This window comes from Lissotriton vulgaris, chromosome 5 (assembly GCF_964263255.1).
Source record: "Lissotriton vulgaris chromosome 5, aLisVul1.2, whole genome shotgun sequence".
NCBI lineage: Eukaryota > Metazoa > Chordata > Amphibia > Caudata > Salamandridae > Lissotriton > Lissotriton vulgaris.
In genome coordinates, this window is record NC_141693.1 from 1,353,943,626 (window position 1) to 1,354,087,804 (window position 144,179).

At 45.3% G+C, this 144,179-nt stretch overlaps 1 protein-coding gene across 1 annotated transcript; it reads left to right on the forward strand.

Moving 5' to 3' along the window:
• Nucleotides 1-12,882: 12,882 nt before the first annotated feature.
• Nucleotides 12,883-103,125, forward strand: BCAS2 (BCAS2 pre-mRNA processing factor). Its single transcript, XM_086923289.1, has 7 exons — nt 12,883-13,097; nt 31,476-31,568; nt 45,024-45,094; nt 71,903-72,064; nt 87,827-87,877; nt 94,850-94,930; nt 102,632-103,125. Exons 1-7 carry the CDS (start codon nt 13,005-13,007, stop codon nt 102,756-102,758), a joined length of 678 nt encoding a protein of 225 aa, XP_086779415.1. The 5' UTR covers nt 12,883-13,004; the 3' UTR covers nt 102,759-103,125.
• The last annotated feature ends 41,054 nt before the right edge of the window (nt 103,126-144,179 follow it).

The window sequence follows — 144,179 nt, forward strand, 5'->3', positions numbered from 1 at the left end:
TGACTGGGTGAGAGTATTCTGCTTAATTCAGAAACTCTGTCCATCACCACCCCCTGTTGTTTAATTAACATACAATAATCAAACTACTATAGATTATATTCTACTAAGCAGCCGGCTACAGAATCTTATGACAGACTACAAAGTAGACCAACGTAATGAAAGCGATCACGCCGCACTAACAATCACGTTAAAGCTTATAGTAGACAATTGCCACACTTTACAACGCGTTGGGTCATCAAATGGAGTTGAACTGTTCACATTGCCGAGAAGGATCAAATGGGGTCCAGTGCCAATTAACAAGTTTGAGATATGGGGAAAAAAATGGTCCGACGGGCTACAAACAACTGGGGCGCAATAGAAGAATGGGACCAGCCTGCACGTAAACTGGTAATACTACTTCAAGGAGGCATAACAATTTAAACTCCTCCATATCCCTCGCACAACTTTGGACACATTCCTGCAATTAAAGAGAGTGCAAAACAATTAAGAACCAAACTAAGGACCTATCAGAAAACTGGCTGAGCATCCGCTAAAAGGATATTTCAAGAAGCAGCAAAAACCCACTCGAAGAAAGTTTGGCGTGCAAAACGGGACTGTATTGAGGCAAAATGGCTAAAGATCTTTGAGCTACTGAGACTCGGTAAGTCCCAAGAGTTTTGGCAATACCTAAATACTTTAAACCAAGGAGCCAACCATAGAGAGAACTCCCTTGACGCTGCCACCTGGGCAGTCCATGTGAAAACTTTGTACCAAGAATGGCAAGATGGCGGACGCACCGGTGTCCGACTGAGCAGCATCGATAGCGGTCTCGCCGCCTTAAGCCTTTACATCCTTCCTGACGGCTGACGGCTCAATGGGATATCGGCGAACACTGACGAACTCTGAGAAAGCAAATTTTCATAAAAACGATAAAGAAAACCTTCAAAAACTACTTACTGCTTTATGTCCCGGGATGCGGCTGGATCTATGGTGCTGGGTCCGACGGACGTTACAACCTACGTGGCGGCACTCCGCACTCCCGCTTCTGAGGGCGAAAGCGGAATCCAGGACCGGAGCGGGGTCTAGTGCCACGGACAGCGTTTGCCTGCAACAATCCTCTACCTCTTACACGCCTTCTCGAGTACGGAGAGGACGCAGAGGCAAGACTAACTGAGTTACCAGCGAGGTATTACTGGGACAATGGCACCAAAGAATCCTGCAACGGCTCCCAAAACACAAAGTAAACCCAAGATGAGGGCAACCACGGCAGCACTGGATGCACAGGATGGCGTTCAGATGATGGATAACGCCCAGAATGCACAGAATAGTAGCAATGCTGGTAATTTTGGTAACCCTCCTCTTCAAAACCCTCAACAGGTAATCCAAAATACTGATCCTGATTCTGTGCCTGGCTCTATAGCAGCTTCACTATCGCAAGTAGCCTCTGTTGAAAATATCACTAGTAATAATACCCGCGTAATAATGGGGGATTCTGGGACTTGTAGGCAGGGAGCTATTTCCAAAATTCCGGACATGTTTGCTCAGAAAAATAATAGCACTAAGACACAAGAACCGGGAAATATCGGTGTAAACAGCACCACGGGGAAAGCTGCCCTAACCGGAAATGAGAGGTTTTCTGATATTGGACGTAACAAAGTAACTGGTACTGGGAATGGTAAAGGCGATAAAGGTGGATCAAAAATTGGATAAAAGGAAAGCCAAAATCCATTCCCTCCATCTCTTCAGATACCTGAGGATTTAATCGATAATACGCAAGTGGTACAGGATGTACCGGAATCTCTACCGGTTGGGGAGGATGTTGAATCATTAGACTCTGCGGGTAACTTTTACTCTATGACTGACTTGTCGGTGGCACTAGAGTCTGATATCCAGGCGGCAGATGGTGGATGGAGAGATGATGTGAGTGCTAAGAGTCTGGGTTCACAGCATGATTCACTTGACTCATTGGGATGGGAGGAGGGTGAAGAAGAAGAAGATATAGAGCAGTCTGAGGATCAGGATGAGGATCTTCCTCAACAGAGACTGGAGGGCGCTGTCAATGATTTTATGTCTATTACAGCAAATGCAGGTTCTGTCTCCAGTGACTCAAATTTGGCTGCATCACAGAACCAGCAGCCTCAGGATACCACGCAACCACAAGCGACTGGTACTACACTAGATACGCTCTGTCAACTCATGATCCAGCATCGGGAAGAGACAAGGGCAGAAAATCTTCGCACGCAGGGTGCTATTCGACGGCTTCAAAATAATCTTAGAAAAGTCAGCAAATCCTGTAATGAGACATCTGCAAGAGTGACTGAGGCTGAGGGGAGAATATCGGCGATTGAAGATACAATGACAAATCAACAAACCCAATTCTCGTCATTGGTAGGGCTGAGAGATGAGATAAATTGGAAACTGGTGGATTTGGAGAACAGATCACAAAGAAACAATCTCCGAATTTTGGGTATTCCGGAGGGAAATGAAGGTGGCAATATTAGACAATATGTAATTGACCTTTTTTCAGAAGCCTTCCCAGAACTTATACAATGGAAGTGGGATTTGGAAATTCAACGCGCACATCGTTTCCCATTCCAAAAAAATACCAGGCAAGGTACTAATGTAAAGCCCAGGGCAGTTTTGGTATGCCTGAACAATTTTTTGGCAAGAGGGGCTCTTTATGATTTGGCTAGGCCAGAGAGGAAAAGAAGGGCGAGAGGAGTTGAATTCTTTGTTCGGCCTGACTATTGCCATGCCACAGTAGAACAACGTTGGCAGTTTGGTCAACTAATACCGGCCTTTCAAGCCAAAGGCGCTCAGGCCTTCCTTCTGAATCCCTCTAAACTTAAAATAATTTTCAAAGAAAAATCATATTTTTTGACTTCGGAGGGGGCAGCTAAAGAGCTCTTGGCTTCACTGTGACTTTAACATCTGCAAATATGTTTGATGTTCTTTCTCTGTATTAGCAGTCGTATAGTCTTATCGACGGAATAGCAGCTAACTAACTAATCTATGACTCGCTAACTAAAATAAGACACTTTCTCTTTTATTTTCTTCTCTTTTTTCTTTTTGGAAAATGACTCATAGCAAAAGCTTAAGATAGGAAGGATGTGGAGGAGGGGCGGTGAGACACTAGTTGCTTCTCACACCATCCATACTAGGGACTACCAGTCCTTATGCCCAAATTGGGGTGGGGTCAAGGGGAAGGGGGAGGGGAGAGAGGGGGAGGGGAGAGGGGGGGAGGGGGGGACACTAGGGTGGGTGGCGGGTGCAAGCAAAAACAGTAAAAAAAATTGTTACGTTATTGGATTGTTGCTCTATCATTGCTTTCTATTATCTGTTTCTTTGAAGGGGTGAATATAAAAATTTGAATATGCATTTAAATGATCATTGTTTTAGACAGCTTGGACGTATACAGATGGACAAAAAAGAAAATTGTTTAATTGTTGATGATGGGTAAACTTAGAATATGTTCTTGGAATGTCTGCGGATTGAATAATAGGAAAAAAGGGGGATCTGTAATCAGATTATACAGAGCATGAATATAGACATACTATGTCCGCAAGAGACGCATATAAGATGGAATGACAGCAACATGTTTAAGGATCTGGGTCTGCAACTGTTAATGTGTACTAAACAAGGCACTACTACAAAGGGCGTTGCAATCCTTATGAGATATGGACGAGGGCTCTTAAAACGTACAAAAGTAGGCCAGTATGGAAGATGGGCAATAATCGAGCTTGAGATAAATGCTAAATCATGGACAATTTGCTCAGTGTATGCCCCAAACTCAGATGATCCTGAGATTTTAGATTATCTTAGTTTAGAATTAGCAGATTGGCCAGCTTTGCTTATTTTTTGTGGAGATTTGAGCTTACATCTCGCAGGAGGGTTTGATATATCCACTGACAGTATATACCCAGGTCTAAAAAAAAAGACATATAATGCTGTTAAAGGGCTGATAACAGAATTTGGTTTAAAAGACGTGGGATTTATAAATAACCCTTCTTCACCTGGATCGACTTTTTTTTCTAATCCCCATCAGAAATTTGAACGTATAGATTATTTTTTTTTAATAGCGGTCTAATAAGAAATACATTATTTAAAATATTTCCCCGAATAATTTCTGATCATAACCCAATACTAATAGAAGTTCCGACAGTGACCGGTTCATCGTCAACTCTGAGATCTTGGTCATTTGATCGGAAATTACTTGCAGATCCATCATATTTAGAAACAATGAGTAGCTGGATTAAAGACTTTTTTCGGTTTAATAGAGGTAGTACCTCTACTCAGATAGTTTGGGATGCTTTTAAAGCAGGGGTCCGGGGGGAAACACTCTCTTACTCAATTAAAAAACAAATAATTATCAAAGAAAAACAGAACAGAACTTTAATCGAGTACGAGAATGGGAGGAAAAACTCGCTATAGCTATCTCCAAACATCAAGATACTGAACAAATTAAAACTACACTAGACATACATAAGGCTAAGGTCTATGAAATATTTTCAGCTAAATTGGCGGAGCAACTTGCTACTTTTCGTTCTCAGATTTATGAAATGGGTGAAAACTCTGGAAATATACTTCCAAAAAGAACTAAAGAGAAAGAAATCTTAAACTCTATCAATGCGATTCAAGATGGGGCAGGTCAGGTCCACGACGATCCAGATCAAATTCTCGAGGTATTTCGACAATTCTATTCCCAATTATATAAAAATGACAATATGGTATACTCGCACGATACACTGTTAAATTTTATAGGACAAAATATTATCACAAAACTAAATGATTTACAATCAAATTCTCTCGAAAAAGACTACATGGGATGAAATCGAATCAGCTGTACTTTCTTTGGCTATGGGAAAAGCCATGGGCCCTGATGGTATCCCTCTCGAATTTTTTAGGATATTCAGAAACGTAATGAAAGAAGACCTTTGACTGACATTTCAGGAAGCTCAGAGAGGATCTCCACCTGCTTCGTGGAGTCAATCCACATTGATGGCTTTCCTCAAAAAGGACAAGCCTCCCCTGAATCCAGCGTCCTTCAGACCGATCTCTTTAATAAATGCAGATGGCAAGATCTTCTCCAAAATATTAGCCACCCGTATGTCAACAGTAATATTATCTATCGTTTCACGATGGCAACACGTGTTTATCCCTAATAGAGACACTGCGGATCATGTCCGAAGAATAATTGCTCTGATGGACTGGGCTTAAACCACTAACACACCCATCGGAATAAAAAAAAAAAAAGAAGAAGAAGGAAGTACAACTCCACTGAATAAAGACCCGGACGAGGCTGGACGACCAGTCATCATCAACAATCCTTTAAAAACTGTGGACCACTTGGTTCCCCCCCGAAAAAAAGGTGGTTAATACAACCTTAAAAAAGATTAGACACAATGGGGCACCAGGACTCAATGGCCTGCCTGGTTCCCTTTTCAGGGAAGACACAGATTTTTGGACAGATAAACTGACCACGCTATACGCCGAATGCCGACTCTTGGGGGACGACCCTGATTCTTGGAGAAGGTCGCTATTGCACCCAATACATAAGAAAGGGCCAAAATCCAATCCTCAAAACTATCGCATGATTGCCTTGCTTGACATCGAGGGCAAACAAAACAGGTGATGGACCGAATGTGGATCAATGTCACACATTCACCCCAGTCCAAAGATCTGGGCCCAAATCCATCGTTTTTTTGCACTCCACACCACCCCGGGTTAGACAATGGCGATATGCAAATCAGCTCTGACCCTGTGCCCCATGGGAACAGTCCAGTCCGAACTACAAAAGCCATGTCCTTCCCAGAACGGAATCAAGCATCCGAGGACCCGACCGGTTTCGAGGTAACACCTCTCATCAGCCCGGCTAGCTTGACTCCAGTGGTGTGGAGTGCCTGGGACCCACGTCTGAGCATCCCCAGCGCACTTATGGCGGAATTTGCAAACAAAACAGGTGATGGACCGAATGTGGATCAATGTCACACATTCACCCCAGTCCAAAGATCTGGGCCCAAATCCATCGTTTTTTTGCACTCCACACCACCCCAGGTTAGACAATGGCGATATGCAAATCAGCTCTAACCCTGTGCCCCATGGGAACAGTCCAGTCCGAACTACAAAAGCCATGTCCTTCCCAGAACGGAATCAAGCATCCGAGGACCGGACCGGTTTCGGGGTAACACCTGTCATCAGCCCGGCTAGCTTGACTCCAGTGGTGTGGAGTGCCTGGGACACACGTCTGAGCATCCCCAGCGCACTTATGGCGGAATTTGCAAACAAAACAGGTGATGGACCGAATGTGGATCAATGTCACACATTCACCCCAGTCCAAAGATCTAGGCCCAAATCCATCGTTTTTTTGCACTCCACACCACCCCGGGTTAGACAATGACGATATGCAAATCAGCTCTGACCCTGTGCCCCATGGGAACAGTCCAGTCCGAACTACAAAAGCCATGTCCTTCCCAGAACGGAATCAAGCATCCGAGGACCGGACCGGTTTCGAGGTAACACCTCTCATCAGCCCGGCTAGCTTGACTTCAGTGGTGTGGAGTGCCTGGGACCCACGTCTGAGCATCCCCAGCGCACTTATGGCGGAATTTGCAAACAAAACAGGTGATGGACCGAATGTGGATCAATGTCACACATTCACCCCAATCCAAAGATCTGGGCCCAAATCCATCGTTTTTTTGCACTCCACACCACCCCGGGTTAGACAAAGGCGATATGCAAATCAGCTCTGACCCTGTGCCCCATGGGAACAGTCCAGTCCGAACTACAAAAGCCATGTCCTTCCCAGAACGGAATCAAGCATCCGAGGACCGGACCGGTTTCGAGGTAACACCTCTCTTCAGCCCGGCTAGCTTGACTCCAGTGGTGTGGAGTGCCTGGGACCCACGTCTGAGCATCCCCAGCGCACTTATGGCGGAATTTGCAAACAAAACAGGTGATGTACCGAATGTGGATCAATGTCACACATTCACCCCAGTCCAAAGATCTGGGCCCAAATCCATCATTTTTTTGCACTCCACACCACCCTGGGTTAGACAATGGCGATATGCAAATCAGCTCTGACCCTGTGCCCCATGGGAACAGTCCAGTCCGAACTACAAAAGCCATGTCCTTCCCAGAACGGAATCAAGCATCCGAGGACCGGACCAGTTTCGAGGTAACACCTCTCATCAGCCCGGCTAGCTTGACTCCAGTGGTGTGGAGTGCCTGGGACCCACGTCTGAGCATCCACAGCGCACTTATGGCGGAATTTGCGAACAAAACAGGTGATGGACCGAATGTGGATCAATGTCACACATTCACCCCAGTCCAAAGATCTGGGCCCAAATCCATAGTTTTTTTGCACTCCACACCACCCCGGGTTAGACAATGGCGATATGCAAATCAGCTCTGACCCTGTGCCCCATGGGAACAGTCCAGTCCGTACTACAAAAGCCATGTCCTTCCCAGAACGGAATCAAGCATCCGAGGACCGGACCGGTTTCGAGGTAACACCTCTCATCAGCCTGGCTAGCTTGACTCCAGTGGTGTGGAGTGCCTGGGACCCACGTCTGAGCATCCCCAACGCACTTGTGGCGGAATTTGCAAACAAAACAGGTGATGGACCGAATGTGGATCAATGTCACACATTCACCCCAGTCCAAAGATCTGGGCCCAAATCCATCGTTTTTTTGCACTCCACACCACCCCGGGTTAGACAATGGCGATATGCAAATCAGCTCTGACCCTGTGCCCCATGGGAACAGTCCAGTCCGAACTACAAAAGCCATGTCCTTCCCAGAACGGAATCAAGCATCCGAGGACCGGACCGGTTTCGAGGTAACACCTCTCATCAGCCCGGCTAGCTTGACTCCAGTGGTGTGGAGTGCCTGGGACCCACGTCTGAGCATCCCCAGCGCACTTATGGCGGAATTTGCAAACAAAACAGGTGATGGACCGAATGTGGATCAATGTCACACATTCACCCCAGTCCAAAGATCTGGGCCCAAATCCATCGTTTTTTTGCACTCCACACCACCCCGGGTTAGACAATGGCGATATGCAAATCAGCTCTGACCCTGTGCCCCATGGGAACAGTCCAGTCCGAACTACAAAAGCCATGTCCTTCCCAGAACGGAATCAAGCATCCGAGGACCGGACCGGTTTCGAGGTAACACCTCTCATCAGCCCGGCTAGCTTGACTCCAGTGGTGTGGAGTGCCTGGGACCCACGTCTGAGCATCCCCAGCGCACTTACTCGAGGGCAAGGCTTCTGGTGGAACTCTCAAACTGGGTCAGCAACGAGGGCCTTCTGCCCTTTTATCAAACAGGGTTTGGATCCAGAGCATCAACAGTGGACAACATTATAGCATTTTCATATCTCGCACAGAAGACCGTGGCACAAAAATGTCTGCCGCTGTTCGTTTGTTTCATTGATTATACGGCAGCATTCGATGGGGTTGACCGTTCGATCCGCAGGCAGACATTGGCAAGCTGGAATATTGATCCTTCTCTATTACATGCTATTCGATCATTATATTCAAGAACTTGGGTCAGAATCCAACTTTCGACAGCCTCTGCCTCAGAGAAAATTGACACAGATCGCGGCCTGAAACAAGGATGTGTATTAGCTCCGATGCTGTTTAACCTATACACCGCAGACATGGGTCAAGTCCTGATTGGAGCATCACTAGCAACGCCGAGGATCGGACATGCTAAGATCCAACTACTGCAATATGCAGACGACTTGGTACTCCTTGACCATACCAAAATTGGCCTACAAAAAGCTCTTTCGGCCCTGGCAACTTATAATGCAAAGAACAAACTGATTGCCAATCAATCTAAATCAAAAATAACAATCTTTTTTTGGCACTATCCGAAAAAAAAATGGCAAAATGGGGGCTAGGACAGCTGACTTTGGATTATATACATGTGCTAATCAAATGGAAGGGGGAGAAGGAAAGTGCTGATCCCTCAGTTTCCTTAGGTAGTTACAAATAATCAAGAGGGAGGGATCACTTGTCCTGCGTGAACCAGGGTATGCAGGAGATCGAACAACGGTGTCTCCAAATTAAACCCTCATGCACGTGTAGGGTAGCGTGGTAAGCGGTATATCTTGATTCTCCGCTTTTCTGTTAAGTTTTCAGGATGCACTAGCATTCAAAATAATTTAAAATGACCTACTTCCGGGTCGCAAGAGGCAGCAGAAGCGCAACGCGAAGCGCGAGGACAGGAGCGTTAGCCCCCTCGAAGCCCTTGCCACACCCGAAGGAGGTGTAACTAATATACATCTCAGGTACATCGTGACCTCGAGAACAAAGAAACAGGTTGATAATTTCCCTTTTTTCTACACACCTGCTTGCTATAAATATAGTAGTCGAGCATCACTATCACCTTTCACCACGGGTCCTGAAGAAAGCCCTAAAGTCCGATTCACGGCATAGAGGGCTGAAACATGTTGGCCATTTTAAATTATTTTGAATGCTAGTGCGTCCTGAAAACTTAACTTTTTCAATAGAGCGCACACTACTGGAGCATTCCCCTAATGGGATCCACCCGAACCCAGACTTAATAAAATTCCGACTACTGGGTCTCCGGGGGATTTTTATTGTCCTACACTCCCTCCACATCACTGGGTCACTACTGTTTTTACCGAGGGTAAGATCCTCCTGGTGGAGGCTGCATACCGAAAACCCGATGATTATGCACACACGTGTCAGAAAAGCGGAGAATCAAGATATACCGCTTACCACGCTACCCTACACGTGCATGAGGGTTTAATTTGGAGACACCGTTGTTCGATCTCCTGCATACCCTGGTTCACGCAGGACAAGTGATCCCTCCCTCTTGATTATTTGTTTGGATTATATACAACATTACAATTGGGAGTTTGGCTCACTGAAACAGGGTGCCCAGGAGTTCACCTTGATAAAATACGCACAAAAGGGAAAAGCATTACCTACGCCCTTGGCAAGCTTTATGCTTCTTTACACAGCCCCACAAAAACTGCAATCCAAAGAGTCTTGAGGGCGAAGTTATTGCCATCACTTAATTATGCACAACTGGCCTTCCCAGAGAAATTACCAAGAGCTCTAGAAAAAATCCACTGCTCGGCATACAAAAAGATATTCCATCTACCCGCATGTACCAGAAACAATCCAGTGCGGTTAGAATTTAATCTAAATCAACAAAAACTGGAAGAGATGGCTTCCCTGAGCAAATACTTTTTTCTCACCACGGCGGCAACAGAGAACACATTGAAGTCTACCTTAAAAAGCATTTTTCTGGAGCCTGACAACCACTGGTCAATTAGCCTTTCTGCCGCCAAAGAAGCTTTGAATCTTGCAGTGGAAAACTGGGACCCCAAGTTAACTAAGTATACCGCCATCAAAAGTGCGATAAAAAAACAGGTTTGCCTCTGCTCTCGCATCACAGACCTGGAATCATTGGAAGTAAGAGGGTTCCATGAGTCCCAAAGCCTCCCACATACAGAACACAAGTCCAAACTCCATCTTACTCAGGCAGTGGGAAGACAAGCTCTACAAAGGATTGTAGCGTTCAGATTACATCCTCTCCCCCTTAAAGAACTATGGGCCCAATGTAGGTAATAAGTATTTACCGATTCGTGAATACCGAATTTTACAGATTTTGTATTTACAAATCGGTAAATGCTATGTAGGTATTTTTACGGAATCAATTGCCGAATTGGGAATATTCGGTAATTACCGAATCGGTATTTACCGATTCGGTAATTGCCATTGATTCCTATGGGCCTTGAGGCCCAAAGGAACCTATAGATTTGGTAAAATTACCGAATGGACAAGGGGGACAGGGTGTCACTTTGACACCCTGTTGCACCCCTGATTCAGGCTTGTGTGCCATGTGACACACAGACATGCCCTTAGGGCATGTCTGTGTGCCACATGGCACAGGTGTACATGCACAGATGTGCATGTACACAGGAATTCGTTATTTACCATGCAATAGTATTACATGGTAAATAACGAATTCTTAGGGGCCTGTGGCACTGTTTGCAGTGCCACCTACATATAGATTTACCGATTCGGTCAATTTACTGAATCGGTATTTTACAGAATCGGTAAATTTACTGATTCTGTCAAATTTAGGCCCCCTACATCTCACTCACCAAATACGGGTCGGTAACAGACGAAATTGGCCGTTATCGACTGGTATTTGGTGACCTACATCTGGCCCTATATCCCTCGAAGTCGATAAGGATGGGGTACACGGAGTGTCGGCTATGCAAATATAAACAGGAGAGTTTGGTCCATATTCTACTTTGCTGCCCGGTCTTGTGTTTAGAGCGTAGACTTTACCTCAAGCCAATTTTATTACAACAAGGGATCAGAACGACAAAGGAGGCTGTGCAACATCTGTTCACACTGGAAACAGTGAAACATATGGCTATGTTCGGCAAATTTATACAACAGACCCGTTGGAAACTGATGGACTTCCCCAGCTAACTAACCGGGCCAGTACTTGCACTGATGTGTTAGACTGTCGAGACTGTACAGCCCATCCCATTGTGACTAGGCAAGACTGCCGGCTGAGTATAAACGGACGAATGAATTTTAGATTTTAATGTTTCTTCTGTTAACAAAGCTTATGGTTTTAACTATGTAATCTTTTATAATAATGGAATGTTTCTTTTTTTTTTCTTTTCCCATTTTCTTGTCTTATTTTAATGGTTTTGAGTAACCACAAATACATTTATTCATTCATTCAATTTTTCAAATCTTTATTCGGCACTTAGTAAAACACCATAAAAGTACATAGATAATTACATTTTTTTTTAAAAATCTTTAAAAAAAAAAATGTAAAAAGATTAAAAAGGCTAAAAGTCATTACGTTCAAGGGGGGGTTTCCAAAATAAGTCTCTGTTTATGGGGCATTGCAATCGGTTGTTTCTCTTGTGTTCCTTAACCTCATTGCCACCTTGATGAAGCTTACTGTACAGAACAATGTATGAGCATCTGGGGCTTCCTACAGAAACTTTAGGGCCACTTTTGCTTGTCTAAATTTGGCTTCTTTCAGTCATTCATCTTCATTGCTTGAGTTTGCCCGTGCAAAAGTGTCACTCATAGTCTTGAAATGTCACTCAAAATTACTCTGAAATTATGAAAATGTCACACATAGCAATCTGAAACCGTGGCAGCTATGTGTAGTGATGACAGCGGACACAGGATCTTGACAGAAGCGGTTTATTTCCTCAAGCAAAGACGATCCTCAATACGGCAAGAAAGACTTGTTACTTCACGCCAGCCTAACATCAACTGTCGCTCCTAGAACACTGCGACATGAACGTTCTAAGCTACAGAACTCAGGGACTGAACGCAGCCGAGTCCATAAAGGTTAAGTCACATTACAACACTATGCTAACTATGCTATGTGCAGTGCTAACATAGTGTTAGTAACACTATGCAACATAGTGTTAGTAACACTATGTTAGCACTATGCTAACACTATGCTAACTTTGGTCGATGGACCAAATGAGCGGTTTGTTAATGCTGTTTGCAGCCTGACAAAGCAACACGGATCGCCTTCTTAGAGTTTAAATCCGAAATGCATCGATGTTTTACGATTTCAAAGTTGACTAATGGAATGGAGCAAAACTTCGGACTGTCAGAGAAAGATGTCAGATAAAATCAAGAATTCACTTTTTATAACTCAAGAATTCAGTTTACGATACTCTACTTTGAACTAAACTGCGGGAAAATAGATTTCTAAAAAGTCGGCGTAGATTGCGACAAGCGTTCTTTGGTACAAATATTTGACCAATGCTTCAATTTATAACCCGCTATGCCCTAAATTCGTTAATTTGAAAAGTAATGAAACCAATATGGCCGCTATATTTGCCTTTACTTCATGTCCTTTCTTTGTTTCTATTCCACTCGTGCAGGTCTTAGTTGAAGCAGCTCTATCGAAAGTTCGCGGACTAGACCCAGGCTTGAAAAACACCGCCGTCTTTTATTTCAATGTCGGTAAAGCAGAAGTTCTACATCTAAGGAGATGGCGGGTACGAGTTTGGTGGCTGGTGATGTTGTTGTGGATGCGCTGCCCTATTTTGACCAGGGCTATGATGCCCCAGGGGTTCGAGAGGCGGTAAGTTGAGCTGTTGTTTGTTTTGCGTACATGCATGTTCTTAAGTGAACTGGGAAGGCTGAAGATCAGGCACCGGCTCTGCCTCATGGGTCAACGTCTGCAGATCTAGGACAAATACCTGAATTTAATGTTTCCATTGGGTATTCGCTTCTGCGTGTAAAACGGGCAATAGATTGACAGCTCGCTTATAGCACGAAAAGAAGTAAAGTATACACACCAAACGTGAATATTTGGCAGTTTCATATATATACATATCATACATGCCAACATTTCAGGAGAGCAAAGTGGGAGATTTAAAAAAAAAAATCGGGAGAATGGGACTTTGAATCGGGTTAACGGCATGTATGGGCTTTGGAAGTGTGCTGCTGTAGGATCTGACATTTGAAACGAAAATGCACGTTTTTTTCTTACCTTTCAGAAGCATGGAGCATAAGGCAGGCAGAGAGGGGGATGCAAGTGTTGGGCACTGGCCTGGTTGTTGGCAGTGCATGCACCCCCCACCCCCCTGTGGCAGCCCGGGCTGAAACCGGCCCACTTCCCCTCCCCCCTACTTCGCAGGTCTTTAAAAGATGATTCATTGTTAATTACGCTTTGTTAGTTTTTCACCCCTTCGAGAGCCCCTGCATCGCCACGCCACTCTTTGTTGGAAGAATTAGCACATTACCCAATACCAAGCCCTGTCAGCTGAACCCCAGAGGAATCGGGTTTTTGCTTGTAAGAATCGGGAGGCGGGAGACTAGCCTTCAAATCGGTAGTCTCACGCCTGAATCGGGAGGGTTGGCATGTCTGACATATATATATATATCGCCCCCATTTAAATGCAGGACTACAAGTAGCGGAATGCAAAAACAGAAGTTTGACAGCATAAGCTGTTAGTGTCCGACTTTGTACAGTTTAAGATCTGTTCCGAGAGGATCAACGCAGGTTGAATACTAGTACATTGTAATCTATATTATAGTTTGCTATGGCCCAGTTTCTTACATGTAGGGCAGAAGACGAGGGAGGAGGTATGAGGGGGGGCTTACACTAACCAAGTTAGGCAGTATGCGAATTACATATGGTGCGTGATATCACGGACTGAGGCATCACTGTGCATGACATCGCACATGATGGATTTCTTTGAAGTGGCCTCACAACCCATGACCTCGACAGAAATGACATCTGATATTAAGACCTTCACAGAAATGTATTGGCTACCCTGTGTACAATGTTTTTCTTTTAATTTTTTGTCAGCTATAATATGTTGTTGTGATTAATAATTATGCAATTTGCTGCTTGTTTTTTGTTTGTGCTTACATGGATTGTTATGACAACCCGAAGAAAAGCTTTTGAACTGAACTGACCTTCACAGGTGTTTAGAAGTTTTATAATGAGTATATTTGACAGCATTCTAATATTTGACAAATTAGATGTTGTGCTGGGACCACACAAAATCTGAGCCTTAACTCGTCTATTAATTTTTTTTAACTTTGCCACAAAGAAATTGGCAACAAACAGTAACGTGCCAGTAAATCTGTTCTTGTTCTGCCTAATTGGTTGGAGAGTCTAAGTCGCAGGGGCTAATTAATGGTAGGATAACTCATGAGGTTAACGTATTTGTTGGAGAAATCTGTGTTTTGTCTAGTCCCAGTTTTGAATCAAAGTAGTTTAGAGGGTTAATATGTCTTCTGAAAAGCACATCATGTAACACGCAGATGACAGATTTTTATTTTATGTAAATGTATAATTGAGTTACTGTTTTTAGCAGAGATTTTTTTGTTTCTTACAGTTCATAACTTGTAATCCATAATTTTTACTTGTGATATAAACAGCTTTAACCCCATGCATTGGAATTAGTAGCTCGATAAAAGAAATTAAACAAAATAGTGGCATTTACATTTTTACTTGTGTAAATACTAGGGCAGACAACACATCTGGCGTTCTTACAGTGCATAAATATATCTTGTATACAGGGACTGAATAAAGTCAAAGCATGCCTCTTTTTATTACTTGTATAGTAATAAGCTATGTGCCTTTATACCCTATCAATTGGATTTACATCCAAGTGAGGGCTCCCCATAGTTCCCAGCTATGATATTCAAACAAAAGGACGCCTTAATGGCCCCTTAACTTTGGCCTTTGTTGAAGGCCCAGCTCAAATTTAAACTAACAAAGCTCCCTCCCCACCTGCTCTTTGCTGCTCGGAACCAAAGCACACCATGTGCAGGCGCTGCTGAATGTTTACCAGAGTGTGAAGCTTACACCGGGACGAGTTCAGCATTCTTCTGTGTGAGTGGAAAGCGTCCACCCTGTGAAAAGTGTGGGTTGACACTGTCTACTCTCGTGTACCTTCGACTCGTGCCCTGCTTACTGATAATCTTTATTACTCAGAATCCAGGACGTCCTAATTGTAGTTGTACTATCACAGAAATCGTTTATCATAAAAGTAATCCTCAAGGAATATCGACAGCCACCCCTGATAATGTATAAAAGGTCGATATTTCCAATAACTCTTTGAATATGCCAAGTAAAAGCAACAAAAACACATCTTTGCACTTATGATTCGAAGTAATCAACCCAGGGAGGAAGGGAATGAGTTTAAGAATGTTGAGAAAGACCTGGACTTGAAGTAATGATGGTTACTGTAAGTGTCTAGGCCATTACCTCCTCGTCTATGTTCCTCTGACCAGTCCTAAGAGCATGAGGCTATTGTCAAGCATAATCAAAAATGTTTCTATGGAGTACAACTTTAAACATTCAAGACAATTGAGGATGATATATGCTGCTGAAAATCTTTAGTTAAACAGAATGCAACAAAACAATGAATACTTCTTGTATTCTTTAACTGAACTTATAAAAGTAAATTTAAACAAATGTGCTTGGAAATGAAGGACTGACCTGATAATGGCTTTTGTGGAACACCTTTACACTCAATTTGGCAAGTCAGTTTGAGATGATTAATAAGCAGTTGTGATTTCAAATCAGTCAGTGACGCATGGTTGCCGAAAATGGTCGGAAATAGAAGAGCTCCATAAATGTCTAGATTGTGGAGGAATATGTTCTTTTAATTCAAAAGGGAAGATAAAAAAACAAGCAGAACCAAATCTTGTGAGGAAAAGATAGAATTTTTGGAACAACAGAGTACTATGTCTTAGGAACGTATCTGGTAAAAACAATAGATAAGGAAGAACCCAAATGGGCGAATTTCTGGCCAGAGCAAATGGATACTAAACTCAGATGTAACTTTGTCCATCAAGAATTCTAAATTAATTCACTCCAGTGGCTGAAAGAGAGGTTTTTGAAGAGTATGGCAATGAAAAAGGAGATCCACTAAGGAAAGGGAAATCCCATGAAAGAATACAAGAGTGTATTACTGGACACCTCCAGGGAAAAATAGTCTGTCTAGGTGCTTGTTCATAAAATCTCCAAGGCATCGAGATCCCTTGAAGCTCAGACACTAAATCACCTGCTCAAAAGCAACAGTACTGCTGAACCTAGCACAAAACTGTCCCCCAAAAAAATCATAACTCTTAACCAGTTCACAAAAAACAGGTTTAAGATCTTTTGATAAGCACCATATTTCAAAATTCTTCAAAAAACCTTGCTCAAACAATCCACAAGTGTGTTCTCCCTCCCAGAAAGCTAAATGGTTCTAATTGAGTGGAGATTCTATTCCTTCCAAGCTCGCAATATTCGTTCTGTCTTTGCTAGACCTTGGACCCTGGAACCCTCATGGTAGTTCACATAGGTATGAGCAGACTGGTTGTCTATATGCACACCTCTTCTCTTTATGAACTTTCAGAAGAATAGGAGGGATTAGAATATTGCTGATATTTTCCTCTAGAAGAAAGTGTTCCCATCTTCCCAAAGACTCCACTGGCCCTGAACTGTCTATCTCTCCATATTTGCACCATCCTCGACTGACTGGCATCTGTTGTTATGACTATTGGAGATGGCGCAGGTAAGCGAGCACTCTTTCTCAAATTGTTTGGATCCTGCCACCACGCAAGATACTGAAGTATTTTTCAGGTTACTGGCACTGTCCTCTGCTGACTCTGAGAGTTTGGGAACCAATGCTATAATGGGTGGTTCAATATCTGGTACAATTGTAGGGAACTACTGAGGAGCATATTGCTGTTAGTTCTTGGAGTTTCACCCATTATTTGTCCGTAACCATTGAATGATGGAGTCTGTGTCTGCTCTTAATAGATCAGGTTGGTAGTGCGCGAGTCCGGAGGTAGGAGTCTTCCTACCCCCACCTGAATTGCAGCTCTTATTAATGGACTCTTCTTTGAGGGTTGCAGATTCAATTTCCTGTGGTTTATGAGAAGCTTATGGCCCTGAATCTTCTTGCACACCCTCGAGACGTCACTGCATGTCTTTGAAAAAGAAGATGAGTACATCAGCCAGTGATCAAGGGACTTCTTCATGCAGACTACCCACCTGTGGAAAAGCCATTTTTGCAAAGACACTCTGAGTTGATGAAAGACAGAAGGGAAGGACTTAACATTGATAGTATTTTCCTAGACTGTAAAACCAAAGAAACCTCTGAGAGAGGGCTAAAAGGAATTATTGTCTGTAATATTACAATTTTGAATGTCCCCTTTAGCAGCACACAGTTTTAGGTTTTTCGAGTCGTACTGGACGAATTCTACTGAAACCTTTTGTATCAAGAAATTAATCGAACAACAGCCTTGATATAATTTTCATGTCTTACTCGTTCAATAATTCTTGAATCTCCATGCTCGGATCTCTTCAGCTCACTCAGCACCAAGTAGGAGTGCCCAAAAGAACTCATGAGTTTCCTCTACAAATTGCATCTTGTACCCTTTGTCTAGATTTCCTTAAGATTGGAAATCTTATATTAAAGGTTTCACATCATAAGTAGAATATGTTTTTGCTCTTATTGATATAAGAGCAGCTGAATACGGTCTCTAAACAAGTGCATCTCCCTTCTTGTCATCTATATCAGATGAAGTTGCTTTTTATGAAATCGTAGTCCCCTTCGAAGCTAAACTGACCATCAGTGAGGCATTCTTGACCACTGGAGAAAATTAATCAGCAAAATCTTTGAGGCTATCTTTTCTTGGAGAATCTTAATAAGACCAGACTGCCTATTTCTTCCAACACCTTTCTAAGTACCATTTTTACAGCCCCATGAAGAAGAAGGAACTGTGGTTTCACTTTCTGGCAGTGAGTAAAGAAGTTATTCGCTTGTGATGAATGACTGGTTCAGCCTTCACCCTGTACTTCTCATCTTAGTATTTTAGGATGGGGGCTTGTATAGCTGCATTCATGACGTGCTGAATCATTGGTTGAATTGAAGCCCAAGAGGGGCTACACTACATTTCCTGATCCAGAATTATGAGATTCCTGGAAGCTAGGAACCTCATCTGCATAATTCTAGCCCATTTCATGGGCTCGTAATGGCAGATAGAGTATTTAGGGGTCGATTAGGATTGCGGTGAATCCGCATTCTCCGGGCTAGCGGAAGCCACTGCCAGCTCGGAGGATGTGGATTCACCGCTGCGGTACATGAAAAGACCCCCGCCACATTAGGATGGCTGGGGGGTCATCGGCGGACGGGAAGACCGTCCGCCGCTTTTCCGCCGCAGTCGCCTTCCGACCGTGGCGGAAAAGCTCTAATATAGTGGCGGTGTCTATCAGACACCGCCAGCCATATTAGGATGAGCTTCAGGACATGCCTTTCTGTGGCGGCAATGCCGCCACAGAAAGGCATACGGTCTTTTCTTTGGGGGCCCGTTGCGGGCCCCCAGGGTGAAGGAGGGGTGGGGGGTGCACATGGGGGCTACCTATGGTACCCCCCTGCATTTGCATGCACAATGCGGCAGGCACCGCGCGGTGCCTGCCGCTTTGTGCATGGAAAAGCACAGCATGCACATTTAACTTTGCGGCGGGTGCTGCTTAAAGCAGCACCCACGCAATGTTAAGTATACGGGATGTGACCGCCAGGGTGGCGCTCACATCCTAATTCCACCGGAGGGACCGCCGCTGCCCCTGGGGACGGTCCCTCCATCCTAATAGGCGCCTAAGTGTTCAGCTAGCAGGATAAGAGCAACATTACCTAAAGCAGGCAAAAGGCTGAAGGTTTACATCACATTTTTAAATCGGTTTCTCTAGAAACCAGTTTTCATTCATAAAACATCAATGCCAGAACCCGCTGGTATATATTTGCTATTGGTCAGGGCATGCGCTGGACATAAAGGATTTTGTCTTTTGGTGCAAGTTAATTTCAGACACCTCACATTAAAACAGGGATGTGGAATTCCTATAGCCCAACACCCAGGACATATTGTTTGGGGTCAAGGGCAACAAGTTTTCATGTGAATTTTTTTCCCTGGGACAAGTAGGCCCAACCCCCTGCAGCACAAACGCCTTGGCTGTCCGTTTGTAGTACCACATTATGGATCAGGGAAGGGCACCGTCTGCAGTTGAGGTAATATTTGTGTCCATATGTTAATTCTGTTCCAACTTGCATTCATGGTTCATTAATTGAAAGCCTTTATTATTAGGATGAGCGCTCTAAGTAAATGTTGTAAGCTCTTACTGCTCTACTGACAGTGGTGCCAGTATAAAAATGTGTACACACGTTTTCAAAGTTTAGCAATATGAGGCTATGTATAATGCTCCCAGAATGTTCTCTGATTTGATGCAAATATTAGCAGAAGCTTGAAAGCAAGATTGATGATTCTTTGCTTTCAAAATAAAATGTTCATAAAAAAATGAAATCTGAAAAAAAACCATTTTGCTAAACTACTGTAAAATTTCAGGTCCCAATTCTTTGCAGCATCATTTAGTAACATGTTGATGCGTGCTAGTATTTCCCCAAAATGTTCATAATGGAAAATTGGTGTAACCAGTTTCAATAAGATTATGGGAAACAAAAATAAAGAAACATTGGCAAAGCCAGTAGGTCTGAAATTGATGGTCCGCTGTAAGTGTTGTCAATGTGTGAATTGTTTTGGCATGGTTTTTGTAAAACCTTATTGGTGTTAGAGTTGCCGGGCCCTCACAATTATGACAAACATTGGCAAAGGCAAAAATTGTTTTTGGTCTCAAAAAGCACACACTGCCTAAATATTTACTGACACTGAACAAAACTACTTTGTGTGCCGATATGCTCCTTGGGAAAGAGCAGAATGTTGTCGCTCACAGTGAAGCCAGCCGATACAGAGAGGGATAGAGACAGAATTTTAATAAACGCAAAAGGTCTTGGTCAACGCCAGACCAAATTAGGGACCCAATTATTAAAAAAGTCTCTAAAGTGCACCCATGGTATATGCCCTTGTATTAAGTGCAGCTGTACAGCTTTTGTGAATTCCCAAGAATTTACAGAAGTAGTACTAGAAATCTTACTCCTAGAAAATATTTGTGAACTTCATTTTAGCATGAGCAAATATGCATGTGTAGATTTGCTCCTGCGAAAATCTGAGTGTAAACAAGTTCACTTTCCCTCCAACCACTTTGTTCCCAACTCTGGAAGAAGGTTTATGTCTGTCATTGTCGGGAGTAAATTTCAAACATTTCTCAGTATGGTAAAAGATTAGAGAAGAGTTGTTGAAAACCCTTAAAACACGCAAGTTAGTAGGTTTGCAGAGACTAAAAAGGGCATTCTAAGCCTGGAACTATTGCTTACCACTACCTTCAGCTCCAAAATGTAGATTTGCAGAAACGTGGAAACATAAGGGGATTGCAAGTATTCAAACACTACTATGGTATGAACCCTGGCATGATTCGAGAGGCTATATCAGAGCTCTTATATAATGAAATTGCTGCCATAATTTGTCATCTCACTACAAGGCACCAAAAGGACAAGTGGATTTTGTTACAGGACAAATAGATTTACGAAGCAACTTGCCCCATGGACAACTAGATCTTTGATTAAATTCCACACCCCTGGTTAAAAGAAAGTATGCTCACATCATAACTCTCGGTCCCTGCTCTGCTGGAAGATCTCTGCCTTAACAGCAACATGTTGATAAAAGCGCGTGTAGGGTTCAGGTAACATAGTTGGTGGTTCTTGAAGGACTGCTAGAGCAGGTTTATGCATGCATCATGTTTAATTAAAAACCCTTTAGAACGAGAACCTATGTCTTGTGTTGGCTAAAGCAGAACTGCAGAATCACTTTTCAAAAGGATATTTTAAATATAAACTTTAACTTTCAATAGTGGTAACCAGTGGTCAAGATTGAAACGTAATAAGTGCATTGTTGTAGAAAAGTGTTTTTTTTGTTACAGTAGTCTCCCCCACACAATCTTTGCCTGGTATTTGATGCAACCTTGACTAAAGTGCACTGGGTACCTGCTAACCAGATCTGCAGTGCCACTGTTCCATCCCCAAAACAAGACAACTGGTCAATTGACCCCCAATTGGCCAGACCTTTAGCACTTCTGTAAGTCCCTAGTAAGTGGTACTTCTGGTACCTAGGGCATAGGTACTCATGAGCGTCCCCAAGAGCTGCAGCATATCTTGTGCCACTCTAAGGGACCCTTCTACTCAAAAATTGGGTAACCCAATACACACTTGGAGGCTTGGCTAAAACATCTTGTCAGGTGCCGGTGCCTACAAGGGAGTTTTTTGTATACACCGTTCTAATAAATGTAATAGATCAATTGAGAGAACTCAAGGCAGTGGCCTCAAATCAACTAAATTGTTTAAACTCCAATTTTTTTGAAAAGTTGCGAAAGACTAAATAAAAAAAAAAACTGAAGCAGAACAAAACTAACACAAACAATAGAATCAAACAAAAACGAGATTTCACCAAGTAAAAAAAACTAAGACGGAAGGGTGTGTTCTTTCTCTATATACATTTATATAAATAATACATAAAGAAATAGAAGAAGACAAGGGTATAAAAAAGAGTTCACATGAACAAAATTAATGAGAAAATTAGCCTGTACAAAAATTCGATCTCATTATCATTTTTGTAAAGAACCCATTCCATATATTTGAACAAATTGTCATTCAACAAGTAATGATCAACTGCTTAATCACAATGACGCTGAAAGTGGGTTATAGTTGTCAACGTTTCGGTCTTATCTTGAAAGGTATCAGTTAGACCATCTTAAGGACCAAAAATATATATGTAGACTGAAGACCCCTAGTAAAAAATAATAAATCAAGCAAAAAAAGGTTTTGTCAACCAAATACATCCAAAGAAGAAAGATATACACCCAGGAGTGAAAACAGAAAAAAGCTAGTTGTGTGCAAATTGCCAACATATATTTTTATTAAGCAATGTTCTAAGAAACATGGCTGCTTAAGAAGAAAGAAAATTGAAAAAGTTGGAGACCATCACCTACCTACATTTGTGTGGAAAAAGTATAGCTGTGAACTAAGTAACTTAGGGTATGATCATTTTGTGAGCTCATTAAGAATTGTCTCAAAGTGAAGCGGCTCTATTCAATCTGGAGAAGGTAACTCAATTACCATCCAGTTTCTGTAAAATGAAAAAGACTGGACTTAACTAGTCTGACAATGATTCTGTCAAGAACGCCGTACCTGAACCTCCTGAGTTCTGTGGGGGCGATCAGTTGAAGGTCGTCTAGATGAGAATTTCGCAATTCCCAAACACCCCTGGTCCCAGAGAACTCTGAGCCCAGGAATGAGGGGGAAAGGGGAAGTGGATAACGTACAACGTACAACAGGGAGACTGCCACACCCTGGTGTCTTCAGCCTACCGGCACCTGTAAGAATTAACATAACATTAATACATTCCCACAAGCTAGACCTAGATAGCTCAGGCTATTATCGATCCGAATGCTACTCCTCTTGTACCTGTAGTTGGTGTGGAATTTGCCTCTCTCTGGAAGAGGAGAAGAAGTAGGTAACTTGCTACACCAATGGAAGGAGATGGAGACTGCTGCGTAGACTACACTTAGTGAGTAAGAGAATATGACTACATGCGCATATAGATATCCCCCTAAACACTTAGACAGTAAGTTCGGTGTAGTAAAAGGCTGAATTCTGTTCTCCAATTAATCCTCTTGGTACTTAGAGTCAGGATTGAATGTTCTTACACAAGCGCTGATGTACGGGCAATAGCCATTACCCATATGCCAAGTCTTTATCAAAAGTCTTTTGTAATATGTTCTCAAGAATTCAGTGACAGAATTGGTACTTGAATTCACAACGGACAAGCTCCAAGAAACTGCTTCTCAAACTGAATTTCTCTGGAAACAACTTGGATACCACAAAGTTCAAATGGTCAAAGGCTTACCGTTACTCTCGGACCAAACTGCACGGCAAAACGAGAGTTGAGAGATAACGGAAACCAGACCTTATTCACGAAGGCTATTCGAATTTGAATTTGAATTAGAATTTTGAATTTTGAATTTCAAATTCAAATTCAAATACGAAGGCTATTCAACTGCAGACGGGACTGCTCACGAAGAATTCGTAGCTCGCTGGATCTTCTCCAAACTCGAAAAGGAATCTTCTTTTGACGAGCCGCAACAGGAATAGAGACGCCAAGGAAGAGGCTCTCAGAAACGCAACCGGCTCCGTCAAATACTTCAGTTGAAGTCCGCAGCACCAGAGCAGCGCTCGCACGAAATGGCAGCACTGTTGCAAAAGACTAGAACGCTAACCGAAGGTTGGCGTTTTCAAACGTCGGAACAACTGGAAGTTCTCCACCTGAACTGCGCCACCAATTGACTCCAACTGGCAGAAGATTGGATATGGGGTAAACAGTTATTCAGTCTTGGTGAAGAACAGGTCCCTGAAAGCTTCGACACCAGAGCGGGCTTGACAGTTGCATCATTTATGTCCAAAACTGACCAACGATGATATTGAGCTCAACAGAGATCATTTATGCTAAGATGACAATAAAGAGATGAGAATCCTAATCTCACCAAAGCACTCAACTATCCATACTTATAATGTGGCCAGTCCCGGTAATGTCAAAATAGTAAAGGCACATTAGAATAGCAGCTACTATTGGTAATCTATTGGACCACAATTACAGTCATAGAAGGTCCTACTTAACAAAAATAGATCTAGTGCCCACTTATATAGAGGCAAATCTCGACATGAGACCACCTGATGGGCAACTCATTAGCTTTGTATAATCAACTACCTTATTGATTCCTATCTTATCCGAATGAAATCTGAAAATGCAAGCGTCATGTTATATTGGAATATAGAAATGCTTCACAGCTTATATTAACAGCATGCATAATTGTGCATACTGAAGTAAAATAAATTAAAGCCGAATATGTAAAAGAGACCACCTTACTGTAATATATGCTGAGTAGCGTATTCATTGAATATTTAACGATACAGTGCTCGATAAATATGAAAACAGAAAATTCACCTACTGTACAAGAAATCTACCTAGTCAAGATTCCGTACGGTGTCTGATCTACATATATTTAGGAAGTTTGCTGTCTGTGCTTTGATCCTGTATTGAAAGTGTTTGTGTCATGTGAGTTTCACGGCGGTGCAGTTATTGTGTAATAGGATGTAGCGCTTAACGTTGTAATGGAGGAAGAAGTGTGAGAGGAAAGCTTGCAGCTTTTAGATTCTTTTCCATGGAAGGCTCAGTCCAACTGGACTATGTCCAGTTGTAGTTTTTGTGTGACACTTTTTGCCTTGGACCCATCCAGCTAACGGCAGCATCAACTCCTTCCCTCATCTCCGTCTCCCTGACAGTGCTCCAAAAGACCACAGCACCTCACAGAGACCTAGGCCTCGCGTGTCAATGTGTTGCTTGAACGCAGCCACTATGGCTATTGCTTAGAAGTTCCCTCTCATTGATTGCTACATCATACATTGGTGGTGGGAATGTGGCTAGCTCTGTATGTTACTCACCTGCTGAGACAGTCTTTCCATAGGTGCACTGCTGTTGTATTTTCTGTACCAGTCAGATGTATGTGATGGAAACTTTTACTTCTGCTGCTACACCTACTTGAGTTCTATTTTGTTAATGTTCTGTGCACTTGAGAAACCTGCATGGCTAATGCATATTTAGTAGCTGGTCTGTCTTTCTGTAAACAAGCATTGGTAATACCAATAGGTCTGGCTTTAAAGGAATGTTGTATGGTAATGTGAAGCTTTACAAGTAAATAGCATATGTATTTGTGTGGAAGCAAAGAATTGTAGAAGAATATTGATGTAGGTTAAAAGGTCAGGTCTCGGTTGCACTGTCAAGCCAGACCAAAAAACCAATGTAAGTTAACGACTGGACTGCTCTCATCTGGTGACCTGACCTTGTCAGAGCCGGTCGCTCCACCCGCCGCGTGGCTCCTCCTGAGTGCGCCGGTTCCCCCTGCTGCTGACGCCTGTTCGCTGCTGCCCCCTTGGCTTAGGTGCCCCTTGGTTGTGTTTCTCTGCTTTTGTGCCATTTTCGTGTTTACTGTTTGACTGTTGTGCCCCTGTATTAGCCCGATTTTTTTTTTTTTTTTTTTTTTTTTTTTTTTTTTTGTGCCTCTCTGCTGCCTGTTTCCCGCTGTTTTTCCCCGCTCCCTGCCGCTGCTCCCCCGCGGCCCATCCCCCCTTCTTTGTTCTGTACCCTTGACCCCTCCTATTCGCCACCCCGCTCCCAGCTGCTCTTCCCTCCCACTCTCCATTTATGGCAGAGTCCACACGTACGTGCAGCTGTCGCGCCGTTTGCGTGCCAAAGGCAAGCCCGTCTACGCCCGTCCGCGCCTGGACCGCGCCCAGTGCCATGAAGCCAGGATCTCGACGATCCCAACTCACCTGACGAACCTACAACGCCGCCACCCTCCACGCACTCAACACCGGCCGGAACCCAGCCTGCTACCTGGCCACCCCGAAACGCACCTACGGACCCTTCTCCTGCCAAGAGTGCATAATCACCTGCACCCGTCCCGGACCAACACCCGCCAAGCCTACCACCAGCAAGAATTACCTCAAGTGCATCCTGCTCAACACCCGATCCGTCCACAGGCATGCAGTTGAACTCTGGAACCTCCTAGACACAGCAGCACCGGACGTCGCCTTCCTCACGGAAACCTGGATGAACGCCTCCTCGGCCCCCGACATCGCCATCCCGGACAGCTACAAGATCACCCGGAAGGACCGCACCAACGAAACGGGAGGAGGCATTGCCATCGTCCACAGAAACACCATCCGCATCACGACAAACTCGGAAGACACCCTCACAGCCGCCAAACACCTGCACTTCCAGATTCACACCGACCCCAGGACTACCCTCAGAGGCACCCTAATCTACAGACCCCCAGGACCACGCACTCAATTCAGCGAAGCCATCGCAGACTTCGTAAGCCCGCACGCCCTCACCTCCCCAGACTGCATCCTCCTAGGAGACCTCAACTTCCACCTGGAGAACAACAAAGACATCAACACTACCACCCTGCTGGACAACCTCGCCAACCTCGGACTCAAGCAGCTAGTGAACACCCCAACCCACTACGCCGGCCACACGCTTGACCCAGTCTTCTCCTCCAGCAAGCACTTCTCCTTCAGCCACTCCACTGGACAGACCACAGCTGCGTCCACTTCTCCTTCAAGAAAACCACGACCCACCACCACCCGCAGCCGGCCCCCCGCAGAAGCTGGAGCAAGATCACTGCCGATCAGCTCACCACCTCCTTCAGCCAGAACCCTCCCGTCATCACGCCGGACCCAAATGAAGCAGCCCGCAACCTCGCCCAATGGGTCACCGTCTGCGCCGACGAACTCGCACCACTGAAGAGACCACCCAGCATACCCCACAGCAAAAAAGCCTAGTGGTTCGCGGACGACCTCCTAAACTCAAAGAAAACCTGCCGCTCCCTGGAGAAAACCTGGCGCCAGGACCAGACAACAGAGAACATGACAGCCCTCAAGAACGCCACCCGCAAGTACCACCAACTGATCCATACCACCAAGAGATCTACTTACAACCAGCGCCTGGACAACAACACCCACAACAGCAAGAAACTCTTCAGCATCGTCAAAGAGCTCTCCAACCCCAGCGCCTGCAACAACGACATCACACCCTCGCAAGACCTCTGCGACCCCCTCGCCTCGTTCTTACACCGCAAGATCGCCGACATACACAACAGCTTCAGCACACAGACCAACCACCCTACCACCGAACCAGTGCACCCAATCGCCACCCTCTGCACCTGGAACCCGGTCAGCACCGAAGACACCACCCGCACCATGAGCACCATCCACTCCGGCTCTCCCACACCACATCTTTAACAAAGCCGACTCCTTCATCGCACCCCAACTCCGCGACGTCATCAACAGCTCCTTCGCAGCAGCCACCTTCCCAGAGAGCTGGAAGCATGCCAAACTCAGCGCCCTCCTGAAAAAACCCACCACGGACCTCCAGGAACGTTCGACCCATCTCGCTCCTTCCGTTTCTGGCCAAAGTCATCGAGAAGACCGTCAACAAACAACTCTCTGCTTTCCTCGAGACAAACGGATCCCTCGACCCGTCACAGTCCGGTTTCCGAGCTAACCACAGCACCGAGACCGCCCTCATCACAGCTACCGACAACATCAGGTCTATGCTCGACAACGGGGAAACCACTGCACTCATCCTCCTGGACCTATCAGCAGCCTTCGACACAGTATGCCCCCGCACTCTGATACAGCGCCTCAGCAACACCGGCATTCAAGGCCCGGCCTTAGAATGGATCATCTAGTTCCTCACCGGTAGAACCCAGAGAGTCTGATAGAGGGCGCAGGTCACCCGACTCTGAGTTTTACCAGTTTTCACGCACTTGGGCCCATGACGTGATTATGACTATTTTTGTGAGTCGGGCGAGTTTACACACCACTATCAGTACATTGTATGTGTCTTCTTTAACACTATTACCATGGTACCTGACTTACCACAGGCACTTATTCTTCCTGTCGGATCAGGAGCTATTAGAGGACAGGAGATAAGATAATCCTAAAAATACTCTATACATTTAACAACACTATGATACATTTATAATGATCAAAGACACCTGAAGGGTTTTAAGGATTTTATATAGTAATTAAATTTCAAAGTGACAAGAGAATAAGGCTGATGCAAATCAGAATGTCAATAATCAAGATTACAACAATGATATAGCTATGAATGAGGGCAAGCACCATTGGGTGCGAGTGGGACTCTATTGGGTAAGGGTAACCGGGAACATGCTATTCAGTTTTAGGCTTATACTAGGGTAGGTAAGTTCAAAACACATTAGTCAGTGGAATGCTAAAGTCCTACAATGGATTCAAATCCTAATCTTAGTCTATCTGTTAAACTAAACTTAGATCCCAAACATCAATCAAATTAATCACACTATTTAAGTAATACAGTTTCAAAATGCCCCACAGGAAGGGGAAAAATGAAACACAACTAATAAACAGTTTGTATATATGATGTTGGAGATGACCGAGAGAATATCATGGGCATAGAGGCTTTATTAAAAGAGGAGGAAGGAGGATATAAAGACGAACACCCACAGGTTATATTTACCTAGGACAGGAATGAGGACTAACCCTGGCCACGGGTCAGCTTCGGGAAAAGACTAGGACAAGGATCCTCAAGGATTAGGATGCCAGTAGGTGAGCAGGTATAACTCACGGACAATCAGGACAGGATACCCCTCAGGACTGGGCTCACCAAAGGGCACGACCAACACCTGCAGCTTCGGGTGCAACGCCTGCGCTACCCCCTCACTGCACGGAATCCGCCAGTAACCCCGATTGGGTTCTCGAATCTCCCAGCAAAGTGCTCCGCCAGCACTTAAGACTATTTCCACCCTTTGGAGTTTGTGGAAAATTCGGACAGAGGGCTCCGCAGCTCTCTGTATCAATTACCTATAGAGTTCGTAGGGTCGGTGACAGGTCAGCTACTCAGACAAGTCGGACAATTCTTCTAGCTAAAACTAGGCTGGTTATACCCTTTTCGGGTCCCTAGACCACCCACAAATGTTGCAAGTGACAGGGTCCCCAACTTATGATTGGTCAGGAGAGGTGGTTAGGTCATTGTCACCACCTAAAATTCTGGGTTCCCATGTTTAATATTCATATTTCGCACCCACCCCTTACATTCCAGTTCCCAGGGTATGAGAAAGGTGTAAAACAATAGGGCACACATGAGAAAATACATTTGTAGTAATTTTAGGTACAGCCGAAATCTTCTCTCGGTGCACGAAAGTTGTTCCCAGGTGCATCTCAGCTTCAGAAGCCAGCTGGCTTGGTGTTGCTTCTGCGCAGTTTGAAATCTCCCTCATCACATGACGGGGTTGTAATGGGTTTCCAAGATGGAGCGGCTCCCCACTCCCAGGCCCACAGATACGCGATACATGAAAAGTAAGCGAAAACAAATTAGAAACACAGAAGTAATGAATACACTGTACACCATGATAAGCTACACTTCATCCCTTATTTTATAATAACTATAGCGGTTAGGAGTTATGCAGAAATAGATAGAAGTGCAAAGCGGCATGGGCAAGCAGAGAGCGTGTTTAAAGACAAGCGGCCATTTTAGCCACAATGCGCATGAGCGAAAACATCCCTCCAAAACTGCGAGTGCGTCATCACATGGGTATGACCGATGCATGCGCAGACTTGATTTCTGCGAAGCAGCCATTCTGTAGTATGCAAGCGTTGTTAGTATCAATAGACACATAGGCAAGCGTCTCTGAGACACCCGCGTGTGCTGAAAAAGGGCGATATTAATGACAAACAGGATTGGTTAATACTATTACAAGTTAACGAGGTTCATGAATGTGAGCAAGTCGCTTTACGTGCGAATCCTTGCTCCATCAAGTCCGCCTCCCCCGGTTCCGTTCCGCGGCTACCGAAGTCATCTGCGGCGTCCCACAAGGCTCCTCGCTCAGCCCCACCCTCTTCAACATCTACATGTGCCCCCTCGCGGCCATCGCACGCAAGCACAACCTCAACATCATCTCCTACGCCAACGACACACAGCTGATTCTCTCCCTCACCAACGACCCCGCCACCGCCAGAACCAGCCTCCAGGAAGGAATGAAGGACGTCGCGGAATGGATGAAGCTCAGCAGGCTGAAGCTGAACTCAGACAAGATGGAAGTCCTCATCCTGGGTCCCTCCCCTTCGGCCTGGAACGACTCCTGGTGGCCACCTGCCGTGGGCACCGCCCCCAAACCCACAGACCACGCACGCAACCTGGGCTTCATCCTGGACTCCTCCCTCATGATGACCAAGCAAGTCAACGCCGTCTCCTCGTCCTGTTTCAACACCCTGCGCATGCTCCGAAAAATCTTCCGATGGATCCCCACCGCAACCAGGTAGACGGTCACCCAGGCCCTCGTCACCAGCCGCCTAGACTATGGAAACACCCTCTACGCCGGAACCACAGCCAAACTCCAGAAAAGACGACAGCGCTTTCAGAACGCCTTGGCTAGACTCATCCTGGACGACATCCGCCACAGCCACATCTCTGCCCATCTGAGGAACCTACACTGGCTCCCCGTCAACAAGAGAATCACATTCCGACTCCTCATCCACGCACACAAGGCTCTCCACGACGAGGGCCCCGTGTACCTCAACAAACGCCTCTCATTCTACACGCCAACCCGCCAGCCTCGCCCTTGCCACCATTGCACGCATCCGCAAAGCCACCTCTGGAGGAAGATCCTTTTCCTACCTGGCAGCCAAGACATGGAACTCCCTCCCCACCCACCTCCGGCTGACACAGGACCACCTCGCCTTCAGGAAGCAACTCAAGACCTGGCTGTTCGAGCAGTAGCGACCCCCCCCCCCCCCAGCGCCTTGAGGCCCTAACGGGTGAGTAGCGCGCTCCACAAATTCCTTGATTGATTGATCTGTACTGCTGTTAGAAAAAGACAAACATCATTAGTTTTCTAAGACACTTTCATAGCATTACAGTGTCCTGTGTCTGCCCCTGAAACACCTGGATAAGTAAAGAAAATGATCACAGCTTGTGGAGGGCTAGCACTCTTTTGTGGAAGCACACAACTTCTGCCCAATCCGAACATGTACTCCTTATAAAAATATGGATGTATAAAAAACTTTCTAAATGTAACCAATCATGCACAGATTATAATTGATTATTTATTGCAGTTATTATGGGTTTGAATATTCTAAAACCCTAATAAAATTTTGTTTATAAAATAACGAAACATGTGCTCGTGGCTCCCAACATGTGGGTAGAGCCAAAGCTCCTCCCTAGTGGTACTCGCATAATTATGCTGACCAGCCAGACCATAATGATCGGCATTGTCAGTACTTGGAAAATTATTATTTTTTAATAGTCCACTTTGGTAATAATCTAACCTTTGCCTGATGGAGCAAGCTTCAATAGTTTTCTAGTTGTCCATTTCTATTAATTACTTTTCACAAGTCCTGAGTCTCATTTAGTGTCCTCTTTTACAGTGAATAATGCAGATTTTTTTCTCTGATTATTCCATATTTAGGCAGCTGCATTGGTAGAAGAAGAAACCAGACGATATCGCCCAACTAAGAACTACCTGAGTTACTTACCAACACCAGACTACACTGCATTTGAAGTAACAATATTGCATTTTTTTAAATATCCAATGGCTTGAATCTGATCTACAAAAATTTGTGATATAAGTGTTTGTTAAAATGGTCTGTTTTTCTGGTATATTAAGAAGGAATAGACAACCCAGAAACTGTTAATGTGCATTTTCTGTTTTGCAGTGTTTAGCTTCGCTAGCTACATGCTGTATTTTTTGTGTCATGTTGATGTTTGTCTTACCATGGATGGAGTGAACAGATATTTTAGCTTGTTTCTTGAAAGTTTATTTATAAAGATGTGTATGTGCGGCAGCTAAGCAATGAGTTGGAATAAGGGATACTGACTCTGTATGGACATAACATCCCTTTATCCTATTATGTATAGTCTAAGACCAGTTCTTGGGTGTTTGAAAACACTTTGTCATGCCTCAAATGGACTGCGCTACGAAACCCGCACTAAAGTGTGATAGCACTAAATTAGCTCTGCATTAATTTGCCAAGGTGTAAGTCAGTCACTGGTTTTCAAACAAAAGAATTGTATGTCTCAATTTTCTTTAAACTGTTTTCATATTTTATTCCAGATGTAGTCAAAATGTTCAGCTACAACCAACACGTTTTGTCCCTTTTTACAAACTGTCTCATTTTATTATTTACTCCAACCTTTTAATTTTGGATAGACTAACTCTCCTGTTCCAAACCAAAAGGTGGTCGTTTTCTGGAAAAACGTTTCTGGCTCTGAAATACCAGTTTTCTTTTTAAGTATATGTAAGTTTGGTCCCATTACATCAGCTCTCTTTCTTCACGTACTCCAGTGCGCAGCAGCTTCAAATGGACAGACTCTGCCTTGTATTCCTGTGTAATACAATTGCATGCAACGGGGATCTTGTTAATGCCAGTGATGATCATTATTCCAGGTGTGGACTTAATGCAAACAGTGTCCACAATGACAACCACCATGCCAGAGCTACCAGTGTGCCAGTGTTAGGCAGTATAATGCTAGGAATTTCCACAGAGATTGACCATTATTATGCTCAGTATGCAATGGAACCTTTGATTAGGCTAAGAAAGCCACAAATTGCCACAGTGTCTATTATGCCAGAATAGGAAAACATGAATGCCCTTGGAAAGTTTCAGTTGGACAGCAATATGTCAGGCGTGGTCACCATTCTTCTTGGAATGGGCTCAATGTGAGTGAACTTCTCAGCACTTGGCAAGGCACAGGTGAAGCAATTGTGTTTTTAATTATAACCCCCACTACTTGTCATATTTAAGTATTGAGTGCACATTTACATTTATGAACATGTGCTTCTTACGTTTATTTGTGATTGCACATATATAGCATATAACATTTGCTGTATAATTGTTTGATAGTGCATCATTTATTATTATGTATTCAAATGGTTTGTATCATGTGACCACATTCAGTGATGGCACAGAGCGATTAATATGTTAATTGTTGCATTTTACATCAGTTTGCAAGTGCCATACCCTTTGCAAAATTATCAGAAAAGTGTTTTTAAACTTGGTACAGGCAATTATTAGGCAGAGCTGAATCTTTGACTTCCTATGGTACTTATGGGACTTTCTTCATGAAAGTTGTAGCTGTAAACAACCTTGGGAAGACCATAGGCTTCTTGGATCCAACCTGGCCTTATTGGCTTATCCGGGAACGCAAAATGCTGGGAGAACAACCTTCGGAAAGTACAAAACAACAGGCCTCTTCTTCGGCAAAGGAATATATGAAAATAACGTACTGTGCTGATAATAGGATCAAAAGATTAAAGAGTCCTGCAACCTGACTGCTAGCGAAAACATCATCACACCCTCGCAGGAGCTGTGCTACAACCTCGCCCTCTTCTTCCATGACAAGACGGTAACCATATACAGAAACTTTAAGCCACACCTACGGAGTTCCTCGACCGATACACCACCACTGTAACCTACACGAACTACACAATGACCACCTGGAACATCCTCTTCACCACCTCCAACATGAAATCCATCCACTCCAGAGCTTCCACAGACCCATGACTGCATCACATCTTCAACCTCTGAAACCGAAGTATCTGCCATGAACTCACCACCCTACTTAACACCTCTATCCAACCCTCAACATTTCCTGACACCTGTAACCATGCCGAAGTCAAACCACTACTCCACCCTCTGCCGAACCCAGCAAACTCAAACTGCCGATCAATGAACTCATGACACACCTAGAGCAGAACCAGTTACTTGTCGCCATCCAATCTGGCTTCTGTAGCAATCACACCAGCAAAACCACCCTGATCGCAGCCTCCGACGACATCTGAACCCTCCTCGACCGAGGAGAAACAGCAACTTTTATCCTCTTTTACCACTCTGCAGCCTTAGACACTGCATCCCACCACACTGATCGAAAGACTCCACCACATCGCATTCCTAGGGGGAAGCGCTCGGATGGATCACCTCCCTCCTCACTGGAAGAACCCAGAGGATCCACCTTGCACCTTTTAACTATGAACCCAGGGAGAGCTTTGTGGTGTACCCAGGGCTCATCCCTCAGCCCCATGCTCTTCAACGCACATATGACCCCGCTGGCCAGCATCGTCAGATCCCACAGTCTCAGCATAATTTCCTACACAGACGACACCCAACTCATCCTCTCACTCACCGACGACCCCACCACCACCAGCGATGACTTCCACAGATGCATGACAAACGTCGCAGACTGGGTGAAGAACAACTGCTTGCAGCTGCACACCAACACAACAGAAGTACTGAACTTTGGGAACGGCAGCAACACATGGAACAACTCCTGGTGGCCTTCAGACCTAGGACCCAATCCCACTCCCTCCAACCACGCCAGAAGCCTTTGAATCCTCATTGACAACAAGCTCCCCATGAAATCGCAAATCGACCCAACATTCGTCGCCTGCTCCCTCACTCAGCACATGCTACATAAGATTTTCAAGTGGCTATCCCTACAAACAAGATGCACTGTGATACAAGCCCTCATTACCAGCCGAATGGACTATGGCAATGCCCTCTACCTAGGGAATCGCCGCACACCTTCTACAGAGACTTCAGAGCATTCAGAAAGCTGCAGCCCGACTCGTCCTCGGCCTTCCCAGACGAACCCACATCACACCCCACCCCTGGAAACTCCACTGACGTTCCGTACAGAAGAGATGCCAATTCAAACTTCTGACCCATGCACAAGAAACTCTACAAAACCAAGGATCCACCTACATTAACCACTGCCTGAACTTCAACCAACCATCACTAAGACATCTCTACCTCCTTTTCACTTGGCTTTACTCCCTGTATATGACAAAGCAGAAGTGGAGGATGCTCCTTCTCCCACATCTTAGCAAAGAACTGAAACAGCCTCCCCCACGCACCTCCGGACCATCACCTCACTTCCGTAATTCTGAATGGCCCTCAAGACCTGGTTTTCCAAATAAGCCTCCGGTGCTCTGTATGCGCCTGGATACCCTATTGGGTGAATAGCAGTGCTTTATAAATCCTGATAGATTGCTTGATTGAAAAGATGTATTTTGGTGCTGATAAGACCTTGACTCCTCCTCCAAGCTAGGTGGCATGCCTACTGATTGGGTTCACACTTAAGCAACAAACTGGCTTCTAAACCGTCTAATCCTGAGAATATTTTTGCAAATGGTTTTGTATGTATGTATCTTAAACTGGTCCTTGAGAATATTAAAATTGTTTGTGGAGTTGCTCCATTTTTACTCTTTTTAAGGCCCCTTATAAAAATGTAAAACAGAATGGCTGGGGTCAAAGTTCAGCGGTGCAATTTTCCTGATCGCAGTTTATGGTCGACCTGCTTCTGCCACAATTTGAATGCCACATGAGGAAATCACATTCCTCAAGGACCTTTCTAGCTGCTTCCCTCTCCACCCACTATCCCTGTGGTGTGATCAGTCTGTTGTAATGGTGGTGCAGGGTAAACCTATTTTCCAGGAACCAACAGTCTGCTGTGAGACCTCCTTATTCAAGGAGCACACCTGGAAAGATTTCCTAAGCCCCCCCCCCCCAAGGGAATCTTATCACATTCTCATCAGAGAAAAGTGAAATGGACAGGTGGCTCTCACCGTTCTGTATGAACTAAGACTCCTCTAGCTCCAGAGTGTTTTTTGAGTTGGACAGCCATGCCAGAAAAACTGTTAGCTGCAGGGGCCTGTAGATGCATGGACCCTCACCTGCGTCCCTAAAAATAGATACACACTGCTGTTGGTGTTTTATATAATAAATGATTTATTATGCACAGTTGGCACTTAAACCTTGTATATCAGAAAAAATGACATTATTGTTCCACTCTCGGTAGTCCTGGAATACACTGAACAGAAAAACTCAAAGCAGTTTTCATCACACATCTCTACATTTTGTATTACACTATTAGTCAGAAGCCTACCTAATATCTATGTAGATTTGATTCTCACTCTCATGGCTATTGTATTGGATGAGTGATTTAGTATTTTTTCCTAACAAAATGGTGCCATTCCACTCCCTTTTCCCCGCGTACCTTAGAAATATTTGGGCCTGCAGTTGCCTAATGGTGTTCCTGCATCTCCCCTCAACAATATGTGTCTCGTGGATGGCCCCTTTCAACTCTCTGATCCCCTTCTTCCTAATAACTATCTATTGAGACGGTAGCTGGAGTTTTTCTGTAACTCTATTATATCTACGACACAATATTTCAGTCGAAGTCATATGGGAAAGGAAACAAAATGTTTGCAATCTTGCTTCCTTCCATATTTATCTGTGCAAGACCGAATGACCTTACAATGTTACCATAGGTAGCGCTCTGGAGAGCAGTGGAAATTTCTTGTTAGCTGTATTTATGTTTGTTAGTGTAGCTAATACCAGCCTGCTTCTAAAATATTGCTAGCTGTTAACATTTTTGCCATTCAATTAGGCCTGACTGGTATGTAACATGCTTACCAGGGAAACTCCTGCCATTTAAATACCTCAAAGCTTCGTGGTTAGGATCAAGTTGTGTTGGGAATAATCATAAAACAGCATTAGTAAATCCAAGCACACGTTATTTTCACAGTATCGTACAATTGTATGTGAGGATAAACTTCTCCGAAGTGTATTTACTCCTCAGTAACGCTAGCCATTAATACAGCATTACATAACTGGTTAAATCAAAGAAATGTAATTTATGCGTCCAGACTTTCAATAGTACCCCTGTTCGTACACTTTAAATTTTAGTTTTTCATTTATTTTCCAAAGTAACACATTAGCTGTGTGTTGTTTCTCTAAAAGGTGTGTGAAAAAGTTTGTTGTTACTCTCCCCCAATTGATTTATGTTCAAGCACTCTCGTTTTGATTTCCCCTCCTTTTTATATCCACATAGCTTAAATTGCAAGGACCAGACAGGATGTATTGTACATTCTGGCTGTTACAATTCATAAAAAAATCTGCCTGAGTGCTCAGATTCCCACACAACTGCGAGGCCTCTGACATGAGTGCTGAGGTGCTTTGTGAATCAGGCCTTTATTTTTCCAAGTGGTTGTGCTGGTAGCTGGCCTTTTCAAGAAACATTTAAAAATTGAGCCTCATTTTGGTGCTACCAAAGCATCTGCTATACCTAGGTCGATGTAGGAAAATATCTTTATATAGCATTCAAATCCAAACACAAAAAAGCAACATATCTGCGAGGCATATGGCTTTTAGTCACACATGGGAGTGTAATGTAGTGGATAAAAAATGTGACTATATTCAGGGTATCGCATGAACTTCTCTTGTGGGCTTGACAACATCCCCCTGATTTTGATTTGCTTGTTTCCCGTGCTTCTAAAAATCCTTGCTTGCTAGTGGCCAGTCCTACCTCTTTGTCCCTCCTTTTTGCTTTTCAGTTCCTCCCACGCAGCAGGGACTAAGTACTGTTCCTTTACACTTCGGTGGTTATGCACGCGTGCAGCCGCCATTTGGCTTTCCTCTCGCTTGCTCTCCCAAGCACCTCGCTATGTCCCTCCCCCACCACAGAGCGCGTCCCTGTGATCGCGATCACTTTCTCTTTCACGGCCGCGCGGCCAATGCTTGTCTCCTTTCTCATGTTCTCCCTCGTCATTCCTCTATCCTTCACATTTTCCAAAACGCTGACAATTAAAGATGCCACCTCAGAGTATGGCGAGCCAGACTTAATTTCGCCCTTAACGCTATGCCAGGAAAGGACAGTTCTGGCAGGCAGAAATTACACAACAACTCTGCTCGGTGGTGTATGAGGATCTCCAGCTAAAGAAAAGCAAGGCAAAGGGCAGAAGGGCCTTCTAGCATGCCCACCTCTAGCCATCACCACCAATGTCTAAACCAGAGGTCTTCAAACTTTTTGATGCCGAGACCCCCTTGTAAAACCTTTTTAGGCTTAAGGACCCCCTTCCAACAAAAGTTTCTAGAAAATCGTATTCCTCATCCACAACTATCGACGACCATAAATGCGCCTGTTAGACCTCATCACATCCATTTATCCATCATTCATCCACCCACACTTTCACACATCCATCCATTCATCTTTCATTCATCCACCCTTTCATCCTTCCTTCCATCCTTCATCCTTCCACCCTTTCATCCATACATCCATCCACCCTTCCATCCATCCATCCATCATTCATCCACCCACCTTTTCACACATCCATCCATCATTCATCCATACAACCTTTTATCCATCCTTCATCCATTCATCCATTCACCTTTTCATCCATCCACCTTTTCATCCATCCACCTTTTCATCCATCCACCTTTTCATCCATCCACCTTTTCATCCATCCACCTTTTCATCCATCCACCTTTTCATCCTTCCATCCACCCTTTCATCCTTCCTTCCATCCATACATCCATCCTTCATCCATCCACCCTTACATCCATACTTCCTCCACCCACCCTTTCATCTATCCATTCACCCATCATTCATCCACCCACCTTTTCACACATCCATCCATCATGATCCACGCAACCTTTTATCCATCCATCCTTCATCCATCCACCCTTTCATCCACCCACCTTTTCTGTGCCTCTCCTATGGGGGGGAGTGGGGGTTGGGGGGGGGGGGGGGGTCAGTATCTCTCTGCGTCTTCTTCCTTCTTCTTCCTCTCTCCTGGGAGGGCATCTCTGTGCCTCCCTGCTGGGGGCGGGGGGTGGACAGGCTGTAACAACATCTCACCTGAAGAACCGACTCTCAGGCACATTTCTGCGCACAGGCACCAGGTATGAGGGTTTGTGCTTTGTGCTTTACAGGCAGGACCCACAGCTGCAGGCGCGCAACGTCCATGGAACTCAAAGGGCTACAGCCTCATACCCCACCCACCCTCCCCTGCCCCGCAGCTCTCCCCCCCTCGTGTATGTGAGCCGGGCTGAAACACCTTCAGGTACACACACAAAGTCGCACCCGAGGTACTAAGACCTTTTACTTGTTAATGAGGCTTTTTTGTTTTCACACCTCGTGTGAATTAGGCCTCCGCCGTGCGCACCCTAAATCAGCTCGAAGCCACTAAGGCAAGCTGACAATCTACGACCCCCTTCCCAGGACTCCAAGACCCCCCTGGGGGTCGCGCCCCACAGATTGAAGACCCCTGGTCTAAACACATCATGTGCTGCCTACCACAGGCAGGTGCACTAGGATTGCATGAGATGCCGCAGAGCACCAATTCTAAATTACCTTCCATATTACGAGTCCCTCCTACACCCAGATGACTACCAGCCGTGGGATTGGCCATCATTCATCCCGGAAGTATGAAATTAGGCCAAATGTCGTTCTTTAAAAGATCAATACGAACCACGAACATTAGTGCTGTAATCTCAGACGGTACATGTAAGTAGTCGAAAAGTTGTCTCTTTAGTTAGTTTATGCTTGGCGTTGTCACAACTCTGTAACTGTTTCCAAATCTGCAGCATCCTGGGCCTTCCCTGAGCTATGTGACCAATTTTGTGGAACAAGACAGTTGACTTATATTCTGAATCATGACCAGCTAGATACTGCCTTTATACATGACCATAATTCTGCCTTTTTTGCCCCCAGCGCTTGGCAGGATTTGTGAGCATCCGCAGGGCTGTTTGAACAGAATTAATTAATTCCAATGTCTGTTTCAGGACAGAGCATTACAAGTGCCTTATATGAATATTGACAACCCCCCAACCAGTGCTAGCCTTATACCATTTTTAATCTCCGCTCGCCGTATTGAGGTACGAGACCTCATTGATTGTTACCACAAATCATTTTTCGTCTTTAATTTATTGAATCGTACATTTTCAAATGCCTGTCGTAAGTCTTTACATCCCACAATCCTGACCAGAAGTCGCGCTACTTGGCACGTCCTCATTTTTCTCCATTGCTTATGGACACAATAATTTTCTTACTCGCTGTACTGCAGACAGTGTCTCCTGTCCTAACATGATCTACTTTCTGTTGGTGTTTAATGTTTCCGTTCTCTATAAAAAGACAAGACAACACTGTATTCCATATGGCAATTAGGTATATATGTCAATGAGCCAGTCAATAAAAAGTTTTGGGTATATATGTCAATGAGCCAGTCAATAAAAAATATTGCAGTCTGGTTCTGTCATGCTGACTGGGCAATTGCACCCACTTGCCAGTCCCTAAACCTTCCCTTTTCTTCATATCAGTCACCCCTATGGTAGGCCCAAGGGCAGGGTGCAATGTAAGTATAAGGTAGGACAAGCCCTGGTGTGTGTGGCATGTCCTAATAGTAAATTACAGCCATTTTCGTTTTTCACTATTACAAGGCTACCTGTTCTCCATAGGCCAGAATGTGCTGTTAGAATTATTACATTTTATAATCCTAACTGACTCGGAGGACATGGTAGAAATTCGAGTTTAGTATGCCTGAACTCAGAATGATAAAATACATCTTTTAGGGAAGTTGGTTTTAACATTCTGTGTTTGCAAATACCACTTATAGAAAGTTGGTATTTTCTTGCCTAACCTTTCAAACCTCTATGCTAGGTTATGTATTCCTTTGTCTGGTTTTGTGAGTGACAGGGCTGGGGGATTCCAAGAGACCGGATGAGTCACCGCAGTGGTGAGTAGAGAGATCTGCATCTAGATGGGAGGGAGGAGTTGCACCTGAATTTTGAATAGGGCTGTGCCTGCCTTCCACAATGCTGGCTTCACCTCCTTTGAGAGCGGCTCATGTCTCTGCCCTGCACACTGAAAGAAGAGAAGGAGTCCTGTCAACAAAGTGCCCCAGGACTGTACTTGCCTTCCTCAATGCTGGCTCCACCTCCTGTGGGGCATCTGATGTTTCTGCCCTGCACTGTGAAAGGAAAGGAGAAGTCTGGTAAACGGAGTGCTTCAGAACTGGTTTGGACTGGGCACAGGCCCTTCTCCGCTCAGAGAACAAAGGATTTTGGGGTATAAATATGGGGTCCCTGATCTCATGAAATGAGATCACTTTTGGACTACAAGAAGAAACCTTTACTGAGGAGGGGAACCTGAAGAAACTGAGGGGAGACTATTCCCAAGCTGAAGTGCTGCTTGGGGGATTGGCCTGCAGTGGTTGCCTTACTGCCAAAGGAAGGAGAAAGGATCTTTGTGTACTTTGCTTTCAACTTGTGAAGGATCTCCAAAGGATTGGAAAAGAGCTTGCCTCCTGCTGAAGTCTCCGGACAACAGACTTCACCCAACAGACTTCACCCCCTAGCTCCCCAGAGTTCTTTGGAAGTGCCTGCTGCTGTTTTGGGACTTCTGAGAGACTGCGTGTCGCAAGGAGCTGGAAGCGCGACTCATCCAAGAAGAAGCGTGTCTCTGTCGCTGCTGCTGCCGTCGCATCGTGAATGCCAGCGCTGGAGTTGTCGCACTGCACCGCATCGAGAGAAGCGTCTCGCAACAAAGAGGAAGCATGTCGCCGTCGCTGCTGCCTGCCGTCGCACTTCTGAACAAGGGTGTCTCCGCTGGAACTGTCGCACTGCACCGCATTGAGAGAAGAGTCTTGCAACAAGGTCGCAGCATGTCGCTGTGCCTGCTGTCGCACTTCTGAGCAAGGGTGTCGCCGCTGGAACTGTCACATTGCACCGCATCGAAGAAAAGCGCCTCGCATCCCGCCATCTGAGCTGCTGCCGTCGCATCCTGGATGTCGCCACTGTAGTTGTCGCATTGTGCGGAAGCTTCACGCATCGTGGGAGAAGAGTGTCGCAGCTGAAGCTGTTGCCGTCATATCGCTGAGCAAGGGTGTCGCCACTGCAGTCCATGCATCGAACTGAGAAGTTCCTGCATCCCCGGAGAAGCGTGCAGCATCTGGAAAATCTTCACGTCTTTATTTCTTTGTACTTGAACTTTGCCGCATTTCCTTCGCTGCGCCATTGCTTGTCGTGGAAGCGCAACACGCCATAAGGTACATTGACGCAAAGTGTTGCACCTTAAGAACTGAACTAAACTAAGCTAAATCTACCATCCTAAAGTAACAGTATTGTGTATTTTTGTTGTTTTGGTCTTGTGGTAACTCTATATAAAGTATACTTATTTTTTTATATAAAACCTTGTGTCGTGTCGCAAGACCTCTGCAACTCCCTCGCCTCCTACTTCCACAACAAGATCGCGGACATACACAACAGCTTCAGCACTCAACCGACGAACACCACGACCGAACCACCGCCCCCCACCACCACCCTCCGCGCCTGGACTCCGATCAGCACCGAAGACACCGTCCGCACGATGAACTCCTACCACTCCGGATCTCCGACCGACCCCTGCCCTCACCACGTCTTCAACAAGGCCGACGCTATCCTCGCACCCCACCTGCGGGACATCATCAACACCTCCTTCGACACCGCTACCTTCCCGGAGAGCTGGAAGCACGCCGAACTCAGCGCTCTACTCAAGAAGCCATCGGCTGACCCCACCGACCTCAAGAACTACCGCCCCATCTCGCTGCTCCCGTTTCCTGCAAAAGTCATTGAGAAGACCGTCAACAAGCAGCTGGCCGCCTTCCTCGAGACGAACGGATCCCTCGACCCCTTGCAGTCTGGCTTCCGGGCCAACCACAGCACCGAAACCGCCCTGATCGCAGTCACCGATGACATCCGAGCGCTGCTCGACAACGGAGAAACAGCGGCCCTCATCCTCCTCGACCTCTCCGCGGCCTTCAACACTGTCTGCCATCGTACCCTAGTACAACGCCTCAGCAACGTCGGAGTCCAGGAGAAGGCACTGGAGTGGATCATCTCCTTCCTCGCTGGAAGGACACAGAGTCCGCCTCCCCCCGTTCAGATCTGAAGCCACCAAAGTCATCTGCGGCGTCCCTCAAGGCTCCTCGCTCAGTCCAACCCTCTTCAACATCTACATGAGCCCCCTCGCAGACATCGCACGCCAGCACAACCTCAACATCATCTCCTACGCCGACGACACCCAGCTGATCCTCTCCCTTACCAACGACCCCGCCACCGCCAGAGCCAACCTTCACGAAGGGATGAAAGAGGTAGCCAAATGGATGAAGAACAGCCGCCTGAAACTGAACTCAGACAAGACGGAAGTCCTCATCCTGGGATCCTCACCCGCCGCTTGGGACGACTCCTGGTGGCCCCCCGCCCTAGGCAGCGCACCCAAACCAACAGACAACGCACGCAACCTGGGCTTCATCCTGGACTCCTCCCTCTCCATGACCAGACAAGTCAACGCCGTCTCCTCGTCGTGCTTCAACATCCTGCGCATGCTACGTAAGATCTTCCGGTGGATCCCCACCGAGACCAGGAAGACGGTCACCCAGGCCCTCGTCACCAGCCGTCTGGACTACGGCAACACCCTCTACGCCGGAACCACCGCCAAACTCCAGAAGAGACTCCAGCGGATCCAGAACGCCTCAGCACGACTCCTCCTGGACATCCCCCGTCGCAGCCACATCTCCGGACACCTGAGAGATCTGCATTGGCTCCCGGTCAACAAGAGAATCACCTTCCGTCTCCTCACCCACGCACACAAAGCCCTACACAGCCAAGGCCCAGGATACCTCAACAGCCGCCTCAACTTCTACGCTCCCAAACGCCAGCTTCGTTCGACCAGCCACGCCCTCGCCGCCGTCCCCCGCATCCGTAGAGCCACCACAGGGGGACGGTCCTTCTCCTACCTCGCTGCCAAGACATGCAACTCCCTCCCCACCCACCTCCGCCTGACCCAGGACCACCTCGCCTTCAGGAAGCAACTCAAGACCTGGTTGTTCGAGCAGTAGCAGATCCCCCCCCCCCCCCCCCCCCCCCCCCCCCCCCCAGCGCCTTGAGACCCTCTGGGTAAGTAGTGCGCTATATAAATACGATGATTGATTGATTGATCTGTAGTGTTGTCACTGGGTTACTGTATGTGGTCACAAACGCTTTACACACTGCCTCTGAGATAAGCCTGTCTGCTCATGCCAAGCTACCAAGGGGGTGAGCAGGGGTAATTTTAAGAGTGTAATCCCCTTATCCTGACTAGAGGCAAGGGTCCCTATTTGTCACAAGTACCTACCTGTGCCAACTAGAGACCCCAAATCTAACACAAAGCGATTAAGAAAATCTTACCTTTGATGCCAGCAGAAAGCAGGAAAACTGTAGTTACTACTTTAGTCCTTTCCAAATGGAATATTGTAACTAGCAATATCTCGGTATACCCGAGAAGCAGCTACATAAGCTTCAGATGATCCAGAATGCGTATGCAAGGCTCCTTCTGGGGATCCCCAAATTTCAATTAGTGGGAAAGCACATTCATAGTTTGCACTGGCTGCCAGTCAAGAGTCATATTTAGTTCAAGGCCTTGTGTATCACATATAAGGCACTACACGGTACCGGTCCAAACAGATGCCTTCGGTCAGAAGGGGCGAAACTGATACTCTCTCAGATTTTATAAGTCTAATTGGAGCTGCAGAAGCTTCACAGTTGGTGCTACGAAGCTCTGGAACACCCTCCCCATTACCATCAGAAGTCTCCCGTCTCTGACATCTTTCAGGAAAGCCATTAAGACCTGGCTGTTCAATGAATAGTGCTCCAGCTCGCTTCTAGACTGTTAGCGCCAAGACACAGTTTGGTATTCATGCGCTGTATACATTTATAACATAACATGCCTGTTGGTCTTCTAATTGCTGGGTTAGCCAAAAAGAGAAGTTCCGCCTATCCCAGAAGTTACACTTTTCATACTTTCTATGTAAAATCTCAGTCTTTCTCTTTAGCAATGCTTGCCAAGCAGCAAGATAAACATAAAATCAAAAGCATCTACGTTTTCATTACTTATTCTATCTCTGACTGGTGATTTTATCGGAGTGCATTTTATATTTTTGTTGTGGGATGTGCATTTCTGACTTTCCTTATCAGTAGTTATCGATTTATTTTATTTTGTTATTTTTTAAATGAGGAAAACTTGAGGGTAGATGTTGCTTTTAAAGCACGTTTGTTATTGCCATGTCCTGTTTACTTAACTTTAAAAATGCCTAACCAGACATGCTTCCAGACTACAATTGTGCTTTTTAAATAGCACACATTGCCATTTTGTGTACTTTCAGACCACAATCATGAGGAATGAATTTGAAAGACTGGCAGCTCGACAGCCTCTAGAACTTCTCAGCATGAAAAGGTAAGTCACGTTCGCTGATGTGCGCCAATATTTCTTTATGAATGGCCACCCTTGACCTGTGGAAAGTTATAAAGCTGTCCAGAAGCATAAGTCTAGAAATAACAAATGTACGTGTCTATCGTTGTTCTATAATGGCAGGTCAGTTCTCTATGACCTGCACAACTCGGGACAGTTAGGCAATCCTTGTATTAAGTATGACCATTGACCCTGGAAGTGAGTAAACCAGATGTGCCTATGAGCTCAGGGAAAGGCTAAAAACCTCCTTTTTAGGCTTTCTGTCTTGTGGTACCGAGGTGAACAGTCAAGGGTTGCTCTTGAAGGATATTGTGGAATAAAACCTCTAACTAAATGTGAACATTTAACCCTTGCAATAAGTAGAATGTCCATTTCTCCAAGCCACCTTCCATTTTTAGTGGGTTCCAGATATACGGTTCCTTGTTAATGCACAGCACAAGATAAGGGGGGAATAGGCAGGGAGCACTAGTATTTCTGTGGATGGTGAGGTATGAGGATAGGAGGTTTTGTTCCTGGACATGTTTCTAACCCACACTTCTTACAAAGCATTGCTTTCTGGACAAAACAACATTGACCTGCTAGAACTGGTTCTATTTCAGTCATTTGTAATCAAAGGTTTTTCCTGTGGATTATAATTCAATGTCACTTTGGCATCACAGTGAAATCCAGCGGGAGAGGGAGATCGAATGAGCCAGTGGGAAACATGCAGATAGAGGGAAGACAAGTAATTCTGGCTACCACAGCCTTATAAAGCACAATTCAATTTCTGTGACAAAATACCTGCGAGGGGTGCTTCAATTAAAAATGCTTGAGCCACACTATCCTAAATTGCTGCCATCAGTTAATCTCATGGAGATGGTAGTCACTCATTCTAAAAGAATACCACCTTTGAAATACTCCAGCACCAGTCGGGATCTAGCGCTTCACTGGTGTAACTGTATAAACATGTAGAGACCACATTGAGGTAGTATGCACTTTTATTTTTTCGTAAAGAAGCAATGTAGGTTTGTAACATGGATCTCCTGCACCAGAAAAATGACCAGCCTACCAAAACATTGAAATGAGCAGCTGGTTGTTACATGGGCACTGCCAAGAGACTTTCTATCTGCCACATGTCTTGCCTGTATAAAAGCACAGAAAAATTGGAACAGCGCAGGATGCCTTATAAAAAGATAAATGGTCTTATTTTCACCATTGAAAATTAGTCTGTAATCCTATATAGATTGGGTTATGGATCCTTGCTTACTGCTTCAGTTAAAGGACAAACAGATGAACACAAGAATTTGGAAGTTGTCTAATAGGAAAGGGTTAGTACTTTGTAAATGGTTATAAAACTGTTACTCCCATTAGTAAATACATTCTAGCGCCCACTTTATGTAATCTGCTCATGTAACCTCTAAGCCTGATCCTCAACATCACTGAAAACTTTATGGTGTTGACCTTTACAAGTATGCTGACAATGCTATGCTGTATAAAGTCTTCAAGAATAGATGACATCTTCTTTATCAAACTGTATCTCAGATGCTGTCCGTTAACCGTTACTTTCACTTGGACGCTCGGAGAACTTGTGACAGTATTCGGGAGTCTATCCATCTCTGATTTGTGCGCGCAACCATTTTATTTCAAGTATAATAAACAGTAACAGCACTCCAACTTCTTATAGAAGAAGAGAAAAGAAAGATGTGAGACAAAAACAGAAAAAAGGGGGGGCGGCAGCGACTGGGTTCGGCATCTTCATATGTTAAAGGTAGGCTGTCTTCTACGACATGGGCGTCAGGCACTCCAAGTGAGAACATTTGTACGGGTGGCACGCTATCTGGTGTCCCAGCCGTATCCTCCCCGTCAGAAGATTAGTTAGCCACTCAATGGAGGGCTTCTAGCATATGCTTCCACTCATCCAGATCTCTCTCTGCATTATGTTATGTTATTATGTTAACAGAAACTTCTAGAGTGCACGGTCACCAGGAGGTTTCATGGCGCTAATCTTGGGTAGTGTCGCCGCAGTTCAAACTATGCATAGGCTTGCTCAAATAACCAGGTGTTAAGAGCCTTTCTGAACCCCAACAGGTTGTCGCCGCTCCTGATTGCCAGTGGTAATGAGTTCCAGAATTTAGGGGCAAGGTAGGAGAACCTACACCCTCCCTGCCGTTTGAGTTTGATAGCCAGGGTAGTTAGTAGATGAAGATGAGCTGACCGTAGGTTGCGACGAGGGACATGCTTTACGATCATGCTGCTGATGAATTTGGGGCTTCTGCACTACAAGGCCTTAAAGGTTAAGCACCCTGTCTTAAAAGCTGTACGTTGGGCCATAGGTAGCCAGTGGAGTTTTAACAGCCCGGGTCTGGCAGATTGCCATTTAGGCTGTTTGTAGATTAATCTTGTAGCCTGGTTCTGTACTATTTGTAGGCGTTTGAGTAGAAACAATGGCAGGCCGAGGTAAATAGAATTTGAGACATCAAGACGCAAAAGAACCAGAGCTATCACAACCTGTGTGAGGGCTGAGTGGGTCAGCAAATAGGCGATCTTCCTAATTTTACGCAGTTGGAAAAAGCTGGTGGAGACCACTGCTCCCACTTGTCCTCTAAGCGAGAGATCTGCATTTATGGTGACCCCTAGGCTTTTCACAGAGGGGAGGGAGTGGGGGGGGATCCTAGTTCGGTCGGCCAGCAGTGCGGGCCCCAGAAGATCTCACTCTTCCCAGGCAACACTAATTCTGTCTTGCCCGGGTTAAGTTTCAAGTGGCTAAGATCCATCCAGCGCTGAATGTGAAGCATAATAGTTTGAAATTCAACGGCAGAATCGGGGGAATCCAATGGGAAGACGAGCTGAAGGTCATCAGCATAATTGAAAATGGTTATCTTTCTATTTTTTAATGAGTGAATGAGGGGCCTGAGATAAAGATTGAACAATAGTGGGGACAGGGACGAGCCGTCTGGAATCCCACATGTGGTGGCAAGCTTGGGGGCAGTGAAAGCGCCAAGTCGTACTGCTTGAGTTCTGCCTGCGAGAAAAGATTTAATCCAGTTGTATGTAGGCTCTCGTATGCCCGCCTGTTCGACACTGTTAATTAAGATGTTGTGATCGAACGCGACCGACAGATCCATCTGCATTCTCATCCCTACGTACCATTTTTAGGTGAATTTCCTCTGCTACGCCTCATTTCTGCATATCTGCCCTCCATTTATCTGTATCGGAGGGTGTATTATGGGTCCAGTGAATTTCGATTCTGCGTTTTGCGACAATCTGGCCTAGAATCGAAAATTTATATCTCATACGTGCCCCTTTTTTGGGCACTGGAAGTACTCCCAGTAGGCAATGTTTAAGGGAGGCTTCAACAAGCAACAATGCACCTTCACCTATCGCCTGTCTCACACTTGGAGGCAGAGGCAGCTCCAGAACATATGGATGAACACAGCCGAATCAGTGCCGCACCTGGGACAGGCTGTGGATCTGCCAGGAATGAAAAATGCCAATCGCTGGGGCATCAGATATGCGCAATGTAAATAATAAAATTGAGCATGTTTTTAAATCTGGCATTACTGGCTATCTCGCAGACCTGTGCAAATGCTCTCGTCCTCTGTAAGTTGGGTGGGTAAGTCCGCTTCCCACCTTTCTGTGGGAAAATCCTCGCATCCATTACAGGGGAAGTGCTCTGGCATATGGGGCACTCCGGAAAATCAGGGTGACTGCCTGTTCCCATGCTGTTGCCACCTGCCGGGCTATGTGGGGGCAGTCTTCAGGAGTGCGAGAGCCCATCATAAGGTAGCCTTGGAGTGTCATACTGTTATTCCGATCCGCCAGCAGTTCTTTCTCCCTGTTCCAGCCCTCTGCGCAGCAATGTGCTGCGTATTGCAAAAGTCCTGCCAGATAGTTAAGCCTAAAATCTGGGAGTCCCAGGCCTTCTGATTATGTATCAGGTTTAAGGATGTCAAGTTTGCCTCTGCTGCTCCCTTCAGCCCACACTAAAGGACCGTTCAGCGTGTCAAAGATGGCTTTTGGTATTGTACAGAATAAATTTTGGAGCGCATAGCAGCATCTCAGGAGCGTCGCCATAACTACCCTGCCAATGGCTGAGAGGAAGTTTATTCCAGAATTTCACAGACTCTGAGGTCATCAATTACTTTACATACATTCAATTTATATTGTGCCACCTGTATACCGAGGTATCAAAAGTGACTGCTCAACCATTGAAATCCAACTTCTGAGAGGTTTGATGACACCTCCGTCGCCAGAGCCGGGAGTGGGGAAATTTTTTTTTTTGTCCGTTCAGGTGCAGGCCTGACGATGATCCAAAAAAGGCGAAGATGCTCAGAAGCACCAGGATTGCCTCTTCCTGGTGCAGAACATACAAGAGCACGCCGTCTGCGTATAATGAAATTACAAGTATATGGCTAGCTACAGGTATACCTCACTGATGCATGTCGCTTCATAACCTAATTGCCAGTAGTTCCATCTCCAGTGCAAACAAGAGCGGCAACAGTGGACATTCCTGTCTTATGCCCCTTTCACTAGTAAAGGCTTTCGATATCATTCCTCACTTCGGGCCCGAGCACTCGGTTGGTGGTAGAGCAGCTTAATCCAAGACCTAAATTCTCTGCCCAGCCCCATTCTCCACAAGATTTCCCAAAGATATTCCCACTGTAAGGTGTCAAATGCCTTTCAAATGTCTAAGGCAATTACTAGAGCTCGCATAGCACTATCTGCTACGGAATGTAATCCATGGGAGAGGCGCTGTATATTCATAGGTGTTCTTCTCCTTAGCATGAATCCACTGTGATCCTCTTGCACCAGCGAGGTTACCACCCTGCCAAGACGTGCCGCAAGAACTTTAGCAAGGAGTTTAATGTCAACATTCATCTCTTCTATAGGAGCCTGGGTCCCTTGTGTCTTTACCCGGTTTTGGGAGTGTAACTATCTGTGCCTCCCTCATGGATTTGGGGCAGTGCGCCCTTTCGTTTAGCTTCCTGCAGAGTTTTCAGAAGGTGTGGGAGCAAGCGGTCGGAGTATGCCTGGTAGAACTCAACCGGTAGCCCATCTGGGCCCGGGGATTTGCACAGTTTCCTGTAGGTCCTCCAGGCTAATGCCCACATCTAGACTTGCTGCTTGTTCTTTAGTGAGGCGGGGTAGGGGCACATCTGGAAGGAATCCTCCATCAGCAAGTCGGCCTATTCCAGAGTGCTCTTGGTAGATCGCCGATAGAGGACTACACATCACAGCATTGATTTCCGACTGTACTGGTGATAGTGCCATCGGGACGTTCCAGCGAACGTATCAGAGAGGAGGGCCGTTCCCATTTAAGCAGCCTCACCAGAAATCTCCCCGACATATCACCTTCTCTATGAAACAACTGGCAGTACTCCCGTCTTGTGTGTCAGGCTTGCCTGTCCCATATCTTGCTGACTCTGCTTTGCGCCTATAAGAGTCCCCCCGAGCTCCCGGCCTCTGTTCTCCATGTTGCACCAATACCAACTCATTTTCTTACTTAGTCCCTCTCTAGTATCCGCCTCGACCTGCCAATTTTAGAGGGACAGTGTCCCCGGTTTACCACTTTAGGTGCATCTCATTCTGTATCTATTCTATTTGCGCTTGTCCACTTTATATCAAAGTAACCGGCCACATCTGCTCAAAGCTCCTCTCGAAAGGGTAAGTCTCAGAGCACTTCTGGGCGAAGATGCCATAGTGTGACCTGTGGCCGTATAGGCGTGGTCCCCAGTCTAGTAAGACTTAGGTTGGTCTGACAGGAAACGCCCCAGCAGGCACATCTGTGTCCCTGCCTCCACAGACTCATCCGATAACAGAAAACAATCTAGTCTGTTGGCGACCCTATGCGATGCCGCACAGCAAGTGAGTCCCTGTTTGAGAGGGTGCCATTCCCACCAGGTATCAACAAAGCGCAGGCAACTCATTACTTCCTGCAAGCCGGTGGTCATATTTAAATTAGTGTGTAGTCTAGGAGGGAGGTCTGTCTATGTCGCCGTCTAGAACACAGTTAAAATCGCCTGCCCATATTAACAGTATCCCCACGTATAGAAGCAGTAAACTCTCTTGGGCTATTTAGAATTTCCCGTCATCAATGTTTGGGGCATATACATTCAACAGGCACACATCTCTGCCATCCAGCTCACCGTGCATTATTACATACCTCCTCTCAACATCTGTGTTAGACCTGACATCATTGGCTTGAGTCTCTCCTGCATTTTTTCTGTTGCCTCCACTGTTTTACGATGTTTTGCTGGTATATGCTTTGGGCGCTGTGCCACTGCTGATCAGTGCCACAGCGCAAGTGCTCCCTATGTTAAATTGATGTATCTATTGTATCCATGTTTGGCCTATTTGGTTTACTGTCAGTCCCTAGTCTAGTGCACCAGGAGTGCCGGGGCTTGTAAATACGAATGCCGCTCGTGGGCTTGCAGCACGTGTTGTGCCACCCACAGGAGCGGCCTCGTAAAAGAATGTCTACGGGTCGGTCATTGCGAGACCCACGGGCAGCCTAGTGCTGTCACACAGGCTGCGCAAGTACACCTACTTGCCAGCCCCTCAAACCTTCCCTTGACTTCATGTTAGTCACCCCTATGGTAGGCCCACGGGCAGGGTGCATTGTAAGTATAAGGTAGGACACGCCTGACCAAGTTGGCAGGTCCTAATAGTGAATTACCGCCATCTTCGTTCTTCACTATTGCGAGGTAGCCTGCTCTCTGTTGGGTAGAATGGGCCGCCGGGATTATTAGCGCTATGATCCTAGCTGGCTCGGGGAGCATGGTGCAATGTCGAGTTTGGTAGCCCTGAACTCAGGGTTTGATTACGCATCCGTTGGTGTGGATGGTTTTTGGACTCTGGGTTTGAAAACAGCACTTTTAGAAAGTGTCTATTTTCTTGTCTAACCATATCTGGCTTCTGCTGGTCTTGCGTGTGTGTGACAGGAGCTGGGTGGCTCCACAGGTCTGGATGAGTCAGTATGGGATGAGTGGGACATTTGCATTGAGAGTAGGGGGAGAGTAGTTGCTGATAGCCTGCCCTGCCTGATACAATGCTGGCTCCACCTCCTGCCAAGCTGCTGATGGCTCTGTGCCTGCCATGGACGATCCTAGCCCCACCTCCTGGCAGGAGGCCGATAGCTCTGCTCCTGCCAGTGTCAATGCTGGCTCCACCTCCTGCTGGGCGTCTGAGGACCCAGCCCTGCGCAATGAATAGGCCAGGTGCTTCTGCCTGGCTCCACCCACAACAGACCCAGGATGTTGGGAAATTCCCCTGCATGGACAAAGGGATCAAAGCCGAAAAGGGGTATAAGAGAAGGACCCCTGAACCAAGAATTTAGATCACTTCTGACAAGGAACCCTGTAACCAAGGACAAGAGGCCTGCTGATCTGAGGACTTGCCTACCTCTTCTGCCAGTGTGCTGTTTGCTGGGGGGAATCCTGCAGTGCTTCTTTATTTTTGCCAAGGAACCAGGAGAGAGGAACAGTGTGTGTACTCTCACGCTTGCTAAGAAAATCTCCAAGGGCTGGAAGAGTGCCAGTCTCCTGCTGAAGTCACAGGGCTAAAGGACTTCATCTGCTTAAAGTGCTATTTGCTGGGACCTGTGAATCCAGCACCTCTGAAAGAGCCAGCAACCTCGACGCCGACGGACGTCGCCGAATCCAGCTCGACACCGTGAGTGACGGCTCAAGTGTCCCGCTTCCTCGACGCCGGCCGCCGGGCCCGATCGACGCCAGCAGCAACGCCAGTGAGTAGTGAGTTCGGCTCCAGCTCCAAGGGACCTCGTGTCTGCACCGCTGCTGATCGCATCGCCCTCGTGCCCTCTCGACGCAGTGAGCGCTGCTCACTCTGTGCAACCGCATCATCGCCGCCGCCTGCTGAGGCCTGATCGACACCGAAGACGCGACGCCGGGTTGCTCGACGCCGCTGATCATCGTGTGCTTCATTTTCCAAAGGTACTGTGTTGTTGGGGGTCCGTGTGACTCCGGGCTCGACGTAGCGCTCCTCGCGGTCGACGCCGAACCTTTGGATTAACTTTGCCTCGACGTCGTGTAGCCCCCGTGTGGGTTACCCTGTTGCTAAGAACTGTGTTTCCAAGAAGAAGATTTGCTTTGATACTAAAGACTTTGTGCTGAAGAAGAAACTACCTTTGAACTATCCGTTTTCCCTTCCCAGAGTATTTATTAAGATTGTGTACATTTTTGTCGTTATTTGGTCTTGTGCTAAGCCTTATATAAAAATACCTATTTTTATAATACTACGGTGTGGTGTCCATTTGTAGTGTATTCACTTTATTACTGTATGTGGTCATAAATGCTTAACACCCAGCCTCTGAGATAAGCCTGTCTGCTCTGCCAAGCTACCAAGGGGGTGAGCAGGGGTTATCGAAGGGTGTGATCCCCTTGCCCTGACTAGAAAAGGTGTGTCCCTATTTGTCAGAAGTGTATTCCTCTGCCAACTAGAGACAGCCGGTTCTAACATTGGATGCAGGGGTGAGGATTTGGACCTTGCATTTATGACCCATGTGCAGTGATTAGTGTGCGCTACATAGTGAAAGCAGACCATAACGCAGTCACAATCTAATTTGGAAGGATCCTATTTTTGGTTCTCCGCTTTTCTGAAGTTTGATTTTTTTGAACACTGCCAGTTTTGACCATGAGTGACAACGGAGTCAGTACCCCTGTTGTTGTTGAGGAGGAATTCGACAGAGCGAAGATAAACGACTACGGCTTGAAGAAACTGAAATCCTTCTGCAAGCAGTTTAAAGTTCCTACCAAAGGCATCACATTGAAGGAGGAATATCTCAAAGCTTTGGAGGCCTGGTTGGAATCCAGAGATCCCACTGATCCGGTGGTGGTACCGCCAGTGGAAGGGGATGAGGAGGCGCCAGCGAATGGGCCCGAGTCCTCTCCCGGAAGCAGTGTTTCCTCCAAAGGTCTTTCCCCTGAAGAACGAGAAGAAAGGGCGAAGGAGCGTGCATACAACATGGAAATGGCAAGGCTAAAGATAAATGAGCAGTTGGAGTTAGAAAATGCAAGAGGTAGAAGAGAAGCTGATTTGGAGACCAAAAGGTTAGATTTTGAAAGAGAGAAGTTAGCTTTGGAGCGTGATACCAAGTTGAGGGAGTTGGACATCCAAGCTAAGAAGTTAGAATTGAATCCCTCTGGTGGCAGCATCCCATCTGGGTCTGCAGAAAGTAAGTTTTACTTTCCCAAAGATGTGATAAAAGATTATCATAGGAACGAAGATATTGGTCAGTGGTTTAAAGCATATGAGTTAGCATTGTTGGCCCACCAGGTCCCTGAGAAGAATTGGGGAGCGGGGTTGTGGGGTCGCTTTGTGAATGAGGGAAGAGATACCCTGTTAGACATGCCTGTTGAGGATAGGATGTCGTATACTCATATGAAAGATGCTTTACTGTTGCGGTATGGCCTAACCCCCGAGAAGTACAGACAAGCTTTTAGAGAATGTAAGAAGTTGCCTGGTACGACGTGGGTTGAATATGTGTCTTATTTTTGCAGAGCCATGGATGGTTGGGTAAAGGGCAGCAAAGTGGAAAGTTATGAAGCTCTTTATGATTTGTTTGCTTGGGAGCATTTGTCTCATAACTGTTTTCCAGAGCTGCGCCAGCACCTTATTGATAGCAAGATATCTAACCCTAGAAAACTTGCTGAGGAGGCGGACCGCTGGGTCAGTACCAGGGTCCACAAGGGTCCAGTGGGAGACTCAGCCAAAGGTGGGCAGGGTCCCCAGCAGAAGAGTGGGGGGGGACAAGGGTAAACAGAAGGAGTCTCAGAAAGGGCCCCAAAGTAATCCCCAAGGGAACCAAGGGAAAGGTTCCCAGCCTCCCCCTGAGAAGAAGCCAGGGGCCCGACGGGTGAACCTGTTCATAGGGGCCCCCTAACCTGCTACGGTTGTGGGCAGGTGGGACACCGGTTTTATGACCCCCAGTGTCCCAAAAAGGATTCGAATGCACCGCCGCGTGCATCCCCCATCAGTTGGTGAGTGTAGCCCTGGGAGGGGAGGAGATGGTTGTCCATGGTGGGAGGGGTCCCGCAGAAATGTCCCTGGTCTCGCTAGGAGACATGCAAATGGTCCCTCCACCCCCTCTGCCTAGTAACACTAGTAAATATAGACAGTGGGTGACCATTAATGGCCATAGAGTGGAAGCTCTCAGAGACACCGGAGCGAGTGTGACAGCTGTCAAGTGTCACTTGGTGTCCAAAGAGCAGGTGGTTCCCCACGCATTCTACCCTGTGATAGCTGCTGACAACTCCCAGAAAGAGTGTGAGGTGGCTCAGGTTTCCTTTGAATGGGGGGGAGTTTCAGGTACTCTTCAGGTTGCTGTGAGGCCCGCCATGCCTGTCGATTGTCTCCTGGGCAATGATTTAGAAGACTCCCCTTGGGCTAAGGTGGAGAGGGAGACGCATTTGAGAATGTTGGGTGTGCCAGAGTGGGTGTGTGCAACCACTCGATCGATGACAGCGAGGAAGGGTGTTGATGGGGTCCCGGAGCCTGAAAGTACGGCCCAGGACCCAGCTGTAAAGGGAAGAGGCAGGAGGCGCGGGAAACCGGCCCCCGTAGTTCCCGTGGTCCAGGAGGAGGTAGACCCTGAGGGGGATGCCCTGGAGCCCACAGGGGAACAAATTGCCGAACTGGGAGACCTTTCCCGAGCTGACCCATTGGCAGCAGGATGGTGGTCCCTCCAGGGAGGAATTCTGTGCGGAACAGAAAGTGTGCCCTTCTCTTGTGGGCATGAGGCAGCAGGCCTCAGCCCAAACCTCAGGTGATCAGTCAGGGTCACATTTTGTGTACTGGGAGAACGACCTCCTGTATAGCGAGCCTAAGGCTGCTGAGCCTGGGTCAGCCCGTGCGCTGGTGGTACCCCAGCGCTTTAGAGCCTTCCTACTGGGTTTGGCTCATGACGTTCCGTTAGCTGGACATCTGGGGCAGGACAAGACCTATGACAGGCTTGTGACCCATTTTTATTGGCCTCAGATGCGAAGGGATGTAGACATCCATTGCAAGACTTGTCACACTTGCCAGGCAAGTGGGAAAAGCGGAAGGAAGCAGAAGGCTCCCCTCCAACCTTTTCCAGTGGTCAGCACCCCCTTTGACCGGGTGGGTATTGACATTGTTGGGCCCCTGGACCCCAAGACAGCCCTGGGCAACAGTTTCATCCTGGTCTTGGTGGACCATGCCACACGGTACCCGGAAGCCATCCCTCTCAGAACAGTGACGGCCCCCGTGGTGGGACTGGCACTGATGGGTGTTTTCTCCCGGATGGGGTTCCCCAGAGAGGTGGTGTCAGACCGAGGCACCAACTTCATTTCGAACTATATGAAGTCTCTGTGGAAGGAGTGTGGGGTGACCTACAAGTTCACCACTCCTTACCACCCTCAAGGAAATGGGCTGGTTGAGAGATTCAACCGGACCCTGAAAGGCATGATCATGGGTCTTGAAGAGCCAATGAGGCGGAAAAGGCTGGGAGCAATCTCCCAGGAAACCTCCCCAGGATGTATACAGCTACATGCTGGCCTTTCGGAACCAGACTCGGCGCTTCAGAGAACTTGCTCAGGCAAATCTGGAGGAGATGAAGCGTTGGTAAGACCGGAATGCCACTCAGGTAGAGCTTCAGCCTGGTCAGGAAGTGTGGGTCATGTCCCCTGTGTAACCTTGTGCGCTCAAGGACAGGTGGACTGGACCGTTTAAGGTTGTGGAGAAGAAGAGCGATGTCACCTACCTTGTGGACTTCAAATCTCCCAGGAACCCCTTGCGGGTCCTGCATGTCAACCGTTTGAAGCCCCACTTAGAAAGGTCCGAAGTGGGCATGCTCCTAGCTACAGATGCTGGAATGGAGGAGGAGAGTGAGCCTCTTCCTGACCTCCTGTGTGCTAAAGAGCAAGACGGGTCAGTGGATGGTGTGGTCCTCTCTGACACACTGACCCTTGAGCAGAAACAGGATTGTCGCCACCTGTTGGGACAATTCCCGGATCTGTTTTCCTTGGTTCCGGGTGTCACTCATTGGTGTGTCCATGACGTTGACACCGGAGACAGCCCTCCTGTGAAGCACAAGGCTTACAGGGTGACTGACAAGGTTCGAGCATACATTAAGGAGGAGGTCTCCAAGATGTTTGCGTTAGGGGTGGTTGAGTCCTCTAGCAGTCCTTGGGCCAGCCCAGTGGTCTTGGTCCCGAAGGCTGCAGCGCCTGGTGCTTCACCAGAACTCCGGTTCTGCGTGGATTACAGAGGACTCAATTCGGTCACGAAGACTGACGCGCACCCCATCCCCAGAGCTGATGAGCTCATCGATCGGTTGGGGGCTGCCCGGTACCTTAGTACGTTTGATCTAACGTCTGGGTACTGGCAGATCGCCTTGACTGATGGGGCAAAGGAGAGGTCCGCATTCTCCACACCAGATGGGCTATACCAGTTCCGGGTAATGCCCTTTGGGATGAAGAATGCCCCTGCCACCTTCCAGAGGTTGGTCAACCAGGTCTTGGCTGGACTGGAGGATTTCAGTGCCGCCTACCTGGACGACATCACAGTGTTCAGCGTCAGCTGGGAGGAACACTTGCGCCACCTCCAGGAAGTGTTGTTGGCCCTGCGCGGAGCAGGCCTCACAATCAAAGCCAGTAAGTGCCAGATTGGGCAGGGTTCGGTGGTGTACTTGGGGCACCAAGTAGGGAGCGGCAAGGTTGCCCCCCTGCAACCCAAGATTGATACCATCCTGGCTTGGGCGCCGCCCAAAACTCAAACTCAGGTGAGAGCCTTCTTAGGACTCACAGGTTATTACAGGAGGTTTGTCAAGGATTACGGTAACATTGTGCACCCCTTGACTTCGCTGACTTCCTGGAAGCAGCCACGAAACGTGATCTGGACTGATGCCTGTCAAACGGCCTTTGACACCCTGAAAACTGCAATGTGCACAGCACCTATACTCCAGGCACCCGACTTCTCGAAAGAATTTATTGTCCAGACGGACGCTTCAGAGCATGGCGTGGGGGCTGTTCTAGCTCAGGTGAATGAAGAGGGCCGAGACTTGCCTGTAGCCTTCATCAGTAGGAGGTTACTTCCCAGGGAAACGAGGTGGAGTGCGATAGAGAGAGAAGCATTTGCTGTGATCGGTGCGCTGAAGAAGTTGAGACCCTACCTGTTTGGGACTCACTTCCGGGTTCAGACAGACCACAGGTCAGATGGTTGATGCAGATGAGGGGTGATAATCCGAAACTGTTGAGGTGGTCCATTTCCCTGCAGGGGATGGACTTTACGGTGGAACACCGCCCTGGTACCGATCACGCCAATGCTGATGGTCTGTCCAGATTTTTCCGCCTTAGTGAAGAGGACTCCCTAGGTCAAGGGTAGTTCTCCCCACATTTCAGCTGGAGGGGACATGTGTTAGACCTGACATCATTGGCTTGAGTCTCTCCTCCATTTTTTCTGTTGCCTCCACTGTTTTACGATGTTTTGCTGGTATATGCTTTGGGCGCTGTGCCACTGCTGATCAGTGCCACAGCGCAAGTGCTCCCTATGTTAAATTGATGTATCTATTGTATCCATGTTAGGCCTATTTGGTTTACTGTCAGTCCCTAGTCTAGTGCACCAGGAGTGCCGGGGCTTGTAAATACAAATGCCGCTCGTGGGCTTGCAGCACGTGTTGTGCCACCCACAGGAGCGGCCTCGTAAAAGAATGTCTACGGGTCGGCCTAGTGCTGTCACGCAGGCTGCACAAGTATTCCTACTTGCCAGCCCCTCAAACCTTCCCTTGACTTCATGTTAGTCACCCCTATGGTAGGCCCACGGGCAGGGTGCATTGTAAGTATAAGGTAGGACACGCCTGACCAAGTTGGCATGTCCTAATAGTGAATTACCGCCATCTTCGTTCTTCACTATTGCGAGGTAGCCTGCTCTCTGTTGGGTAGAATGGGCCGCCGGGATTATTAGCGCTATGATCCTAGCTGGCTCGGGGAGCATGGTGCAATGTCGAGTTTGGTAGCCCTGAACTCGGGGTTTGATTACGCATCCGTTGGTATGGATGGTTTTTGGACTATGAGTTTGAAAAAAGCACTTTTAGAAAGTGTCTATTTTCTTGTCTAACCATATCTGGTTTCTGCTGGTCTTGCGTGTGTGTGACAGGAGCTGGGTGGCTCCACAGGTCTGGATGAGTCAGTATGGGATGAGTGGGACATTTGCATTGAGAGTAGGGGGAGAGTAGTTGCTGATAGCCTGCCCTGCCTGATACAATTCTGGCTCCACCTCCTGCTGGGCGTCTGAGGACCCAGCCCTGCGCAATGAATAGGCCAGGTGCTTCTGCCTGGCTCCACCCACAACAGACCCAGGATGTTGGGAAATTCCCCTGCATGGACAAAGGGATCAAAGCCGAAAAGGGGTATAAGAGAAGGACCCCTGAACCAAGAATTTAGATCACTTCTGACAAGGAACCCTGTAACCAAGGACAAGAGGCCTGCTGATCTGAGGACTTGCCTACCCCTTCTGCCAGTGTGCTGTTTGCTGGGGGGAATCCTGCAGTGCTTCTTTATTTTTGCCAAGGAACCAGGAGAGAGGAACTGTGTGTGTACTCTCACGCTTGCTAAGAAAATCTCCAAGGACTGGAAGAGTGCCAGTCTCCTGCTGAAGTCACAGGGCTAAAGGACTTAATCTGCTTAAAGTGCTATTTGCTGGGACCTGTGAATCCAGCACCTCTGAACGAGCCAGCAACCTCGACGCCGATGGACGTCGCCGAATCCAGCTCGACACCGTGAGTGACGGCTCAAGTGTCCCGCTTCCTCGACGCCGGCTGCCGGGCACGATCGACGCCAGCAGCAACGCCAGTGAGTAGTGAGTTCGGCTCCAGCTCCAAGGGACCTCGTGTCTGCACCGCTGCTGATCGAATCGCCCTCGTGCCCTCTCGACGCCGAGAGCGCTGCTCACTCTGTGCAACCGCATCATCGACGATGACGCCTGCTGAGGCCTGATCGACACCGAAGACGCGACGCCGGGTTGCTCGACGCCGCTGATCATCGTGTGCTTCATTTTCCAAAGATACTGTGTTGTTGGGGGTCCGTGTGACTCCGGGCTCGACGTAGCGCTCCTCGCGATCGACGCCGAACCTTTGGATTAACTTTGCCTCGACTTCGTGTAGCCCCCGTGTGGGTTACCCTGTTGCTATGAACTGTGTTTCCAAGAAGAAGATTTGCTTTGATACTAAAGACTTTGTGCTAAAGAAGAAACTACCTTTGAACTATCCGTTTTCCCTTCCCAGAGTATTTATTAAGATTGTGTACATTTTTGTCGTTATTTGGTCTTGTGCTAAGCCTTATATAAAAATACCTATTTTTATAATACTACGGTGTCGTGTCCATTTGTAGTGTATTCAATTTATTACTGTATGTGGTCATAAATGCTTAACACACAGCCTCTGAGATAAGCCTGTCTGCTCTGCCAAGCTACCACGGGGGTGAGCAGGGGTTATCGAAGGGTGTGATCCCCTTGCCCTGACTAGAAAAGGTGTGTCCCTATTTGTCAGAAGTGTATACCTCTGCCAACTAGAGGCAGCGGGTTCTAACAATCTGCTGTATATTCTTGCACTTGAGAGGTAACTCTCAAGTGCACTCTTGCACTTTTCCAACATCAATTTTACTATCCCGGATCATACTCCCGTACCATGGTCTGACCACTTTTTAATTTCACTGAATTGGCTGTTATATCACATCTCACGTCCTAAATCTCTACCCAATAAACCTACTCGTTCTTGGGCTATTCTTGACCCAGAAAATGGAAGTTAAATCTAGAGCACCCCCCCCCCCTAAACTTATTTCCAACCCCATTCACGCTGACGCAGAGTTTTCAAAATGGATAGGAGAGTCACTAGATAAACCCTACCTAAAAAGTCCTCCTGTAAACCCCAAGGTAAAATTACCTCCCCATGGTTTACCCAGGAAATGCGACTTCTAAAAAAAGTCTGCAAAAAATCAGAAAGAGACTGGAGAAAAAATTTCGACCCTATTAAAAAAAAAATGAATATAAACAGACCATCCTTAATTACAAAAAGGCACTTAAAACCGCTCAAGTTAAATATTTCGAGGAAAAAATCAATTCATCTACCAACTCATCAAGGGAGACGTTTCAAATTGCTAAAAAACTTCTCAAAACACCTGACCCTCCCCCTCTAGTAGAACCATCAGCTAATCGATGTAATGAATTGGCGGAATTCTTTGATTCAAAGATTAAAAATATTCTCAATTCTCTTCCATCACAAACATCTGACGCCCTCCACATTCCTAATTCATCCAATTTTACACCCCATGCTACAGCATATCAACTGTCTCACTTCACCCCCTTGACAACTGATATTCTCTCCTCAATACTGTCCTCTATCAAAAGTGGATCCCCTACTGACCCCGCACCTTTTAATTTCCTAAAGTTGCTACCTAAGGTGAGAGCTGCCTGCCATCTTCGAGCTTCAGCTGCCTCCTTTCCCCCCCCCCCCCCCCCCCCCCCCCCCCCTCCCCGGCGCTGTTCCTGATATTTGCTGGGCCCACCGCCTCGCCGGTGCTCCGACTCACAGCCATCTTGGGCCGTCTTCCCGGACGTCTGGGAGGCCTTGTGTGTAGGCCTTACATCACTACGCCTCTTCTATCTCTCCCCTGAGGCTGGGCCTAACTGGACATTTGCCGCTGCTGCCCACCACCTGCAGCACTGAAGTCGGCGCCCTCCCAGCTTCTCCCATCTATGCGGCTGGCGCTCCTCTGCCGGCTGTGACTGGGCCGCTCCTACTGTAGCCACTGCCCCAGTCGCTGCCTCCACGTGGACTTGACCCTCTTAGGCTACTTCTCCAGGGCCAGTGTGACCGCCTTGCACCCTGCCGACTACTCCTGCTGCGGTCTCGCGCTACGGTGCCGGCCATCATCTAGACTCATGGTGCCATCCACATCCGGACGCTCCACCTGTGACGGACTGGTCTCTCAGTTCCTTCCCCCCTCCCCATTTGTAGATGACTGCACGTCCTACTGGTTGCTTCCTGTGTGCCCCCTCCTGGAACAGAGGTGAGGGCGCGGCCTAGTACGGGACCTGAGCTAATTGCGGCCATTGCGTGGGACGTCGGTCCGCAGTGCTGCCGTTCCCCCAAACTAGCTCTTCACGTTGACAATCCTACCAGGGACCCCTCTTCATCCGGTGCCTCCTACCACAGCTCTTTTTCACCACTCTCCACTTTGTGGGCACTGTCTGGTGCTCACCTTCTCCTCCTTCACTGGGTCCCTCCTGCGCTCTGTTGTCTATTTCCCCACCGCATCGCGGACGCCCAGAAGAGACATGGGACGTAACGATGCACGCCAGTCCAAAATACCCTTTGAATCCAAAAAATCTTCTAAAACGACGCCGGAGCCTGACGGTGGTCCTCCTACCCCGGCACCTCTGGAAGAAGACTGGAAAGCGCTACTGCTGGGGATGAAGCAAAGCCTATCCACAATTGACGCCAAAATAGACACCATCAATGTGCTTATGGACAGTGTTGTTACTAAACTGGAGCAACATGAAACCCGCATCAAGGAAACAGAGGACAGGATTTCTGTTCTGGAAGACTGAGCCACCTCAACGGGTAAACAAGTCACTCAAATGGACCGGTTGCTTAAACTCCTAGCGGACAAGAACAAGGACTTGGAAGCGAGGTCTCGCCGCAATAACGTCAGAATTTTAGGCCTTGCGGAGTCCACCAACACAGGTAAAATGGAGACCTCCGTAGAGAACCTTCTCATAGAACTGTTTGGCAAAGAATCCTTCTCCTCACACTTCATTATCGAACGGGCCCATAGATCTCTGGCAGCTCGCCCGCCTCCTGGAGCCCAACTTCGCCCTATTATTGAGCGCTTCCTGAACTATAGAGACCGGGACGCGGTGTTACAACGGGCAATAGAGATGGGAACTGTGAAATATTGCACCACTACCCTCTCCTTTTTTCCTGATTTCACCCCCTCCGTCCAGGAGGCTAGGCGCAAATTTACAATGGTTTAAAAGAAACTTCAGGCGCAAGAGATCCCATATGCCATGCTATACCCTGCCAAGTTGAAAGTAACATTTCAGGGTAAACATCACCTCTTTCAAAACCCGCAACAGGAGGAGGACTTCCTTAAGCACTGTAGGAGGGAACAAAACAGTGACGAAGCAACTCGACGTAGATCTAGGTCGCAATCACCAATGTTGCAACAGGACTGAGAGACAACATTGTGGTATTGTTCCCTTTTCACATGGCGCACACTGTTCATTTCCTAAACGATATCTGTTTCTTCATATTCTGTGTTAGGTACTTGATCAGCACGGGGCCTATCGGTCTATGATTTACCTGAGTGCTCGGTCACCCACCTCTGTCCCACATTAGACGACTGGGTTTTTTACCTGTTGTCTGTGGGTGTAAGTAAGGGGGTGGATTGGCGGGTCTTGTGCCCCTAGTTTTGGTCCCCAAATGGGCGAGCCCCCTAACACCCCTTCCCCCCCTGTGGGTAGGGATATGTGTCATACCTTTTCTAGGTTTTAATTTGTTTCGTTTCTGGGATGCTGGGTGGGGGTTGAATTCCCGGCCAGTTGGGGTTGCCGGTGTGGGTGGGAAGGAAGCTCGCTCCACTACCTACGACATTGTAATGCTTTTTATGTTGTCCCTGGGAGGAGTCTGGGGGGTTTCTGTGGGGGAATTGTGCTCTGTTTAACGTCAAATGTGCTATGATTCGAAAATGTGTGATTACATGCTACAAGATTCATCCTATGTCTGAATGGGTGACGTAGAGGGTACGCTGCCGTCGCACCAGTTTCAGTTGGTATCGTGGAACATCCGAGGGCTGAATAACCCCAGAAAAAAGAGGCAAATTTTAGGATTCCTCGATATGCAGGGCATATCAATTGCTATGCTTCAAGAAACACATTTACTGTCGGATAGCTCGTCTCTCTTTGCGTCCAGGTGGGCCTCCTGTAGGGCTTTTTCCTCCTACTCCAACTATCCCAGAGGGGCTACGATCTTGGTTAGACGCGGTATGAAATTCACACCTGCCGGGACGGAGGTAGATCCCGGGTGGCAGATACTGCATGGTCTGGGATAAACTATACTCTCATACGGTCCTTTTTGCATGCTACTATGACCCCAATGTAGACAATACTTGCTCACTGCTCACGATGTGGGGTAAAATTCAAACACTGGGCATAGGCCATGTAATACTGGGTGGGGACTTCAACACTGCCGTGGCACCGAGCATTGACAGATCTCACCCCCAGTCTGCACACTACTCCCAAACCCAACGTGCCCTATCCTCCATTGTTGCTGAACACCACTACATTGATTCATGGCGGCACCTACACCCGTCCCTCAAACAGGGCACTCGCCACTCTGCAGTACATTCCACATGGGCATGTCTCGACTACGTGTTCCTATCGACAGGCCTTACTCCCTGGTTAATCACAGCCCGACACCTCGCCAGGACTTTCTCTGACCATTCCCGGTCCTAATCTCACTACGCATTCCCATTGAGACCTCCCCTTATTTGAGCTGGCGCCTCAACCCTTCCCATCTCACAGACTCTGCCTTCAAGGCGGACCTCGAACAGGACATCAAGGACTTTTTTGACCGAAACGTAGGGTCGATGTCGGACCTCACTGTGGTATGGGAGGCCGTTCGGGGATGGTGTATCTCTAAGGGGGGCGGAGTCCTTAAATCCCTGCGAGGAGATCTTCGTAAAATTGAATCCGAACTTCGAGATCTGGAACGGATTAGTACTCGTGAGGCCCGTGACCATTCTTCCAACGCACTCCTTCGGGAGAAGCTGAACGAATAGGCAGAGGCGGCGGATAGGGAGTGCAAGTTCCTCTGCAAACAACACACTGCGCGCGTTTTCGGTGAGGGGGATAGGCCTGGCAGGGCACTTGCCTCCGCTGTCCGGTCCCCTAGATATAATAATTTCGTCACCACCTTGCTTGATGAGCATCAAATCCCACAACGAGACCTTTCTGAACAACTCCGCATCCTTACGAATCACTACTCCACTCTTTACACCTCTCAAAGATCGGCACCTATTAATCTGCATCCCTATCTGGACTACATGGCTATCGCGTGGCTTGGTCCATCCCAACAAAAATTCCTCCACCATATCCTCGAGGTAGATGAAATAAAAGATGCCATCATGTTCATGAAATCGGGCAAATCACCTGGGTCTGACGGGCTGCCAATCGACTTTTACAAGGCATATATCCACATTCTTGCCCCAATACTACCGCAAGTTTACTATTCGGCCCTCGAAGTGGGAACTCTCCCGCCCTCTATGCGCGAAGCCCTTATTACGTCTCTCTTGAAACCGGGCAAACCACCAGAACACTGCGACTCCTATAGACCCCTCTCTTTGCTCAATACTGATGTCAAAATCCTAGCGAAGGTACTGGCGGCCCGCCTTAACCTGTTGATGGAGCGCCTAGTCCTACCTGACCAGGCGGGTTTCGTCCCCAACAGGGCAACTTCACATAACTTACGCACCCTTCAGGCTGTACTACAAGACATAAACCCCAGATGCGAGGCTGCTGCTGTGTTCCTTGACGCCACTAAAGCGTTCGATTCCCTTGAATGGGATTACCTATTTGCCCTCCTTGAACGCATGGGGATCCCTTACATCTCCCTTGATTGGATAAAGCTGCTATAAAGCAAACCATGTGCCTCAGTCCTACTCAATGGGGCCAGGTCGGCTCCCTTTGACATACATAGAGGCACCAGACAAGGGTGCCCCCTCTCCCCTGTCCTCTTTGCGATCGCCATCGAGCCGCTGGCGGCCAAACTCCGACAGCATCATAACCACCGCTCTCTAATATACCCGGAGCGTCAGCTCCTAGTAGCACTGTACGCTGACGACATAACCCTATATGTACATAAACCGCAAGAAAACCTTAACCCCCTTCTACGCGAAATCACCAAATTCGGCGCTATTTCAGGAATACAAATCAATTGGTCAAAATCGGCTCTATTCCCCTTAACAGATAAGACCATGCACTTTCCCCTGAACTATCCCTTGATATGGGAAACTGAGGAAATAAAATATCTAGGTGTCGTTGTATCCCGGAATCGTGAGACCCTCATTAGGGCTAACTATGGCACTGTACTTGACAAATTGACTGATGCCATCACCAAGTGGATCCATCTCCCGCTCTCAATGGCGGGGCGCATCTCCCTTATAAAGATGGTGGTCCTCCCCAAATTGTTATACCTCTTTACTAACATACCATACAGTCCGGGTTCCCACTTCTTCCGCGCCCTCAATTCCCAATTGTCGAGACTTATTTGGGGTGGAAAACAGGCCAGGATCAGTCTAAAGACACTCATGTTACCGTATCATCAGGGCGGGTTTGATGTTCCTAACTTCCAACAATATTACGATTGTGTCTAGGGTCACTTCGTCGCGTACTGGTTACATCCCCCTCCTTTCATGGCCCATCTGGCAGTGGAGGACGGATATATGCGCCCTGTGCAACCGTCGGGATATCTATATACTACGCCGAGTGTTTCAGACCGAGACCCTACCACAGTTGACTGCACGGTTCAGGCGTGGAGGCGTTTAGCGGATCACATGGAGGTCAAGTTTTTGTACTCACCATGTATGCCTCTAGCACATGACCCTAGATTACGAGTTACCTGTGAAGAGATTGGTCGTAAACTACTCACGAAACTGGCGATTCACACGTGGGGTGATCTATACCTCCAGGGGCAGTTCCGAACATCAGCGCAATTCTTTGGAGAGAACACCCCCTCTGTCATGGACACGTTTCTCTATGTCTGGCTGCGACAAAACGTTAAGGCAGTTACTCCAAGCTTCCCTGACGAGCCTGACACCCTGGCCCCCCTGCACTCGCTCTTACAAACTGACAACCCCAGACATGTGGTGTCTATGCGGTACAAGCACGCCCAGCCTGCCCCATCGCCGCCCCCGCTCAGAGTCCGCAGCGAATGGGTCGGTGACCTTGGCACCCCGCTGTCTGACGATCAATGGGAGGAAAGCTGCTCGCACACTAATGCAGTGACCGGTAATACCCGTATCAGGTTGATTCATTTCAAATTCTTGCACCGCATTTACTTCAATCCTTCCAAACTATTCTGGCTTGGCCTCCGTGACACTGACCATTGCCTCAGATGTAGGGTGGAGGGTGCCGATTTCTTCCACCTGGCGTGGACATGCCCTGCTGTAGCGGCATATTGGCATGCCGTTTTTAGAGCACTTTCAGACATGGTTGGAGTTGCTATCGATCCCTGTCCCAAGACGGCCCTGTTAGGTCAATTGGTCCCGGCACTGAAGTCACAGGAAATTTCTTGCACTGGGCCTCTTATTAGCCAAACGCCATGTAGCCTGTAGATGGGGTAGAGGCCGTGCTCCTAAATTTAAGATCTGGCTTAATACTATGTCAACTTGGCAAGATCACATCCACAATTATGCCGAACTCTTACCACACAAGTCACGCCCGAAAGATCTATGGGGTCCCCTCACTGCCTATCTCCTCCTTCAACAGAGCGAGGTGCATTCTGACACTTGAGTCCATACCCTTCCTCTCTATCCTCCCCCCTGCTCCCTTATCGCCCTCTGAATCAGTAGGTGTCCTCCTGTACATCTTGGCAGTTCCCGATGCCCGGCTTTAGGCTGGTCCGCGGCACACACTTAATACCTGACTGCACACTCACGTTATTAACATGTTACACGTAGCACTACTTACACGACCTTTGCACAGTATTGACCTCACAGGTTTGATTATGGAATATCCCCCCCTCCCTCTCCTCCCCCCTTCCCCCCCCCCCTCCCCCCCCTTTTCCCTTTCTGCCCTTCCCTTCCCTTCCCATGTCAGCCAGAAGTATTTAGCCGGTGCGGAACATACTAACCTCGATGGAGGTTGCTCCTCCCACTACTTAGCACTGCATTGTGGCTCCTCACCCTAAGGTCCTTTAATCCACATACACTGTATGGTGGTATATCATGGGAAGGATTGTTCCCTGTTGAGTTTCTGTTTCTGGTTTTTCACCAAAAAATGATAAAAGAAGCCTCAATTGCGTTTTGCTTGTATACAGTATGCTTCCACCCTGTGGTTATGACACACGTAATACCTGGCTATACCACTTTTATATCTCGGCCGGCCCAGCAGGGTTGTAGGCGGCATGCTGTGTTTAAGTTCTATTGTCGTGCCTTTTTAATTATGAGCCCGCCCTGGACTCTATTTTGTGTAGCTGCCGGCCTGCAGATGCAGGTTGTAGGCGTGAAGCTGTGTACTGACCTATTACTCTTGTCATCAATAAAGGTTTAAAAAAAAAAAAAAAAAGTCTGGGTTTTAACAGAGTAGCTAACAATGTACATAAAGTGGGATTTGGGTCCGCCACTTTCCCTGTTGGCTTTCTTTGACCAGCATCTTTCAGCCATTGGTCTGACAATCACATCTTGACTTAGCGCAGTGGTGTGTTAACCTCCTATCTATTACTGTGGCTGTTTGGGTTCATCCCTTCACCTCCACTCCAGTGCTTACATTACGCTGCCTCCTGGATTACTTTACAACTTTGTCCGCACGTGCCACGTGCTGATGTCCTAACACTGCATGCATTAGCTCATTAAACCCAGACCTATTGCCTATGCTTATTTATCTTTATTTCATATTTCCCCTTTTTGAGCCCCTTTTTTTTGCTAGCAGTTTTAGCACACACATTTTTCTGTAAAGTTTCTAGCCATTTTAATTACTGAATTGTACCATTTGTATTTCAACGTGCAAAGCAGTTGAAAGTGTGTATTATGTACAGGTTTGTTGCACTTCGTCCCTGTGCACAGTGGCAGTACCAATGACTTAGCAGATTTAAATGGATGTCGTTTTACTGAGTTTCTGGAACATTGGAGCTGAATCCCATGCTTGCCACACCTCTAAGCCCTTTTAATAAGTTTATCTCTGTTATGGGGTATTCTATCTTGCCCAGATGTCCTCTAATGATATTATTCTGAACATGTTGAGTTGCGCATTTCCACTTCTTTAGCTCCTGCAGAATTGCTAGTCATTCTCCAATGAAGTCTTCTTCTTTGGCATTTTTGGTTAATTTGTGCTTTTTCTGGTGTGAATCGTGGTTGCTTAACATTGGTAATAGATCAGTATCCATATCCTCAATGTGAGACCTCTCCCAGAGTAAAATTACAATTGGAGCACCACACAGGAATAGGCATATTCTCTTTAACATCTGACATGCCTGCTCTCATGTGAGACGTAAAATGCGTAAAAAAAATAAATAATTTTTAAAAAAAGATAAACCTGCGAGGCTCCCTGGGTCGTATAGACCCATATCATAAACGCAGATGGTAAGTTATGAAAATTCTTGCAACTAGATTGGCTCAAGTTATCTCCCCGTTGGTCTCTAGGTATCAACACCGTTTTTTTCCCTAGTAGGAGCACGGTTAACCATCTACATAGGGTGATTGCAATGTTAAATTATGCTAATGTACAGCAAAAGCATATTGAAATAATTTTTTTAGATGCTGAAAAAGTGTTTGACTATGTATCTTGGTCGTTTCTCTGGGCCACTATGCGGAAGATGGGGTTTGGACCCCGTTATATAACATCTTTACAAACTATGTATAAAAGACTGCGTGCTAGAATATGTACAATGGGTAAAGAGTCATCATTTGTATATATAACCAGGGGAACACAACATGGGTGTCCTTGTTCTCCCTTGCTTTTTGCTATCTGTATCAACCCCCTGTTACTATTGCTGGAAATGACGAATAAAATTCAGTCAATATCAGTTGGGCAGTATCAAGTGCGCGTCCTTGCTTACGCTGATGAGATAGCGGTAGGAACATCTGACCCAGAGCAAGTGGTAAGGGAGATTGAGAACCCGACTCAGAAATATGGGGAAGTTGCATGGTTTAAGTTTAAAGTATCTAAAAGCCAGATTGTTTGTACCGAGGGACTTTGTCCTGTTGAAACACGTGTTACGCAGGAAGCTAGATACCTGGGGATAAAGATTAGGATGTCACTTCAAGAGGTTATTGCAGTCAATTGGGCAGGCAAAGTATCTTCGGCTCGGAGGCAATTGGAAAGGGTTTGGGGCCTCCACCTGTCAATGGTAGGGAGGTGCAGTGTGCTAAAACTGTCTATACTTCCTAAGCTAATCTATTATTTTAGGACTGTTCCGCTTGAGTTAACACGTTCCCAATTGTTACAGCTACAATCCCTTACTGATAGGTTCATTTAGGGCCAGAAGAAAGATCGCAAAGCTTCGAAGTATATAATGTTACCAATAGAACGTGGGGGATGGGATGTAGCAAATTTTACATTTTATTATTTAGCTTGTCTCTTACAGAACATGCAGTATCTGGTGACTGGAGCGGAAGTGCAATTATTCGAAGCCCCCACTATATACCAAATGTTGATGGTGACTCAAGCTTGTGAGGCCTTGCTTAAGGATTTTGAACCCAGCTATTTTAAGAGAATGCGATTTAAAATATTCAGTACAGCATATAAAGCTTGGAAGATAATACGTAAATTAGCACCAACAAGCTGCATAAATTACTTTACACCTTTAACCCTTTCGATGCTCATGAAGAGCTCAGCTCGTCATGATGCACAGTTGAGCTGTGCTGATGACGAGCTGAGCTCGTCATGACACCAGCAAAATGGCAATTTTCAGCACAGGAGGGGGAAAACGCCTAGCAGCCAAGATGTTAAACTGGACAGAATTTTTCCCCACTGTTTTCTGGGATGCAAAGATGGGTAGTTGGAGGGATAAGGGGATTCGACATTTAGGGGATATCTGTAGTGGTGGGATAATTGCCTCTTATTCAGATTCAGTAGAACAGTATAAGTTGCCTAAAAATTACTTTATTTTTTAATTCTTACAAATTCGTGACTACCTAGGTAAACATTGTGGGTACCTGTACCTAATGCTTTAATAGTGGCAGTGAAAAAAAGAGCTAAGATTGGGGCATTATATGACATATTGGTTGACTCAACTGGATGATAGAGAGACCCACGATGTGAAGTGAGTGAAGGATTTGGGACCACAGGTATATATGTGCAACAATCAATTGACATAGCAGCCAAACTTATGTTGACAGCAAACTTGCGCACCTAACATTATAAAACTTTGTTTAACTTATAAAACACCCCTGTCAAAATGATGAAGTGAGGGGGGCCCCACGACGGGAAATGTTTTAGGTGTCAGGTGGAGAAAGCTGATATTTTACACATATTCTTTGATTGCACAGTGTTAAATCAGTTTAGAGTAGGTATATCAAAAATTTTAACTCCGATCACAGGGGTTAATGTCTGTATCTCTAGAGAGGTAATGCTAACAGGAGTGGGCGAGGGCATTCAGTCTGCTCAGATTTCCTATCCATTTAGGTATCTCATATTTATGGCTGCTGCCGTTGCTCGATTATGTGTTGCCTCTATGTGGCTTCAGCCTGAAGCACCATCGTTTGAAATGTGGCGTGCCAAGTTTTATAATGTATTCAATTTGGAATATAGTTTGTATCGTATCAAACCACTGAGGAAAAAAAAACTGGGGGCACAAATTTGGGGGCCTATGTTGCAACATATGGAGATATCGCTGTGAATGATAACCACTTCCTATGTTTCTTATATGCTTTTTGTTACTATTTCCCAGTGTAAATCATGCCTGCATTAATGATTTAAACGATTGATTTGTAAGTATTACATGCTATGAACTGAATAATAAAGAATATATTATTATTTTTTTAAATGCATGTGTTGTATACAAATATTGTTTATTTAGCAATTACAAATTCATAAGCTTCCTTTGTGATCCCTGTTTGACAGGTATGAGCTGCCTGCTCCTTCTGCAGGACAGAAGAATGACATAACTGCATGGCAGGAATGTGTTAATAACTCCATGGCACAGCTGGAGCATCAGGCTGTTCGAATTGAGAACCTGGAGATCATGTCGCAGCATGGCCCGAATGCTTGGAAAGTTTATAACGAGTAAGCCATTGATGTGTTGTCAATCACTCTGCACGCATTGGTTCAGTTTTACACAATGTTTGGGCAGCCATTCTTGTATATGTACGTGCAACAGAAAGGCACTTTATAGGTCATGTTCTGTTATTCAGATTTGTATAGCATGCTAATAACCTGTGAGAGTATCAAGGCTCTTCGCAGGTCTGTAGGTGGAGATCTCCCTGGAGTATTTTTAGGTCACGCGTTGAGCAGCGCATGCGCTGTCTCAGCGAGACCTAAAGTAATCTATATGTTGAGTGAAACTCCGCCTATTGGCGGCTAATATGTGCTGCTGCTCGCAATTTGTTTAACATTGCATTTCTTTTTCTTATGTTGCTCATGGTTGGTTTGCGATGCCAAGTCACATCCGTTGTGCTGCCGTTTTGCAGGAAGCAGCACCGACCAACTACTGTTTAGTTACGTTGCTGGGCTTTTAATAGTCTACATAGGGACTACTTTTTCCCAGCGCGGCTCCCATTTTATTGCCACTGTTTGCTTATACCTGCTTAGGGAGGTTTTGCCCCCCCTACTCCCCATCAAGCTCCTCTGTTCGCTAAGACTGGCACGCTCGCGGCTCCCATTTCACGGGCGCCTTTTATTTATACTTGCTAGACCAGGTTGTCTCCCATCCTTCACGATAAATGAGAGCTATACGCGACCTGGCCGTCTGAATGCTGCCTGGCCTCGTCTCTCCTTTCACAGCCTGGTGAACGGACTGCCCCTCTTTACCGGGGCATGAGAGGTACCTGCTTCAGGTTGGTAGCGGACGGGGGTAGAATCACTGTGTCTGGGGTGCCGTTCGCACACACCATTTCTAGCTCATATTTTCCCTGGAGCTCTGCGGAATGGGTGAGAGACTTCAGGAGTTTTGCTAATTTCCTAACACTTACATACGTTCTTGACATATTCTCAGCCTCGTACATATTTGATGACTGGGCATGAAGGGGCGGGGAATGAGAAATCCAGATGTGCGTGGACATGGCCTGGACGTCAGGATTTGTGCGCATGCGTCATTATCGGCCGTGTCACTTAACCAGTATCTGAACGTTCTTGACATTCTCAGCCTCGTACATATTTGACGACTGGGCATGAAGGGGCGGGGGATGAGGAATTGTTCTCAGGCAGACAAGATGCATCCATATGAAATAGCCAGTCGCTCGCGGCTCTCATTTCAAGGCAGCCGTTTATTTATACTTGTTTCATTTGCAAGCTAGGTCATTGTTTTTGTTCTACCTACATGCCAAAGATGCCTGGCACACCTGAAGCTAGAACATAACTAGATTCAGATTCAAAATACTTTATTCGGTTAAAAAGCAAGATAACCATAAAAGTAGCATGAAAGGTACAATTTACAAGAGGTAGAGTAAACTTTTTTTTTTAAAAAGTCACGAGAAAGAAAAACAACAAGATTAAATACATATATACCATAAAAATAATCAATCCATTTGAATTGATTTAAGACACTTAAAAACCAATTTTAAAAATTCTGCAATTGAGGCAACCATAAAAACAGTATCCATTTTCTGGCACTCTATGAACGCTAGGCGGCATCTATATACCTTTAAATCTTTAAGGATAGGGATGATAAGTTTCTTTCGAGGAAGAGTATAAAATTTACAAAAGAATAAAATATGTATATCAGATTGTTGGGAGACATCATCACATGGACAGAGACATAAATCCTTCGACCAACAATTCATCACGGGGAACGATAATGTCCTAAAAACTATATTCAATCTAAAACGGGTCAAGAGGTACCGTTCATGATTGGGCATATACAATGAGAGATATGGCTGCAATTTCTCTCCACATAGGATATCCTGGTGGGCAGAAACGGTCTTTTTTCTCGCCTCCTCTATATATCTCTTTTCCTTGAGGTGAGCCATACACAGATTTTTCAAGTCTCTTCTGGATATGTATTCCATTGATTGTGGGTCCTCAAAGTATTGGGGGCAACTTATTTTTTCAAGAAAGTCTCTGACGTAGCCTATCCATTTGAAATCACTGATATTGTCCAATGCCATGATGTCCTTTAAAATAGCCCGATTGACAACACATTCTTCATTTGTCCAAACCCTATGCCAAAGAAGGACTGGCTGAATTCTGATAGTATCAGTAACATAGGATATTCCCAATTCAGCATGGCATATCATTGTTGCAGTACTTTGGGGTACGGACAGAATGTGACATAAAAACTTATTTTCCATGATTTGGATTGAACTGATGTTTGAATAACCCCATAATCCTGCACCATATGAGGCTACAGATATACATGTCGCATTATAAACAGTTAAAATCTCTTTTATGGGTTTTTTACCTAATTTTTTCATAAAACATTTTAGGGCCATAATGGTCTTAGAAAATAACAAAGATCTAGCATGAATTGCTGTAGTCCATGAGCCACTTTCATGGAACAATATCCCCAGGTAGGGGAAGGTGGGGGTTCTTTCTAGGGGATTGGAATTTATGAAAATTGGCTTTGCATGCTTGTTTGTTCTGGACCCACAGTACATAGATAAAGTTTTGGAACAATTGATTTTCAAGTCTAAACCAAGCATGAAGGTGTTAAAGGCTGTAACCAAAGTTTGTAAAGCCATTGGGGTGCGCGCCATCAGAACAGCATCATCAGCGTACATCAGTGCAGGGACAGTCCTACCTCTCACCATAGGCATGTCCCTGCCCTCCTGCACAAGATGCTTCTCCATTCCATTTATGTATAACAAAAATAGAAAGGGGGCTAGGACGCACCCTTGGCGCACACCCCGACCAATCCCAAATTGTCTGCTGCATTCACCATTATTCCCATATCTGACACTAGCAGTGGCCCCAGAATACAGCTCTCTCAGAAAACATATAATGGCATTGTCTACCCCCAAATCAGCCATGATTGACCATAATTTAATATGTGACACACAGTCAAAAGCTGATGATAAATCAACAAATGTAAGGTATAGACGTTGTTTTTTGACCTTTATATACTTCTGTTGCAAGGTGAAAAGATTCAAACCTTGCTCTATGGTCCCTAAACCCTTTTGGAACCCAAATTGAAAATCGCTTAACACCCCATTATCCTCGGCCCAGCTTTGCAGTTTAGCTAAAATCACTCTCCCCAGGATTTTTATAGAAGAGTCCAATAAGGAAATTGGCCTATAGCATGTACAACTTAGCCTGTCCCCTTTCTTGAAGATTGGGACTATTACTGATGTAAACCAGGTAGGAATTGGGCTATTTGCTAGAGCGGCATTGAAGAGCTGAACTAACAGTGGCCCCCATAATTCGATGTTAGCCTTATAGAGGTCAGCTGGTATACCGTCTGGTCCTGCTGCTTTGCCCCCCTTAGTCGCCTTCAGGCTTGCTATGATTTCAGGAAGGGTTACAGTCAAAGTTCTGGATGTATCTAAATTTGGCAACCCCACATCCTGGCCTGTTTCAGGGGTTAGTTCCACAGCCTTATAAAGGGAGGAAAAATGAGCCACCCACTCATCTTCTGAGATGGCAATTTCCATGCGTGCTTTTTGTTCATGTAAGAGGGGGGTGTTAATAACCCTCCAAAAAGCAGCCGGATCCTTTGATTTTGAGGCATCGCATAGGTTGTCCCAAGCCTCCCTTTTTATCGAGGCCTTCCTGTCCCTCAAAGCTAAGTTGTAATCCTTCCTTGCAATTCTAATTTGGATTACATCCCGTGGTCTATTATGAATTGCATGTCTAAGCTTTGTTAGAGCTCTAGTACACTTCCTATCAAACCATTTCCTATTGGACTTTAGGGAATTTTTCCTATTAACCCACAGTGCTTCCTTAATTTTACTGGAAATGATATTAAAATGGGATATTATTTCACAGTTCTCTGCGCATTCATCTAAACAGATCGAAAAGCTACTCATGCATTTACTCAATATTTTATACAGGAAATCATCCGGGACCAGTCTGCTCCATTTACGGTTGTAACCATTTTGAGCACCCAACCTCACGTCCTGAACCATTTGGTTCTGACATTCTCTAGTATCGACTGCAGCAAATAGGTTCTCCATTTTTAATACCTGTGGCAGATGATCACTCAGTGGTAAATCCATGATATTTGCTCTAATCAATCTGTTCGCAGAGCTAAGTGTACATAAACTAAAATCAATAATGGATGAGGCACCCCGCCCGACAAAAGTTGGAACAAATGTCGTTGTATGGTGTGCTAATTCATTTACAAACCCAAGATTCAAGTTAAAAATCATTTCATTTAATGAGTCGCCTAATAGGGTATGTTCATAACTATATATTCCTGCTTAATGTTCATTTTTGTTTAGTTTTGGAGATGAAGGAACAGACAGCCAGCTAAACACACAAACGCTGCATTAAAATGTTTAGAACAAAGGCTACTTCTCAGGCAGCCAAGATACATCCGTATGAAATAGCCAGTTATAGAGCATCTCTTTTGTGTTTCTGTGTGTTTTTTAATGTGATTTGGAACATTGGTGGGTTTTTCTTAGGCGGTTTTCGTTCATAAATGTGTTTCACATAATTCAAGGTGTTTCTGCCTCTGGGTTGTGAGGTATAAACGTGTCTTCCTCTGTTAATTTTATTAAAACAATTCTGTGCACAGCAATCTTTCTCTCCTTGTGGTGCTGATAAAAAGTGGTATTTTGACAGCCTTGACCTTCAGCCCTAACCTGTATTCCACTATGTTTGGTAGATTTGTTTTGGTACTTTCATGCCGTATTGTACAGATGCAACACATTTCGAAAACCGAAGGCGATGACGCTGTCATGACAACATCAGTGATAACTTGCTATTTTGTCTATTCTGCTATCAGTCACTGGAGAAAAACTGTCGCGAGTGCAGCAACCAAGCCGAGCACAGTCCCTAATTCACCCCTGCTGTTGCTGCTTCGTTTTGGTGCCCCGCATCCTCCCAGCTGTTTCTGATAGCTTTCCCGCCCCCTGCCACACCACGCCACCCTTTTTCCTTCTTTAATTACCCCAACATTCCTCCCTCATGTTTCTTGTTTTTTTTTTTAAATTAAATATTATTGTGAAAGATTTTTTAAAGTCACTGAAGCAGACTGCTCAGAGCACAGCGGAAAAGTCTCTGGTGCTCCACACAATAATAAAAAAATGCATATCTGGTGCATACAACATTCTTGTTCCTTTAAATACCAGGAACTATGTGGTAAAGTGCTTTCATTTCTATTCCGTTCCATGTAAAATTGCAGCTGATGCAATGCGGAAGATGAGGGCAAGGAGTGGACGGAACAATGCAATAGTAGATGACATTCAAGGAGCCTGAAGTACTGGGAAATTACTACTGGGGCTGGCGGGCACAGGCCTCGCCGCGGCTGTCTTTAGAAACAAAAATAGAAGGCGACTGGTTTTGCGCTCAGTACACAATACTATCTAATGATGTTCACGGGAACGCGCCCGCCCTCTTTTTGTGTCTTCCTGCGGGACACGCATGACATATGAAAGATGTTTTCCTCTCCCCACAACCAGTGTCCTCTTCGCTCAACCCAGATATTTATTCCTTAAACTTTATATCCCAATGCTTTTAAATGATGTGGCTGACGAAGGAAAAATTATGAAACAATCGTAGGTTCTTTGCAGTTTGTGTAACAATGATAACATGTTTCTGGAAGCTCAAAGGGAGCTGCATGCTTTATGTGCGGTCTTTGCAATTATTCACAATTAACAAACATAGTCTTGTGCCGAATAAGCAAACATGCAAACGTATTCAGTTTTACCTTTCTGCCAGGTCCAGATTTTTTTGTCCCACCGGTATACTTACTATACACAGTGCATATGTGATTGGGGCAATGGCCCTGCCCCCTGCAGATGATGGACACTTTGGCCCATGTTTCCATGCTAAATAACCACAAAGGTGCTATCACGGGCAGCGCATTAATTATGTGCCACATGGAAGTAGGGATACAGTCGGTGCACCCTAAGGGTGCTCTTTGAAATGTGACATAGTATCCCAATGACCTTCAGCTACTACCATACAAAGGGTTGACTTTCTGTGTGTATCTCACTGAGGGAGGGGTCCATCTCCTCATCAAAAGCAGGTCAGTTATTCTCAATGCAAAAAAGGAAACAGCGGGCTGAAACGTATCCATACTCACCAGTGCAGACAATAAATCTGAGAGTTTGTGCCTTTGTTGCCTTTGGCCAAACTGTTCTAGTATGTAGGGGCACATCCAATGAGGGTGCGCAGCAGTGCTCGCAGGACCGTGCACCCATTTTCACAGTGCAGTTCTAGGTAATGTTGTAGACAGCCGGCTGCTTTTAGGGCTGAATAGTTTGAAATATGGTCCAAAGAAGAGAATGTATTTAGGCTACTCTGAATATTTGAATTAGGATGTGTGAAGCATATGCTCTATGAGGCATGGCTTTGCACAGGTGTGTACTAGAAGTTTACACTGGCAGAGGTTCCGTTGGTTGGCACTACAGGGGTTTGTAGACCTAATTCACACTTTGCTTGAGCTTTGAAGGATAGGAGATTAATAGGTTAATTTATAGCCTGGTAAACTGCCCTGCAACCTGACAAGTCAGTAGAGAACACAGCCTCGGCTCTCCTGGCAAAGAACTCCCACCACATTGAGAGATACCCACCTGCCTGGCAAGAATCACACTGCCTTCTGTATGCCATGTTGGTTTTGCCCCATTGCGCACACTTTTTTTTTTTTGTCAAACCCAAATTGAATGTTGGCTCTAGGGAAAACAAAACATACCACGGACACATAAGGAGTTTGCTTACGACAAGGAAGGCTGGCAGTAACTGTGCCTCTTTTACTGCCAGCCTTGCTTCTCGTAAGCAAGGACTATAAGTACAAGGTGCATGTTTACGCACCGCTTGCAGGTTTTCACAACACATAAATAAAAAGCATTGTTATTTACAATGCCAATAGCTCAAACTCTCAGAAATGCGAGACCTATTGCATCGCTAATTCTTGTTTGAAAAGCGAGGTCTTCAGCTTCTTGCTAAGCTCAGGAAGTGACAGGGAGACTCTGATGTGCAGTGGGAGGTTGTTCCATGCTTTGACAGAGATGAAAGAGAAGGCAGAACCTCTTGCTCTGCTTTTGTGTATGCAGGGTATGTGTGCCATTGAGAGTGTGACTGAGAAGGGGTGTGTGGAGGGTTTCTAGAAGTGTATGCGGCTATTGAGGTAGGTGTGGCCCATGTTGTATACCACTTTGTATGTGTGAGGAGTTTGGCTTGAGTATGTTTGCATATGAGGACCAAGTGGAGTTTCTTGAGGTGTGGTGTAATGTGGGTGTGGCATGGTAGGTCGAGGATGAGTCTTGCTGCTGCATTCTGCATGGTATGGAGCCTGTTCATGAACTGTTGATGATAGTGTGTTTCCAAAGTCCAGTCTGCTGGTTGTGAAGACTTCTGTGCCAGTTTTCCGGGTGTAGTCTGGTAGCCACTTGAAGATTTGTTTAGCAGCATCCTCGAGATTATGGAAGCAAGTTGTGGCAACAGAGCTGACTTGGGTAGTCATGTCGATCTTGTCTAAAATGATTTCTAGGTTTTGTGCTTGGCAGTGGGGGTTGGTGTGGGTCCTAGGTCTCTCTGCCGCCAGTTGGATTTCCATGCTGAGAGTTTGTTCCCAAAATTCATTCCTCAGTCTTGTTTGAGTTGAATTTGAGGCAGTTAGACTTCAACCAGGTGGCCACTGCAGGCAGAGAAGTTTAATCTTGTCCCTTCAACACTACCAGAGAAGGGTTGTATTATCATGACAATAAACTGTACTTACCCGCTCCTGCTCTTCAACAAAAAATCATGGAGTGGTGTCACGCCGGTGCTTTAGTAGGGCATCCTGGAAGCGGTAAAACCGTTTACCTGTGCCACCGATGGTTTTGGTGGGAAAACATGTCTGACGATATCGTCACGTTTGTTCAAGCCTGTTCCACTTGTGCACGACAAAAAACCTCACATTGTGCACCTACTGGGTTATTAAAAACTATAGCCATTCCTCCCTGGCATACCAGAAGCATGGACTTTATCACTCACCTTCCCTCTTGTCAAGGGTACAACACTATTTATGTGGTAGTGGATATGCTGTCAAAAATGGCCCATTTAGTTTCATTAAGAAAGATTCCCACCTCTAAAGAACTGGCTCACATCTTTCTAGACCACGTAGTAAGGCTTCATGGGCTACCCACAGTCATAATATCAGATAGAGGCCCCCAATTCATATCAAAGTTTTGGCGAGGTCTGTGCTCCATTCTAGACATCGATCATAGGCTCTCGACCGCCTACCATCTATAAACAGATGGACAGTCGGAAAGAACCAATCAGACCCTTGAACAATATCTAGGATTTCAAGGCTCGAGCGCTGTAGAAGACCTTGACATGTGTTTTTATCCTCAGGTTTATCTTGTGTCCTTTTTCACACGATCCCTACTGCAGGACTCCCATTGCATGCATATACTTTTAAGACGTTCCCTCGTACACGTAAAGAGGCTGTCGGAACGTGACCATTGCTTGGCTTACTGTTCTGGTACCACGCCCCCTTCCTACTTCCTGGTTACGAGAGGCTCCTTCCCACGGCAGTCGCTGTTTTGTTCCTGTCTCCTCTCGGTTTCTGGATATTCTAAACGTCCGTTGGTGTTCTGCCATCCTTCACAATAGCGGGTAGTCCCCCCATCTTCCGAGTTACCTCCAGTCCGGAGAGTGACATTCTGTGCCCGTTGGAAACCTATTGCCCCGCCCTTTTAGCTCAAAGCCATTTGGAGAGCGTTTCTCCCCTGCCGGGAATTTGAGCTCTTTTTCCCATTACCGAGTGCTTGGAGTCCGCGGAACCGGGCGGTCATTCCTGAAACTTCCTTTTACTTTTAAGGAGCCCTGCTCTCAGTCGGACAGTCTGGGCTAATTCTTTCTTTTTACCCTGACGAGAGAGAGCGCTCCGCTCGGAATAGTTTCCCGGGCCGGGTGTCTCTCCTCTTGAGAGTGTAGCTGCTCTGCTCTTTATCCCCCGAGAGAGCTGGCCAGTGCACTTCAAGTCTTTCCCCTTTTTTTACTCTTGTGAGTTTGGTGAGTGTGTGTGTCATTTCATGAGTCCTGCTCTATTAGACCCGGCATCGTATTTCTCAGGCCATACTCTGCAGCATGTCAATGTGTTGAAAGGTCGCCCTTTGGCTAGTGTCTAGTGTATTATTGCATGTCCTGTTTTCTTACAGCCCTGACTACACCAACCAGATCTGCACCTGCCCTGTTACTTAACCATTCGTATGGGGAGAGTGGTGGACACTCCTTGGGTTTCCCCCCCCCCCCCATACTTTTAGGGAACAGTTGTCAGGAGTGTGTTCACTGTTGCATTTTTGGCTCTGTTTTCTGGAGGTGTTGGGGATTCCTCTTCGTTCCCGTGGAAACTGGCTGGTATCCTTTGAACCCTGACAAACTCTGATTGAAGGATTTGGACTCACAATTGAGGAATATAGAATTAGATTCAGGGGGGCTCACAAAACTCAAAACCAATCCTGGATTGACTTTGTAGACTACTCTGCTAAAACACAAGATGGTTGTTAACTACCACAAATAGAGAGTACGGTTCTATCTAATCTTACCTCTGCCTACCTTTGGGGTTCCACTGGACTCTGTGCACACTATACCTCACTTTGGTATAGTATATACAGTACCAACCTCCTACAAATGGTAGCTGTCTTTTCTGTGGTGATTGATTTCCTGGTTTCCATGTGGTAACTGTGTGGTGTTTCCTGTGTTTTCCATCTGTAGGCTAGTGGTGTGGCTTCTGGGGTTCGGTCGAGGGTTGAAATCGTTGTAGATAGTGGCAATTTTGTTGCTGAAAAGGTCTGATGGGTTGTAAACTAGAACTTGAGTGGAGGTGATGTTTTTGGAGGTGTCTATTAGGAGGTGTCTATTAGGAGGTGAAGTCCTTGATGATTGTGATGATCTTGCTGCTGTTGGAACCAAGTTCTATGTACTCAGCTAGGGTCTTCATTTTTTTAATTAACCGTCAAAACTCGACATTACAGGACACTGAAAATATGTACATGCTTTGAGTCTAGAGCATACATAGGTACTAGCATACAAATATTTCCGAGTTACAACCTTGATTATGCTGCAAGTTGGTCTTCTGAAACAAGATCGAAAGGGGGGTACAGATACACAATAGTTATTCCATTTGTTCCATATTGCGGACCATTTCCGGGGTCATCCACTGGAGACTAAAACCGTTATTTTCCCTGAACATACACCAGTCCATGTCATTTTTCTAGGAGTCCACCCTGGGTGGCTCCTTCGCTCTCCATAGCTGCGCAATGTTCCGTTTGGATATCATTTGACCCAGCGCAGCCCAAAGCTCATTTCTACTGTTGAGGTCTGTGGGCTCCCAAATATTCAAGAGACATTTCTTATCCTCTGGCCGTATGACTACCCGACACATCACTCATACATTCATTCACAGCTAGGGTCTTCTTGGTTTCTCTGGTTTGTTGGTGGTAGCATCTTAGTTCAGATTTGTAGATGATCCTGTCAGTTTCATTCTGGCTGACTCTCCATTTTCGTTCTAGTTGTTTGCAGTATCAGTTGGTTGAACGAAGTTCCTTTGAGTACCATTTAGCCTGCTTTTAAGACTCGCCTGGTGGTTGAGTGTGCTGGGCGCCAGGGCATTGACACAGTCTGAGATTCATTTGTTGATGCGGTTGATATCTGTACTTCGGGATCTGGTGTATTTGGGATGATTTTCACGTAGTGTGTGTGACCAGTCTGTTTCTGTGTTGATGTTCTGGGTTCGTTCGGGCTTGACCTGTGGTGGCAGTTCTTTTGTTGTATGGGGTGTTGATCTCAAAGTGGATGAGGGCCTGGTCGGTCCAGGTGAGTGGCGTGGCTGCACGACTTTGATGCCATTGAACAAGGTGGAGACTGGGTCAAGGGTGTATTCAGCGGTGTGCTAGAGCCCGGTGACTTGTTGTGTCAGTCTGAAGTTCCCTAAGCCTTTGAGGATTGCGCCAGAGTGTGGGTTGGTCCTATCTTCCAGGCGGTCCAGCTGCCAAGACTCACCAGCATTTCTTGACAAAAACGAAAACACCCTGAAATATTGCCATGTTTTCTGGGCATAGATTTAGTGTCTGTGAAGGTTAGTTATGAGCTGTAAAAACATTAAGTGATGGTTGAAGTTCGGCATTAGGTAATATCACATTATGCATTTGGGTTACATTTTCATACAAACAACTTTACTTTTCTCTGACACTTAACTAATTATTGGCCATAGTTGTGTTTTTTTTCTTCAGGTTCATGATAATTACTTTTGCTGATGCCAAATCCTCTTCTGGTCTAGCTGCTGAAATTTAAATTTCGTTGCTTAGATATTCCTACCGGATCAAGTTTGACTAGTTATCCAGCTCCCACCTAGTATGAGATCTTTGGGCTGGTATTTTTTCTTTACTTGACCTGTGCTAACTGCTCTTGTGTATCTGAAGTTTATCTGGGAATGTGCGGTCATTATGCTGGTCAAACCATCTTGCCAATTTATCCACAAGTTTGTGTTTGTTAATCTGTGAGTTAAATATTACTATAAACTGTTAGCTAATAATGCTTGTTAAAATTTGTAATGTGTGCGATTAGGAACCAACTATTTTGCTAATAACTTTGCTTTATATTGTATGTTAAATTAAAACCAAAGGGGATGATGAACAATGCAAGCACTCACCCCCAGTCAACAAAGTAAAACCAAAGTGACCGAAGTGAACTAAAGAATGATAATGGATTAAACCCAGATCAGTTGACCTGTGCTTGCAATGTTCAACACTCCGTCCATCATCCCTTTTGGTTTTGCTTTGTTTGCACTAAGTTGGCAGAGTATGCCCAGACGTGGGTCCCTTGCTCACTTTGTCACTGGATTCAAGCTAACCTGGCTGATGACTGCTGATTCGCCAGAAATCGGTCCCAGGATGCTTGTTTCCGGTCCAGAGAAGACATGGCTTGGCAGTTTGGGCTGGACTGTTCCCATGAGGCACAGGATCAGACTGATTTGCATATGGCCATGTCTGAACTGGGGTGGCGGAGTGAGCTAAAGAATGATTATGAATTAAACCCAGATCAGTTGACTGGGGGTGAGTGCTTGCAATGGTCAACATTCCATCCGTCACCCCCTTTTGGTTTTGCTTTATATTGTATGTTATGCAGGGCAGACTTAAATGAAGCTAGTACATATTTTTCCTACTGTGAATTTAACTTTGGCAAATCGGTGACAAGTGGAGAAGTGTGGCTCACTGGTTAGAGGAGGCAGACCTGGAAGCAGAGGTCAGCCCGGGACCAGGGTTCAATTCCCGGCTCGGCGGGGTCTTGAGTCCTAAAATGTCCACGGACTCGACAATTCTCCCTCCGGTGCCTACTCGATTCACGGGTTCACAGTCTGCGACTCTGGGCAATAGCTTGCTTAATCTCCACAACGGCCCCTCGCGGTGGGATGCCTGGCTTTCACCTTGTGGATACCCTGCCGGGGTTATCTCACAGGGGAATACCAGGACGGGTTCCCTAAGCAAGCGCTTAGATACCGGGTCGGTGATTTGCGCTATATAAAATACATGTACAAGTTCTACTCTGCAAAAGAAATAGAAAGGGTATCTGATTGGGTAAAGCCAAAGCTCCAATTTAGCTAAGAACAATCCACTAGCATTATATTAAAAACAAATGTGGATCTTTTAAAGTTTCCTGTCATTGCTTCCCTTTTTAACTCTTCCCCCGTTCCCTCTGTGCTATTAATCTGAACCCCTATTGTCCTAGTAGCCAGTGAAAAGACCATTGCCCTATTTTTGTCCATTTTAAAAATTATTTTCAATCTGATTGTGTAAAAGTGCATGTAAAAATGATTGCATGTAAAAATGATAACATGAGGAGTTTTATGCATGATGTAGGCAGTGAAGTGGGAATCTTTCAATGTATGAAGGTGGGGGTATAGGGGACTTTTTGTGGCATTGTTTTTTCTGCTTGAACATGTAATACCTTGAAAAAACAAGAGAAGAGGCGTTTGGCAAACAGGAATAGTCGCTTAATTCAACGATGCGGCTAGGAATATAAACACCGGCATAGGGCCTGTGGACCGTCTTAATTTAAATTCGGTCTAACAGACTTTTATACAGTTCATTAACTGCAATAAAATTGTTCTGGTGATCCTTTTTATGGTAAGCAATATGAAACTCTGCTTTAAAACCTTAAATTAATGTATTAGATGAGGAGTCTAGGTGGGCACAATGTGGCCAGTGGGTAATGTGTCCAGGTATCCGGCATGGGTAGCGCGTGATCATTGCGTGCACTGTGTCCTGATTGGCTGTGTTTCCCTAGCTTTGTGTGCCATCTGGTGTTTAGGGAACTCGCGCACCCCTCCGTGCATGTGGATGTTTTTTGGGAACAATCTCCCTGGACCATTGTGGTGTCGCTGCACCTATCTGTGGGATTGATCTAGGGTTTCCTGTTTGCATCTTTGTCTGCCAGCTGCTTGCCACCCCACCTGTGACCGGTCAGTCACCTCATGCGTGGATTTTAGGACCTACCTAACTACGTATTTCTGAGTCAGGAGTTGACTTCTAGTTCACAAAGGTGGAATTTTTCAATAAAGATGCAATTTCGTTTTTGTACATAAATGTATAGTTATTCATCTTGATCTACTTTTTTAATATTAAAATTTTTGCCAATTTTTTTAATACATGTTTTTATATGTAATGACATTTAACCCCTTCGGCGATGTGCACATTTTTGCCCTGTGCGGGCGATTTAAATACTGGGTGGGATTCGGATGGCCCCGGGCCGTCCTCTGCACATACCAACCGTGACACATGACGGCCATGGTTCGTCATGCACACCGAAGGGATTAAGAACACTGCAGTAGCCTCTTAATTATTTGAGTTCATTGGCAAACATAATTGAAGGTTCGAATTTTGATTTGAAGAGACAGGAGTGTTACTTTACAAACGTAAATTTGCAACTAAATTCATCTTTTTTTGATGCCTGCTTGGAATATGCAACGATTTGGGGCGGTTGCAATAGATCTCAGAGTGCAGACATCTCTTTCCCACCCTCGGGATGCTAAGAGATTTACTGCAACCTGGGGCTGGAGTAACTCTCCTTTCAGGATTGGACAGGGAATGGATCACCCCCACATTTGGTGTAGATTTATCGTAAGGGCTTTCTCCATGGGGAAAAACGTCTTCCTTGTAGACCAAGAGAAAGTGTTTTTACATGTTAGGCTCTTTTCTTCTGCTCACTTCAACTCCGCACAAGAGAACAGGCCCTGCAGTAAGAATCAACAGTCATTCCCAGTACAGACCTCGAAAAATCTACACTCCCATTCACAATTGCAATTAAAAGTTTATCAGGGGAGGTAAACTTTGGCTAGAAAGGAACAGGTGTTCTGTTCATTCAGAAAGTGAATGGGCAATAAAGATTACATTAAATCTTGTTTTTAGCTAGACACATTTGCTGTCTGTTCAAGGAAAGAGGTCAAATGTCAGTTTGTCTTTTAACTAATTGCTACCTGGAAAATTAGGTTTATTTTTGTCTCTTACTGGAGTCGGAGGTTATTGTCAAGTGAGCTGTCTGAGATTTCAGTTATTTTTCTCTAACACATAACATTTGAATAAATAGCCTGCAAATTAATATTACAAATATTTCAAAATATATATTGTAATTAAGAAGTATGATGCAAAGAAAGTTAAATAGGAGCAAAACAAACCAGAACACTTTACGTGGGGATGTGCAAATGTCACCTATTTGCAGAAACTCTATTTCCTAACACTATTGTATATAATTTTATCAGTAAAGCTGCATGTCAGTGGGAAAGTTTATGGTCATTTCAATGTAAAATCTGCTGATTACTAATGACCGTGTGCTGCCACGTTATGCTTTATTTATGTATTTATTAAGTGATAGTTTTTTTAACATGATTTGAGAAACATTCCATCCCCTGCCCAGATGAAAATGCTGTTAATGAACTAAGAGGCAAGTCTGGGGTCATGTGTATGCTATATGTGGCTAGATTTGTATTATATGTGGAAAAAAGTTTCTCAAAGCAAACATTAGAGTTGTTTGTACAAGACCTGCTGAACTCGCACATTTGAAGATGCTCTCATATGGGAGAATAAAAAGATGGTGGCTCAATGATTAAATTATTTGTCCACGATCAAATAATGTAACCTGTTTCTGGGTCAAGAGCATTACAAATAAGTCAAGTAGATTATTTAAGTCACTAGACCTGCAGGTCTAGTGACATTTTTATGATTTTCCGAGGCCTGATAGTAGTACAGCTCGAAGTGCTCACCTGGCACCAACCACTTTTCAGAGGTACTATTGGGAATATTGATAAATACCAAAAGATAGTTATTCTGCACCTGCATGTAGACTTTGAAGGTGTGTATTTACTACACAGTGTGTCTGTCCACTAAAGGTTCCCCTTTGCAGTAATTTGTTGTACTGGTTCAATTTATTATACTTGGTTTCTGTTCACCTGTTTTTTTTTTTGGGGTAAAAGTCTTTTTTTTCTATTGTGGAATTGACTTACTACATTAGTGTTTTAGGAGGTGTAAAATGCACAGCATAGTGTATTAGAACTGGTAGCGCTAAGAATTGTGCAATACATGTATAAATAATGCGATGTCATTCCAAGCGAGGAAAGCATATTTAAATATGGAGTTTGCTCTTGAATTACATGAACTCTTCATGTAAATATTTAAGTGACAAACGCTATGCATTTTAATGATTGAATTGGCTTGAGATTAATTTCACTTTTATTTTCCCATCTAATAGTAACTTGGTTCGTATGATAGAAAACTCCCAGAAGGAACTGCAGAAGCTGAGGTATGGTCCTAGTTCATATTAGCTAATACTGTGTCTAGAATGCAATGTTATGCAGGCTATAATTAAGTGCATTATATTGTATGAGACAGAATGACACTGCTTCTCTGGGAATACATTTTGTGTTGGTGGTTATGTTTAGCCCAGCCAAGTACTACACAACAAAAAAGTACAAAGTTCCCCAGAAAGAGTCAACTAAATGACTCCTATTAACCTCTCTCTCTCATGGGGGTAGAAATAAAAGTGAAAAGTGAACCCTTAGTCGGAATTTCAGGGATACCTCACACAAGACATCGGTTGGACAACTGTTGTCATCCCACCCGATGGTCGTCCAGCGTCATCATCGGTATCCTGCCCCTTCGACAAGCTGGCGGTGCAATGCCCGTCGGGCAGCACCAGGTGCTGCACTTTGGTGGAGTTCTTTTATTCCTTTGCCGTAGGGTGTGTGTGTGTGAGGGGCCTAAAAAAGTGCAATAGTGAGCGTGAGTGAAGTGAGTCTAAAAAAAGTCAGTGGAGTCCATTGGGTGAAATTTTAATAGCATGGCTCACTGCTTTATTAAAAATTAAGGGGTATTGAGGTGAGACAGTTAGGTATCCAACCTCATTCAACCCTTAGTGCAAGTGTGGTCGACATGTTTCTTGCCGCTAAGGCAATTCTTCAGGACCAAAAAAGTGCTCATATAATTGCTCAAAGATTTCTCAATAGTATGAGAAATCGAGGATACGACCTGGTTTAGTGTCGTAGGATCAAACCTCCATTGAGGACCTACCCAGAGATAGGAAGGAAACAAAAAGGAGGATCAGTCAATGACATGTCAATTGTCAGAGAGCAGTACAATGGTTAAAATAGGTGATATTCACAATGAGAGAGGAGGTAAGAAGGAAATGTTTAAACGAGGGGTTGCCCCGTTTAATATGTGATCAAGGTGTGTAGGAAGTCGGCATGCGTAATGTGTGCCCTAAAGTTGGCATGCACAATAATCATTATATCCGGTGTGCCGCAACAACCTGTGTTATGTGTAAAGGACACACAACAAAATTGTGAGTCTGTGTATCCGCACACACATGTTTAAACAAAGTTTGAAAATTCAGAGAAAGAGGACCAAATTGACACTCTAAAAATGCGGTAAAAGATTGCATCGCATCGATAAGGTAATGCTACCGATTCCAAATAACCAGGCATGCGAGGATGATGTCCACAGGAAAATCAAAGGATGGTAATCTTACCCGCAGTCCCCGGTAGGAGAACCCCTAGGCTGACCTGGTGGGGCCAGAACTGTATGTAAATTACCTAGGGACGAGTAAAGGTCGGAGAACAAGTTAGCGGTGAGGCTTACCATGTCGTGCCGCCTTAGGAATGGCCACGGCAGGCAGAGAGGAACCGTGGTATTCCTTGTTTTGGATCAAGTCACCTTACCTGGTAAGTTGCTGGCAGAGGGCATCTAGTCACCTACCCCACCCACGTCGAGATGATCGCAGGACAGCCGGAGTCGACGACGAGTGCAACCGGTGTTTAAAAAAGCCGGTAGAGCGGGAGCTCTCAAGGCGTGTCCAACGTGAGTTGCTAGGTTACTCGACGCGGGTGTGGAAAGTAAAGACGGCCCAGCCCTGTGGGGCTATGGTTATGGGCGCCATTTTGGAATGGGTTGATCATAGGTAAGAAGGCATCAGTAATTACTGTGGGGGGGACAATCAAGTCCACATATCGAGCTATCTGGCTAGCATCGTCCATGGCACCGCATCATTGAGGCCGAGCTCATCGGTATGCAAGCGATGCACCCATCTCTGTTCCAATCTGAAGAGGGCTTGTTGATTTTTGCCAGGGTGACATTCGAGGACAGTCCATCGTATGTTCTCAGGAGAGTGATTTAGTTCTCTGCAGTGCTCATAAAGTCTCGTGTGTGTCTTATGGCATCGAATGTTACTGTTGTGCTCTATGATGCGTTGTTTGACGGGGCGCATCGTCATTCCAATATAGAGCATTTGACATGGGCAGATAAGGACATAAATGCACCTAGCACTGTTACAGTTAGTGTGTCTGTTGAAGGTCCATGTAAAGTCTTTATCCAGTTTGATCGTTTTCCCCTGGATAGTTTGAGGGCACACGGTGCAGGAATCACAACGGTAATGTCCCGTGACTGGTGGAATGTCCCAAAGGGTCCTGGCCGGTTGGGTGCTTGATTTCTTCGGACGGGTATGGATCAATGTATCTTTCAAGTTTGCCGTTCTCTTGAATGCAAAACGTGGGCGTGACAGCTCCATCCCAGCAGAGTTTAGAATCCCCCAGTGTTGGTTCACAGTTTTTTTAAGGAGTGCCGAATGCTTGGTGAAGGATGTCCCACAGGTGATGGTGTTATCAGGTTCCTTCGGATGGACTTCAAGTAGAGCCTCTCTATTGTTGTTCAAAGCTCTTTTGAAAGATTTCTGTAACAGTCGTGTGGGGTATCCCCTATCCAGGAGTTTATGTTGCAGAAGACTTGCTTCTTGTTTGTAGTCTTTGACTGTGCTGCAGTTTCTCCGTAAGCGGAGGAATTGCCCGAAAGGCAGATTGTCCCTCAACGCTCTAGTGTGGTGACTGTTGTAGAGGAGTAAACTGTTTCTGTCCGTCTCCTTCTTGAAAAGGGTGGTGCTGATTGTTCCTGGATCCAGGCAGATCGTCAGATCTAGGAAAGGTATGGATGTATCAGAAATTGTGCCAGTAAATTTCAGGAAAGGGTTTTGTTGGTTTATCCACAAACAGAAGGCCTCGCAACTCGATCGATCTCCCTTCCAAAAGACAAAGATGTCGTCGATGTATCGACGCCAGAAGGTAAGATTGTCTCGAAACGGATTCTGTTCTGGGGGGTAGATATGGTTCTTTTCGAACGAGGCCATGTAGATACACACCAGGCTCGGCGCAAAAGTTGAACCCATCGAGGTTCCACTCACTTGATGGTACAGCTGGGATTCGTATCTAAAAAAGTTCTCTGTAAGTGCAATGTTTGCAAGCTCCATAATAAAGGCTATCGGTGTAGGGGATTGCCATTCCTCTTCCCTTAACAGTGATTCAACCACTTCAAGGGTAGCTTGCTGCGGGATGTTCGTGTATAACGCCTCGACATCGAGGGTAAGCAGAAGTTCAATGTCCTCTCTTCCGTCAATGTCTGCCAACAGACGAAGAACATCTCTAGTATCTTGTAAATAAGATGGAATTTGTCTAACTAGAGGTTGGAACAAAGCGTCACAAAACTGAGACAGAGGCTCCAATACTGATCCGATACCGGAGACAATGGGTCTACCCGGGACTGGGGAGACACCCTTATGTATTTTGGGAAGGGTGTAAAAATAAGGTGTAACAGGGTCCGCTGTAACCAGGAACTCTGCTTCCTTCCTACTTATCCACTCATTGGTCTCAGCCTCAATGACAAGACTCATGATGGTTGTGGTGAGCCGTCTAGTTGGATCTTCAGTGAGAAGTCTGTAGTGGGTTGTATTAGCCAGTTGCCGTCTGCATTCACGGTCATAATCCTCATAGTTCTGTATGACCGTGGCACCCCCTTTGTCCGCTTGCTTGATCACAATGGATTCATCCCTCCCCAGGCTAATGGAAGCCTGTCTTTCTGCGGTTGACAAATTGTGAAATGGGTTGGTGGTCGGTTTGTTCCGTAGGCTCCTGAGCACTGCTCGCTCAAACGTTAGAATTTCCGGTGGTACCATTCCATCAGTGGGTGTGAAGGTCGAGGGCTTCCTGAGACCTGTATCTTGACTCGGGAGTTCAGGTTGGTTCTCAAAGTAGGCCCGGAGGCGTATCTGCCTAAAGAATTGCTTCAATTCAATCATTTCCTGCAATGTATCCGGGATAGGAGTGGGAACAAACCCTAGCCCTTTTTCCAACACACTCTTTTCCGTTGGTGATAGAATCCTGTTCGATAAGTTCACGATCAGGCTCTCCTCCCTCTGGATGTTGTGCTCCTGGTTTCCATCGCAGTTGGTGTCGGTACTTGGTCCTGCCATTGCACGCCTTTGTTCCCGCCTCGCTTTCGCCCTCTTCCTCTGCCCCAACCTCTGCCTTGAAAAGGTGGCGGATTCAGGGGGTAGAATTGCGGGGGGCCTTGTGGGTAGAAAGGGTACTGCCACGATGGGGTCATATGGGGTGGTCCATGGAATACTGGACCTTGGTGGTAACGTTGTAGCCATGCACGTGGTGGTCTGGAATTCCTTGGAGGGTAACCCCCACTGGAATCACTGCTGGTCGACCCGCGTCTATTATCGTTACCCGAATTGTCGTCAGATGAGTAGGTGGTCTTTTTCCCTTTATAGTCATCTTTAAGGTAGGGATATACTTTTTCTTTTGCAAATTTGGCAATATCCTTCTCAAGTTTCGTGGTCTTTTGTTTTAGTAGAAATTCATGGTGGTCAGCCATTTCTTGATTGATCTCCGATAGTTTGGTAGTGAAAGCCGTTTTGTTGTTCTTCAAAATGGCATTTTTCATGGTAGCTTCTAGAGCTGTAATCTTATCTTGTAATGCATCGGAGAGGCGTTTCGCTGTTTGGCTGATCAGAAAGAGCAGATCCTTGGTGCACTTCCAAGACACTTGGCACCAATCTACTTTGAACGGTTTATCATCCAGGAACAGTCTAGGAATTATGTTAACAATCAGGACTTGCGGAGCTATATTACTTCGTAGATACTGCGTCATCATGATCCCATGGATCGTTATTCTAATCAATTCTTTCTTCATCTCCGTTAATGTTGCCCACTCATCAGAAGATGCTCCAGACGTGGAGGCAGGGGGGTTGGTAAGTATTGAAGGCGTTGTTCTTAATGCCTCCGCTATCGTGTCTTCATTGAAGCTAAGGCCCGGGACGTCCTCCATGTTGGTGATCGGAGGGAGCCAAGTACCATGCATCAGAGGTTAGACTAACACAGTTTCAGGCTGGTGTCCCTGTCACAGTGTTAAATACTGATATCACCAACAGTCTAGCTCCTAATGCTCTACAAGACACTACAGGTAGCTCTGAGGGCTGCTGCCCCTGGCAATAATGAGCCGGGCAAAGGGCAAATAGTCCAGTTAGTTCCGATGGCGACGGCCTGCCTGGACCAGTTAAGTTGTTACTTTGTATAGTTTCCGCTTTCAGTGACAAACAAATTAAGCTCCAAACTTCCATCACTCACTGCATGATTGCCAGCGTCACTGGAAGACATGAAATAAATTGGCTCTAGTCCCACTCTCAAATGAGTCCGGCGCCTTCTCTTTTTTGGGCTTGCAGTTGTTGATTGGGTTCTAACGTATTTAATTGTTTTGCCCTACTCTTTGTTGAGCCCCTCTACACACACACACACACACACACACATGCTCGCTTGCTCTTTCTTTCTCTCTTTCGCTCTCTCTCGCGCTCTCTTTCTCTCTCGCTCTCTTTCTCCCTCGCTCCCCCCCCCCCCCCCCCCCCCCCCCGGCATAGATTATGCCACATGTTTTTGACTGTCATTAAATACTTGTTATCCCGAGTCTGTTCCCGTAACATTGGGGTCCACATCTGGTCTGGGCCAGGGCACACTTTTGAAGTGTCACCAGCAGCCCTAATACTTGGACAGAGGCAGCGTTGCACCCAGATACTAAAACACAGAGCCAGCTGGCAACTCGAAGCATTTTAAACACACACAAGGTGATGAGAGGAATACTTGCAATCTTTCTAACCACTAGCAATCACTGAGTAGCATCCCAACCTATTGTTTTTTTTGCCCACCATGCTACTGCAGTTTGGACCCAGCCATATGCAAATCAGCATTGACCCTGCTACTTATGGGAACAGTCCAGCCAGAATGGTTGGGTCATCCGCAAACTGAAACACAAGCAACATAGAACTGGTTCGATCCTAATCAGGGCTCATCAGCCAGGAATAGCTTGGTTTCAGTGGCACACATGGTTTCACATGGTACGCACGTCTGGGCATACCCTTTCCACTTAGGGCGATTCATCAAATAAACAGAAGGTGATGAAGGGTATGTTTGCAGTTTGTCTAACCACTGCTAATCTCTTGGGTAGCAACATATCATGCTTTTGCCCACCATGCCCCCTCATTTTGAACCTCCGCTAAAAAGGAGGGTAAGGAAAATCTAAACTGATCTAAAATATAATGTTGATTTGTAGGCATAGGGGTAAAAAGCCTCAATGTTTTTTTAATGTGTGTTCGAACATTATGTAGTGCAATATACATAAAACTCATTGTGTCATTGACTTATTTCTGTAGTGTATACATGGTGTACACTACTACTTATGTTAGGAATTAAACTACTGGATAATTCCTTGAAGATTAGAGCATGGAGAAGGAATTGCGTTTTAAGCCCTCACATCTTGAAGCCCCACCTTCCTTGTTCAAAGGCTATTTGGGTCATAAATGCAGTTCATGGAAGCTTAACTTACGCTGGATGAGAAACCCGTTGCTTATCATTCATGCACATGACCCTCAGCAAGTTGATTGCAGTATAGTTTGTTTTCGGGGAGAAAATATAACCTTTTTGTTTGAGTGCACCATGAATGAAGTAGCTGTACCTTCGCCTGCCTTCCCTTGAACATATTCTAGTGCTCACCTTCAGACTTAATTCTCGTTTTGGGGTGAACCCTAAATATATTTTGGGGTCAAACTTCAATTGATTTTAAACCTTCATAGCTAGGTCAGGAATGTTTGGTACATAGGCAAAATACAAATGAACCTAAAACATATTCTTGAATTAAAGAAGTTCATTAAAAATCCTTTAAGGTGTCAGTGCCATGAAACAGTATGTTGTACGTGCGCTTTAGAAGTATCTTTAACATATGTTAATGTGAATGTTATCTTAACAAGGTGTATAAGTGTATAAGAATGTTATACAGTGCACAGTTGTAACAGTTTTGCCACATTATAGTATTTCTCCACATGATTTGTGCAGTATGCGTTTAAGCAAATGTTCCTGGTCGCAATGTTATTTTATTGAAATGGACTTTTGTTTTTCAGGAAGAATATTCAGGATCTTAATTGGCAACGAAAGAACATACAGCTAAATGCTGGAGCAAAACTTCGAGAAATGGAGTCCACGTAAGAACATTATATAAACTGATTTCTGTAATTTCTTTTCTTCTGTGCGAGACAAACTGGTCTTTTGAAATCTCACCTTATTGGTCTCCAGTTATATAAATGGCTGGTTTCATCCAACGCAAAACCAAAGGGGATGATGGACGGAGTGTTGAACATTGCAAGCACTCACCCTCAGTCAACTAATCTGGGTTTAATCCATCATCATTCTTTAGCTCACTCCGCCACCCCAGTTCAGAAATGGCTATATAAAAATCGGTCTGACCCTGTGCCTCATGGGACCAGTCCAGACCGCACTGCCAAGCCATGTCTTCCCTGGACCGGACTACATCCTCCTGGGGGACCTCAACTTCCACCTGGAGAACAACAACGACCGCAACACCAGCACCCTGCTCGACAACCTCGCCAACCTTGGACTGAAGCAACTGGTGAGCACCCCCACCCACCTCGCCGGACACACACTCGACGCCGTCTTCTCATCCAGCAAAGACATCGCCTTCAGCCACGCCACAGAACTCTACTGGACGGACCACAGCTGCGTACACTTCACCTTCAAGAGAACGACGATCCACCACCACCAGCAACAGGTTGCCCGTAGAAGCTGGAACAAGATCACAGCCGACCAGCTCGCCGCTTCCCTGAGCCAGCACCCTCCTGCCAGCTCAGTGAACCCCAGCCAGGCCGCCGACAACCTCACGAAGTGGATCAGCAACTGCGCGGACGAACTCGCCCCGCTGAGGACCCCGCCCAGCAGACCCGGCAGCAAGAAAGCCCCATGGTTCACCGACGAACTCAAGAGCTCCAAGAAGAACTGCCGAGCCCTCGAAAGTCTGGAGAAAGGAACCTACACCGGACAACAAGACCACCCTCAAACTCGCCACCCAGAAGCACCACCAACTGATCCGCACCGCCAAGAAATCTGCATTCAAGGACCGGCTGGACAACAACGCACACAACTGCAAGGAACTCTTCAACATCGTGAAAGAGCTCTCCAACCCCAACGCCGGAAACAACGACATCACCCCTTCGCAAGATCTCTGCAACTCCCTCGCCTTCTACTTCCACAACAAGATCGCGGACATACACAACAGCTTCTGCACTCAACCAACGAACACCACGACCACAGCAACGCCGCCCTCCGAGCCTGGACTCCGATCAGCACCGAAGACACCGTCCGCATGATGAACTCCGTCCACTCCGGATCTCCGACCGACCCCTGCCCTCACCACGTCTTCAACAAGGCCGACGCTGTCATCGCACCCCACCTGCGGGACATCATCAACACCTCCTTCGACACCGCCACCTTCCCCGAGAGCTGGAAGCACGCAGAACTCAGCGCTCTCCTCAAGAAACCTACAGCAGACCCCACCGAACTCAAGAATTACCGCCCAGTCTCGCTCCTCCCGTTTCCAGCCAAAGTCATAGAGAAGACCGTCAACAAACAGCTGGCCGCCTTCCTCGAGACGAACGGATCCCTCGACCCCTCGCAGTCCGGCTTCCGAGCCAACCACAGCACCGAGACCGCCCTCATCGCCGCCACCGACGACATCCGAGCCCTGATGGACAACGGAGAAACAGCGGCCCTCATCCTCCTAGATCCCTCCGCGGCCTTCGACACTGTCTGCCACCGCACCCTAGTGCAACGTCTCAGCAACGTCGGAATCCAGGAGAAGGCACTGGAATGGATCGTCTCCTTCCTCGACGGAAGAACACAGAGAGTCCGCCTACCACCGTACAAGTCAGAAGCCACCGAAGTCATCTGCGGCGTCCCTCAAGGATCCTCGCTGAGCCCTACCCTCTTCAACGTCTACATGAGCCCCCTCGCGGCCATCGCACGCCAACACAACCTCAACATAATCTCCTACGCCGACGACACCCAGCTGATCCTCTCCCTGACCAACGACCCCGCCGCCGCCAGAGCCAACCTGCACGAAGGGATGAAGGAGGTAGCCGAGTGGATGACGACCAGCCGCCTGAAACTGAACTCAGACAAGACGGAGGTCCTCATCCTGGGCTCCACGCCCACCGCCTGGGACGACTCCTGGTGGCCCCCCGCCCTGGGCACCACACCCAAACCGACTAACCACGCACGCAACCTGGGCTTCATCCTGGACTCTTCCCTCTCCATGACCAAGCAAGTCAACGCCGTCTCCTCGGCGTGCTTCAACATCCTGCGCATGCTACGGAAGATCTTCTGGTGGATCCCCACGGAGACCAGGAAGATCGTCACCCAGGCCCTCGTCACCAGCCGACTGGACTACGGCAACGCCCTCTACGCCGGAACCACCGCCAAGCTCCAGAAGAGACTTCAGCGGATCCAGAACGCTTCAGCCAGACTCATCTTCGACATCCCACGCAACAGCCACATCTCCGGACACCTGAGAGACCTGCACTGGCTCCCCGTCAATAAAAGAATCACCTTCCGTCTCCTCACCCACGCACACAAAGCCCTACACGATCAAGGCCCGAGCTACCTCAACAACTGAATCAACTTCTACGCCCCCAAACGCCACCTCCGATCAGCCAGCCACGCCCTCGCCGCCGTCCCACGCATCCGTAGAGCGACAACTGGAGGAAGGTCCTTCTCCTACCTGGCCGCCAAGACCTGGAACTCCCTCCCAACCGACCTGCGCCTGACCCAAGACCACCTCTCCTTCAGGAAGAAGCTCAAGACCTGGCTGTTCGAGCAGTAACGGCACCCCCCCCCACCCCCCCCCCCCCCCCCCCCACCCCCCACCCCCAAGCGCCTTGAGACCCTACGGGTAAGTAGTGCGCTCTATAAATGTCTTTGATTGATTGATTGATTGATTGGGACCGGTTAGGGGCTCACAGCCCTCATCAGCCAGGCTGTCTTGAATCCAGTGGCAAAATGCGCAAGGGACCCACGTCTGGGCATACCCTGCCAACTTAGGGCGAACAAAGCAAAACCAAAGGGGATGATGGACTGAGTGTTGAACATTGCAAGCACTCACCCCCAGTCAACTGTTCCGGGTTTAATCCATCATCATGTCTTCCCTGGACTGGAAACAAGCATTGTGGGACCGATTTTGGGCTCACAGCCCTCATCAGCCAGGCTATCTCGAATCCAACGTCTTGAAACCCAAATGTATGAAACCAGGTAGTGTGATGAACCGTACACTAATACAATTATTGGGCAACAGCACTGCACCTTGTGTTTGAGTCTTAAAGGGTAAATCTAGGATGTTTTCTTACCAAGAGATCACAAGGTATACCTATAGGTCACCTAGGGAATGGGGAGTAACATGTCTAATTGGTGTTACTTAACCAGTTTCCACATTGCAGTGCAGCTTGCTCCTGGGATAAACATCCATAGAAGCAAAACCATATATTTTGTACCAGACATCTCTATTTCAATCCAGGTTGATATCCTAGTAAAACTATTTGGGGAATAAGTGAAAATCGTTAACCTACACTTTCCACCCACGGCTGATCAAGTCCAGTTAAAAATTTGAATATGGAGCTAAGAAAGGCATAGCAGAAGACGACCTGAACATCCCCCGCCCTCTCCCCAGCCCCCAGTATATACACTGAAATCATCCAGTATATTTCTTAGAAATATTTCTCTTTAAATAGCAAGCAAGCTAACCATTTCAAGTGCATTGAATTTCTGAGCCATTAATGTACTCTGCTTTGCTAATTGCTGACAAATTGAACATTTTTGCAGTTAGTGAGACACTTTGGGTGAAAAATTTAAAAACTCATTGGAAGATGCAACATTGAGTGGCTGTAAAACCTAGCACAACAATGAATTTGCAAAAGTATTTGGACAGTTTGGAGACTAAATGGGCAGTAACTAGTGAGACTTGTATATATGTGTATATGTAACCTACTTGCTTTTGCCAATAGGTAGTTATAGTTGGGACCATGTATCCATAGAAACTGTGTTTTTTGACTTACCTTTATCTTTGGCGCCGTTCAATGATCTTCAAGAACGTTTCCAAAAAAAGTGCGGCAGTGATTCTAGTTGTGCATCGAAAGTTTCAGGGCTATCCTTCAAGTGGGGGCATGGACCCAGGGGTCAAAATAAGTGCTCGGAAGCATGTTTTGGAATGAACAAAGCTACAAAATCTACAATGATGAGGGCCTTCCTGGTCTAGCTAAACACCACCCATACAGAGAGGGCTAGCGGTTGCTTTTCTTATACCCTCGAGTTCAACACTGGTGTAAGATAGGCGACACGTGCCCATACTTTGTGTGTGAATATGTGTTCAGGATTGTGGATCGGTTAAAAATGTATGATTTTATTTCAAAAGTCAGAGGGCTGTATGCATGTAGGATTTTTATCAGTGAACCTCATGCAAGTTTTGAAGGAGTGAAACTGCTAGATGGGCGATGGGGTAAAAAGCTGTAGAGACTTTGAGTAGTGGGTGGGACTAGGAGGCAAGGACTGTGTTTTTAAAATTTTTTATTAAGGAAGTAGTGCCTCGACTACTTGGAGCACGGCTGTTTCAGTACTGCAGCATGGTGTGAACCCTGATTGATAGACTTGAAGGAGCGTATTCGTGCTGATACGTTCCTATTGCTGAGCGGTGACTGCCTTCTCAACGATTTTTCAATAGTGGGGGTGGGTGGTGGTTGGTTAAAGGGATGGACATCAAAGCAAAAACAACTGGTTCTTGTGTCGACTTTTTCAGCAGGTAAAGGATCTGTCTGATCTTGAAGCTGTCCGGGAAGGTACTCTGGATTAACAGCGCATTGACAATCTGTATAAAGGGTGTGAGAGCTTCTCCGTGCAGATTCTTGATGGTATGTGGAGGCTTTGAGTCTGTTCAGAATGTTGAAGGTGTTTTTGTGGGAGATGGTTTTGTGGTAGATGGTGTTGACGGATGGGCAGCTTGTGATGTGGTGCCTGGGTGTAGGGTATAGTGTGGGTAATGATGATGAATCTGATTTTAATGATTCTCTTCATGAAGAAGAGATGGATAGTGTTGTATATGTCAGCTGCCAGTGAGGTAGCAGGTTCTGAGATCGTGTTGGCACGCTATTTCACATCCTTAAAGAGCACTTTGCTTCTGTTGATTCTTTGTTGATTGTGGTCTAGGTAGGGTTAGCTGTGTTGATCACGGAACAATAGTTGGATCTGAGTGTTTTCAGAAGTGTAAGGTCCTCCTGACATTTTGATCTTCTCCATTTCTTTAACTCTGTATGGCGCGCTTGTTGTTGGTAAGTTATTGTGTGTACCAGGGTCACAGTAATCGAGGCTTGGAGGCACAGGTTTATATTAATTTGGTTAAACTATTCAATCAATCAATCAAAGACATTTATAGAGCGCACTACCTACCCGTAGGGTCTCAAGGCGCTAAGGGGGGCGGGGGGGGGGGGGGGGGTGCCGTTACTGCTCGAACAGCCAGGTCTTGAGCTTCTTCCTGAAGGCGAGGTGGTCTTGGGTCAGGCGCAGATCAGCCGGGAGGGAGTTCCAGGTCTTGGCGGCCAGGTAGGAGAAGGACCTTCCTCCTGTTGTCGCTCTGCGGATGCGTGGGGCGGCGGCGAGGGCGAGGCTGGCTGATCGGAGGTGGCGTTTGGGAGCGTGGAAGTTGATTCGGTTGTTGAGGTAGCTCGGGCCTTGATCGTGTAGGGCTTTGTGTGCGTGGGTGAGGAGCCGGAAGGTGATTCTTTTGTTGACGGGGAGCCAGTGCAGGTCTCTCAGGTGTCCGGAGATGTGGCTGTTTCGTGGGATGTCGAGGATGAGTCTGGCTGAGGCGTTCTGGATCCGCTGGAGTCTCTTGTGGAGCTTGGCGGTGGTTCCGGCGTAGAGGGCGTTGCCGTAGTCCAGTCGGCTGGTGACGAGGGCCTGGGTGACGGTCTTCCTGGTCTCCGTGGGGACCCACCAGAAGATCTTCCGAAGCATGCGCAGGATGTTGAAGCACGACGAGGAGACTGCGTTGACTTGACTGGTCATGGAGAGGGAGGAGTCCAGGTTGAAGCCCAGGTTGCGTGCATGGTTCGTCGGTTTGGGTGCGGTGCCCAGGGCGGGGGGCCATCAGGAGTCGGAGGGAGAGGAGCCCAGGATGAGGACCTCCGTCTTGTCTGAGTTCAGTTTCAGGCGGCTGGTCGTCATCCACTCGGCTACCTCTTTCATCCCTTCGTGCAGGTTGGCTCTGGCGGCGGCGGGGTCATTGGTCAGGGAGAGGATCAGCTGGGTGTCGTCGGCGTAGGAGATTATGTTGAGGTTGTGTTGGCGTGCGATGGCCGCGAGCGGGCTCATGTAGACGTTGAAGAGGGTAGGGCTCAGCGAGGATCCTTGAGGGACGCCGCAGATGACTTCGGTGGCCTCTGACTTGTACGGTGGTAGGCGGACTCTCTGCGTTCTTCCGTCGAGGAAGGAGACGATCCATTCCAGTGCCTTCTCCTGGATTCCGACGTTGCTGAGGCGCTGCACTAGGGTGCGGTGGCAGACCGTGTCGAAAGCTGCGGAGAGGTCTAGGAGGATGAGGGCCGCTGTTTCTCCGTTGTCCATCAGGGCTCGGATGTCGTCGGTGGCGGCGATGAGGGCGGTCTCGGTGCTGTGGTTGGCTCGGAAGCCGGACTGCGAGGGGTCGAGGGATCCGTTCGTCTCGAGGAAGGCGGCCAGCTGTTTGTTGACGGTCTTCTCGATGACTTTGGCTGGAAACGGGAGTAGCGAGATGGGGCGGTAATTCTTGAGTTCGGTGGGGTCTGCTGTGGGTTTCTTGAGTAGAGCGCTGAGTTCGGCGTGCTTCCAGCTCTCGGGGAAGGTGGCGGTGTCGAAGGAGGTGTTGATAATGTCCCGCAGGTGGGGTGCGATGATAGCGTCAGCTTTGTTGAAGACGTGGTGAGGGCAGGGGTCGGTCGGAGATCCGGAGTGGACGGAGTTCATCGCTCGGACGGTGTCTTCTGTGCTGATCGGAGTCCAGGCTCGGAGGGTGGTGGTGGGCGACGTTGCTGTGGTCGTGGCGTGGGTCGGTTGAGTGCTGAAGCTGTTGTGTATGTCCGCGATCTTGTTGTGGAAGTAGGAGGCGAGGGAGTTGCAGAGGTCTTGCGATGGGGTGATGTCGTTGTTTCCGGCGTTGGGGTTGGAGAGCTCTTTCACGATGTTGAAGAGTTCCTTGCAGTTGTGTGCGTTGTTGTCCAGTCGGTTCTTGAAAGCCGTTTTCTTGGCGGCGCGGATCAGTTGGTGGTGCTTCCGGGAGGCGAGCTTGAGGGTGGTCCTGTTGTCCGGTGTGGGCTCCTTTCTCCAGACTTTCTCGAGGGCTCTGCAGTTCTTCTTGGAGCTCCTGAGTTCGTCGGTGAACCATGGGGCCTTCTTGCTGCCGGGTCTGCTGGGCGGGGTCCTCAGTGGGGCGAGTTCGTCCGCGCAGTTGCTGATCCACTTCGTGAGGTTGTCGGCGGCCTGGCTATATTGACATATAGCAAACATAAGCCATTTAAACTCCAATATTTAGTCTGCCCAAACCACACATTCCCAGTGCTTTCTGATTTGAGACCACACTACATTTCTTTCTTTACTTCATTGTTTGACTGATGAATCTCTGCCATATCGTGTTGCAGTCATCTCTAACAGTTCTGCCCTAATGGTGTAATGGAGGGGTTATGGAAAGTACTTTGCCTCCCTAATTAGTTCCATTTAGTCTAGATGTTTACGACTTTGTTTACTTGTGAGTGAAAGGGGTTCCATGTGTGCTAACACCATTATGTGCAAATAATAAATTGCTCTCTTTCTTCTAGATGGGTTTCCCTTGTTAGCAAAAACTATGAGATCGAACGAGCAATTGTCCAGCTGGAAATTGACATCCATCATATAAAACAGCAGCAAGGAGATGAAAACAAAGAAAATATTAAGCAGGACAATTAACTTAATCTCTGGTATGGTCTTGACTGTCTTAATGCTGACCAGTACAACATAGAGGTGCTTTGAGAAGACATTCACAGTATGATGCAGCATCTTGAGCGTGGCAATACTCTAGACTGAATAGTTGGCTGCATGGTAGAGCACCAAGTTAAAGCCTGCAGATTTTCTCCTGTGGAAATAGCAATATGACTAGACAAACATCACTCTGCAGGGAAAGACAAGAGGTTTTTTTTGTTTTTTTAATTCACTGTGTGCATATGGTAATGGAATATTATTTTAAACTTTGCCTGATTTCAATGTTCGTAATAAAATCTGTAGATTTTTTTAACTTGAAGTACAAATTACAAAAATAAATGTTGTTCTTGCTCAGTCTTCTGGGTGTACCTGCTTTTACCCTGATTTAAGTCAAGAGTTACATTAACCCAGGGATATCACTTTAATTACCCTGTAGACAGTACTTCCTTCAAACCAGTGAAAGCTTATGGTTTATTATTTAGCCATTTTGTTACAGTGGTTGAAATTCGGGAATATAGTGCTTGTGGTGATGTTTTGTCAACCCTACTTTGAAAATACACTGGTGTCAGAAAATGTTTTGTAACACACTATTTTTATCACCAGAAAAGTCAGCTGTGTTTTAGCATCATATGTGGCTTGAGCCTAATTCTACACAAGTGTCCTAAAAGTATAGAAAACTGGAACATCCATTAAAATTTTTTGACAAACCTCTGTCATTGATACATGGATAACATTTTGTTTGTGGCATGTGTTGTGCTGTAGATACACATGCTTTTCATACTCCTGCCATCTAGTGCTGGGTCCGGATGTTTGCAAGTTGTTTTTCTTCGAAGAAGTCTTTTCCAGTCACGAGATAAGGTGACTCCTCCTTTCGGTGATAGTGCACATGGGCCTCGACTCCATTGTTAGATTGTTTTCTGTCCGCCATCAGGTTCGGACATGTATTGCAGCTCTCCGATTCTAAACCGTAAATCGTGATCCCTTTGGTGCGCATTTCACTCCACCCAGTATGTATTGTTTCGATTGCTCCCTTTACCATCAACATGTTGAAATTCAGAAAACTTTAATTATCCAGTTGTGAAACTCTAACTGCGGCATTCATCTATCTACTTCTACTTGAAAATCCATCGAGTCTTCTGCCATTTCGATTCCATCCTCTGCCATTCCAAATAAAAGAACTTTAACTATACCTCTTAGACCACATTCTACTCACAAAATAGGAGCATCTATGGCCTTTTTAGCCAATATTCCTATAGCCAACATATGTTAGGCAGCTACATGGTCCACACCACACATAATTACCAAACATTATTGTGTGGATGTATTAGGATGTCAACAAAAAATGTAACGGTACAAAAGGGGGTGGTGATGGACGGAGCATCTGAATCAAGTAAACACTCACACCCAGTCAAAAGATCTGGTTTTAATCCATCACCGTTCTTTAGCCCACTCTGCCACCCCAGTTCAGACATGGCTATATGCAAATCAGTCTGACCCTGTGCCTCGTGGGAACAGTCCAGCCCAAACTGCCAAGCCATGTCTTCCTTGGACCGGAAACAAGCTTCCGAGGACCGGTTTCTGGCATTCCAGCCATCCTCAGCCCGGCTTGCTTGAATCCAGTGGCAAAGTGAGCAAGGGACTCACGTCTGAGCATACCCTGCCACACTTATGGCGGCCAAAAGCGGTACAAAATGGGTTGGTGATGGACGGAGCATCTGAATCCATCAAACACTCACACCCAGTCAAAAGATCTGGGTTTAATCCATCACCGTTCTTTAGCCCACTCTGCCACCCCATTTCAGACATGACTATATGCAAATCAGTCTGACCCTGTGCCTCATGGGAACAGTCCAGCCCTAACTGCCAAGCCATGTCTTCCCTGGACCGGAAACAAGCTTCCGAGGACCGGTTTCTGGCATTCCAGCCGTCTTCAGCCCGGCTTGCTTGAATCCAGTGGCAAAGTGAGCAAGGGACTCACGTCTGAGCATACCCTGCCACACTTATGGCGGACAAAAGCGGTACAAAAGGGGGTGGTGGTGGACGGAGCATCTGAATCAATCAAACACTCACACCCAGTCAAAGGATTCTGTTACTTACCCTGTAAACATCTGTTCCTGGCTTATAGAGCTGTAGATTGACATGCACCCGCCCTCCTCCCCAGACACCTATGGTTGTTGTAGTTCTTATTGCTTACATTTTATACACATGGACATCTCTATACTACACTTACTTACTCCATTCTTACCCTCTTGCAGGAAAACAATCTAGCGAAGCCCATGCTCGCTGTCACCGAAAGGAGGAGTCACCTTACCTCGTGACTTGAAAAGACTTCTTCGAAGAAAAACAGCTTGCAAACATCCAGACCCAACACATGATGGCAGGAGTATGCAAAGCATGTGAATCTACAGCTCTACACGCCAAGAACAGATGCTTACAGGGTAAGTAATATAATCCTTAAAAGTGGCAAGTGTTGAGTTGACATTGAGAGTGCTTGTCCTTGCTCTGGAACTTGTTTAGTAATTTTTCTGTGCCCAGTGAGAGCTGATACTTGGATCGCGCGATCCCCCCCTTATGTGTAACACTGCAGATTTAGCACAAAGATCAACTCTCATCTTTCTTTGATTCTGACACTGAAGAAACAAACAACTTGAATGCTATTAGGATATTTGATGGGAAGATGAATAAGGAGAAAAAACAAGATTAATTTCCCTTAGCAACTCCATATACTCATCACTGATAATAAATCTTGTGTTATCTAGCAATTAAAGGAAGTTACCTCTTCTTTAAAGCATAACTCATCATTTAATGATTAGGCTTCCAATGTTTGTCTAAAGCTAGGATCTAATGTTCAGAAAGAATAAAGTCAGCAATCCATCATAACCCATGTGCCTAAGAATGGGCTGCTTCACTTTATAGCATTGTCATAAAGAGCGTGTCTGGCACAGCAAATTAATTTAGTAGCCAAGACTGTAATATCAGTTTGAAATTTCTTATGGTTTCAGTTATTTTGTTTGAAGCACAGTCTTCCTATTATTTAATGTAAGCGTATTCTCATAACTTGATTATACTAAAGTGTGCTCAGTTGTGCAACCCAACCGCAGGATAACTCTTAAATACCCTAAAACAAGTCTGGCAAAGTCCTATTTCCTATGGCTAAAAACTTCTTCATCAGCTTTATCCATATGTTACCCAGAAAAAGGGACTGTAATATAGTACATTTGGTAATTGGTAGGTAATCTAAAGTAAACATCTAAAACTCACATACAATGGGTGTAATGTTCTTTCATCAACTTTCTACATGGCGTGTGTGTGTGTGTATATAGAGATAGATCTATATATATATATATATATATAGGGTGCTACCTTGTGTCTGGACAAAGCTATACCTCTCTGAAGAGCTCTAATTAGTGCGAAACACTGTGTCGGGGGTTGCTTTTATTCATTTCAGGTTGGCTTGGTTGGTATTTTACCAATTCAAAGTTGTAATATTGTGCCTGGAGTGATGAATGGCTTTTGTCATTTTACAGCTCGGCAAGGACAGCACTGTGCTAGTGCTATGCTTAAAAACTTTGCTGTATAAATGGCAAAAGACTTTGTCCATTTCTAACTCTGCGTAGATAGCACTGTGCTAATCCTACGCTTAAAGACTTTGATAGAAAAGCAGACATTTGAGGTGAGCAGATCTAGAGTGTCACTGGTGTTGAGAGCGCTTCATATAGGAGCTGTTTTCCACCTAAACTTGAGAAATTCCCAGAGTTCTCTGCTTCTTCTTTGCATAATTTATTCGTCACTCTATACCTGAAAGGGTATTTTTTTTGTATTACCTACCGGCAATCGCCAGTAGGTAGTTATAGTTAGGACCTATTTTCCATAGGAAATCCGCAACATTCTATTTGGAATAACTTTGGCGCCGGATGACGAATCTTCGCAAAATATTCAAAACTGGTGAGGCACTCCGGTCCGCTCCTATCCTGAAAGTCTTGGGGTGATTCGTGAAGCGGGGTTGAGAAAAAAGGGGGTTCCCAAAACGTGTTTTCCCCGTGCAATTTCCATAGGTACCGTTCATTGCGGCTACAGCTCGAACGGCTGAAAGGAATTACACCAAATTTGACAAAGTTGTAGTCCTTGGTTCAGGCTCGTGCCTTTTGCTTAAATGGTGTAAATCTGTTCAGTAGTTCCTGAAAAAATTACAATTAAAAGTACATATATATCTATGGCCTTGGTGGATGCGCGGATTATAAGTGCACCGTCCCGGATCACACGCAGAATCCTGATTGGCTGTCAAGTGGTTGTCAACATTTGAAACCAGGAAGTGTTGGCAGCTATTTTGTGCCTCTGTAGAAGTGAGGATCTAGAAATTAGTGGAACAAGTGTTTAAAATCTATAAAGGGGGCTGGTAAGAAATATTTTGACCCTCTAGACCTGCTATGAGGTCCCACAAGGACCCCTAAGGCCCAAAGAAGATTTTTTTTATTTTTTTTTAAACTGAGAAATGTGCGCTAGGTGCATGGATCAGCCGTAAAAAAAATAAAAACGAAGCGCGGGCTTTTGTGCTTGTTTAAAAATTAGCTACGTGAAATGTTTTCCCCATGCAATTTTCCATAGGAACCGTTCGTCGCAGCTACAGCCCGAACGGCTGAACGGAATTATACCAAATTTGGCGAAGTGGTAGTCCTTGGTTCAGACTCGTGTGTTTTGCTTAAATGGTGTAAATCCGTTCAATAGTTCCTGAGAAAATTACAATAAAAAATACATATATATCTATGACCTCGATGGATCTGCGCATCTTGCGCGCACTCTTAAGCGCACCGTCCCGATCACGCGCTGAATGCTAATTGGCTGTCAAGTGGTTGTTAACATTCGAAACCAGGAAGTTTTGGCAGTCATTTTGTACCTCTGTAGAAGCGAGGTTAAAGAAGTCAGTGGAAGAAGTGTGGAAAACGTATAAAGGGGGTAGGGTAGAAATATCTTGACCCTCCTTTTTTTCTTTTTTTTTTTTTCTTTCTAAAAACAGCAAAGTGCGCTTAGGGTGCGCGGATCATGCTGTAAACAAACAAACAAAAGGAAGCGCAGGCTTTAACAATTAGATACCGGGGGAGCAAATTTCGGGGGCAAAAGTTTTAAATGTTATGGGGTCCCAGAGGGGCTACTAGCCCTGGGGATCGCCACTCTCCGGTGCTAAAACATTAATGCGTAGCAGGGTGGCTCAACCGCCACCCCACCAGTAAAATAGATGGGTGGGGGGGCTTGTAGGCCCGCTACACCCTTAGGCTTTTTCAAAAATGGTTGAGGGGGGGCTCAAAGGCCCCTCCAGTCCCAAGGACCGCCATTTCCATTTGCTATGGCTCCCTGGTGGGCACGCGTTGGGTGCACGACTCCAAGGGAAAAAAAGTAATTTTTTTCAGATATACATGAAGCTTATATTTAGATTTTGGGTGGCTCTAAAAAGAGCCCTTGTGTTTATTGAGAGAATTTTGGTACGTACAAGTAAGTACCTATTCACAGTCTAAAGATCAAGAGGAAGACTCTGTTACCCTCATCTGAAAAATGTACACCATCTGTCCTATAGATGCCATCCATATTGAAATGCAGATTGTTGTGGTAAATGGACCCCATTCTATAATCTCGGAGAAAAGCAGAAACAGATTTATTGACATGTTTCCTAGCTTTCTCAATCTGTGGACAAAATTGATTGGACCAGTTCCATTTCTGCCTTTGACATATGTTAGAATAGACAAAGGCAGTTTGGGGGAGAAGTGACATCAATTCTGTAAAGGTGTCCTTCAAAAGCATTTCCAAACCTACCCCAGTCAAAGTGCCTAGGTCATTGCCACCACAGTGCACAATTATGAGGTCAGGGTGTTGGAGATGTAAAAAGGATTTAACCAATGACATCAGTTGATGCCACTTTAACCCTCTCTGTCCAATCCATTTAATGTCTACATTTGGTAAACCTAGATCTTTGTCAATGGCTCCATTTTCTGTGTACCTTTTGGCTCCAGAAAATATAGCTGTGTCCCACAATCCACACTGTTAGAATCTTGAAAGGAGGTCTGGATGCACTGAGATGGTCTCTGTAAATGAAATGGCAGTTTGAAAAGTAAGATTGTTCTAATATGGTGGATAAGGTGTAGTTTTGAAAAAACAATAGAAATGATTGGCTGTTTAAAAACATTGTAGTCTGATTAGTAGGGTGCATATTTCTGTTTTTTAAAAGCATATTTCTTATTGGTTGAGAAAAACTGTTTTAATGGAGCATTACATTAGATTAGGTAATATTTTGAAAAGTCAATCACACTTACTGTTTGCATTAGCAACATTGTGTTCTGAACTTGTGACCTGTGTGCTTAGTTCAGTGTTGAATTTACTGTTACCATCGTAACAGGCAGTAAGTAGATTGGGGGTAGGGTTCAAACGAATTGGAATGGGCTGAAATGTGTAACCAATAGCCAAAAACCCATACCTGTGGTATGCTCACCCTATCATGTTTCCTAACCCAACCTGGAGATAAAAAGATGAGAAAAAAGAAGGGACATCAACCACAGAATAAATTATTCTGTGTTATGGATAAGACACTTGCAGTAGAGACTTGCCTCAACATTTCGTTGTCTAGTGCAGTGTCATGCTTTAGTCTAACAGCATTACATGTAATTCTTCATAAATTGGTGCCACCTTTATCCACGTATCACGGTGTCACCTCCGTGTATTATGAAAAGAATACTGCACAATACATTGGGTCACGTGATATCAGGTATTAACGTTGACATTTATAATACCTCAAAAAGGTTTGTCGTCATCTCTTACCCCAAATACTTTTGCCTGCATGTGCCTCAGGTCCAGGCAGAGGACTGCGTAACAACTGTGGTTGTAAGTCTGCATTAACAAACAGGAACAGTTCATGAGAATGAGCGCTTTAGTGCACTCTCAGTACTCTCATGCGCCCAGCGTCCTTTATGGTGGCCATACTCAGGATCTCATATGTGGAGTCTCGTGTCGAACCTACCCCTCTCCCTGCCTTCCTGGAAGTCTGTGGTCAGGGCTGTTTCCAGTGTATTTAAGCAAATGTGTGCTGCAGGTGCTGTGCATTTGGGCGTTCCCGGGTCCTGGAAATGACTCCCAAAGGGTGGGCGGTATGATCTTAGGGTGTGGCCTGGCCAGTGATTGTTCTTGCAGGTGGCCATCTTGGATGGGGGGGGGGACACCTCTAGCTCCCCTTGTTGGTGACCGCACTGTGTACAAAGGGCAACGTAAGTACATGGTCGATTCACAGGGAAAAACCGGCAAACGATAGGGATAATGTAACCTCAAATGGGTTGAGAATCATAGGGGCGGACAGCGATCGCCATGACTCGCTGTACCACTGAGTACTATAGTTGGCGGCCATTTTGGAGTGGAAGAAGAGCATTCAAAATGCTTGTATTGTTGTGTAGGTGGCTGTATTCAAGAAGATTAAAGGGTAGTTATGTCAGTGTACATGATAACCGGTATATGGGAGAAGGAAAACAACAGTAGCAAAGAACAAGGGTGGTTGCTCCCCATCGTTAATAGGGGAGTTGCGCCACCTTGGAGTGGAGTCAACTCTGGATGTGCAGGAAATCTTTAGTATGTCCCTTTGCATAATGCTGGTCGCTGTTAAATGTACATGAATTATCCCCCTGTTTATGAGATGATGAAGATTGGTGCTTAATGCTCTAAAATGCACCTGACTTACCCCACTTCTAATTTTGTAATAGTGAGACAATGTCATTGTGTCCCGCATGGCAAATTGATTGATTGAATCTGCATGTTCTAAGTCAAATCCTTAAGGTCCAGCCAACGTGTGAGGATTTCTATCTGTTGGTGGATTACAGGTGGTCAGAAAGTGTTAGAGTTCATTCAAATGATGTAGTTCTAGGATCACTATATGAAGTCATCTGTTGCATTTGTGCCAGGGTATATTTTCATTCAAACCCTAAATATGGCTTCTGAGTTGGAAAACCCCATACTGTTCTCTCGAGACTGATCATTGGTCCCAGCGATTGCTGGCTTCTAAGATGGTCCATTTCAAGTCTTCTGGGGTGCTGTTAACAAAATGAGTGGACAGCTTAGTGGTAATGCGTGTGCACCGATCATTACTGCGATGCTTCATGATACTGGTCTTAACTGGTCTTGTGATCATCCCAATGTAGCCTAAGTTGCTTGAGCACGTTATCAGGTTTATGCAGTTTTTAATGTTCCAGTTAGTATGTTTTTTTTTATCCATGGGCAGGTTTCACCCAGATGGATTTCCTTACTCGCTTTTGTAAGATTGCACACTGTACAACTGCCACATGGGTAATGGCCTTTCACTTTTGGTAATCCCCAGAAGGTGGGTTGTTTTTCTCTGGGGGTTTCCTGTGGTAGTGTGTGAATTAGAAGATCCCTTATGTTCTGTATTGGTATAAACTCGAACCACGATTTCGGGTGTTAAGTGTCCATTTCTTCAGGATGCACCAGTATTTTTTAACAATCTTTTGAATTCGGTTAGAGGATGGTGTGAAGGTGGTATTGCAGTGAGTACGTCATCCTCATCTTTTTGTTTTGGTTCTAGAAGTGTGTCTCAGTGGTTATTTTTGGCTCTTTTGCATGCCCGGGTGACTATCCTTTTGGGGTAGTTGCGGATGACCAGATTGGTTCCAAGTTCATTGGATGGCTATCATATTTATTAAGAGTGTCGCAGTTGTGGCTCAGGAATTGACCATATAGGAGGTTGTCCCTACGGGCTTTAGGATGGTGACTCGCTTATAGGAGTAGGCTATTTCAGTCTGTTGTTTTTTTAAAATTCATGTTAAATATCTCTGTCTGTGCATTCCATAAGGTCAATCTATCATCACTAAAGTGTCACTATGTTTTGATGTTAGTGTAGTAAGAGTCGGACTCTCTAATAATGTGTTCACTTTTCAAAGGCAGCCATATACAGACAGTAAACTTGGGGCAAAATTACTGCTCACAGAGGTCCCCTGAGCCCAATGCTAAAATTTGGTTCTTGAATTGGAAAAAGTTTTCCTTCAGAGCTATTGTGGCACATTCCACAATAAAGTTTATGGGAGCAATGGATTTCCAGTGTGATTCTGCCAACAGACAGGTTTACAAGACTTCGATGGTGGCATCCTGAGCTATGTTGGTATATATTGGTGTATATACACATTCATTGTACAAACATTTGATGCTGTCCTTCCTTACCGCATAATGTGCCTTCCTGCGTAGCCTGCTATATACCTGTTTATTGTATTACTCATCCTGTCTTATCTGCCTTGTAATTATGTGATTATTCCTTGTTTTTTTTTTGTATTTTTACTCAATGGCGTCATTGCTCTTATGTCCTTCCTGCCATGTATATGTGTGCAGAATGAGAGGGAAACTTTGCTATTTTTTGGTTTTGCTAAGTAGTGCAGTACAAAGATTCTGTTTAAGAAAATCTGGTGTGTCACTGCCATTCTTCTTAATCTACAAATCAATTTGAAAGGTAAATTAGTTATTTGTGAGGAGTTTTAAACAGGGGTTTTTGTTTTTAATACGATTAATGTGTTTTTCCTGGTAAAATCCAGGTATTAGTGTTACTTGTCTAGAATTACAAGTGTGCTTGCTGTTAGGATCCTGCATAAACTGCAATTAGTGAGAGTTTTGGTATCGTTCCTCAAGTGCAGGGTTACCTTGTAAATACAACGCTATTGTTGTACCCCCCTCTTCCATGTTCTATTGTCATAGGAAAACGTACCTTGCTTCTGGGAACGCCTACATTGCAATTCAGTGGAGATACAAGGCGAGCCGTTACCAAACCAGCTGCTAACATCAATGGTGCATCTTATCGTCACCTAGTAAATAGGGCGATATAATTTTCACTGCATTTTTGGCTTTTTAAAAAAAATGCCGCGAAATGGCACTTGTTAATATGCCCTCAAGTTTGCTATGACAGAGCGGGAACCTCGACTCCGCATTGCCATAGCAAACAGCAGTGCCAGTGTCCCAGGGGTGCACACCCTGAGATACAGCGGGAGCTGGTCCTAGGGGGTGCTGTTCCTCAAGGCTTTCAACTGCTCCAGAATGGGGGCCACGTGGCCTCTCTCCTACAATATAAAAAGCCACGGAGGTTGGTAATAAGCGGGGCTTAGGAGACCTTTGAACCCTCCGACCCATTGTTTTTCAAAGCCTCAAAGAGTAGCGGTTCCCGGAGCTGGACGGGGTCTTTAAGGCCATCCTACCTAAGTATTTTTCTGGGAGTACCTTTGAGTCTCCCCACACATTTGTAAATGTAAATCCAGTATTTGTATGGTGCACAAATCACCTCTGAAGGGGTATCTCTGCATTGGGGGCCTTTGGGAACATTAAGCGAGCTATTGTTCAAAGTCGTCGCATGGTGCTGGGCAGACCCGTGCTGCCGGAGATCGAACCGTGATCCCCAGTGTCCAGCATCAGTCGCCTTGGCCGCGGAGCCGCACCTCTTCCCCATTTATTTTGTAGCACCAAGGAAAGGCGGTCCCCGGACTACAGGGACTACAGGGCTGCTCTGAACCCCAATGAAATGTAATATTTTAGACCTCGGGATTGGGCCCTCCCCAGATAGCTAATTTTTAAACAAGCACAGGAGCCCTTACTTTGTTTTTATTTATTTTCGCGGCGGATCCATGCACCCTGCGCACATTTCTTCATTTAAAAAAAAAAATCATGCTTTAGGACATGGACTGTTTTAAACTCCTATAAACTATGCATGTAGTGGTCTAATCACCTTTACAGTTGTGTTTCAGGCCTTCAATTCTCTAGTCAGAATACCTACACTACAGCAAACAACCTGTCACTGCTCTTGCAATGCCATAGAGAATCTTTCAGTACTATGTTTTAATCTATTCAGTAAAGTAAAACTCAACTAGTTATAAATTCACTTAGTGTCTTTTCTCGTACTACTCTAATTATTTAGTTAGTATGCATGTACTCATATAGTGAGCCAGGCTTTAGGGCACAGAGTGCTTCAAACTCCTATGCAATATGCATGTGGTGTAGTGTAACCACTTTCACATTTGTATTTAAAGTATACAATTCCTCTCAGTATCTATATTGAATGTGTTTGCATAGTAATAGAAAAGTATAATTTATAAGATTAGTAATATACTTTTATTTGTTTATTTTTTACAGATATTGTTTATCATCATTAAAATAAAGTTATCATGCCTGAAAAAGGTCGAAAAAGAAAGAGCTAAAGGATATTTACTTGGAGAAAACTCAACAATAAGTATTGGATGAGCAACATAATGTGGCCAAAAAAAGAAAATGTGTGGGTAAGATTACTAAAGAAGTTTATTAAAAATGTTTATAGTCCGAAAAAGAAGGTGAAAAATGTTTAAAGCAACGGAAAAAAAATCAAAATAGGAAAGGAAAAAAAGCTAATGTAGAATCAAATGAAATCGACTTTTGGTAAAAGAAGAGAAAATCAGTATAAAGACATTCGAAAGAAAATATTTTATAAAAAGTAGTATATAATTTGATGAAAGATTTGAAGAAATATAAAGCGATAACTATTTTCTAAAAAGAAGCATATTGAATCCTTGTTGAAAAGACTTTTGAAGTAAAAAGAAAACTATTTATTTTAATTTTAAACAGAATTTGTTCACTAGATAAACCAATCCATTCAATGAAGGCCAAAAGTAAGAGGAAAAGAGTAATTAACAGAACTACATTTTGTGATATTTTTTAGGGGGAATAGAAACACTGGTAAAGTTCAGAGCCTTTCTTTAATGAAGAGAGTTATTTTCAGACCAATGACTTGTTGCATGCAATTGACACCAGTGGTCGAGCTTATGAGGTTAGAAATGGCTGTCCAATTGAGAAAGAGAAAATGGTTCCCAGAAATGCAGAAGAAGTGATAGCTCACGAAGTTCTAGGCAGACGTCCTAAAGCCCCAGTGTACACGTGGGATTGCAGTAGTATTTGTAGTTTATGACCAGAATCTATTGATCTTTTACGTGATTTCTTACGAGAATATAGTAAAAAAAAGTGTTAAACAAAAGATTAAGATGTTGCAAGGACTAGACCCCTGCAGAGTGAGAAAAAATACTGGTTTGCAAGGTCATTCTCTGGCTTGTCTTTCTAGAAAAGTATGTTGAAGTGTTTTTCATCATTTCAGGATGCTGGCAGTACATCATACTCAAATGCCGAAGTTAGTCAGAAAATTGTATTATGCAAAAAGTCCAGCACTAAAGTTAAATGAGTTGAACAGTCATCTTTTGCTTGGGTCAGTTTCAGATGTGAAGAAGATTTGTGATGATATTGAGTTTTGTTACTTTGGTCCTGAACAAGAGAGTGAAGAAACTCAGACATTAATATAGGAAATGTCGAAGAGGATGTTGAAAACAAAACATTTTGAAGGTGAAATTACAAAGTTTAAGGTGATTTCAGGTGAAAGGCCAAATTACTCTTGTATTTGTTGCTGGCAAACTCACTATAAAAATCAGACTAGGAGTGTTCATCTGTATTTAAAAAGTGAAAGAGAAAATAATGATATGTGGAAGGAATTTGCAACTTATTTGTTGGTAGAAAATTATTTTGATTTGGGTTCTGATCAGCGTATTTGTAAATATTGTTATGACAAATTGGATGAGAATAAAATTCCCGCTAGAGCTGTCCATAATAATCTAGAGTTGGTTGCTATTCCTCCAGAATTGATAGATTTAAACACCTATGAGTCTATTCTCATTCAATGTGTGCACCCGTTTCAGGCAATTGTTCGTAAACAGGTAAATTGCCTCCTTCGGATTTACAAAGAGGATTAAAAGGAAGAGTTGTATATTTACCATTAGATTTAAAGAAAAATGTTGAAACTTTTGGTGTAGAGTGTGTAGAAAATGAATCGCAGTGATTCTAGTTAATGGCGTTCCTACTAAGAGTAAGAAAATCTGGCAGTAGTTAGTGAATGTTAGAAAAGTACAGAAGGCGACTGTTTTTAATAAAAAACAATGAGTACTATAAAATGTGTATATCAGAGAAGAAGAAATACTTTTAGCAGAAGATACTGAAACATCAAGTGGACAAATTGAAAAAGTGGCTACGTCAAGAAGTGAAGAAATTTATGAACATTACAGTGTACATCCACTTCATTCAAAAGAAGTGATGGGGAACACTATTGAGGTGTTCAAATGAAAAAAGCAAAGGGAAGTCCCATGAGTGTATGGGAAGAGAGCTTGGAAGCTCGTTGTTTTCCGCAGTTGTTTCCAACAGGAAAAGGAGGATGATATGATGAACGACCGGTGCAAATTCCTGCATCTGAATATCGAACAGCAAGATTATATGCCGAAGATCCAATATTTCGGCAATGTATCCCTTATATATTTCATCTTTTGTTTGAAAGTGACTTGTCTGGACTTTCATATGCAGTCAATCACATATTGAAAACAGGGGTACATCTGCAAAATGTTTCTGCAAAGGATTTTATGGATAAAGTGCACCAGAGGGATGATCATTTAGAATCTCATCTGATTAATCTAATGGCATGTCAGAGTGGCACTAATGAATATTGTTACCGTCGTCATGGAGAACTGAAATGTATGCTATGGAACTTAAGAACTCCTACATGGTTCCTTAGCCTAAGCTGTGCTGAGTACTCTTGGAATGATTTACTTGAATTTTTCGAGAGGCAAATTCCAATATAAAAAATATTGAATACAAGACAGCTGGAGAATTGTGCTCTTTGGATCCTGTTAATGTATGCAGGTATTTTAATCATAGATTTGAAGCTATGATGTCTTTTTATCTGCAATAAAAAAAATCCTCCTCTTGGAAAAGTTGTGGATTTCTTTTGGAGAAAGGAGTATCATGCAAGAGGTGTTCCTCATATACATATGCAATTATGGTTCAAGGATGCCCCAAAATTCGGAACAGATTCAGATGATACTGTTTTGTCTTTTATTGAAGAATATGCCACATGTGCTGTACCCAGAAGTACAGAAGAAAGCAACTTAAGACAACAAGTCTTACGATTCCAAAGTTATCGATGTGGAAAATACTGCAGACGAAAGTCTAAGGATAAGTTCTATACCAAATGTCGTTTTGCATGTAATATCCAAAGGAAGAGTGAACAGTTTTATGCCAGCTATGCGACATGTCATCACAAGAAAGTCTCCCAAAAATACCTACAATTTAAGAAGAAGCGAAGAGTCAAAATACATGACTTTAATCCGGTTATTCTGCCCATGTGGAATGCTAACATGGATATTAAATATTTTTGCGGGAAATTCCATTGCTGTTGCTTGATATGCAACGTCCTACATTACAAAATCAGAAAAGACAGAATTGAAAGAAATGTGGGAAGAGATTTCTCATGAAAAGAGTCGAAGTAAGAAATTATACAGTTTCAGTTTGAAGATGTTATCCCATCGAGAAACTGGAGCATATGAATGCTCAGATCGGTTATCATCTGCAAGTCTATACTCCAAATCTAGAAGAATTATTTGTGTGAGCCTAGGTCTTGCTGCAATGCGAAATCAGGTACTGAAATCTGTTCAAGAAATTGAATATTTAGCAGAAAAAGATCCAGAAAGTAAAGCTATTTTGAATACAAATATGTTGGAAACATATTACCCAAACAGAAGTCATCATCTTGAGAACATGTGTCTCTATAAAGTGCTGCAAAACTACACTTTTAAACGGAATACTACTGAGAACATCAATGATGGAAAATATGGAGTGATTTGTTCCGAAGGATGTTTGGTAAAACAAACTAAAGGAAATTTGATTAATCACAGACAGCTGAGTTCCGACACTGCTGTTAAAAGGGAATTTTACTATTTAGCTCTTTTGCAACTGTTCAAACTGTGGCGTTCAGAATTGGAATTATTTGGAGATTTTCAGAGCTATTAAGATTCCTTCAATGCTTGTAAAGATAACATACAATGCACTGCTTTTGGGAATTATTATTATATTGATCAAGAAGCTACTATTGCATCTGAGATTGCTAGAGACAGTTCTCAAGACAGTCAAAGTTCTGCTGTGCTGAATCAAGATCTACTAGGACAACCAATTGTTGAAAATGGAGCCGCAATCACTATGAATGAGGTGGAAACAGCAATGCATCAAGCTTAATAAGATGTAACGGATTTAGCAAACTTGGAAGAACAACTAAATGTTGAACAGAAAGAAATATATCAGCAAGTGAGACAACAGATTGATCATGGATTTCTTCATGAAAAGAAAGAATGTACATGCTCCTCTTTTCAACCTATCCGAATGTATGTGAGTGGACAAGCTGGAACAGGAAAAGGTTTCTTTATCAAAGTAATCACCAGTTATCCAGAGAAAACAACTGAGTCACATTTGGCTTGTGTTGTAACTGCTCCAACTGGGTTAGCAGCACACAAAGTTAAAGGAATTACATTACATCGTTTACTGATGCTATCTGTGGAGCGTGAAAACAAATTGGAATATCACAAGCTATCTGAAGAAGCTTGTTGTAAAGTTTCAAGAGTGCTGAAGAAAATGAAACTTCTGATTATTGATGAGGTAAGCATGGTCTTTAACTTAATGCTTGCTTTTGTGCATTTAAGAATGCAGCAAATTCTTAAAATAGAGTATAACGTGTTATTTGGAGGTCTACTGCAACTTACTCCCGTAAAAGGACAACCAGTATTTAAAACACTTGCGCATGAAGACACCAGAAAGTCTCTGGGTAGTGTTGGAAATGTAAATAGTTGGTCATATTTTGAATACAAGGAACTCATTGCAAATATGCGACAGGCAAATGATGTTGATTATGGAACTATTCTTCAAGATATAAGAATTGGCGTACTGACAGAACATGGCAGAGAAGCTTTGCAGAGTCGATTACTTTACAATTTGTTCCCAAATGAAAATGTGGTTCCTGAGAAAATATATATGAAAATTACAGAAAACTAATCTGCTTAATGCCAACTCTTCGTGAGAGTTCTATATTCAACATTTCGAAGCTGGAAAATGAAATAATAAAAATGGAAGCCATTGATAAAATTGAGCATGAAGGAATCCCTATTATTTTGACAGAAAAGTTGAAAACAAGATATGATTCTTTAGAAAAATAGATATCTAAAACTGCTGGTTTAGAAAAGAATTTATATGTATGTAGAAACTGTCGGGTAATTTTAAGGCGTAATTTGGATGTAGAAAAGTTTTAGTTAATGGAGCAATGGGCAAAGTTGTGGATTTTGTTAATTATCTGAATAAAGATGGTATTGAATTTTTTAAAATTAAATTTGATCATATTGAAGAAGTAAAACAAATTGGTCGTTCAGTTCTTTTTTTGCTTGTTAAAGATTTATATGTCCGTAGAATACAGTTTCTCTGGCATATGCAGTGACTATTCATAAATCTGGAGGTTTAAGTGTAGAAAGTACTTTGGTGAACATTGGAAATACTGTGTTTAAAGAGGGTATGGCATATGTTGCTTGTCACGAGTCAAAACTTTATATGGTTTGTTTTTGATTGATTTTGATGACACGGAGATTACTGCAGATGCAAACTGTATAAAAGAGTATAATCGGTTAAGAAGAGTTTATGCTCCTAATTTAGGTTAATATCCTGTATTTGAAAAGCGCGTAGTAGGAAGAAAAAGAAGAAATGAGAACATCTGTAGTGAAGGTATAGAGATGGGGAAAAAACAAGATAATGTGATTGCAAGCAAAAATAAAAAGGACACTGTTGAAGAGATTGTTGGTTATCAGTTTGAAAATAGTTCAGGTGTCAACTGCTATGTTAATTTAGTGGTCAATGTTTTTTTTTTTCTTGAAGGTTTGCATCATCAAATTATAGAGTATCAGGAAGAAAGATTTTGTTCCTTGTTGCATTCCATTTATGTAAAATTGAGAACTGATACAAGTAAAATACAAAGCGTTTGTGATGTTTGTAATCTTTTGGATGTATGTTCTGGTTCTATATAATTTACGCAAAATATCCAACAAGATGCTCAGGAATTTCTAATGTATATGTTTACTATATTGGAAAATAACTGTATACAAATTGAAAACCTTTTTGGCCTTTGTTATGAAAGGGAACATAATTGTGAAAATTGTATGTATACATGTAGCACTAACATAGACACTGAAAGATTTATATATTTGACATTGCCAGACTGTAAATCAGGGTCTTTCAATAAACGAGTTAAAGCAGCAAATCGGAACATGGAGTGCAACCAATGCAAATCAGAAATGTTATCAACATTATTTATACAAAGATATGGACAATAGATCGTTTTAATGATGCAGCGTTGTACAGCTGATGGAAAAAAATTAGAAACTTTAATAAAACATTTTGTAGCAAGTCAACTATCAATATCTGGACTGGACTTTTGTACCAGTAGCAATAATTTTCCATGTAGGTCCTTCCACAACATCTGGACATTACACTGCCTATCTAAAATGTGAAAAAGGCTGGACACTTTGTAATGATGCTCAGTTAGTTTTTAAACAACGTTTAGACACTGGTCATTACTATTCGAGCACAGCATAATAAAGGCCCTAAAAGAATTAGGAACTTATTCTCGCCCTATAGCCCTAGGAGGCAATTGCGATCCAGCACGGAAGACTGTTTAAAACAGACAAAGGTTAGGAGAGTAAAATGGGGAGGATGATCCTTCTCCCATCTGGCCCCTAAATTGCGGACGGGTTACCATTGGAATACATACGGATTGACAAGGAACTTCAGTTCCGCAAGAGAGAGTAAGACCTGGCTGTATAAGCAATATCTTTAATTCCTGGCTTGCCTGTACTTGGTATCCGACCGCTATCGCTGGGAAGCCTATGGGTAGCCATGTGCTTGATAAGTACCTATAATAATAATAATAATAATAATAATAATAATAATGTTTGCCAAACGAATTACCTAATTCCTACCTAATATTAATAAAGCCAAAGTTTTAGGATCAAAATTCGGCCTCTGAGGAATTTATTAATGTCTATTAATACGATTACTGTTGCAAAATTTCAATATAACGGATTTCAAGGATACCATTTGGCCTTGAGGAAAGGTGTTTATTTGAATTACAGACTTTTTCTTGCACATTGTCTCAGCGTATATTTTTAAGCAACAGCATTTACAGTGTTTATAAATTTAAGTTATCAAATGTTCTTACGTGTAAGCATTTTATATATGTGTGATTTGTATTTTATGGTATTTTATTGAGGATGGATAATTCTTCTTTTTTTTTTTTTTTTTTTTTTTTTTTTTTTCTTTTGAAAATCTTGTTGCTTGTTGTTTTTTTTTTTGCCCCCTGGTATGTGATGAGTACGATTGAAACCAATGTTTCTAGTGAAATTCAATATATTCTGAGAAAAGCAAAAAAGGCAAAGAAAATAAAATAATTTGTGAAATGTAAAAAATATTCTGTTTTCTAAAAAGTATAGTTCTATGTATTATACCTGTATTTTTCTTCTCTTTTACAGATTCTAATTCTAAAGTATCACTTTTATTCAAATTTATTTTATTCAAATTCATTTTATTCAAAAACCTGAAAAAAATGTCTAGCATTTTTTATTTATATTATTGCGCAGGTAAGTTTAACTGAGTATTAAAATGCACAATAGCATGTGTTTGCACACAGGTGAAGAAAATGGAGAAGAACGGAGTAGATATATGTGGAAAGATGCTCTGTGGGTGTTTTAAGTCACAGGATAAAATGAACATGAATACTGAGGGGCAGATCTAGAAGAAATTGCCACAGCGTGGCACCGCAAGCCCTTTGGCTGCGCCACGCTGCTGCACTTTCAGATCACAGGAATGAGACATATCTACAGTGATATGTCGCATTCCTGTGCTCTCCCCTGCGTTGTCGCTGAAACAGCTGCCAAGCGCTGGCGCAGGCACCCTTGCACCATGGTGCAAGGATGCCTGTGCCATGGGTAGATTGTTTTTTTGCAGGAAGGGGCGCAGGAAGGAGCCCCCTGCGCCACCAGTATGTCACGAAAAGTGACTTACTGATGGCGCAGAGAGCTTGTAAATCTGCCCCACAGTGTCACTGTGGACCAACCAACTCAACAGATATGTATAGAAAGCATCCTATGCCAACAATGTCGCTTTTTGTAATATAGTATCTGAAAGAAACAATTTAGTATTAGATTCCTTACCTTAGATTATCCGCAGGCGTCAGACTGGACCCGGAAACTTTTGCGTAGCAGTACCCTTGCACATCGGTAGGCGTCGTCTGCGGCTCCGCGTCCGTCGACGTTGGGCCGGGATGACGTCGCCAGAGTACTTAGCGCGCTGACGTCGGTTTTCTTTTTTTCGCGCCAGCAAGCGCCGATCCGGAAAAAGTTGTACCCTTAGTCGATTTTTGACTAACTTTTTCAATCCTTTTTGATCATCTTTCAAAGTCTCTTGACGGTGCCGGTAGGGATGCCCGGGTTCAAGCCCTGCGTCGATTGTAACCGACTGATGTTGGTTACCGACCCCCATCGCCGGTGCCTTCACTGTCTGGGCCCCGACCACGAGGTCAAGTCCTGCTCCGTCTCCCGGGCCCTGACGTCCAAAGCTAGACGGGAGCGGTCCCGGAAGTGGCTCGAGCTCCGGCAGTCAGCCCCGCCCCGCTCGAGGTCCCTGTCCGGAAGGAGGTCGAGGGACCGGTCGCGGGGACAGAGTCACCACAGTTCCGGGAGTCGTCATCAGTATTCGGGCTCGAAGTCAGATAAGAGGCACAAGAAGTCGAAGAGGCAACATCGCTCTACTGACTACCCCGCCGCAGGTTTGGGCAACACCGCACCCGCGGCTCCGCCGGAGCCGCAGGCATCGCAGCCTGCTCCATACCGGCCGGTCCCTGGGCAGAATGCGACGCCGGAGGAGCTCGAGTCCTTTCTCATGGCCATGAGGTCGCTCACTCCTCCGTCGGGTTCCGCAGCGCCTTCGGGCCGAGCGGCCCGACTGGGTCCCCAAGCGGGCCGGGTACTTCGGTCCCGACGCCGAGGGCCCCTCCGGATCAGTGTCGTCGCCGGTATTCGATGCCGCTATGAGATTTCTACTTCTACGACCTGGCCCTCTCCTTTGACCCTAAGTATCAGGAGATGGGTGGCAAGGAGGATTGGGAGGGGTCCAAGGACCCTCTGCCACGTGAGTGTCAGTCTTCTAAGGACTGGGCAGGTGAGCTTTGGAGGCCAGTGGTCTGGACATTTCGCCTGACACTGGTTTTGTCTCCCCTCCTACCGTGGCTACGGAGGAGGGGGCTGCCTACAGTGTAGTGCTGACGCGGGCTGCCAAGGCTTTGGGCCTTGAGCTCCCCGTTGCGGCCGTGAGGACTAACCTCCTCACTGAGATCCTTAAACCGCAGGCAAGCTCGGCTGAGCCTCTGCTGCCGTTTAATGAGGCCTTGTCAGACGTTCTTCTGGGCACTTGGTCCAAGCCCTATACTGGTCCGCCTGTAGATAAGAACGTTGCCAGGCGCCACCGCCCGGCTCCCGGTGACCCTTGCTTCCTGTCCACCCACCCCACCCCCGAGAGCCTGGTCATCCAGGCCTCTAACTCCCAGACCTCATTCCCGACGGCTTCCCCGATCGGGAATCCAAGAGGTACGAACAGTATGGAAAAAAGATGTTCTCCTCACTTAGTTTGGAGTTGCGGTCAGTCAAAACCGCGTGCCTCTTGGGCCGTTACACCCACTCTCTGTGGGACACGGTCGCGGACGTGCTGCCACAATGTCCAGAGGGGGTCCGGCCTAATCTCACCCAAGCCCTTGTGGAGGGTCGAGATGCCGCATGGTATTCCATCCGGTGTGGGCTGGATACCACGGACACGCTGGGCAGGGTGATGGCAACGACGGTGGCGATTCGTCGCCACGCCTGACTGAGGTCCGCCAACTTTTCGGCTGATGTCCAAAACACCCTTCTGGACATGCCGTTTGATGACCGTCGCCTCTTTGGCGACAAGGCAAACAGTGCGCTTGAGAGCTTTAAGGACTCCAGTGCTACGGTCAATTCCTTGGGCGTCTCGGCCCGCACCAGCAAACTGTTGCCTTTCGCTCCTTTCGTGGCCAAGGAAGGGGCGCCCCACATGTCCTGCCAGCCACGGCCCACAGACTAACATCAAGCGTGGTGGCGGACGTGGTAACCGCCGCGGCGGCGGTCGGGGACAACAGCGAGGTCAGTCCACACCTACCCCAGCATCATCTGCCTCGAAACCCTCCTAGTCCGAGCTTTCAGGCCCATGTGACGCCAGTGGGGAGGGGGCAGGGTTCGCCATCACCTCCACCACTGGTGCACCGTCACATCGGACAGGTGGGTGCTGCAAATCGTCCGAAGGGGCTACTCTCCCCCTTCGTGGCGACCCCTCCAGCCATGCCATCGCAGTACCACCATGTGTCGTGGGATCACTTGAGTCTTATGCGAGAGGAAGTTACCGCCCTCTTGGCCAAGGGGGCCATCGAGCGCATTCCTGGGCCAGAAGTAGGGTGTGGTTGTTACTCCAACTACTTTCTGGTTCCCAAGAAGGGCAAAGGGGGCCTACGCCCTATCTTGGACCTGCGGAACGTCAACGGCTTCCTCAGGAAGGAGAAGTTCAAGATGCAGACTTTGGCTCAGGTCTTAGCTGCCCTGGATCCGGGAGACTGAATGGTAGCGTTGGACTTGCAGGATGCTTACTTTCACATCCCCGTCCTGCCGGCCCACCGGTGTTACCTAGGGTTCGCTGTAGGCCACGAACACTTTCAGTTTACAGTGCTCCCCTTCGGCCTTACCAGCACCCCACGGGTGTTCACGAAAGTGATGGGTGTGGTCGCAGCTCATCTGCGCAGGTTAGGGGTTTCAGTCTTCCCCCTACCTCGACGACTGGTTGTTGACGGCGGGCTCGCCCCAGACAGTCGTCCGCCACCTCCAGACTACGGCCGACCTCCTGCACCTGCTGGGGTTCTCCATCAATGTTCTGAAGTCACACCTGTGTCACTCTCAGAAGCTCCTCTTCATCGTAGCGGTTCTAGACTCAGCGCAGTTTCGGGTTTATCCTCCCGAACAGCGGGTTTGGGATATTCAGGCTCTGATTCCGATCTTTCAGCCGTTATCCCGAGTCTCGTCAGGTTGATGCTGCGGCTTCTGGGGCTGATGGCCTCCTGCATACTTCTGGTGCATCACGCCCGGTGGCGGATACGGGCTCTGCAGTGGGACCTGAAGTGTCATTGGGCCCAGCATCAGGGCTACTTGTCTTGATCTCGGAGGGCACTGCAAGACAGTTGCAGTGGTGGCTCATGGACCGCGATTGGGTCAGCGGCAGATCCTCTCCCAACCCTTACCGGAGCACGTAGTTGTGACGGACGTGTCCCTCCAGGGCTGGGGGGCCACATGGGAGAGGCGGATATCAGAGGCTTCTGGTCTCCGGCGGAGTCCCGGCTCCACATCACCCTTCTGGAGCTGCGGGCGATCCGGCTTGCACTGAAGGCATTCCTCCCCTCTGTCCGGGGGAGTGTAGTGCAGGTGTTCACGGACCACACCACTGCCATGTGGTACTCCAACAAACAAGGCTGGGTGGGGTTGTGGACCCTATGCCAGGAGGCTGTGCGCCTCTGGCAGTGGCTGGAACATCAGGGCATGACCCTGGTGGTTCAACATGGGTCAGGTTCCCTGAACGCCAGGTCAGACAAACTCAGCAGTCGGTGCATGATGGATCACGAATGGCGTCTGACGTGGCGCAAGGCCTCTTTCAGCAGTGGGGAGAGCCTTGGTTAGATCTATTCGCCACAGAAGAGAACGCACAATGTCATCAGTTCTGCGCGTTGGAATTTCCAAGGCGGCACTCGCTCTGAGACGCTTTTCGTCGCAAGTGGAGCTGTGGTCTGTTGTACGCCTTTCTGCCTATACCACTTCTGCCCAGAGTGCTGAAGAAGATCAGACGCGACCGGGCCCAAGTTATCCTTGTGGCTCCGGAATGGGCACGAAGATACTGGTATCCCGAGCTACTCAGCATGTCTGTCGATCCCCCGATTTGTCTGCCTTTTCAGGAGGACCTTCTGTCTCAGCAGCAGGGGACGGTCCTCCACCCAAACCTGTCCAGTCTCCACTTACATGCTTGGAGATTGAGCGGCGGCAGTTGAGGCCATTTGACTTGCCTCCTGAAGTTTCTAATGTGATTCTGGTAGCCAGGCGTCCCTCCACAAAATCGGTAGACGCCTGCAGGTGGAACAAGTTTGTGGCATGGTGCACAGCAAAGGCTGTGGATCCCCTTTCTGCCCCTCTTTCAGAGGTTCTCTTTCTTCTCTCTCTTGCCCAGCATGGCTCTGCTCTGGGTACTATCAAGGGCTGCCTCTCTGCTATTTCCGCCTATTTAAGGCTCCCAGATCAGCCCTCTTTGTTCAAGTCCCTAGTTGTAAATAGGTTTTTGAAGGGCATCACTCTTATGTTTACTCCTGTTCCTTTCCTGATGCCTCGGTGGGACTCGAACCTTGTTCTGACCTATCTGATGTGCGCTCCTTTCGAGCTACTTCTTAACTGTCCTCTTTGTCTCCTTACTCCTGAAGACTGCATTCATGGTTGCCATCACCTCTGCCAGGAGAGTGAGTGAGCTCCAAGCTCTTTCCTCTAAACCTCCCTTCCTTTCTGTCCACCCGGACAAAGTTGTGTTGCGGACGCGACCCTCTTTCCTGCCCAAGTTAGTCACAGCCTTCCACATCGGGCAGTCCATCACCTTGCCCACCTTCTTTCCACCTCCGCATCCCTCGAAAGAGGAAGAGAGGCTCCACCATCTGGACCCAAAACGTGTGCTCTCATTCTACTTGGATCGCACACGCCAGTTCCGGGTGGATGACCAACTCTTTGTTGGTTACGTGGGTGCTAAGAAAGGTGGGGCGGTGCACAAGCGGACCATCTTTCGGTTGGTCGTGTTGTGCATCAAGGTATGCTATTCTTTGGGTAAAAAGGAGCCTCCTGTTGGGCTGAGGGCCCATTCCACTCGGGCCCTTGCAGGACATCTGTCAGGCAGCTCCGTGGGCCTAGCTGCACACGTTTGCAAGACACTACTGCCTGGACAGCCAAGTCCGGAGAGATGGCTTCTTTGGCCGTTCCATTCTCCAGGACTTTCTGGTGTGATCATCGGTTCGCAGACCCACCACCGGGGTTGGTATTGCTGGGGTATCTATTCTACGGTAAGGAATCTAACTTGTTTGTTTTCAGATGCACAAGTCACTTACCTTCGGTAACGATATATCTGTTAGAAACAGTAGTTAGTATTATATTCCTTACCACCCCACCCATCCTCCCCGTTCTGCGAACCAATATCTAGGGTTAAGGTCATCCCCTTTCAGGGCGCTAGTTTCATGGCACCAGTATTGGGTTTTATCCTGGCTCTGCGTTTCTGGTGCGGAAAAGCTATGTATAAGAACTGAGGTCAGCGCGTGAGGGCGGCGTCTAAGTACTCCAGCGACATCATCCCGACGCCGACGACTGACGTGGAGCCACAGACGACGCCTACCGACGCGCAAGGGTACTGCTACGCAAACGTTTCCGGATCCAGTCTGAAGCCTGGGGATATTCTAAGGTAAGTAATCTAATACTAACTACTGTTTCTTACAGATATATCGTTACCGAAGGTAAGTAACTTGTGCGATAGCGTAAAAAAACTTTCATATTTACAAGGAGAGGAAAAGGCATTCTGTGTACCTTTTTCTTTTCCATGTAAATACGACTTCATCATACACACCACTTTATGTTGAAAAGGCGTTCTATAGATGTTGCTGTGCATCTTTGCAGAGAACAAAACAAGACACATCACAGGATTTATCAGAAATGATAAGTCTGGACATGTGTATAAATACTGCACCATCCTCCAATTGATGTAGCGATGTACAACAAGAAGAATTATTTTTATTTCTCATCATTTTTTCTCTTTCAACATATGCTAAAATGCACACCATAGATTGAAGGAGAAAAATGTGTTCATTGATAGTTTTTGTGCAGTAAGGTGAGCCTTTTTGTAAAAAATAAAATTCACATGACACAGATATTCTTGCACCATGGTGCAAGGGTGCCTATGTCACCACATGGATGTAGTTTCAGCAGCAGTGCAGAGAGAAGCACAGAGATGCAATATATTTATGTTGCATCCCTGTGGTTTGGAAGTACCTTAGCATGCTGTAGGTAAAGAGCTTACAGTATCACGCTACAGCACTTTCTTATAGTTCTGCAGTTATGCATTCACCATACACAACAAATGCATTCTTTCGCTCAATTATGTAGTACGTATACATTCATATAAACTTTCATACACTAGAATACAAATTTAACTCTTTCTTTAACCAGAGTATTTCTGAAAATAACTTTTTTTTGTTTTTTGTACTTTTGTGTATTTTGGAACGTTTTGGAAGAATAAATAAGTCAACAGTACAAACAAAACCATGAACTTTGAAGGAATAAAAAAAAAATAGCTTTGATGGTTATCAATTGCTCTGCAAGCTAGGTCTACTGACTGCTCCCCATAACAAATTAAACGATTGCACTTCACGCTGTACATTCTAACTTTCACCAATTGGGGACGTATGTCTGGTGGTTGTGTTGAAGGTGATGCCCCAGAGGTACATGGTATTGCCGGTAGTGGAGGTGCATTTTGGCGCAGTCTTCTAAATTCTTCGTGAGCATAGTTCACAGGATGCAGGGATTAGGGGTGCTTGCGCATACTAGCAGTGCCACAGGAGTATTCTTTATTAGGATCTCCTATGGACAGCACTGCCTGGCAAATCATGCATGTCCCCTTCGTTGCATTATATTTCTTTTGCCCCTCTGGAAAAGTAAAAAATGTCCATACGATGGATGTGCACCCTTCGGGACAGGGAGTTTCTGGTAGAAATTGTACAGCAACAAAATCATCAGAATCAGATGATTGTTCCAGCGGTGTAGCCATTGTTTTCTCCAAAAAGAAATTCAGATTTCCAACGAAGAAAAAGTGAGGTTCTTCTCAGAACAGGTCTTCTCCTAAAGAAGGTCTAAGAAGAGTAATTGAAATGGGTGGGGTTCTTCAATATTTAGAAAAGTAAGTGTTATAAACCAATCAAATCTTTTTTTTTATTTTTATTTTTTTTGGTCACATGGGATCCGCGTTGGGTGCGTACACGCAACACACACCTAGCACGACTCTGCGAAATTGCATTTAAAAATAATATACGTTTATTACAACTAAAATAATATATATTTTTTGCCTTTATATTTATATTAAATATAAATATATATATATATCTTTTTGTGTACTGAAGACGTAGATGACGTCATGCGGAAACGAGCGAGCGTGTCGTGATGCGTATACATCGCGTATGCGCTTGAAGTTGCATACGGGTCGCATATCGATAGCGCATACAAATTTCACCCATCGCACACCCTACGCAGATCCTACAGAACAATTGTAAAATGGCGGCTATGTTCCGCCCAGTAATCCAGAGAGGTATGCTTTGGGTGCGGGACTGCTCAGAAAATTGTAAAAAAAAAGATAATATAAAAATATTGTAAAAAATATAAAGAATACATTTATTAAATACATATTTAATTTTTTTTAAAGGAAAATATTAAAAATGTGCTATGGAATGTAAAAAATAAGATATCTACAAATAAATAGATTTAAAAAATGTAGTAAATCAGTACCAAAGAAATAAATATAACAATTAATCCATTTAAAAATTGTCATTGAAAAAACCTTTGAAATTCACTGAAAAAAACACAAGTTTCACATATGTTATAAGTTAGGAATTATCATTTAAAAAACCTTTGAAATTAATTGAAAAACCTATAGGTTTCAGGGGTGTTATAGTTAGCTGGACACTCGTACAAAACCATTGAAATTCCTCAGTTCTAGTTAGTTGTACTAACTGTAACTCGCGCGCCCGCAATTCACTGCTGATGATGTCACATATTACATCATTCATGACATGGCCAGCGACATCACTGACATCTCAAATTACATCACTGATGACATCATCCAGTGAATGTGGTTTGGTCCATTATTTAAATAGGTCTTATATGTATAGCAATCTGTATTGAAGAATACAGAGATACCGAGAAAAGATCTTCTAGAGAAGAAAAAATCTTTGTCTAGTGAGGCCAGTAAAGAAGGGAAATTTAGACTGGTGACTCCATACTCTTCTGGGGCGAACCACCTGAAAGCTATGCTGAGAAAAAACTGGCATATTCTCCTTACAGATAATGCACTGAAGGACGATTTACCACCCTACCCTCTAGTGACCTTTAATAGAGCAAGGTCGTTAAGGGATAAGCTGGTCAGAAGCCACCTAGAAAAACCTATAATTAAGACAAACACTCTGAAGGATATGAGGGTTTTTTATCCCTGTGGCCGCTGTAAGGCCTGTGCGGCAAGTAGGAGGATCCTTACCTATGATATACAGGAAGCAGGGAAATCTGTGAAGATATTGAAATTTATCACCTGCAGTACCTCCTATGCTGTTTACTGCTTGGTCTGCCTCGTATGGCTTACTCTATGTGGGCAGCACGATCAATCCACTTAAGATGCGTATATTGGAGCATCTTCGGGCCATTGACAAAGCCGATCCAGCATACCCGGTGGCCCAACACTTTGCAGACCAACATGGGAAGGATAGAAACAAACTGCAATTCTTTGGTTTTGATACTGTACCACAGAATGTCAGGGGTGGGGACCGTTTGAGACGACTGAGGAGGCTCGAATTGAGATATATTATCGACTTGGTGACCAAACATCCCAGAGGCTTGAAGAGTGGGGAGGAGATGGCAGTGCATCTAGGGAAATAAACTGAAATTGTAAGCTGTAAATTTGCCTGGGTTTAAGCTATATGACTCTTCTATATGAAATATGGATTTTTGCATGACTTTTCTGTGCAAGAAGTTACCTTCTGTTTAATGGATTTTGACAAGGGGATGATTCAATGCATAGGAATACTGATTTGAATAATGTGTATATATATTAGTTGGGCAGCTGCTGTAGTATTGTTGATTCGGATACAGTATGAATTATTATTGGTTTCACTTTGAATTTTAAAGCTTGAATTTCGTATATCAATCTTCAAGGGACAATAGCGGATCCACACCTAGATAACTGTGTAATGTACATTTCTGCATTATGTTACACGTCTGTATCCTAATGAACCGATGTTGTTATCTATTAAAATACCCTGTTGAAACTTGCTACCCTCTAGAGTGCTGTCTTTCCTGGGGAGTTACAGGAATATTGAGCTATATATATATGTCCAAAAGGTCGTCGTAATTCACTCTGCCTTCCACGCAGAACAACGAAGAAAGCGAGACCACAAGATAAGTGCAGTTTCTCAGTGCAATTTAATTTCGTGCCAAAGTTACAGCCTGCAATTCAGGAATACAGGAATATTGAGCTATATATATATATATATATATATATATATATATATAAGTGCTAAGTTAAGAAACTAGTAATTGTCTGTTTAGTTAAGTAATATATATTGCAGTATCTCACTTCAAGAATGGAATGTGGATGAATGCTTTTAGATTGTCAAATAGCTACTCCAGCCTCTATCAGTAATGTTTTTTGTCTCTGTAATAAAGTTCATTTGGGCTACTGCAGTGTTTTTTCTTTACCTCCTTTTTTTAATTTAGTGCCTTTTTTTCCTGCTTCTTCAAGTACATGAGAACCAGCTTTGAAGAACGAATACTGTCTTTAGGAAGAATAGGGGAAATGTCAACATGCATATAAAGGAACACTGCTCCTATACAACGGTCATTGGTTTCACTGTATCTGGCACTTTTGTTGATTCCGTTGATTTATTTACATTGTCATTGATGCTCTAACAGGAGCAGACACAGTGAATGTGCAAATAGGAATGGAGTGAGAGCGCTCAGCCTACGTCCATCACTACTGATATGGATTATGAAAATACTGCAATACTGAAGAAGTTTGGAAGGGGCTTTCATAGGTGCCAAAAATTAAATTTGATTTCAAGGAGCTGTGAGGGGAGACCTAATGTCTCTGGTCTGCCTGGACCACTAAATTTATTGACCTAATCTGCTTGAAAGGTAGAGCATAATAAAATGGGAAATGCTTTATTGTATTGAATACTGATGAGGCATTAACATTTCCATGTGCCACTACAACCAGTCTGCCAGACATGAGAGCCCTTCTCTTCTTTAACTTTCCCACCTTATTCAAATACCACTGTCTGCAACCCATACTTTCTCACTTCCCCCAGTCTATCAACCACCCTGAACTCCAAGATGTTTAAAGTCTCAAAGCAACCTCAACTAACAATGCAACCTTCTTCCTCAGCGATGCAAGTCTTCCAGGTGATGTCTAGGCTAGAGGAAAACGATCAGTCTGTATTATCTTCTTGACAAAGTAAGCAGTCTATAGATTTCCTAACCTCCTTATATTACTGAGATCTCAAAGGACAAACGTTGTGTTTTACCTCTTTCTGGCTGCATGCACATACCACCATTGCTCCATGAGGCATAGAGCCCTCACAATTTAGGGTAAGAATAGGTATTTAACATATAATAATTGCAACACATGGGTGTAGTTTTGTGTGTAGTGAGATCAACATGTTAATAAAGGGCACTGGAATGGAGTGCTGCAAGGCAATTGATTGATCCTTATTGATTACGTTATGTTTTTAGGAGCAAATATTTCTGAGGGTGAACCAGCAACTTCGGTATATCTTTGGGATGTTTCTAGTTTCGTTCCACAGGTTCTCTACGCCACATAATAAACATACGTTTATAGGTAGGGCTAGTTTTAGAAGGATCTTTTGGTCATGATGGAGGCCTAAGAATTGTTTTCTGCGCTCTGTAGAAAGCCAAAACTAGTTGACTGTAGAGATGTGGGAATTATTCTATTCACAAACATCCCCCTCTGACTAGCTTTTAATCTTCTCAAGACAATTGTGAATAAAATATTATTGGTTAGCATCCAGGCATTTTTAGTATTCAAAATAGGATCCCTAATTAAGTTTGTTAGACCTATTAGTCTTAGAGTGGGTTCCCCCCCCCCCCCACACTTTTTGCCTTTCTCCATTTTTGCTGGCCTTAGGACTCTAAGCACTTTACCATTGCTAACCAGCGCTAAAGTGAATGTGCTTTCTCCTTAAAACATAGTAGCGTTGGCATATCCCTAATTGGCATACTTTATTTATAAGTCCCTAGTAAAGTACTACATGTACCCAGGGCCTGTAAATGAAATGCTACAAGTGGCCCTACAGCACAATCACGTAAGTAGATTTTTAAAAATGTTGCAGGGCTGCCATTGCAGCCTGGGTGTGTAATTCTAAACTGACACTTTGACCTTCCAAAATTAACCTTTTGCCAGGCCCAAACCAATCTTTTTAATAGATATAAGTCACCTATTTAGTAGTGAATGAAGTGACCTGCGTAGTGTCTCCTGAGTCACCGCAGACTACCACTCAGCCTTCCATGCCAAATGAAGAGTCAGAGGAACAGTGGAGAATACAAACCAATATTTTTTATTTATACACCCTCGGAGCGGGGCCCTGTCTGCACAGTCTGGCAAGAGTGCTGCAGAGGGAACTAACTTACGGCAAGCATGAAGATGCATTGTGTGTTGTATGATTAACTAAGAACACGCCCACTGGAATTTTCCAAGCAGATGTGGCCGGACAGCGAAAAAGGAAAGAAACTTCTAATCTTGGAAAACTCTGAACATTTTGAAGGCCGTCTCACCCTGTGCTGCAATCAAACTGCTAGGCAGGTGGGAGAGGGCCTCGACAAAAATGTTAATACAAGCAGTTCTTCATTACAGAAACAAAACTTAGCAAAGGGGATTTCTCAGAATAGAAAAGCATTCGTTTCAAACATCACCCAAAATGGAGGCCGAAAAAGCAAATGGTGTAGCGAATGCTCACTGATACATAGCATTATTAGAGCATCAACGAGTAGAATCTAACAGATCCTCCTTTTAGCATGATCCAAAGACATTTGCTCTAATAGAAATAGGCACGTATGCAAAGCGACTGTTACATCATTAAAAGCGGAAAGAGCATAAACATGAGAGATGCAATCAAGACGAAACTATGGGCACATTTTACAGTCATCATCAGAGATTGGAACAGCGAGGAGGGACGAATCCTCGAATATTCCCTCATCTATGTTCATAAGACCATCAACATAAACTTGGAGCATCATAGTGGCAAAGATAACATGGGCTGGTATTTTCTGTTTGGGCGTGAAAACAGTGGCACAATAGGAACAGCAAAAGGGAAGGCATTGAATGAAAATGCAACAGAAGATTAATATTGCTATGGGATAAACTATTTTCATGAGGATCTAACCCTAATTACCAAAAAGAGACCAACTCTAATTTCCACTTTCCATCTCCTTGAAGTTATCCATAATGTCCATAATGTGTTGTTATATTGTTATGCAAATTTTCTATACCAACAACACGCTGGTAGCCAACTACTGCGCATACTCCACCACTCTTTGCAAAGATAAAATCCACTGCATATCTAGTCGAATACATCTGCATGCTTCCTCACTGAGTAGTTATATCTCTTAAGGCCACCACTGTAGTATTGGATAGAATCTGCAACTTATATCCAAAATATTCTCTAGCTTTCTCACCCCTGGCCATTGTAGTACCACCCAATGTAAAGATTGAGGAGAGGTTGTATCTGAATGTGATACCATTACTATATCTATTCTGTCACCCCTTCATTGAACTCTATTGTGGGTGTCAGTTTCACTCATCTTGTTCTAGGTTTCGCGTATTTGCATGGAACACCCAAAGGCAGTACGGTTCCAAGGGCCACGCCATCGGTACCATTATGGACATTAGAATAAGTCCCATTAGACAGAAAGAAAAACCCTGGGTGTGCATAAATCTGCCCCCACAATTCACTACAGTGTGTCTGGAATTTATTCAAGAAGTTCTTGTGTCATTTTTATTCACTAGGGGAATGTTGTTTTTGTACAGTATTGTTCCTGAACAATTGATGTACAAAGAAGTGTATGTGCTGTTTACTATGGGGCAACAAGCAGAGTAATAACCAGCCTCTGGGTACCGTCAACTCCTTGTAATGCCAACCCACCTTGTAATGCCAACCCACTAGTGTTATATTCTGTGCTTCTATATCAAAATTGTCACAAGATGTATTATTGTCACAACCCGGATAACCCTTACCCTGCAAATTTGGGTGATGCAGACATGGTCCAGGACAACCAAATCTGAACACTCCCTTACGTCCACAAACTGAGGTGGCTGAGTATATGTGTAATTAACAAGCGACAATGGATATGCAGTCCAAAGGCTAGTGACAGATAGGGTGGGATAGCAGGCAGTAACCCTTCGACAAAAAAATCTCCTGTGCGTTTCTATAAACACATTACTTGGGGCAGCCCTCCCTGTTGTGCCTCGGAGAAATGTTTTCACCTACATTAGGTGTGGGTACACTGCATCTTCTAGAAACCACAACACCCTACATATCAATATTATCACACGCACTTTTGCTTTGTAGAAACTACATCATACTGCGTTGTATAGGAACAATTGGCTGATCCTCCTCAGTAACCTGTCTACCAAAAGAATGCATAGTAAACAAGGGGAAGAAGAAATCAAGAAATGTGAGTGTTCCCAGTGCCCGTCAGAGCCTCACTGGTACAGGCTCTTATCGTCCATCAATCAGTTGGCGCTATTGAGCAGTGGAGCTTGCTCTGTCCTAAGCTCGTGTCTATCCCATGTTCATAAAGATGGTATACTTTCAAAGTATATTTTCCTGACTAATGTTCGAACAATAAAAGCAAAACACATGCAACTTCTTGTGTGCTCCACTCCCTCATTGGTACTGCCACTCAGTTCTTTGTTACCTTATGGAGTCCATCCCTAATCTTTCTATTTTCGTGACTCGGTGGTCCTCATCTGAGGACGTAAATTGTACCTGGTGGCTCCAGGGACTGTATGATCATTGAACAGAGGCTCCTGGATAGCTAGTATTTCTGGTGGTACTGCCTCATTCAAAACATCATTGTTCTCTTTGTCAGTTTGTGTCTAAATTAGTTTAGTGTCACTAAAAGGCACAAATCTGGGCACTTGTTCACATTCAACGTCTCCTATTCCCTCCTTGACCCACTGATCATAAGGCAATGGCAAATGTATTCTTTTGCAATGGGTCGCATGGACCCAGTTCTTTCGAACAGCAACCTTCACAGCTGTGTGTGTAGCCTGGAGAACCTGCTCAGGTTCATCTAGGCTCCAAACTTTTCTTCCTCCTGAAAGTTCTTGATGAGGACGAAATCTCCAGGTTGGATGTTGTGGCCAGGTCCGCTGGGTTTAGGAGGTAAGGAGTCGCATCTGCTGGTGAATAGAACGCAAACTTTCAGATAACTTTCAGATAACTACCCAAGGTCATGATCATCATGATCCCCAAGGTGAAGAAAGCCTGTATAGGTGGCCGCTGCTTTTCGGTCAACACGGGAAAAAAATGGAACGCACTCCCCCTGAGCCTCAGAGCAGAACCAAACCTGCGGTTCAGGAAATCTCTCAAAACCCTACTCTTCCCCTGAGCCATTATCTCTCCTGACTTTCTCCCCCTGTGAGTAAGAGGTTCAGCGCTGGGATACCTTCTGGGTGACTACGCGCTCTAGAAAAACCTAAAATAAATAAATAAAAAATAAGGTAATCCAGCAATACAGGATACTCAATATCTGAATATTTATTTGGCTTAGGGACGCCCCAGACATCCCCAGGCCTTCCAAACACTACCTCAAATGGTGACAAGCCAGTTCTAAAATGTGCTGTAGTTCTAGTTGACAAAAGAGCTAATAGAAGAGCATCTGGCCATTTCAGTCCTGTCGTCTCCTGGATTTTTGCCAATTTCAGTATGAGCGTACCGTTGTACTTCTCGGCAAAACCTGCTGACTATGCGGGATATGCAACATGGAATTTCTGTTTAATGTGCACACCTTCACATATTATCTTAATCACTTTCCCATTGAAATGAGACCCGTTGTCACTCCAGATAATTTGGGGCATTCCAAAACGAGGAAAATTCTCTTTAAGGAGTACTTTCCCAGTTGTGATGGCCGTATTGTCTTTAGTGGAGTAGGCCTTAACCCATTTACTGAATGTGCAACGTTACAACGTTCTAGCTCAATGATGTCCAGCCTAAGGACTTCAAAGGGAAATGTAGGTGGGGCAAAGTTACCGGATGGTTTGGGGGTACCCTTTCCTCGATTGTGCCTCATGCAACTCTTAAGTAAATGTGCAGCATTCTTAGAAATATTATCATTACACCAAACTGGGGCCAAAAATGTATAAATACCTTTTGCACTGATATGAGCTGGACCATGAGCCATAGTAACTACAGGGAGTACATATGCATTTGGTAACATCCATTTCTGTTCTCCAGACAAGTGAATCCCACACCCTTCTTCATCTAAACATGCTGTCCTCTCTTGCCACAATGCTAATTCTTCTATTGTGGCTTCACTCTGTATCTCTTTCACACTCTCAACCATGGTTTCAAACATGGCATTCTTGGGAACCCAGCTAGCTGGGCCTGCAACAAACATTCTCTTCATGTTACTCCGAGGAGTTTTCCTTGCCGGTCTGATCTGCAAACACATTCCCTCTACCTACATCATCTGTCACTTTTATATGAGCGCTGCACTTCATAATAGCCATTTTCTTAGGAAGTGTTGGTGTAGATAACAATCGCAATATCAGGTTCCCATGTTGTATCTTAGTTCCATGGGAGGTAAGAAACGCTCGCTCTGCCCACAGGTGCCTATATGTGTTGGCCAACCCAAATGCATATTGACTGTCTGTGTGGATATTGACAACCAACCCTTTGCTCAATTCACAAGCTTGTATAAGGGCGAGTTCTGCTGTCTGGGCGGACTGATAAGGGACCCGTGATGTCTTGACTACTGTGCACAATAGAGTGATAGCATAAGCTGCAGTGGTGGTGCCATCTGATGATTTAAAACAAGAGCCCTCAACATATAGTTCTCCTTGGGGATCAGATAAGGGAACATCAGTTAAGTCTACCCGTCCTTTCGCCTCTTCCTCTGTCCGGAAAATACAGTCATGTTTGTCAACTGCAATGATTGCGGAAGGGAGGGGTAGTAACATGGCTGGATTCAGAGTGTCTCATCTTTTAATCGTGATATGCTTAGCAAACCATGTCAATTCATAACCAGTAAGACGTGCACTGGTAAGGTGTTGTGTCCTTGTTTTATTCAAAAGTGTATCCACAGCATGGGTGACCATAACTGTGAGGTCAGTATCAAGTACGAGTCCAGCTGATTGTCTAATTAAAGTGACCAAAGCCGCGACGGCTCGCAGACAGCCTGGGAAGGCCCTTGCAACAGGATCAAGCACAGCAGAAAAATAAGAGCAAGGTCTCTGTCTATCACCACATCTTTGAGTCAAAACAGAAAGAGCACAACCAGCCATCTCGTGGACTTAGAGTACAAAAGGTTTCCTATAATCAGGTGTGCCTAGCACTGGATCAGAGCAAAGCACAGCGTTTAACTGATCAAAAGATTGCTGACAAACAGGCGTCCAAGGAAAAGGCTCAAGCACTTCTTTCATTGTTAATACAAGCAGGGGTTAGATTAGTAAGGAATAATTTGGGATCCACTGCTGACAGTAAAATATGATGCCTATAAAAGCATTCAGAAAAGGGGGGTGGTGATGAACAGAGTGTCTGAATTAAGCAGACCACTCTTACCCAGTCCAAAGATCAGGGCTTGATCCATCACCGTTTTTTAGCTCACTGCACCATCCCAGCTCAGAACTTGGCTATATGCAAATTAGTCTGACCCTGGCCCAGTGCATCATGGGAACAGGGCAGACCAAACTACCAAGCCAATTCTTATACTGGGAAGGAAACAAGCTACCGGGGACCGGTTTCTGGCATTTCAGCCGTCTTCGGCCCGGCTTGCTTGAATCCTGATGGTGCAATGAGCTAGGGACTCACATCTGAGTATACCCTTCCACGCTTATGGTGGACAAAAATGATTCAGAAAAGGGGGGTGGTGATGAACAGAGTGTCTGAATTAAGCAGACCACCCTTACCCAGTCCAAAGATCAGGGCTTGATCCATCACCGTTTTTTAGCTCACTGCACCATCCCAGCTCAGAACTTGGCTATATGCAAATTAGTCTGACCCTGGCCCAGTGCATCATGGGAACAGGGCAGACCAAACTACCAAGCCAATTCTTATACTGGGAAGGAAACAAGCTACCGGGGACCACCCCCTTTTCTGAATCGTTTTTGGCCACTATAGGTGTGGCAGGGTATACTCAGACATGAGTCTCTTTCTCACTGCACCATCAGGATTCAAGCAAGCCGGGCCGATGACGGCTGAAATGCCAGAAACCGGTCCCCGGTAGCTTGTCTCCTTTCTGGTGAAGAATTGGCTTGGTAGTTTAGTCTGCCCTGTTCCCATGATGCACTGGGCCAGGGACAGACTGATTTGCATATAGCCAGGTTCTGAACTGGGATGGTGCAGTGAGATAAATAACGGTGATGGATCAAGCCCTGATCTTTGGACTGGGTAAGAGTGGTCTGCTTAATTCAGACACTCTGTTCATCACCACCCCCTTTTCTGAATCGCTATAAAAGCAGGCACATCCTTTTGAATTTGTGGACAGGGCATTTTAATAATAGTACTGATGAGTTTTGTCGTTAACCTTCGACTTTCCCATTCGACAGAAGGTGACCTAAATAGGTGACCTCCTGTTGACCGTATTGAAGGTTCAAAAGGGGAACCTTATAATCATGATGTGCCAGGTGCAACAACAATTTCCCCGTACTATCCTTGCAACCTTGTTCTGTATCAGAAGTAATCAACAAATCATCTACATATTGTACCAATACATTACCTGGAGAAAGTGATGGGGAATCCAACTGACTCTTGCTAGGACTTTCTGTATAGCCTTGAGGAACCTGACCGAATTGAAAACTTTTACCAGCCAGCGAAAATCCGATCAAATACCTATCTCGGCGGATAGGAATACTAAAGAAAGCATTCTGTAAATCAATCACAGAAGAACTGAGCAGTTGATGGAATCATAGTTAGAAGTGTGGTGATATCAGGAACCACTCTGAATTGCAGTCAACTATTTTATTAACCTCGCAAATCAATCTCAAAACGATACACATCACCAGCACTGTTTGAGTCTAGAGGTGCCCTTTTTAATACCTGGTAATATTTGGCAGCACGCAGCAACCCCAGAAGATAAGAAGATGGCCTAATCCCTGCTGATGAGGGGTAAATACCCCGAAACACGTGTACAGGGATGGCGAAGATTTGAAGATACGCGAGAATTCGAAAGAAGATGCATCGCAGAGAACAGTACTACAGTTACCATGGTCCTTAGGGGCGATCCCGCTGGTGTATTAGCAGTGTGCGACCCCATTTTGGTGAATGTTTATGCTCCTTTGAGCTGACGAGCTCGGGACCCCGCACCTGCGCACCTTTGTGTGGTACTATACCTGGTAATATTTGGCAGCACGCAGCAACCCCAGAAGATAAGATGGCCTAATCCCTGCTGATGAGGGGTAAATACCCCGAAACACGTGTACAGGGATGGCGAGATTTGAAGATACGCGAGAATTCGAAAGAAGATGCATCGCAGAGAACAGTACTACAGTTACCATGGTCCTTAGGGGCGATCCCGCTGGTGTATTAGCAGTGTGCGACCCCATTTTGGTGAATGTTTATGCTCCTTGGAGCTTTGAGCTGACGAGCTCGGGACCCCGCACCTGCGCGCCTTTGTGTGGTACTATACCTGGTAATATTTGGCAGCACGCAGCAACCCCAGAAGATAAGAAGATGGCCTAATCCCTGCTGATGAGGGGTAAATACCCCGAAACACGTGTACAGGGATGGCGAAGATTTGAAGATACGCGAGAATTCGAAAGAAGATGCATCGCAGAGAACAGTACTACAGTTACCATGGTCCTTAGGGGCGATCCCGCTGGTGTATTAGCAGTGTGCGACCCCATTTTGGTGAATGTTTATGCTCCTTGGAGCTTTGAGCTGACGAGCTCGGGACCCCGCACCTGCGCGCCTTTGTGTGGTACTATACCTGGTAATATTTGGCAGCACGCAGCAACCCCAGAAGATAAGAAGATGGCCTAATCCCTGCTGATGAGGGGTAAATACCCCGAAACACGTGTACAGGGATGGCGAAGATTTGAAGATACGCGAGAATTCGAAAGAAGATGCATCGCAGAGAACAGTACTACAGTTACCATGGTCCTTAGGGGCGATCCCGCTGGTGTATTAGCAGTGTGCGACCCCATTTTGGTGAATGTTTATGCTCCTTGGAGCTTTGAGCTGACGAGCTCGGGACCCCGCACCTGCGCGCCTTTGTGTGGTACTATACCTGGTAATATTTGGCAGCACGCAGCAACCCCAGAAGATAAGAAGATGGCCTAATCCCTGCTGATGAGGGGTAAATACCCCGAAACACGTGTACAGGGATGGCGAAGATTTGAAGATGCGCGAGAATTCGAAAGAAGATGCATCGCAGAGAACAGTACTACAGTTACCATGGTCCTTAGGGGCGATCCCGCTGGTGTATTAGCAATGTGCGACCCCATTTTGGTGGACATAAAACAAACAAGGATCCTAATCTGCGCACTTTCAAAGTCTCGCATTACTTGCCTGATATCCTCAAAACTGCAAATTGGATTGCAAGCCCACCTTATTGTCTGGTCGGCTATTTCTTTCTTCTCTCTATCCTCCACTCTGGATTGCATTAATGGACCTGACCGTTCTCTGAATCCAGTCAGATGTCTGTCTTCTGGGCCGCGCACTGGTGTGTCAGTAATTAATGACAATGGAGGATGAATGACTGGGACAGGCATAACAGGTGTCGCTGCCGTCTGAGATTGTAATAAGAGGGAAAGAGTAGGGGGTAAATTAACAGAGGCAGTAGGTAAAACAGCCATAGAGACTGGTGCACCTTGTGCAGGCCGTTGTTGGGGAACACCAGGATATAACTGTTTTGGGACATATGGTGGCGGGGTCGGGCATCCAATAGGATCTCCATAAAAGTATCCCCGTCTTCCTGAGCGATATAGGGCCTATCAATTCGCAACCGAAATCTCCTATCTTCACGTTCTATTCCTGTTTCCTGTTTTTACTTATCTTGAGCAACATCCTTCTCTGTAAGGGTCTGCATACCTCACTTTCTAGCATTCCTTTCTATTTTCAATCGCCTCTGTTTGGTCTACTTCTGCAAAGTACGACTAGAGTCAAACATGGACTGCCTACTACGTCTGTTAAACAACTGTTCTTATAAAAATCCCATCTTTTGTTCATCAAAAGAACCTGTCAAAGGCCACTGTAACTTCACATTGTCCCTTGCATATTTGTGCCATAACGTACTAAACATAATAGGGCCAAGGCCATGTTTCACATACATATCAAAATTAGGGCTGCCCTCAGGAGGCACAGTCTGGGACTCTTCTAACCGTGCATCTCTAGAACAACAACGCATAAACGCCGAAGTTTACTGAAACCAGGCATTGTATTTTACCTGCCAAAGAATTGGCAAACACATTTCACCAAAACAGTCCTAGTGCTGAAACAAAACTGATTTACAATGGTACCGCATGCACAAAAACTGAAACTGACTCATCTGGTATCGGGTGCACAGACAGACCAGTTCTCCACTGCCGAATCTTCAGACCAAACAGTCCTATCACAGGTTTACCGTTCAAGACTCCAGCCGAGATGGCCACTGGGCGAGGTACCCTCCGGTGGGACAGAGGCAGCAGCTGTGAGAAACATATCTCTCCATGCAGGGATCCCTGAGCCGTCGGTCCAACCTGATGGTGTTCTCATCCTGCCATACTTCTTTGGAATAGGGATTGGTCATGCCACAATGGAGTTCCTGTTCGGGCACCAGTTGAAGAAAGTGACCCGCTTAGGGCCACCCCGGTCACTGCAGACCACCTCTCAGCATTCCATGCCAAATGAAAGAGGAACAGTGGAGAATACAAACCAATATTGTTTATTTATATACGCTCAGAGCGAGACACCTTCTGCACAGTCTTGCAAGAGTGCTGCAGAGGGAACTAACTTACGGCAAGCATGAAGATACATTTTGTACGTTGTATGATTAACTAGGAACACACCCACAGTAGAATTTTCCAAACAGATGGTGCCAGACAGCGTAAAAAGAAAAAAACCTTCTAATCTCGTTTCTTGCAAAACCCGTAACATTTTCAAGGCCATCTCACCCTGCGCTGCAATCAAACTGCTGGGCAGGTGAGAGAGGGCCTTGACCAAAAGGGAAAACTATGCGCTAACACAAGCAGTTCTTCATTACAGAACAAAACTTAGCAAAGGGGATTTCTCTGAATAGAAAAGGATTAGTTTTGAACACCTCACAAAATGGAGCCCGAAAAGCAAATGACGTTGCAAATGCTAATTTATACATACATCATTAAAGCATCAACAAGCATAATCTAACAGTAGACCCTGGATAACCCAGAGGGCAGGGTGCAATTTATGTAAAAAGTTGGACATGTACTTTTAAGTTTTAGATGTCCTGGTAGTGAAAAACGCCTAAGGTCGTTTTTCACTACTGCAAGGATTACCTCTCCCATAGGATAACATTGGAGGTACCTTATATCAAGGTCTGATTCCTCAGGAACAGTTCTCCCAATATGCCCACCTTCTGGCAGCACCGATTCTGTCTGTGTGTGTGTGTGTGTGTATGTATATATATATATATATATATATATATATATATATATATATATCATAATATTTTTCTTTCTTCTTTTTTGCATTACATGAATGTTCATTATTATTTATGTATGATAATATTATCAAAAAGCCCATCCAGGGCTAGAATTCTGAAGTGATCCATTGAGAAAGATAACAAAGAATGTGAAAATGGCCCACTTAATAATGGTGGACACCCTGACTGAAAGCAAGTCGGATGTCCTTTGTTTATGTTAATGAACATTGTGTATTTAAACCTGCCTTATGTCGGCGCCGGCCACTATTGATGAAGGTGGCAGCCGAAACGCTTTTAGTTGTGTATTGCTGAACCCAAACTAAATAAAGATTTGGGTCACGTTCCTGTGAGTGCTGGTGCATTATTTTGTACTCTGAAGCTGTGGTCTTGAAGACCAGCGTGGTGTCCATCATCCCGTAACAGAGCACCCGATCGCGAGTGAAAGGGAGTCCAGACGGAAAGTGAGCACGGCATATATATATATATATATATATATATATATATATATATATCATTACAACAAGCTTTCTTCATTAAAGAAGACGCCACACACCACTTCAGTTCTGCTTAGTTGTATTTATTCTCCTATAGGTTTTTCCCACCTACGCGCTTCGGACTATACAAGTCCCTGGTCACGGTTTACAAACTTTAGTCCTTTGTTTGTGTTGCATATTTATACTGAAAATCTCACACAGCAAATTAAGATGCATTGTGGGATCAGTAGGCAATTGCAGTTAAGTGCTACTTTTTC

Excerpts from the sequence above, each read along its gene's own strand:
- BCAS2 (XM_086923289.1), top strand. The coding sequence starts at position 13,005 with ATGGCGGGTACGAGTTTGGTGGCTGGTGATGTTGTTGTGGATGCGCTG. Across the intron at positions 31,569-45,023 it reads CAGACTACACTGCATTTGAA|ACCACAATCATGAGGAATGA; the intron begins GTAACAATATTG and ends GTGTACTTTCAG. Across the intron at positions 72,065-87,826 it reads GCTTGGAAAGTTTATAACGA|TAACTTGGTTCGTATGATAG; the intron begins GTAAGCCATTGA and ends CCCATCTAATAG.